Source organism: Simochromis diagramma, unplaced genomic scaffold (assembly GCF_900408965.1).
Source record: "Simochromis diagramma unplaced genomic scaffold, fSimDia1.1 OVJJ01000421.1, whole genome shotgun sequence".
NCBI lineage: Eukaryota > Metazoa > Chordata > Actinopteri > Cichliformes > Cichlidae > Simochromis > Simochromis diagramma.
The window spans coordinates 8,044,714-8,188,892 of NW_024387250.1; the positions used below are offsets into that span (position 1 = coordinate 8,044,714).

Sequence of the window (144,179 nt, forward strand, 5' to 3'; positions counted from 1 at the left end):
CTTTAAATCTTTGATATCTTTGATCAGTCCTTTTTCCAGAGTGGAATGATTCTGTTGCTCCTAAAGACTTTTTAAAAAACAAAAACAATAATTGGCTGCACAAGTTTGAATTTCTCACATTCTTACAGAATTTCTCTAAACCAAATGGGGTCAAGATTATACACCCAGATTCAAAAATATAAGCAAACTCATTTAAATCCTTTAATAAGTGGTGCTCTGTTCTACAATATATTTTAACTTGACAAGGCCAAGCCCTATTAACCTTTTATTAGTGATCATGATTGACTAAAACTTGGTAGTTTCTGTTTGCCAGCATAAAAAGGATTTGTTTGACAGCATTCATTGGACAGAGCAATACTCAGAACAATGGTAAAGTCCAAGAAACTCAGTAAAGATCTAAGAAGGAGAATTGTAGATTTTTGCAAGTTGGGAAAGTCTCTTGGAGCCATTTGTAAATAACTGCAGATTCCAAGATCATCAATTCAGACAATTTTACAATTTTAAGTACAAGTTATTCAGCTCATGACCACTTTGCCAAGGTGTGGAAAATGGTCCAAATTGTCACCTCAGATGAGAGGAAATTGGTTAGACTGTTCAGGAACGACCCAGGAATCACCAAAGTTCAAGCCATGAGGTCAAACCTAAGAAAACTGTACCAGCTGTCAAGCATGGTGGTGTTACCATCATGCTCTGGGATAGTTTTGCTGCCAGTGGTAATGGTATATTGTGACTGGAATAATAAAAAGGGGGACTACTTCCAAATTCTACAACTTTACCTCAAACCAACAGCTAGAGCGTTGAAACTTGGGCACAATTTGACGGTTCCAAAAGGACAATGTTCCCAAATACACATCAAAACTGGTTTAGATTGAAAATAGAATAGAATAGAATAGAATAGTCATTGAAGATGTACAACAAAATTGTGGGTGCTTTACATCAACTCTGATGAAACAAAATAAAGCTGGCTTCATTATTCTGACCTTCCCAAAGCCTGCTGGCTTTGGCTACTAAAAGCATCTGGTCGAGGTGCAACGTCCTAAGAGACATTTAACCAGATATTAGGCCATCATAGACGTTATGACGATGCAGATGTTAAATATTAATATTAATAATAATTCAGTGTCCAACCTAACAACCCTCAGGTCAGTGGATCAGAGTTTAATGGCCCATGTACATATTTATTGGCTTTTGAAAAAAAAAGCTTGTATTTCTATATTTTTAAATATGAATGCAGTTTAGATAACACAATATTTGATACTATTTCACATTCATTGTGAGAAATGTTATGAACGCCTTGAGATTAATATGGTCTAATACAGTGGTTCTCAAACTGGTGGTGCTTGGGCTCTCTCTAATGGTATGCGGAAAAATCTCCAAAAAGAATTTTAAGATTAATTAATATACCATTGTGGAGGCATTGCACAACACACAAGAGTTCCTGAGGCTCTTCTGGGAGTCGACCAGAAAAACGTCTCCCCTCCCGGAGCGTGAGTCCTCTGTGAAGAGCACCCTTTCCTTATTGCCAGTGATCGCCTCTGCTACAGAGCGCTGGCAGGCTCATTTCCCTGTTTTAACCATCATTTTTAAATGGACAAAACTTCAGTCAAGAGAACTACTGATATAATCCATCCACAACACGAGGTTAATCATTAATATGCTGCTGCATGGGCTGTAGTTACATTACAGGTTTTAAAAACTGAGCTTTAAAATGAATAGTGGTAATAAAAACCAAGAGAGGCTGACAGTGATCACTGATTGTTCAGATTAAATAGAAAAAGATACAAAGCATCAAAACATGTTAAAAAACACAACAGCCTTAATAAACACAGAGCAGCTCGGACCCGCAAGCAGGTTTCATCACGTCATTGCTTAAAGATTGGATATCCCACCTGCTGTGAATGTTTTAATATTGTTGTTATTATTATCATCACTTGTCATGTCCTGTTTATGAAAGTTAAAATAATAACATTCATATAAGAAATATAACTGTCTCGTGTAAACTGTATATGGTGGTAAATAAATAGGTATATACTACTGTACCTCATATATTTTATGAGGTGGTACTCATTGTGAAAAGTTTGAGAACCACCGGTCTAATACACCCCATGCCCCCCTTTAGACTTACCCCTGTTTGCTGCAGGTATTGCTTCCATGGAAAATAGGAAGGCTACTGTATCATTTAAGCACCAGCCTGTTATCAGACTAAGTTAACAGTTCATGTGCATATTTTAACACAACTGGAGGCTGCAGATTTTTCTCAGTGTAAAACAAAAGGAGCAGCTTTAAGTTTGTTGATTTAAGTTTGTGCTTTGATGAAGGACTCCCGCTAGCTTTTTCCCAGTAAAGGTTTTTATTGGTGATTACAGGAACTGCGTCGCTGTTTTGCAACTTTACAAACACGTTTTCTATCACTCGACCTGAGCTCACCGTCTTGGTACCGGCCCCGCCCCTTTGCTCTTCGCTGTGTGTAAACAGACGCCAGCTCCACGTTCAACACGTTAAACTGTGCCAACGTCATCGTCGCTGCTGCCGTTGTGTTATCAGTGTTTCGGTTAAAAACTGGCGGTTGTGTGGGCTTAATGCAGTCAGACCTTTTATCCACACGCTGCTCTTAACTACGTTTCTATTACAGCTCTGTTTTTAGTTACAAATGCCCCTGAAACGCTCGCGGTCGAGTTCCCATGGTAACAGTGGCGCGCTACCGAGCCGTGCATTAAACGAAGCAAAAAATTTGTGTGGACATTTCTTTACAATCGAATTATTCGAATTACTCCATGAACCGTTGCAGTCATAGTTCTTTTGTTTGCCATTTAACCGTCATTGAGTGGATATTTTTTTTGTTGCACAATTCAGATCAGCTATGGTTGCAGACCATCTCCCTACAGTTGTATTTTTCAAAATCAAATCACTTTTATTGTCACATCACATGTGGAGGTACACTGGTACAGTACATGTGAGTGAAATTCTTGTGTGCGAGCTTCACCAGCAACAGAGGTGTGCAAAAATACAATAACATAAGAACAATCAAAATATAAGAATGGCCAAATCTGAGAGTAATATGAATAAATATATGTACATTATAAGAGTGTATGCATATTACTGAATGTGTATATGTATATCTACGTGTGTTTATATATGTGTTTGTGTGTGTGTGTGTGTATATACATATTTTACAAATTAAATAGAGTAAACAATAAAATGGCAAGTATATAAAATATACAGAGGTTGGTAGTTGGACATGTGCAAAACAAGTGGCATTTATATGCAGTATGGAGTGCATAATGTTGAAGTTCCAGTAGTGAAGGTGAGGTGTCTATGAAGTGTTCAGCAGTCTGATGGCCTGGTGGAAGAAGCTGTCTCTCAGTCTGCTGGTTCGTGACCGGATACTGCAGAACCTCCTTCCCGATGGAAGTAGTCTGAACAGTTTATGGCTGGGGTGACTGGAGTCCTTAATGATCCTCCCCACTTTCCTCAGGCACCGCTTCCTGTAGATGTCCTGGAGGGAGGGAAACTCATCTCCAATTATCCGTTCAGAGCACCGCACTACTCTCTGGAGAGCTTTGCGGTTGTAAGCGGTGCTGTTGCCATACCAGGTGGTGATGCATCCAGTGAGGATGCTCTCAATGGCACAGCGATAGAAGGTCCTGAGGATGTGGGGGCTCATGCCGAATCTTTTCAGTCTCCTGAGAAAGAAGAGGCACTGTCGCGCCTTCTTCACTGTTTTGTTTATGTGTCCTGACCATGTAAGATCCTCAGCCAGATGTACACCAAGGAACCGGAAGCTGCTCACTCTGTCTACAGCAGCGCCGCTGATGGTGATGGGGGTGTGTACTTCTCTGCACCTCCGGAAGTCCACTATCAACTCCTTTGTCTTTGCGACGTTGAGGGTGAGATGGTTGTCTTGACACCAGTGGGTCAGGGCGCTGACCTCCTCCTTGTAGGCCGTCTCATCACCTTTGGTGATAAGACCCACCACTGTAGTGTCATCCGCAAACTTCACAATGATGTTGGAGTTGTTAGTGGCCGTGTAGTCATAAGTGTAGAGTGAGTACAGGAGAGGGCTCAGTACACACCCCTGTGGAGCACCAGTGTTCAGTGTGACGGGGGACGAGGTGATGCTGCCCAGTCTGACCACTTGGCATCTGTCAGACAGGAAGCTAAGGATCCAGCTTCAGAGGGAGCTGCTCAGTCCTAGATCCTGCAGTTTCCTGTCCAGCTTCGAGGGAACGATGGTATTGAATGCTGAGCTGTAATCTACAAACAGCATTCTCACATACGTGTCTCTCTTCTCCAGGGCGAGAGGGCAGTATGTAGTGTCAGTGCTATGGCATCATCAGTGGACCTGTTGTGGAGGTATGCAAATTGTAGAGGGTCCAGTGAGTCAGGTAGTGCAGAGCAAACGAAGTCCCTGATCAGCTTCTCGAAGCATTTGCTCACGATGGGGGTCAGGGCTACAGGTCGCCAGTTGTTCAATGAGGAGATGGTGGATGATTTGGGTACAAGGACGATGGTGGCCATTTTGAAGCAGGCTGGGACTACAGACAGAGAGAGGGAAAGGTTGAAGATGTGTGTAAACACTCCAGCCAGCTGAGCCGCGCATGACTTGAGGACGCGGCCGGGAATCCCGTCCGGACCAGTAGCTTTGCGTACGTTCACCTTCCTGAAGCACTTCCGCACATCCTCCTCAGACACAGTGTGCGCACTGACGTCATCTGCGGTGTGCCCACTGTCCGGTCTCATGGTGTTCGCTGTGTCGAATCTAGCGTAGAGTACGTTTAGATCCTCACACAGAGAGGCCGTGGTCTGCGGTATGCTGGTTTTCCCTCTAAAGTCTGTGATTTGCCACATACTCCGAGGGTTGTTTTATTCTAATTTTTATTCTAATTGAATTGCTAAAAAAAGACACAAAGCACAATCTCCTAAAAATGTTGTGGAAAATATATTATAATTATTATATTATCATTTTAGTCTAAATTTAATTTAAACTCAAATTTATCTGGTCAGTATCAAAAATTGTGACTGTACATTAGACCCTTTCCATTCTGGGTTTTTAAGAAAGGAGAGTTCAAAACCAGAGAGAGGAGATGTGTTGTTTTAAGCAGTGATAAGAATGATCAAAATGTCTCTTAGTGTGTCACTTGCAGGTGAAGAGCAGACCTGGATCAATTTTCCATGTGCAGCAGTTGGAAGAAAATTATAGGTTAACACTGTTAGAAACACTCAGGCTGAGTTTTGGCTGAATTGTTTAACAGCTTAACTTCCATGCGTTTGTCACCCTGAGAAAACAAGCTCCAAGAATCTCTCCCTGAAGACAAGAAGTGCAGTTCCAGAACAACGACATGGATATAAAGAGCTCACAGCAGGCCAAGAGACAGCAGTATCCTGAGCAGTGAGAGGTCTACCAGCAGCAGTTGTGCAAAACAGCATCAGCATGGAGGAAAAAACCATCATGGATGGATGGATGGAGATATGCGTTTCCAACTAGCTGCAACTTCACTGTGCGTGAAGGGACCTTTGAGAAGACTTTCTGAGTGTGACATTTGACACTTTTGGAGCAAAATGGCAAGACAGTGGAAAACACAGGACAAAGCTGGAAGAGAACTGACTGCCACTGGTCTGACAAGGAGTGGGGAGAGGAGTCCATAGCGGGGCAGGAGGATGCATGGAGGAAGGCTGTTTTAGTGTGGGAAACTGAAATTTGGGTTTAGGAAACTGGGAAGAAAAAACGACTGCCTTGCGTGGAGAATTGAAAAGTGTCTGGAGCACTGCAAAGAGGAGAGCAGGCCTGCACGATCGGAATTGAAAGCGCTACACAACACTTCATCGGGAAACGATTGCAAGTGAGCTTCTCGACATTAAATGGGCTCTGGAAAAAGCCACTTATTTGGGACACAAAAGGTTCAGCGAGGTAATCTAGTCTAAATTCTTCTTTTTCTTTTTTTTGAAATGGCATCATATTGCTGGCACTAGAAACTTAATGTGACATGAGAGGTTCTGCTATCAGCAATTAAAAGAAAAAAAGGGGAACTGACTGGACTGACAAAAGCTTGACTGACTTGACACCAATGTGCAAGATTGCACCTCCACCCAGACAGTGACAATAGGGTGGATGTATGTATGTATGTATGTTTCTTTTTTACAGGAGCAGAACTGTGACAGCAACATCCTTGGTAAATCCTAGGAACTCTGGGCCATGCCGACTTAACCTTTTAAATGCCACTTTCCGTGTCTTTGTGAATTTATCAGCAGTGTGTTATTCATGACCTTGTATTGCTTGCAATGCAGAGGTCACTGTGAGAAAGTGTGCATACAGATGCGCAGAGGAAGCTCAGGGTTGGAATTAGGACTCTGTAAATGGCACAGACACCAGGAGCCATGACCGTGACTGGGGAATGACTGACAACAAAATGCTGTTTCACTCCCATCTTTGCAGGACCTGCAAAGACTCCCATCTTTGCAGGACCTGTACACCTCCAGGACATTGCGGCGTGCAGCTCGGATCTCAGCTGACCCTTCTCACCCTGGACACAGTCTGTTTGACCTGCTCCCCTCAGGCAGGAGGCTCCGGTCCATTCGCACCAGAACCTCTCGCCATAAGAACAGTTTCTTCCCCTCTGCTGTTGGACACATGAACAATAACCATATGACTGTCCCCGCCACTAACACATGACCCTACGCTGTGTCACTGCATCATTCCATGTTTGGCACTGATCACCACCTGCACTCATGTATATATCTTTCTACGCAGCACTCTTAATTCTTATTCTCATGTATATATCTCATGTATATCTCATGCACATATCTTTCTACGTAGCACTTTTAATTCTTATTCCTACTTTTATTTTTTTCATGTCTATTTAAGTGCTATTTATGACACTATGTTTGCACTGAAGCACCGCAGCAATTTCCTAATGTTGTAAACCTGCTCAACATTTGGCAATAAACCCCTTTCTGATTCTGATTCTGATTCTGATTCTGATTCACTCTGCCATGCATACTTTGATATTCTGGAGAGGGCCTTTCCTCTGTATCATTGTTGTTTCCGTTTGCATGTGAGAGCTTAGATTGTGAGGATGATTAAAGATGACCAAAGGGTGGTGAGAAAACAGTGAAGTGAGAATACACAGTGTGAAACTCCTTTAAGTGTACAATAATGTTGATGTGATATACAGAATGTCAGGAAAGCAATTCTGTTATTAGTGGGATTCTTAAGGTTTGATTTAAGAATCAAAGGGTGGGATTGTATACGAATTTCTTTTATTTATGTATTAATCACATTATTTTTATTGTATAATGCCTTGGTGCCACTGAATTTTAGCATGTCTCACACTCGTGCAGTTAGACAGAGGGTGGGGGTCTGGTAAGGAAGTTGGGGGAAGCAGACAACTCCACGGGAAGAGTCTTTTGTCCCCTCGAGGACTGTGGGAGGTAGCAAGGGAGTGTGAACCTTAAGGTGTGAAACAGCTGTGTACTGCCTTTTGTTCCTGAAGAGGGAGCGAGCCATGCTAGGCTGCTGACCGTCTGCCCTGCGATGATGCAGGCTCTCCACCAAGCTTGGTTTTCTATTCTTTGTGTTGATTAAAGAATGTTAGCTACCACTCACCGCTTGTCTGCAGGCTTTATTTAAACGGAAAACTTCCACAACACCCCTCAACATTCAAACACATTTTAAATGTCTTCCTGAAAGCCTGAAGAGCTAATCTTGAAGACTGCTTAAAGAAGAAAATTGGAAGAAAGTTTATTTTGTGTTGAAGAGCAAAAGTGGTCATACCAAATATTGATTTTCATGCTCTTTAATTTATCTGTTTTTCCTTTAATGTTTTATTTTTATTTATAGCTACATGTTTCATTAAATGTCTGCATCTATTTCCCAAGCAAAACATCAGGAAGTGAGTGATGGCTCAAGACTTTTGCACCACGCCATATCACAGGATAAAGAATTTAGCTGACAAACCTCCTTTTTGACATTTAACTATTGAAGCTGTTTAATCCAATCTAATGCCATGAATTACCTTGGGTTTGTGTGCACTTTTGTTTTCGAAAAACATAGCGAACTAAAAGTGAAACAAGTAATGCAGCTTGGTGAGCATGCTTGTGACTTAGTAAAGTAGTGCATACAGGTAATGGGTAAAACCTGAACATAATCATCACATCAGTGTATCCTACCTGGTACACATAGGTTTAATAATTTATTAGACTGGGCTTGAAAATGTAGTGCTATTAGAATTAAGTTACAAAAGGTTAAGCACTTAAGCTTTTTTCCTCAGCTCATTCACTCTGATTTTGATATCTTGTCATTATAGATTTGAAAAAAAAAAAAGATTCTATAAGCAGCTTTAATTGTCTCTAACAATCCAGATATTTTTCCTTTAAAACATCTCACCATCTGTTCATGGAACAGAAATGAAAAACCCAATGTGTACTTTTAATCCATTCTAATTTAATTTAATAGACTATATATATTGTTTCTATAAATCAACAATATTATTATTGTCATGATCAGCCAGTGGTTTCATGGTCTTAGAACAACCCCCAATCTCTTGTTAAATGTCCAGTGTGAGATGAGCCCCGCCCATTCCAGCATCACAGATCCCCAGCGTCAGATAAGCCTATATAAAAGATGTGCTCCTCTTCAGCTGCACTAGATGAAAAGATCTGCCTGCAATATAAGTCTGTTTTACAAAACCTTTCAGAGGATTTAGCAGAAGCTTTTATTCTTGAAGGTTAGTGGATACAGATTTTTTTTAGTACTCTTAAAACTATCTTATGTGAAAAACAGGGAATAAATAGGTTCCCTTTATTTCTTTTACTGCTTGTTTGTCTTTTTAGTTTATATTTAAAGAAAAACCCAATCCTTGCTTTTTTGGTCTCTATTTTATAATTGACAAAGAGAAAAGAAGAATAGATATCTTTGAAGGAAACTCTTCCAGTGAACAAAATGAAAAGCCTCAACTCTGTGCCGTGTTCTTGAATGGATGCAATTAATAGACTGCTGAAGCACAGCTTCCAAGCCTCCTGACAGAGCCCCGTTCAGACCATACCATCGACACCCCAGCTCACTCTGATGGGTTGTTTTATCTTCAACAGTGGAAATGTGACTTTGCCTGGGAGGAACCCTTATACTGTGCAGACCTCTGTGCCTCTAACAATCCTGGTGGGTATCCTTATCCTGCTAACACTGTTTGGTAATGTCATGGTAGTAATTGCTGTGATGACAAGCCGTGTCCTGAGAGCACCTCAGAACTTATTTTTAGTCTCTCTAGCATGTGCAGACATCCTGGTTGCCACTTTAGTGATGCCATTCTCTTTAGCGAATGAACTGATGGGTTATTGGTTCTTTGGGAAGGTATGGTGTGGAATCTACCTGGCTTTGGATGTTCTTTTCTGCACATCATCCATTGTTCATCTGTGTGCAATAAGCCTGGACAGATACTGGTCTGTCACACAAGCCATTGAGTATAACCTGAGAAGGACACCACTCAGGATTAAAGGCAAAGTCTGCTTAGTTTGGATACTGGCAGCTCTCATTTCATTTCCTCCGCTTATCACAGCGAAAAAGGACAAAACAGACAGTCTTGAATGTGACATTAATGGTGAGAAATGGTACATCATATTCTCCAGTTGTGCCTCCTTCTTTGTACCCTGTGTCATTATGATTACGGTGTATGTTAGAATCTACCAGATTGCCAAGAAAAGAACAAGAGCCCCACCTGGAGAAAGGCAAAGACACAATGGCAACTCAGAAGACCCAAAGTTCGGTTTGGACACGCTGGAGAGAAAAGACAGAGAACAGAGGGAGGTGAGAGGAGAAGACGGTAAAGAGGCTAATGAGCTTGATGTGGAGGAAGAACCCTCCTCTTCTGATGGAAATGAAACAATCCTATGTTCACTTACAAAGAAGAAGGCTATGAAAACAGCAAAAGTGACTCAGGTGAATCCCGGAGAAAGCGCTTCAAAACCACAGCCGGAGTCCCGCGAGAGAGGGAGAAGGTGGAAAGGAAGGCAGTACAGAGAGAGGCGCTTTACATTTGTTCTGGCTGTAGTCATGGGAGTGTTTGTTCTCTGCTGGTTCCCCTTTTTTTTCACATACACGCTCACCGCTGTGTGTGACAAGTGCTGTGTGCCAGAGACCCTGTTCAAAATGTTCTTCTGGTTAGGTTACTGCAATAGCTCACTAAACCCCGTCATATACACTGTATTCAATAATGACTTCAGGAAATCCTTTAAAAAGATCCTTTGTAAAAGGGACAGAAGAGTGTAATAAATACTTTTATGCATTCATTTCAAACACTAAAGGGCGTTTGGTCATACATTTATCTGTAATTGTAACCTTTGAAAATATTAGACAATATTGAATATTTGAAAAAGAAAAGGGCATTTTTTCTGTTATATATTAATGTTTTATTGATACTAAGTGTTAGTTTTTGCGATATTAAATCATACTTAAATCCATGATGTGCATTTGCTACACAGCTCGTATTATATTTGGACAACCTGTGAGTTAAAGCTTTGATATTGTGAAGTTGTATCAATGTTGATGATGCACATTTTCTACATGTGTATGCTGGTATACAGTATTTAAACTGATATCCTGTGTTTGTTTTTAGCTTCAAAGTTAATAGCTTGTAGAAGACAGCAGAAGCATATTGCAACAGAGTCTGCTCAACATATGCAAAATTGTCCATGTTGGTAATACAAAGGCAGACATTTGGCTTAGACGTTACCACAATAAACATGCCACGGCTTCATCAACGTGACTGTTCATGGAGTAGCTGAAGAAAATGATTACTAGTGATAATTATACATTACTGTAAATCCACAAGAATGTCAAAGGAGTCTAAATAAGCATATAAGTATTATGTTTGAACCTTAGTGATGCGCTCACAGCAGGCTGAAGGAATGCCACATCGATGCACATAAGCTTCTCTGTCTATGCCAATTGAATTAAAAACATAAATACATTTAAGAAATGTAGATAACTGTAAATGCTACAATATTGCCAATAAAAAAATGCATACTTTGTATAGTACAATCAATAGCAGCAAGTCATAATAACAAGTTGCACCCAAAGGACGCTATCCCCACAGCACCAACTATTCTCAAACAACAAATGCATGAATAAGACAATTATATGAAGAGAAAATGATGCCTTGGAGGTACGGGTGGCAAAGCAATATCTAATTCAGTTCATTGTGAATTATAGTCCTTCATATCAGGATATCATTAAATCCTTCCCCTGAGTCAAACAGAAGTCATGGAGCAATAGAAATATGATTGGCTCCTGCAAACACTGTGAAGTTAATATCCACACATGCTTATCAATGCGTTGTTATCCTACCTCGTGTGTTATCACCATTCATTGTCTTGTCGCTATTTAACCACACTTTTCAGAACAGTAAAACCTTTATTTATAGTTCTAATTCCAAGCCACTATCAGCCTGTGAACCTGACATAAAGTAAATAAGCCATCCATAATTGTTTTAACTTAGCAAACATTTCCACCCCCAGCCACCTCTCATACAACAGAGTGATTCCCATGGCTTGTTCTTTGGGACTCTGGTGTTTTGAGATTCCTGTGGTACACATGTGTGGGTTCAGCCATGTCTCAGAGTCTTAAAATACAGCATCCATTAGGAATGGCAAACTATCGACCTGACTGTCGAATGTTCCCACGAACAATTTGTCAAAGGGAATAAAAAAAAACAAAACACTGTAATGGAAGCTTTGTGGTAATGAGGGTTTATTCGATATAAATCACAATTTCTAAAGGGTCTGCTATAACAGCCCTAATAAGAATAGATTATCTTTTGAAACATTTTGACAGGTATCTGCTTGTATTAGTATTACAAATAAACATAAAAAACTATTTAGTACTATAAAGTATTCAAAACAAATATTTCTACTGCTGCACATCAGTATGGTTTGAACGATGAAACTGCAGTGATTGCCGTCTGAATTCATCCTTTAATTAAAATAACAATTCTCCTGGAGTCTGCTGCTATGCTTGAGCAGCAGGATGCATAAATTACATTTTTAACACACTCACCAAGCAACAGAGAAATTAAATGCCAAGAGGCCCATAACATTACTAGGCCAAAAGATTAATGCAAAAGTAGAAGTCGTGAAGTATAACAAGAGTTATATGTAAATCACAAAAATACAGACAAATGTTGACTGCGTCAAATATAGCTGGATGTTTTTTCAACGTGCTGTGGGACTGACGGTTGGTTAGATAAATAAGCACTTACATTAGCTAATCTCAGTGTATGCACACAGAAGACCACTTGCACGGTCTGCAGAGAGAATGATTTATTTCCCTCTCTACAGGCCACAGAGCACCACGATTTATGCATCTGACATCCTTTATAAGCTGCTTCTGGCGAAAGTTCTTACAACTTTCACGCAGCTCTCTGCTCAGCTTCCATCATTTTATTCTAATTTCTCCCCACTTACAACTCAATAAGTGCTCTTTAAAGCTGCTGGCCATGTATCTCAAAGGGGTCTAACTTAGAGACAATTAAAGAGCACTGAGAAAAGTGTGCATCTTGGATAAACAAGGACTGCCAAGGCAGGATTGCACAGAGTCAGAGAAACATCAAGGTCACACTAACAAGTTTAAATCATAGCTGGTGATGAATAGAGTGTTTTTAATTGAATGTTGGGTCATTCATTATGGTTTGAGCACAATGCATCATGCACACTGGGGCATATAATACTTCCTCCCCCCTGAATTGATAAGGATGCAAGACAATCAAATTAGATTCTCTGGGATGTAAGCAGCAGGAGCCTCCTGTTTAATTTGCCTCATGATCTCACTGTGCTCACATTGCATCCAAAATAAATATTTCAGTCCCTAGTTTTCTGAATGTGTTTAATATTTTTAAGCATAATATTTCTAGCTGTCTAATTATGCAGAAGATGGCTGCATTTTTCTTTGCGAGAAATTATAAAATGATAACCCAACATAGTAGGAGGAAAATCAAAAATATGGACGTTTCTGCAATAGCTTTGCAGCCCAGTGTTTTCTGTTTTCCAAGACTGGTGCAATTAGAGACTATTTTTGATCTCCAGAAGAAAACCCCAGGGAAAAGAGGACCTCAACGAGGAATAAAGACAGCCAAAGTGCATGGATAATGTGAAGTTGAATAAATATTTCAAATATGGCAACAAATCAAAGTTCATTCTTTGGGTCAGCCAGCACAGTCTTTACTAATGCATGCTTTACTTTAATCATATTTACCTCCTGTTTGTATTGAGCTGCAGCAGAAAATCCCTGCTTAATTATTCATCAAACCCATCAGCAAATTCAGTTAACGCGAGTTTATTTCACAGTACCTAATGGTTAGATTGTAGTTACACAAAAGATACCTTATGCAAGTGCTACTTGAATGAGAAATATGAAAGCAGTCCTGCTTTTAGCATTTATCTATTCAATTCAATTCAGTTTTATTTATACTGCGCCAAAAAACAACAACAGTTATCTCAAGGTCATTTATATTTTACAATAACACAAAGAAAACAGAGAAAACCCCAACAATCATGTGACCCCCTATGAGCAAATGATTTGGCGACAGTGGGAAGTGCTCTTTAACAGGACGAAACCTTCAATAGAACCAGGCTCAAGAAGTGGCCCCTATGTTAGCATTTATCTCTGCATAAATGCTAAAAGCAGAGTATAGGTGAACACTTACTGCCAACACAATATGATGAGTAGAACTGTAGTTATACAGCAGTTTGTAAATGAGTCACATTTTTGGGTCAACTCTTTGTCTTTCTTGGATAATAAAGAGCAACTTATTTTATTTTATGAACAACATGTGCTTGAAAGTACACTCTGAAGGAACTCTTTGGGTATGAGTACGTGTGTGTGAGAGAGGATAAGAAGGGCAAATTGATGGAAAAGGTGAAAGAGTGAGCTGTTTAGGCCCTATTATTCTGACAAATTTGTGACCTCATAAATGAGAAATAATTTAATAAAAGTCTGAGTCTGAAAACAAGTTTGATTCTTTTTGTCAAGTCAAGCTGCTCTGCCCGCTGGGAAAGTGCCATCACCGTCTGCAGCACACCTTCATTGATACCGAGTGTAGCTCTTGCAAATTTCCTTCTCCGGACATCATAATTCTTCCTGAGGAATCTTGTCCTGTCTGTAGTATTGATTGTATTCAATCCTTGTCTTCCGCCAGCACCATCATATGCTCCCAGATGATGTCATCAAACACACCCACAAACATATAAGTGAACTATGCAAACACCAACTCCCGATCAAGCTTGCAATAATTTCTGTCCTCATCACTCAGACACCCAACAATTAATCTCTGAATATGCTTCCAGTTACCATACACCAACACACTGGCATAACAAGGTGGATAGATGTGTGGCTTTATAGGCTCACAACTCCAGCAAAGTCTCAGTCTCTACCTCATCTCTTTTTAAAAGGCTCTAAGACGACGAAGCAAACTGGCCACTTTATTACTTACACCTTACCAGTACTTGACTGGACCCCCTTTTTGCCTTAAATCATTGTGGCACAGATTCAGCAAGGTGTTGTAAAGATTCCTCAGAATATTTGAGTTAATTTTGAAATTAGAGCATTGGGCAGTTGCTACAAATTTGCTAACTGGACATCCATGCTACAAATTTCCCACATAATTTCCGCCACATCCTAAAGCTACTCTTTTGGAGATCTGGTGACAGTGGAGGCCATTTGAGCAGTGTAAACAAATTGTCATGTTCAGGAAACCAGTCTAAGATGATATGAGCATTGTGACATGATGCATTATCCTGTTGGAAGCAGTCATTAGAAAATGAATGCACTGTGGTCATAAAGTGATGGACATTGTCACAAACAATACGCAGATATTCTTTGGTGTCACTGACAAGGCATTTTCACTCAGAAAACTAAAGCTCACTGGGAATTTTCTCTTTCAGACAATTCTCTGTGACCCTTAGAGATGGTTGTGTTGGAAAATCCCAGGAGATCAGCCTGTTTCTGAAACACTCAGCTCAGCCGTCTTGCAACATTCTCTGTTCAGTGTCACTTAAATCACCCTTCTTCCCCATCCTGATGCTTGGTTTAAGTTTAAGAGTTGCTTGATTTGCTACCTAGATAAAGAGCCATTGAGCGGGTGCACCTAATTGTTTAGTCTAAGTAAGTAATTTAGTGTAAATTACAGTATCTAATTGTGAAATAAAAACATGACAACATGCAGACAGAATGAAGGCAATATCAGACAATAAAAATAATTGCCAAGGATCTCACTTAATATTTGAAAATTAGGTCCAAGTTAAATCCAGTTAAATATTAATGTCATTTACTAAAAATATTTTAAAGATAAAGCAAGAATAAAGCAAAATTTAATTCCAATTAGCTGAAATGTTTTTCCAGATGCTTTTTTCACAAATGTAACATTTATATGAAAAATAATGAATCTCTTCAACAGGATGTTGGAGTGGTCCATGCCTCGTCCAGTTATGAAGAGCTGCTTTAATCTGTCTAAAAAGAAAATCATTGCTTTACTTTGACTGCTGCATAACAACACATTTGTAGTAAGTTATTACCACTGCAGTAATTTGTTAATACCATGTGACGTGGAATCAAATGAGCTAGTCTACTGGTCCTCAGAGTAACTCCTGAGGATATTGAGATGAGTTTCATTCTCATTTCTCAAGCTTGGAAAAATCTAGACTGTACACTAAGTATCTCTTAGATTCCAGAAAAGGTAAGGCATTGTGTTGAAGTATGTTTGGGAATTTTTAATATATATATATACAAAATAACAAACAAAAAACAGTTAGAGTGGTGGTTAGACGCAGCTGAACTTTTATGCTAACTAAGTAGCTAGCTAAATGCTGTGCGTAATGTAGGTATTTGGCTACAGCCTAAGATTTATAATGGGATATTTGTAAGTGCAAATCTGATACGAATGGATAAAGAAAATTATAGTTTCAGTTTGTAAAAAGCATGCATGGCTAACTCAATGAAAAAGCTTGTCTGTTTTGTTGTTGTTGTTGTTGTTTTTAATTAAAGGATAACGTAATATGCTATCTGTATTAGATGCAATAGTTTTATTAATGTTTATAAATGTTTGCAATGCAAAGTATTGATTACAGAAAACTGTTTGGATAGTTTACATGGCAAAATTAGAAAAAAAAATGAACACACATTTATTTATTTATTTATTTATTTATTTATTTATATGAAGCACAGTGTCTCACATTTTCAGGTCTCTTTAGTCTCTGAAAACGTTGCTTTGGCTTGTACAGCCTTAGAGTCTAATACAGTGTCTGTGGCCTGCAGTGTCGATAGCTGCTCTCCTTGATGGCAACAGTGGATCTCACAGGTACGTCTACAATAAACACACTGCCAGGCCTAGTAGAGGTGGCATTAAGATAAGCATGAGAGCCACAACCTGGGTAGGTGGTACAGATTTATAGTATTCCTTTTTCTTTGTGAAATATTTTGATTACTGGCCTCTTCGTTTCTTCCTAAAATGTGGCTGATAGCAAACGTGTAGAGACTGTCTATTGGCTTGCAACCTGAGTGGAACGATGTGTTCCCTGTTTTTGTGCCACCAGGTATTATTGTTCATGCACTAATGATAGGTTTTCTTATACCACAATTTATTAATACGTTTGCGGTCTGGTTAATGCAAACAGGAATTTGGCTTTCTTCTACCCGGAAAGCAGTCCGTCTGATAAAAATGGCAGATTATCTACACAGATTAGTGATAGGTTTCCAGATACAAATTTCTGGTTTAATCGAATACCCAAAATTGGGACTTCCTTCCTTGGCTCTTTTGTGAATATTCCTTATATCTGTCTGTACACATTAGCTGATAAATCCAATTTATGCACTTTAATTTGGAAATATGTTGGAACAGGTTTGAGATATTTTTCTGTACTTTTAGCTGACATCTACATCTAGTAGAGCTAAATGTTAAAAAGATAAAAGGTGGAACATCACGAGCACCACAAACTGAAGCACCACTCACTGCATGATTTTGCAAACTTCATTTCTCATAAGATATCAACTGTTTGGTAACATTTTTTAACAAAGTATTTTATCCGTGTTTTAAAATGATGTGGTAAACTGTGTAAACCTTTGCCTGCGAGGAAGCAGTACACAACCCATAATAATAAGCCCCCACAGTAATGCAATTTAGGAAGAATAATGAGCCAAACTAATTTCCATGTCCACAAACATAATTGTATTTGCAAGTCCCAAATTTGAGATTATAGATTTGGACTAGCCGGTTGAAGAAATTGTGAACAATACAGTATAATATATGTCTAGCTGTTCCCAAACAGCATGTTGTTATTCAGTTCTTGGTTGAAAGAAAAACTGTACAAACGAGTAAGCATTAATTTAATTAGGTTTCTAGACTATGGAACTGGCACATAGTCATGCAAGAGTAAAGATCATTGATTATGAGTTTTACACTATGAAGTTGTGTAACTTTCAAGTTAGAATCCGACAACCTCCTACGAGCAGGTTGGCGACAGTGGGAAGGAAAAACTCCCATTTGGCAGGAACCGGCTCAGGGAGGGGCAGTCATCTGCCACGAGCAGTAGAGGGTGAGGGAAGGGAGACAAAACAAAAGGCACCCTATAGAAGAAAGCCGTAGATTAATTATAAAATGCAGATTGGTGTAGAAACACCATCTGCAAAGCATGTGACTTTTTGGTGACTTGTAATTTTCCCTTTTGAGTATGGCATTATACCGGATGACCTTCTTCTGACTATAATAAAAAAGCCTTCACTTCATATACAAAGGGTAAAAGCCAGACTTTAGAAAAGTGCATATCCTGCAGAACAAGTCAAAATGTGGGACATTGTCTGAAGCTGTGGGATGGGGGGGGGGGAATCTGGTCATCCTAGTTATGACTGCCCTCTGCAGACAGATGTGTATAACTGCTGCAGTGAAGGTTAAACCAAAAATGTGAGACACAGTCAGCTGACATAAGCACATTTTCTCTGTAGCGCTGCTTGCATAACATTTTCACAAATAACTCGGATACGTGTTTATCGAGGTGGGTCATAAATCGTGTCCTTGTATGCGGGCGTGAACGCGCATGAGCAACACGCAGGGAGAGCGTGGCGCGCGTGCTCTCCTTTCCGAGCCAATCACATTTTAGATAAACACAATGTTGCGTCATTGTTATTGTGGTAGTTGGAGCTCCAGCTGCTTGCAGGCATTTCGCCACCATTTCGCTGATATATAGGCCTTTAAACCTGCGGAGACTGCATTATACCGCTGCAATGTCACTACCGGTGGACGCTTCCTCTGACGAGAGTCTGCAAGGTGAAGTATTTACGTCAAATATATATTTGCCAGTGTTGTTAGCGGTAGACGATAGTTAAACACCACGAGTAAATAACGTCACCTAGCCTGACCACGTGAAAAGCCAGTCGATAGGGGTGTTTGGCTAAATAGCGAGATTGAATCTCAACTCCACATTGATTTATATACCTATAAGACGTGTAGACACAGCTATACAGGGTAGGCCATGGTTCTAGTTAGTTATTAAGGCTAATCTGCAGTGTTGCCACGATGAAAATGCCTACAAGCTAAAAACAGTCCCCCATTTGTTTATTGTTCCTCTATGCGCAGAGACTGCATTCCTATCCTAGCCGAGATAGGCCTGTGATGTAGTACTGGATAACCAGGATTCATGTTTAAAGACTTTGCATTTGATTTAAGGTTCCTGGGTTGAGCTGCATTTCAGTGGGAATGGCTCCCAAAGTGCCAGTCAACAAGGAAGCCAGGAGCAAATTCCCTCATCCAGCCTGGCAGCCGACATGGAGAAAATGTTGCTAGAAGCACAGCACGAATCAGGCAGGAGCAGCTCCAGAGGAAGCTCTCAGTGCAACAGGTTGGTGGGGGTGGGCAGAAGGGGGAAGAGCAGTTCATGTTTTTCCTCTGTTTGTTGCGTAATATGAAGAAGTCGTGAGCTGAGTTTCCCTTATGTGTTTTCTTCTCCTTCTCCTTCTTGTTCTTCTTCACAACAGCCCACGCAGAGCACAGACCCCGCTTCTTCTGTGGAAAGGCTCAGAGGGGAATAGCTCACAGGTACATTGAGCCTTTCTCACAGCAGAAATTTGGACATGTTATAGCAGGCAAGGGAAAGTATTCTTAATTATTAAGGTCGTTCCACTTGTAGAGGTCCTTACTTAACAGCTGAGTCGGGCTTTTCCTGCTTAGACAAGTTGAAAACAATCTGTTTTCTTTATATATAGTTTTGTGTTTATGCATTATTCATAACCTTGTTAAAGCTAAATGTATTGTGACATAATTTTTTTATTATTATTTTAAATTATTTTTTCCCCCCTTTTAGTCAGATGAAGATTTCCAAGAGAGAATACGGGAAGTTGAGAACCTGATGAAGAAAAATGCTGACTGGATCTGGGACTGGTCTAGCCGACCTGAGAACAGTCCACCAAAGTAAGTAGTCATATCACAATTAGAGATAATCTTTTACCCCAACTATAATTATTACATGCCATGATTTGTAATTGTGATTCATAGAATTTGGAATGATGTCTGTGTGAGCAAAGGTGCTGGTGTGACATTAAACTGGCACTCACTTGATTTTAATGTATTCAGAACAATGAAAAATTAATGTGTCGCTCTGTAGGGAGTTCCTGCTGAAGCACCCTAAGCGCTCAACCTCTCTCAGCATCAGGAAAACCAGCGTCATGAAGAAGGGAGGCTTTCTCTCTTCTGACTTTCTGAAGCTTTTCCTTCCATCATTTATCATTTCCCACATACTCGCTGTTGGCTTAGGGTAAGCAGCATCATTTAATCTTTAACTCAGGCAGTATGCAAAAACTAAAAACACTGTACAGGAACCTCTTGAGTTGCTGCAGAAACTGTTGACCCACTAGACCTGATGTTTTCTATTTTCACATAAATATTGGGATCATTTTACATGCACTTAAAAATGGTATTTGTATATTAAATAATGACCAATCAATAATCTCTTAACATTTGCAGGATTTGCAGGGTAGAAAAACGACAGTGTCCTCACAACAAAACACTGAAATATATGTAAAAATAAAACAAACATAATGATGTTTAGAACAATGCCTGACTGGATAAACAGCAGTCCAGTTCAGTGTCTGACATTTAATAGGTTTAGGTAAGATACTCCCTGAAGTATATCAACTTCAGAATGACAGAGAATATAATTGTCTTTATTTAGGAGCCTGTGGTTATTATTCTATAGAGCATTATTTCAACACATCTTATTTTGGACTTTTATATTAAAAAACTACCACATAAACTCACTGGCCACCTCATTAGGTACACCTTAAACAAATTGGTGGAAATGTTCTTCAGAGATTTTGGTCCATATCAGTGATGTTTCGCTGGTATGAAGGGGCCCAAAGTGTGCCAAGAAAATATCCACCATGCCATCACACTGCCACCACCACCAGCCTGAAAGCTACAGGATGGATCTTTCATGTTGTTTATAGCAAATTCTGTTTTATAACAAATGTTTTTCCAATTTCATTTTAATGTCCAGTTTTGATGAGCAAATGCAAATTAGCTGGAGAGGCAGCGCTTCTGCATACCTTGCTTGTAATGAGTTGCTATTTGAGTTACTGTTGCCTCGCCATCAGCTTGAGGCAGTTTGGCCATACTCCTCTGGCATCAATAAGGCATATTCAACCAGAGAACTGCTGTTCAAGTTTCTCTTTTTCAGGCCGTTTTCTGTAAACCCTAGAGATGGCTGTGTTGGAAAATCCTACTTGATCAGCAGAATATGAAACATTTAGATCAGCCTGTCTGGCACCAATAGCCACGCCACGTTCAAATTCCTTTGAGTCACCTTCTCCATTCTGTTGCTCGATTTGAAATTCAGCAGGTCATCTGGACCATGTCTGCATGCCTTAATGCTTTGAGTTGCTGCCATTGGCTGAAAAGTTGTACCTAATTTGGTGGTCATTGAGTTTGCATTTTACCTGGTTAAAAAACTATTTCAGTAGATACAACTAGTTAGTTGTGTTTATGTTTTAAAGCAGCATCTTAATTTCTCTGTTTTCTTCTTTCCTGGTAGGATATATATTGGAAGGCGCCTAACACATCCTAAATAGGATCGTGGCGCTTGGCACTACCACATCAACGTCATGCAACCATCTTGGCATGCCTTAAAACGGGACCTTCTAATGATCAAAGGAAATGTAGTAGCCATGTGACGTGGTCCTGTTTAATTCAGTGTTCCACATTTCCCACAGCAGTGTGGAGAGTTGAGGGATCAGTTATTGCTGTTTTTTTTGGGTGTAAACCTCTGAACACAGCAGTGGCGTTTTCTTCTTTTGATTGAACTCAAATCACTTTTTAAAAAAAAAAAAAAAAATAATGCAAGCAGTTTTTTAGAGGAGGCAGATGGCTCAAAGAAATTTAACTTGACTGTTTTATTTGTTTTGGGGAATCTTTAGATTAGTTGATGGCACTCATTACTGATTGCTTAGTTGTGCAATGATAAATTGTGATTTTCAAAAAAGAACAAACAGCATAGAAATGGCACATGTTCATCATCAAAAAACATTAAAAGTGTGAAACGTATGCATGACCTTAACTGTGTTACAGTTGATTTAATTCACAATGACGCAGATCAGGCGAACAGCAGATGAACACAATTAAAATTTTATTGAACTTTGGTCAAAATAATAAACAAGTGAATACATTGCCACCATGTTAGGAATCAATGGACAAAGACAATGCATTATGTGTTTGTTTTAATTTCATCAGTATATTTTGTGTAGTCAACCTTCATTTCTGCGTTCACAACTACAGAGATAAGATCCACATTTGCAATATGCAGTTCAAATTTGGGTGACATCCCTAATAAATGAGTAAGGGCACATGTATGAGGCCTGTCTTAATGTCCTACTTATCTCATGATCCGGAGGCACTCTATCACAAACTGTATGGTGTGCAATTTCCTCCTCGGTGTTTTCATAGACAGCCACGTGTAGCAGCAGTATATGAGGACATAACTATAAAATAGGATTTACAAATAATGCACATGAGGTTTGTAAAACATTGGGGGACATAACTTGTAGCTGTCACTGATAGAAGTAGGTATTAAGGCTGCAGATTCCCTTTGTCCTGGACCCCATCTTGTGCAGTGTAGTTTCCAGCCTGCATCCTAAACATGAGCAAAAACTAGAACTTGAATCTCTTGACACAAACACGTTATAGGTTGTCTCCAACAGTGGTTCTCAAACTGGTAGCCCCGAATGGTATTTCTTGAGATCTGCTCAATAGACAGTGGTGTGACTGGAGATTTTTCCACCTCTCTACAACATAAAAACATGCAAAGCAATAAACATGTTTTAATACATACTTCTAAATTTAAAAACACGTCTGTAGATTTAGTTTCTTTTATTATGTGGATGACAAGGTGTACTTGAGTAGATACAGTCAGTGAAATTATGTCACCGTATTGACTGGGGTAAAATAAGAGAAGGGGGTGGGGTTTGGGGGGAGAAACATGTCCGCTTTTCCAAATTCATGGCCTTTTCCACCAGTTGTGTGGCCTGAATACATGACCAATGGGGGAATGTTACAGTTAGGCTTATTGGCCATTCATCCGTGCTTCAGAGGGCCCAAAAACTTTGAATTGATGATACAACCTTGACAAGACGTCATTTTTAAGTACTTCCAAGAGTTCTGTCGTTAAATTGTGAAATGAAGGCTTAAAATGTCAACACAAACACCAACGTTCAAGAGTTTGACCTCTAGGGAGTGCCGTTCTGTCAATTAGACCCGAACTGGGCTTTCTGGGTCAGAGGGGCATGTCGATTGCCCTGGTGCCAAAGGCAAAAACAACCTAAGCTCAGACTCAAAATAAAACAGGCCTATGGATCAACCTCCTGTGGCAAAAAAAGTAGACACGTGCTTTCAAATTCTTCACCAGGAGGACAACAAGGCTGTTTCTTCTTATACAGATAGACAAGTAGTAGGCTTAACTACACAGGTACGGTAAAAGCCCTATCCTCTGGAGCCCCAAATCTTCTAGTTGATTTTGTCCTGGAAAATGTACAAGTTGTTGGTGGCTGCCACAGCTATCACGTTATCTTTGGGGTGCCAGGCAGTGTGGAGGATCTTCTTGTTGAAGTCCAGGCTGTCCACGCTGATCTCGTCCTTCTTCCTCTTGCCACCGGTGGACACTTTACGTGGTTTAAGTGTGGCCCGTGGTTTGCTGCTCTCTCGGGATGCCTCCAGTGTGATGTCCCGCCTGGTGTTCCGGTCAAACATTCGAAAGAAGTTGTTGTAGGAGCCTGTCATGATGGCACTGCCGGAGAGAGTAAAAAATAAACTCAATGTTTGAATTTGTTCCAGTAACACCAAAAGTTTGACCACCGATTGATATAACTTATAAGCCGGGAACAACATTTATAAAAACAGTAGTGAGTGAAATGCTTGTCCTTTTGCAGCCGGAAGGAAGCATACCTGTCACTGCCATTCCAGCAGCACTCAAACTTGTCAAAGATGCAGTCGTTTTCATACAAAGAGCAAAGCTTACTGCGAAGATATTCATGGACCTGAAATGAAACAATGTAAAGGGAACTGTTCAAATCTTTATCTTACATAAAACATAGCCTTCTGCATATTTAATCCATGTTGCGAGGCTAACCGGTACCTATCAGCCTCCATTAGGAGTTTGCCTGTCATTTCTTGATAGCCCATATCCCCATTTGGTTATTACTGACTTTAGGAAGTCTGACTAAAATTCTGACTTATATCTGAAAAAGCACTATTTCAAGCCTTAATCAAAGTTGACTTTTAAAAAAAATAAAAACCAAGACCCAGAAAAGATCACAAGTGTTAATGTAATTTAAAACTGAATCCCCAGAAAAGCATGTTTAAGCACCTGATATGTCTCCACTGGCCTGTTCTCCATGTTGAGGTCCCAAACTTTGACGGAGAGGTAGTCACGTGTCATCATATAGCGTCCGCTGTGACTGAACTTCACGTCTGAGATGGAGGAGATGATCTCAGAGAAAAAGGATCGGCTGCTGGGATCCTCTGGTTCCTCAAAGACTTAGAAAAGAAAGGGTGAAGGGGGAAATCCTCAAATTCTTGAATGAATCTTTATGAGCTCTTAATTGAATTACAGATCACGACAAAGAAATTAGATTAACAGGTAACAGATGCATCTTTGAAAAAACAAAAAAACTAGACAAATTGTCAGACTAAGGTTAATTTCAGAAATCGCTGCACTTTCGAATTCTCTATTTTCCAGACAGACCGATGGCCTCACTACAATACGGTAGAAGTACTTACACTTTGAGTGCCTATCACAGAGCGCTGCCGCTCGCATGTCACACAGGCGGATGGTTCCTTTGCTACTGCTGTACACAAATACATTGCATTGATGTGGATGGCACTCAGCAGCTGTGATTACTTCTGTCAGTTCCTCCATGTTGGCGGGCTTGATGTCTACAATATCTGTTAGCACACTGTTAAGGAGCTAGCAGTCTTATATTTTACATTGATGCAATGCTATTAAAACTTTAAGACACATCTAAAAATCAGCTTTCTGATATATATATAAAAAAAAGGATACTAAAACTTCTGTCTGTGATTTCCAAGTGCCATAGATTTATTCTTAGGTCATCTGCAGAGAGGTAAGTTTCATGATCACTATTTACAGAAATGGAATTAATGTGATAGGTGTGCGCATTTGCAAAGATCCTCCGTGGGCTTGCTTCTACCATGAGATCCATTGGCATCAGTACTGGTACCTGAAATGTACAACAATCAGTTTTAGAAAAGTTATCACATAGAGTCATGCTCAGAATGAGGCAGGTCTGAGGGACGGCTAAACACACCCGTAAAGAGGTGATTCTAAAGGGGTCTCTGAGTCGTCCGTCTTCGTCTTTCAGATTGTAACCTTCTGCTCGTTTATCTCTTTCACTAATTTTCCACAATTTGATAGTTTTATCTGGGGGGGAAAAAGGAAAGGCTTTAGGAGAGGGAACATAGCGCTTCATTGTCAACAAATAAGAAAAACAGAAAAAAGCTCTTACCGTTTGTTGAAAGTAGAAAGTGAGCAGCATTTTGTTGTGGTAGCCATCTTATTTTATTAATTTTTTCCTCGATTTCTAAACTTTTCAAATAATCAAATTCTGGCTCGTGACTCTGAAAAGTGCTATAGACGTTGTACTCCCCACGCAGGTGTGGACGATTCTTAGACTGAGGGGGAAAAGGCAACAAAAACAACACTGTAATCATGGTATTGTTTATGGCATTAAAAAAAACCAAAACAACAGCAAAAAAACAAAAACAAACAAGATTTCATCATTACCTGTTCATATTTTTGCATAAATATGTAAAAGAAAGTTCATTACAGAAAATAGCACAATCAACAACAAGCAAAATAAATAAACAAAAAATACATTTTCGGCCACTCAGTTATTTACAAGTGGGGTGCCCAAGTGAGTAACTCCTTATATTTGATTCTGCATAGTAGACATTAGTTGGTCTTCCTGAGACAACCCCAAAAACCCATAGACCAAGTACATGTATAAACTACTACACTGTGGAGCCACATGTAGATTTTTCACAACAGTTCCATTATGGAGTACTGATGTAAAACACTATGATCATGGCATTGTGCTTTTTGAAATGCCCTAAACAATGTTTAATAGCACATTTTCATTGTAACTTTAACACATTTTCCATAAATGTACACTCATCGCCCCTCCCCATCCAAACGCCTTCGACGCTTATTCCCCTCCGATGCTGACGGTGGATCAAGGAGACCAGCGCTTATGCTGCAGGCCCGGATGTACTGTCTACATTGGCTGTCTCTCACCCTTTACCCACCCCTGTTGCTTGTCATGTGTTTCTTTGGTGTATTAAGAGTTTTTTCATGTGCTATGTGCAGAGGTGTTTTTTTTTCTGTTCTCAAACTGATCTCCCTGTTGGAGCTCAGTCTGGGGGGAGTTATTTTTTTCTCCTTATCTTTCCTCGTGTTGTGCATTTTCCATTGTTATACCTCTCTGGCCTACCTTCCCCATGTGATGTTTGTGTAATGTATGTATGGTCAGAAGGGTAAGACGGCGCTGGCAAAGGTCGGCAGCCTTAACCCAATTTCCTTCGGGGTCAACCTTCAGGATCAATTGAATAAATATATGATTAAACTGAGAAAAACTAAGTTAACACTTTCCCATGATAGTCTAGTACCTTAATATTTAACCTTAAAACCAAAATAAATAAAATATCCAGTTTGAATACCACTCACACTTTGTTCCTAGCCAGTGTTTCTGCCAACTGTTTACTTCCTAAAATATGCATGCAGCCTTCAGTTCTTACATGTAGTTTTATTCCGCATTACATTGTTCTGTGCTGTACGATGATGAATGCATCTTATGGTAAATGTGAGCACAACAAGACAAATTCATAGAAATTGTATTGTTGAAATGGATACAATAAACTTGGTCTTTTATATGTAGTGTATCCCAGAGAGCTCATTCTGCTCATTTGGATGTTGCGTTTTCAGTGGGAGGCATTCATCCAAATGACTTCCTCAGTCTTAGCTGAGTGCAGGTTTCCCCAACCTTACAAACACTACATTTGCACGATGATCTAAACTGGTGCCACTGACTAACAATGGGCTGTAAGGTCAGTTTTATGATCATTAATATGCAAATACTGCTCAGAGAATATTTAATATCTATATACAACAACAGCTTAGGGCTTCACTTCTGGAATGGTGTTACTGCTGTGTGATCCTTACCTCTTGTTCATGCTGAAATATCACTACTCTGCCTCCCTTGTCTCCAGTTGCCAGTAGCTCTCCAGAATAGTTGAACTCAACTGTTGAGATTATGTCAGCTGAAAAGACAAATCGGTGTGAATCAGACCTCACAGCTCAGCTTCCGCACTGTAGTTGGGATGGCAGCTAGAATGCTACTGTGATGGGCTGCAGGCTAAGTCTGGTCCCACTGTTCTTATAGAAAATGTAAAATACCGATAACCACATAATATCACGTATACCCATTAAGGTATGAATGAAAACAAGCATGATGTCACTCGACAATTTATGGACGCAGCACATTGACGTCACGGGCACGGTCGCTCCCCCTTTAATAGTTTAGCCACCAGCTAGCTCATAGCGAGCTAGCGACACACAGTAATCTACAAGGAAAGGGCATTTGTGCAACTGATCCACAAACAGGTCTACACTAATCACGAGAGCAGTCTTGCAAAAAAGCACGCGCGTCCATCCGCCGTCAGCTCTCGTGCACCTCAAGTGAATCCCACAGAGAACCATCATCAGACCACCTAGCTAGCTGCCCACCACTGTAGCCTAGCCGCCGAGCTAACGTTAGCCACATACCTTCCGCAACATCTTCATCTATCGCTCCTTTTACTTGAGAGAAACACCACTGAAAATCATTTCCTCCTGCAACTCCTGCAAAAAGAAACCAGGGTTAGTGTGATTCCGGCTCGCCCTTCATCGGGCGGTAATAATGACCTGACAGTGACACAGTTTGACAACTAGCAACTTAGCTTGCCAGCGCTAACGCTGGTTAGCCAAGTTGCAGATTCAGGCCATCACACACACCAAGTGAGGTGGATCCTTTTCCCCTTCCTTTAAAAAGTAGCTTACCCGCCATTGCTTCATTTAGCAGCTCTTGTTGTACACAGCTTCCAATGCCTTATCAACCAGTGCGGCGCGCTCGGGGAGATAGATAGCATCCACAATCAGTGTGAAGACTCGGGTCCAGATCTGTCAAGACCACGGAAATTATCCGTGATTTTTTTTCTTCCAAAATGGCGCACAGTACATGGAGAAATGACGTCATGCACACATGCCACATCCTGACTCCATCCATCCTCCTGAGTATCATATCAGTAAATGTGCATTTTCACTGGATTTTATATCCACCCAGCTTTGTTTCGATGAATTGCATGTTTTACATATATGGTTATTGAGGAGTTTAAATCCTATTTAGCTGCCCACTAATGAGCAGGACAAATACAATTTACACATCCCCGCCTGGTTATTTTCACTGTGACTGAAATAAACAGCTACACATGCAAAAACAACTAAGAAAATCTACATTTTTTTCAGGCATATATCCACAGAGCAAATATATTTAATTAAAATGATTTGCATAGCAGCCCATGAATAAGAGTTAAACACATTTTGTTTGCATGTTAAACGTTTTTTGACATTTAAATTTTTTTATTTTATTTTTCATAGTTTACATGCAAAGTGTGATTTTGAGTAAAGCGTCACTTTGAATTATAGTGACAACATGTAGCACCTCAGCCTGTATTGGATGGTCAATCGGTGACATCTAGCGGCAAAACTGAGAAAATTCAGTTTACTTCGCATCCACTATATAGTTTTCAGTCTTTATTTTAGTCTGTATCCTTTTCTATTGTTATATTTCTTCACGAAGATAAAGGTAAAAAGAGTCTGACAAGTCCAGTGAAAACAAATGCAAGCCAGTGTTATTAGAAAGAAGCCTGCCACTCAAAGAATCCAGAATTTAAATCTATGAGAGAATTTCACAACAATGTAAGTGAGCTTTTAAAATTAGTTTTATTGGCTAAAACTGGTAATTCTGCACATGCAATTTCAGTTTTCTATGACCAAACAAAGGTAACTTAGATAATGGTTCAAAGTATATTAGGTTAATTTGATATTATTTCAAATACTCAGTGTGATTTTTTTCAAGCTACAAAATAATGTTTTAGCTATTTTACACAGAATCAACGAAAAAATATGCTGTGTATTTATTTTTTAAATAGATTGTCTGCAGTGTGATGTAGTGCATACAGAAAAAACTGCCATAGATGGTGTATTTTTTTTTAAATTAAATACATATGGTGATATATATACACAGTTCAGTGGATAAATGCCAATAAGCAGATATGAAAAAGCATAGTCTAAAGCTTGTTTTTATTCAGCTATCATAGCGTGTGTTTTTGAAGCCAACTCATCACTTGCACTGACTTGAAGTTTGATTATATATATATGTATTTTCCCCATAGTTTATATTTGGTTTTTGCAGCTGCACATTGTCCAGGAGGTGGCAAGAGAATAAAAACGATGTACCCTCGAAGACCTGGGCCAAATCCCACCAAAACCTTCTCCCAAGCTACACATCGTCTCATCACTCACGCAGAGTCCCACGGGAAGAAGCAGAGCAGAGGCCTGGAGGTTAGGAAGACTCTCTCACTCCCTCACTCTCTTTCTCAGTACACCTATATATCTATATTTAACTATCTATACAGGTACAGACATATCTATATATTTGTCTATAGAGATATTTATACAGATATAGCATAAAAGTAAATGTTCTTATAAGGTGTTGGGTCAACACCTGCCACCAGAACAACTGCAGTACTCCTTGGCATTGATTCTGAAAGTTTCTGGAACGCTACCAGAGGAAATACTTTGATCTATCTATCTATCTATCTATCTATCTATCTATCTATCTATCTATCTATCTATCTATCTATCTATCTATCTATCTATCTATCTATCTATCTATCTATCTATCTATCTATCTATCTACATGGACTGCATTGCACTTTTCTTGTTCACTCAGTTTAACATTATTCCACACATGAATACATAATGGGTGTAATTTATGCATTTTCTGAAAGTGCTGTCTGAAATGCAGTTGACTAATGTCAGTTTACCAGAGAAACTCTACAGCACCAGCTTGTGTATTGATCTCATTTGCAGTTAGTAGATGTGAGGGCATTTAGCTTTAAATTAACAAAAGATGGTCCACCAGTGTTTCATAAAACCATCATTATTTTAACAACCGCTTAAACCTTTTAAAACACCCTTGACTTCTACGTGTCGAGCCCTGTGCACCAAATGGGTTTGTTGTGTTTTGTACTTTGATTGCTTAAATGTTTGACTAAGTGGACCACTGTGTCAGTCATTACTTTGTGAATACAGTACAAACACATCATGATTTGAAAGCAGTAGGTGTGTGGGTGTAGACGCCACACTGATGTCCAAATCAGAATGAAAAATAGGGCTTTTAAAAAATTAAAGAAAATGCTGAATGGCGATTTTTCGTTAATTTAAAATGTCTCTTTATAACGTGTTATACATTGAATTAAACAAAACTGCTGTCCCGATAAGACTGCATTATTAAAAGCAAGCAGTTTCTGTTCACCATCATTGCGTGAACGTGTAATGCCCGAATGCAGCCTAATTTATGATTTAATAAACCGTACAGCTTAATCGTTGTGTGCATTCGAAATGTTCACGTTTGTACGAGTCGAGCGTTGTGGCTGTGACTATGTGTGTGAGTGTGCTGCCGTGCCGTAGCTTCATCAGGTATAAGGAGAGGTGTTGACTTTATTCCGAGCCTCCAGTAACACCACTGACTCTGATAGTTCCCCATCCCTGTGGGAATTCATTATAAGACAGCTAGAGGCTGCTTGTGGATGGTTACTGTGCTGCCCGTATGTTAACTTGTCGCTATCGCGCAAGGCAAACATGTGGTGCAGCTGCTTTCTCTGGCTGTGGGCAACCTGGAGAGATTGATTGGTGAGCCTTCTGTTTTATCCAGGATCAGGGCCACATTCAGTAGACATGGTGCCTCCGGAGAAGCAGCCATTTTCCCCAGAAAATATGGCTCATTACCAGCACAGACAAAATGAAGGTATATTGACTTTTTAACATCTTACAACACACCTATTCCTGGCCCGTTTAACAAAAAGCGTTTGTTATCCTGGAAATCTTTACTTCATCTTATTCCCATGTTACTGAATACAAAACCAGCGCTGATTTCAACATGAGCTAATCATGCCCAGGTTTAGTTTGCCAAAAATCACACACATCGCAGCTACTATCCTCACCTATTTCTCTTTGAATTTACACACACAGTCATGAACATAAATACCCATGCACATTCATTTTTGCCCGGCACGCACAAACATACCCTTCCCCCACATTTGGTCAATCAGACAGTTTTTAACACAAACCATTGGCCAGTGGATGTGTCTGCTCTGCTCAGGGGCATAAGCTCTGTCCAGACCCTGAGTCCTAACACACACACACTCTCGCTCTCACTCAAACACACACTCTCACACACAAACAGCAAAAGACAAACACAATCAATTATTCAAGACTCTTGTTTTGGCTCATGTGTTTTTTCTTATTATTTCTGTTCTGTTGTCTCTATAGTATCCTCTGGCAACCTAACAGCCAGGAGGCCAGATGAGTGAGATATGAGGCCTGATGACTTGAGGTCTGTGTATGTCTTTGTAATTTAGATGGCAGAGTATAATTTGCATGCACAGCCTTCAACATCGTCTCATTGTCTGAAGGAGATTATCCTTGCGGCTTGCCACAGCCGCGGGTTGTCAAAGACCTGGCTTCTAAGACAAACCTTTGTCTCCTTGTTTATTTCCCCTATGAGTGGAAATTTTCAGTGTGGTCATTTAGTGTAGCTGAAACTCACACTGAAGCACACAAGCGATCAGTGAAAACAGTACACCATCCTTTATCATAATCACAAGTAGCCCTTAAGCCCTGTACCTTTGCATGTACGCTGCAGTATGTAGTGTATGTTTTACATACAGGGACTGTCATTCTTCAGTGTGCAAATTTGTGCACTAGATGGCACTATGGCACTTATTATTCAGTGCCAACAGATCGTTTCCATTTTGGAGGGTGTGTGTGTGTGTGTGCGTTGGTGACAAAAGTGATGATCACAAACAGCTTGTTTTCCCAGACACGATGTTAATGCTATCATTAAGAACCCCGTACCCACTCTTTTTTATTTATTAACTCTTTTGACCTTTAAGCAGAAAACACTTGTTGTTGTGCATAAATTTTATGTGAAGTATTTTTGAAAAATACAAAACCGGACTAGTGTTGTTGACTAAAGTTTGTGTCTGCTCTAACTTGACACATTCAGAGATTTTTTTTCTTCTTAGGGCTCAATTGAGCGTCAAACAACTCCCCTGAAACAATCAAAACAGGAAAGAAGCACATTGTAGAGATGTATTATATGTGAATCCTTGCTGCGATGATGTCCTTGTAAGAGATCGTATTGTAAATAAGATGGGTTAAATTGCACTTGTAGCTTCCTTTCAAATAGTCAGGCTACTCTCGAGGGGAGACAAGAGAGCGCTGCAGACTCTACCTCTAATAACGCTAGACAATGAGATCCCAGCTCATAACATAGGCCTCCACTATATAGAACAAGTAGTGGGGGCTTAGCAGCTAATAAAGTGGCAAGTCTTCAAATCCATGTCAGAAGAGCAGAGTGCCACGGGGACCTTTCATAACACTTGTATGTGCAGGTTCCAGTGCAGTGTAAAGGTTACACATCCACATTGTACTGATCTAACCTGATGAATTGCCTTAAGCCTCACAAATTTCAAGGCTGTGTTTTTTATTTAAAGAAGCAGAACTGAATAATTCTCCCACTCTCTAAAAGATGACAGGTGAAGACAAGAGTGCGGAATGAATGTTTGAGATGCAATACAAAATCGACTGTGTGCACTCTTCCTTATTAAAGCGCACGAAGCAGCAACACATTTAAAACTGTTCAGTTTAATTTGAATTTGCTTTTGTTTTATATCTGATAAGCGTGTTGTCGACAGAGGTAATTTTGCTTTTCAGAATTATAATACACATCGGTTTTGTTAATTGAATCATGCTGCCCTTTGAGTTCACAAAACACGGGCTCAGTAATTAGCCTTGATTGCCTGGTCTGTGTTTCAGAAATTGTCGCTCCCGCTTTCTCTCTAGTGAACCTGTCCTTCACTTGAGCACAGACACTCCTTCAGCATTTCCACCCACTTTGTTTGTGAGTCTTTGATCCACAGTATTCCAGTTAAAGTTACACCCATGTGCTGCAAGTTGAAACTTTCAGTATTGTTGCTCAGGGGAACCTTATACCCGTGGCGCCTTCTGCTTTTGTCCTTCCCTTTAGCAACAGAACTCTCCTATGGTCCTGGACAAAAGACTACTCACGACACCATTTTATGATCTCTGTGATGATACTGTTTCCTTCTCCTGCTTGCACGTTGGCTTGGTCTGCTCATTATAATCCAAAATGTTTATGTCAGGAAACATCATTTGGGACTCTCCCGAGAGACAATTGTTGATTTGGAGTAAGGGATGAGAAACTATAAAAGAGACGCCCTTTATTCTGAGATGCGACAAGAAAACCAATCAGTATTTTCTCCATATTCACAATAACATAAAAGTATGAAAAAACAGATGCTGCCAAGTTCATAATTGAATCATAAAACCAAAACTCTAATTTATGTTTTTCTCTTTTTTTCCAATTATATTGATTCAGCTGGACTACACTATACAGCAATTATCAGACTGAGGATGATTGCGTTTGTGCACATACGTAGCATGCATATGAATTTACTTTTGTGTCGAGTTACACATGCATGCTAAGTATAATTGACGCAACATTAAAAAACATTTTCCATAACAACAACACAATCTGGCGCGTGAAACACTTAAAGGCAAGACCAACAAATACAGTATATGAAAGTAGAGAGTAAAGTGCTGCGATGTCTTGCCTCTCCAGTCTGTCTAATCACTATGTGAGTGAAACATTCATGGTACACTAGATCAGTTCAATATTTAATTTCTCAACAAAGACTACATGATGGAACAGATGCTCAAACTTTGTATGTTTCTCAGGAGAGCAAAACTCACTTTCATGCAGCTATTGAGTACAGAGATTCTGATTGTGTACAGGCTTTGTGTTGACTTCTTTTGGGCTCTTCACCTATGCACTAAATGTACAGTGATGGCTAAGAAGATGCTCAAACATATTAAGTGTGCACAGTGAGTCAGTGTTCAAACCACAGACTGAATACATCAATTGTTTACATCCAGGGGCACTGGAAAACTCATGCGTGGAAGCACATTAGCGATGCACCAAGGTTGCCCTTTGCCTTTATGTCACATTTCAAGTGAAAATTTGACTTGGCATGTTTACATAGGATTTCTTCATCTCCCTTTTAAACCCCTATGGGCAAGCTGAAGGTGAGGGGAACTAAGATTATTATCCCCCGTTTCTCTGAGGAGCTTTTCTTTATGCACACCCTCACAGATGTCGACATTTGGTTAGGCGGTGTACATAGAAGCCCCAGATTATCTAGCGCTCCAGGAAGTCTGTTTAGCTAAAGTTAGGAGTGGTTACTTTCCTGCACCTTTTTAATTTGCTCTGGTGTTTTGTAAGCTAGAGACCCCGCTACTTAGTCATACATCTGTGTTAAACGGGATTCAGGAGAAAAATATCGGTGATTGAAAATTGCTGTCCATTCAAAAACCAGGTCTTAGTTGTACTGATGTTCACATCAATAAGCTCCACTTGTGCAGATGTAGACCTAGTCACGGGAAGCGTAACAGATGGTGTACTATATGTCATAATGCTATAAAATCCAACAGGAATTGACAATTGAAATCCCACCCCAGAGTTTGCCTCTTTTAGCTTTGGCATAATCTTCTCAGGATTTCAATTGCAAAGTCAAAGAGAATAGTCTAGCACATGGGGACTAGTTATCTGGGGCAAATACGGTCTAAGGTTGACAATGCAAAGGCTATGTTTATGTGCATCACACTTGCTATACTGAATGTTTCCCAGAGTGCAAGAACATCCTCCCCTGAATTCTATTCCTCTTCCCACGTCCCAGTGCTGCCGTGGAAAGTAGGCCAAGTGAGCACCAGGGCGTTGCTTTTTTAAGATGATCAGTTTGTCAGTGTGTTTTTGTGTGTGCTCAGGACGGCTATTCATGTGGCTTGACTCTGTAGAACAAAGACCAGCATTATACAATTTGCAGCACTTCCAATAGCAAGGAAAAGGGAGAGGTTGGAAAATAGGGACAGGACAAGTGTGGATGAAACAAAGACAAAATCTGGCTTGTACTCTAATTCATTTACTTCCTCTTTTCCACCTCTTTGTTGCAGCAAAAAGGTCCCTTGCCAGTAACACTCCTCTGCAGGATCATACTGTACTCTGGCTGGCATGGATTATTTTTAGCTATTGCTGTGCAGCTTTCACCTTGACTCCCTCTGTCTTGACATCATAATTAACATTTCTGTTAATAGTAACACAGTCCGATATTAATAATCTGACTAAAATCAAAATGCATTTGTAGACTTGCCAGTTGCCATCAAATATGTATCTCCTTTATAATGGCAGCCCCTAAAGGAGAAAAACGAATTAGAGGCACTGATGCAACACGTTGAAAATATATATTTTGATGTAAGTAACTTGAGAATTATTAGTCTCTTGTGGGTGAGGTAGTATCACTGTGAGTTGGCAACACCTCCATCCTGGGGTCAACAGGCAAATTAAAGGTCTCTGGAGTACTGAGGGAAAGGCTGCTGCCTGTTTGGTCATGCATGCACAGGCGCTCTAAAAAAATAAGAAAAAAAAGGAACAAGGTTAAAGCTGATGCCTCCTCTTTTGGAGGCCACTTTCCCCAATGCAACATGTGCCCACATCATACTTACTGATGAGGTTTTTTTTTTTTTTAAACTGACCTTTAAAGTCGGATTTTTGCACCCATTTTTCTGAGTGTCACAGTCTGTTTGGCAGTAGGGCGCCTATATATTAAGTTAATATGTTCCGATTTAGAGCTGAATAATCAAATTTGCCTCACTTCCATCAGCGCCACTGAGAAATGTGAGGCGGCGTGATAACTTTTTTTTTTTAAATAAAGAATTTTAGATAGGCCTACAAAACAGTGATGGACACAATCAAGACCAGGGCTGTGTTAAGAGCGAAGGTATCCTGGGTATTTGGTCATGTGTATTTTGGTCTAAATTTCCAGGGGATATTTTAGATGTTAATAGCCCTGAAGTGGTCTCGGTTTCTTATTTAATTTCTCTCGCCTTCTTTAAATGTAATTCGCCCACAGACTGCGCCGCGAGGCTCTAAACCGCGCAGAAACTCTCTCATCATTTCCACAGCAGAATGGAAATGCAAATTGTGCGCACGGGCAATGCCCTTGACAGAACTCACCACTGCACACAATTAACATGAACACTCTGACAGAAGTTAGTGACGAAACGTGAGGTCACACCAGCACATTGTCAAATAATGTTTATTTCAGACACACAATAAACACATCAGAAATACTAATGATAATAATGATAATAATAATAATAATAATAATAATAATAATAATACATAAAAAACGTTCTTTCCTTAATTTTTTTAGCCCTTCAAATATCTGTTATTTTTTCTTATTCTAGTGTGCGAGATGACAAAGAAAAATAAAAAAAAAATATTTTTTATTATTTTAAAAATAATTCTGTTGCTTTTTAAAATAGTACCTGAATTTGAAAAAAGAAAATGTAGCTCGTGGGGCAGTGGGGAAGCAGTTACATATAAACCAAACTTGAGATTTTGCTATCTTGTCACTGAACAACACAGCTGCCTCATATCGACTCCATGATCTCAAGTGTAACCAACGAGGGGCGCTGTCCGTCTATTAGCTCCAACTTGACACGAACAGCCTTCATGATTGATCTCATCACTCTTGGCCGTTTGATTCTTTTTCTAACTACAATAATTAAAAAATATCGTGAAAACCATGTTTTAATATGAGATATCGAATTTTAGGCGTGCATTTATTAGGCCGATAAGTTGTAATAACTAAAGTTTGCACTGAAGGTTTTTTTTTATATATATATATGTGATGCGGAATCAAGCTATTTGGTAATTTAATTAAAAGGAGAAAACTGATATAAGTGATGTGTATTTTTTTCCTCCCTACTCATGAGAAAATTGTCAACGCACAAGCATCAGCTGGAGTTAATCTTTTCTAACTCAGCTACAAGTGACAGAAATTTTAAACAAAGGCTGTAGGCTGAAGCTCCCTAAATTAGTTTTCTTTGCGCGGTGTAACTTAAATTTCAACTTCAAATATTTTCACAAAATATTGTAGCTCTAAACAACGGAACAGGCGATGTTAGCTGTAAACAGTAAGTGGGCTGATTGCCTATTTGTTCCGTATGGAATTTGGAATAATGCCTAACTGTGGGCGTACTTGATAAATATTTAATCGAAAAAAAGAAGAAGAAGGAGAAAGGGGAAAAAGATCACTTTAAAACAACCTCTGCGATAAAGCCGTGAGGAAACTTGCTTGGTGGGTGCTAATAAAATTTCCTTCACTTCGCTTTTTACCAATCAATCCATTAGGAAACAATGCAGGTGAGCATAATGAAAGTGTTGTCCCAATAAAGTGCATCGATGGACAGCTGGGCAGCGGCCGGCTGATTGACTTTGCCTTGACATCTGGGAGGCCCGCTGGCCCCTGGCACGCGTATAGGCTGATGTCGCCATTTACATGCAAATTTAAGGAGATCATGAGGGCCTCGCCCCGTAAATTCACACACACACACACACATAGACACACGCACACAAAAAAGAAGACGTCACCCTCGTCCCGTCGAGACGGGAGGTCTTCTAAAGTCACCCTGTAACATTTTTTTTGAGTGGAAACCACGCGTCCCGAGGAGTTTGGTTTTATATCCGTGGTCAGGTCCAAATCTTTGGGGGTTCACTCATTGTGATCACTGAATAGAAAGAGTGAGATAACAGGGCCCCCGTGTTATCAGCCGGTCATTTATACGAGCATTCAGGCTGGCTTAATGCGGCCAAGATGAAATAGTTTGCAATTGTTTCCCCTTCTCTGTCACCCATCACTTACCTCTAGCACGCTGTTGAAAAAAGTGGATTTAAAAAAAATTTCTTAAGGAGAGTGGGGGAGGGGGTGGGTAATAAAAAGAAAATGTGACTGAGATGGTCTAATTCCACGCCCGTGCAAAGTTTTCATGCATGCAACCACTAAAACAAACGGGGATCAACATTTCTTTTATTTTGATGCTAACATTTCACCTAATGATGGAGAGCGCATTTTCCACGGTGTAAGCCCACCACGCAGATGATCCCACAGAATGAGCTGAGACGGATTCAGGCTCCGCGCCTCAGTGTGTGGAGCAGCTGACTCCCTCTCTCCACGTCCAGATGGCTCCTGCACACAGATTTGCATTCATTTTCCTTTAATATCTTCTGAAATAGCGGGGCAGCTGCATTTGTTGTCAAATACGGTTTAAAACTCCCTTTCAGGACAGCATCGTTACCTACGTGACGGGTGTGGAGATCCATTTTCCCTCTCCAGTCAACAGTATCAGATCTAAGAGGATTTGTCTCAAAGTCTCCTAATTTGATAATCAGATTTAAATCGCCTCGGTGCGTGTAATCAGGGGTTAAGTTCTAATAAGCGACTTGAAACTGTGCAAAAAGCACAGTGAGTTCTGTGCAAAAAAGATATTTGCAATCTCGGTAGAACAGACAAAACATTTGCAGCACGCGTCTCGATTTGTTTCATCTAAGGGGGAAAAATACAATTAACAAAGAGCACCCATTTGATTTCATTCTCATATCCCCCCCTCCCCACAAATTTAAACTTTGAGTTCTCTAAAAAAATAAATAAAATAAAAACAAAAATAAAAAGTTTAAAAAAAAAATCTACAACCTGGTTTTGTAACTGGGCAATTTGGCAATAGATTGTGTAGAGGTGAAAGCAACAGCTTATAATTCACTTATCTTTGGCAGCAGCTATTAACCCTCTGCACCAGCTAGATAGATTGCTCAGGATATAGCACACATCTCTCTTCCTCGCACCCTCCCCTCTCTCCTTCATCCTCTCCCCCCTTTCACCACTAATGAACCGAATTGCTTGCTTGTCCCTCTCGGACGGAGTCGGACATGTAGGCAGTTGGCTCTTTAAAAATGATTAAGATGTTTCTGATTATTAGGTACATGGCGTGCATTAAATGCGGAAGAAATAGAACCATGGATTTCCCGAAGTTTGTTTAATGTCATGAGACACCGACTCTGATTTTTAATCTATAAAAGAGGTCAAAAGACCTGACTTTATCTGCAGTAAATGGCACCGCGATGTGACTGATTTGTTTTGACATTAATAACAAAGATGCTGAAAAACTCCGTCTGATTTCCAAACTTTGCTCCCTTTTTTGGATTTTGTGCGCAAAAACTAAAACATAAAAAAAATAAATAAATAAATAAAATCTGCCCGACTGCCCCAGCGAAACAAATGAGTCAAATACCTGTTGTTAAAAAAATGATCAATGAAAAGTTAATGTAAATTAAAATATTTATAATCATGTGTGATTTTATGATTTCCGCGTTGTATTAATTACACCTTAATTACAATAACATACCCCACAGCACGCGATCACAATACGAAATAGAATATATATCAATTTTATGAAGAAACGTAATCTGCTCTTATTGAAATATGATTTATGGCCTTTAATCTCACAGACACTGAGATGCTTTCGATACGTCAGTGAACAAACAGTCTCATCAAGTCAATTTGTAATGGTGTTAACAAATTTAATCGAATAAATATATGAAATGCTATTAATTTTAATCCATTATAATAACACTAATCACGGAAATTGCAATCGGTAGGCCAGCTAACAATAATAAGCACTGAATTCCGAGTAACTGTTATGTATTATTATTATGATTATTTTATTATTATTATTATTTTCCTCCTCATTATGTGTGATGGTTACACCCGGTTGAATTTTCCATATCATTAAAAAAATCAAACTCACCACATATAGGGCCTAAGCAAGAGGAAAAGTGGAGCGAATGAGTGTTCTCAAGCTGCTGCACTATTGGGCTGTACCCGTACAGTGGAGCGCCACTGCCTGACAGGAACCGTCAGAGCTCCATATATGGTCAAAACCACGCCCCTTCAGCGTCATATTCTGACAGCGCCTCTCCCGTGGGTTTAGAGTTTTGGCTCCCGGGAAAGATTTCAGTCCTCGGGGAAAGAGGGCTTAGTTTTGCATGTTCCCATCCATCCTGCACGACGCGAAAGGGCCCCTTATCCACCTCTCCTGTGTACTAGGAACACCTCCACTGGTGATCAGCCTTTGCCTGTGTTTGTCTTGTGGAGAAGCAGCAGCACCTTTTCAGGAGTGGGTTTTTTATTCAACAAGAAGTCCTGAAGGTTTTGGATGCGGTGCTTCAGGGATGTGGGCACTTTGAGAGCAGCATCACCCACAAACACAAACAACTGCCATCGATTTTTCTGTGAATAGCACAAAAAAAAAGAAAAAGAAAAAAAAACAGAGGAACAATAGCAACACAAAAAAATCTTGTCTATTGAACAATTCACTTTTCCAGTCTGTGGATACCGCTCTAACTAAGTACAGCACTTTGAGAATTGTTCACATCGGACGGACTGAAGAGGGAGGCAAGACCTGTGGACCGGGTTTTCCCTCGCAAGTCTGAATCGGCTCTCGCTACTTATCCCGTGAAAAAAAAAACCCTGAAGGATAACACGCTTGGACGTTTATTTGCCTAATTTCGCAGGAGGCTCTTTTTCACGCAAATTGTCCTAAATGTTTGGGATTCAGGAAACTATACCGCGGGGTGGGACGACGATGAAGGAGGAACCGCTGGGTGGACTGAACTCGGTCCGCTCCTGGATGCACACAGCTGGGGTGGTGGATGCAAACACAGCCGCCCAAAGGTACGCATGCCAAAAAGCATCTGATTTTTCTCACGCATTCCCTCCTCATCATATCGACCCCTCAATCCCCTGAATACTCTGTATCAATTACGGTCTCCCAATAAATGCCCCCCCTTCGGCTTTCCCTTCTTTCATTACATCAGATTACCCATTATTGTGACAAATCAAGAAATCTCCCCCGTACTCAAGCGTGCTTCTGCATCTCCAATGTTTCCATCAGCTTCTCCATCATCTAGTATCCCCGGTGTCCGGTGCTTAACCGAGATGGTCTCTTGTTTTCTCCCCGCAGCGGTGTCGGCTTGGCACGGGCACATTATGAAAAGCAGCCCCCTTCCAACCTCAGAAAATCCAATTTTTTCCATTTCGTCCTGGCGCTGTATGACAGACAGGGTCAGCCCGTGGAGATCGAAAGGACAGCTTTTGTGGACTTTGTGGAGAAAGAAAAAGTAAGCGGTGTATTTTAGAATACATGCACCTCTCTACATAATCAGCACATGTATCGAAATTATGTACTCAGAAATGGGCAATGGGTTACTAAGGGGAAGTCACGTGTAATATTGATTTTCTTTAAAAAGAAAAAAAGGAAAAAAGAAAAATTCAATTCCTTGATGACAGAGGGTCATTTTAGCATCTAAAGCCGTTTCTCTTCTTTAGCACCAAAACTCTGAATTTATTTTTAAACGCATAGACATGTGGTGGTGATGGGCAGTTGTTTTTCTGATTGCTGATTTTCACAAACTGTTGTTTTCTGCAGGAACCAACCAGTGAAAAAACTAACAATGGGATACATTACAAACTACAGTTATTGTACAGTAACGGTGAGTGAAACTGTCTTTAATATTTTTAGAAACATGTGAAAATCTATCAGTGAGTTTGTCTGTGTGCGTAAAACCACACGTAATAATAATAATAATAATAATTATAATAATTATAATAATAATAATAATAATTATAATATAAAATTATAATCACTATCTGAACTCTTAGATTTTAATGAAAAGTTTTTTTTCTTTTTTCTCTTTTTTTGAGGGTTTTATTATTATTTATTTTCATAAATTCATTACCCACAATTCCTTAAAAATGTAAAAGTGCTCCTCTTTTTCTCTCCCCAGGCGTCAGAACAGAACAGGATCTTTACATACGGTTAATCGATTCCATGACGAAGCAGGTAAGCTGCTGCTGTTACACTTGTTTCTGCGCACAGTGCAAACTTGCCTCGCGTCCACGGTTCACAAGTGGGGGAGGAAAAAAACATTAAAAAAAGCCAAACAAAATCTTAACATGGCGTGTAAATCGTCACCCCTGAGATACATAGACACACTTCTCGGTTTTCTAAAAAAAAAGAAAAGAAAAATCTGCTTGCAAAATGCAGTTGTGGCACAAAATAAAAATCAAATTACAGATGGAATCAGAAGAGACAGCTTCCATTTTGACTGTTTACGTTTGACCATATCATATTGCAAGACCCTAAAGTCAATTTCTCTTCGCCAGAGTTGAGTCTTTTTTTTTTTTGTAGGTTCAGTTTGTCCAGCATTAAAATTTAAACACTACCTCTGCTCCATATGATCCGATTTGACTTTTCCTGCAAAGAGTCAGAGGTGACGGTCTAAACAATTTTTTTTTTTATAAATTGCTTTAAATGTTATATTTATAAAAATAGACATTTAAAAAATTCTGCTCAGGTGTAAACACGTGAATGGCTTTCATAGCGTAAAAATAAACCCCCAAAAATGCTTATGAGTATTTTTTTTAATTTTTTTTTAGATTACCGAACTTAATTATGATTAGGGAAAATAAAATTAGACGCCACGCTTTCGTCTCTCCATATCGTGTTTTATTATTAAACAGAGGATTTAGCTAGAGCTTCCTGAATAGAGCCGTGAAGCCTGGACCACTGGTCACAGACAACATTCCTGTGCGAATGATCCGAGTCAATGACGCAGAACAAGCAATTTATGGATTTCTGTTTCTACAGCTGCAAATAGCCACATAAATCAAACCAATATAGATAATCGCCTGGTTCCCCCGAAAAAAAGAAGAGAGGGGAGGAAAAAAAAACCACAGCAGGTCAAGTAGGACAGCTTTTAGAAGCGAGAGAGAGTGATGCGACCTGGTTCAGATATGTCACTTTTTCAAAGTCATTCTTTCCTGTTGGCATAAAGAGAGTCAGGGGCAAAAAATACAAATTTCATTCTAGGCAAACAGAACGTAAAAATTAAATGCAACCTATCAGGTTTATTTATTATATATATATGTAGATTTTTTTGGCATTATGTGCAATATTTTCTTTATAATTTGTTGCTTTGCTTTGCTTTGCATTTACACTCGGTGCCGGTTCAGCGTACGAGGGAGTAAAGTGTCTATCCTTAGAAATGGTAGAAGGAGGGAGGGATCGAGGGAGGGAGAGAAGAGCGGCAGAACTGATAGCTCCACGCCATCTGTTTCAGCCAATGCTCAAAAATTACTCAACCGTACCGCCAGACACCGCTTTTTATCCACAGAAAGATCATTGTTAGCGGCTCAAAATAAACAACAGATTGCCCATTAACACTTTCCCCCAAATATCCCCAGATTATAAGCATATTGATGACACTTCTATTGGATCTCTCCTTATGAAAATCCCTCTGTTTCCCCCCCTCTCTCTCTTCCTCTGTCTGTCTGTGCCACATATTATCCAGATTAATAAAAAATACAGTTTATGATTATTATTAAATATATGCATTGCTACTTTTATTTTTATATACATTTTTACTATTGCTGCCACAAAAATGTAGAAGCAGTTGATATTTGTGCATTTTTTAATAGTTACATTTAGACAGTCATTTATGTTTATATAAATCAGTATAATTTACAGCACAGGGGAATGCTGGGATTATTTCAACCACATTTCCTATTCAGTATTTGGTCTCATCTGTTATATTGTGTTGCTCTAACATCACGTGTGTTCATGCCCTGATTTATTTTGTTAAACAGTAGCCTAATTATTTGCCAGTTCAAGAGTTTTCTTGATGTGTGTGTTGAAAACGACGGCTGTGTTTTCACTTTATTTCCATCTCATTTTGTTTCAAAGGCCATAGTTTATGAGGGTCAAGACAAGAATCCAGAAATGTGCAGAGTTCTTCTTACTCATGAAATTATGTGCAGGTAAGCGTTATTTTCCTGCTCTGTCCATTTTGCAGATTCAAGCAAAAAGTAATTCCCTCCCCTTCAATAAGTTTTGACACTCATGATGTGATGCAGCGAGCCAAAACTGTCCTGTGGTCCTTCAGCAGCCACAGAGCGAGAGAGAGCTGCTGTCATTTCTAACTTTGATATGATGTGATTCAACTTTGATATGAATATGACAGTGAAAATGAACTGTCTTTTCCAGTGAAGGGGAACTGAATGTGTAATAAACACTCAGTGACAAAGTACATAAGTTGTGGTTTTGTTTTTTTTTATCTTTTAGTTTGTTTTTATATTTTAAGAATTATATATCAGCATGCCAGGGACAATGTGTCTTCTGTTATGCATTAATGCTGCATGCTATGCATCTTTTTTTTTCTTTTGTACTCAATTCTCAGTTGATCCCACCTGTCAACAATGATCAGCAAGCCTTTTAGTGTCATTTAACCACATAAATCTCCACTCATATTGCGCTGCTATTCAGCGGTGTCATTGATACTAAAAGGAAAAACGCCTTTTGTTGTTATTGTTGAGCTCAGCATGAGCTTTGTGAACATTGAATTCGGATACTGTCGGTTAACCGCTCCTTTGTTGCACCGGTGCATTGTTCAAGTTACTGGTTGAGAGCAAGTGCAGCATGAGAGCTGAGAATGATTTGTCTTTTTCCATGCATAAACTCATCACTCACGCTCAATTTATACAAGCATCCATCACTTATTTGTGACACATTGAATATGGTCGTGCTCGAGAGGTAATATATTTTTTTTTTCCAAAGGGAAGTGCATTTTGCTGCTGAATAAAACAACTACTACAACTGCTGCCTATTATCACATAAGAAGATATACATAATGAGAATATTCTTTTGATATATTATCTAATTAAAGCATTTTTTTTTAGCCGTGTAATAAACTAGTTTTTGAATTATATATTTTTTCTCAGTACTTTGCAGCCATAAAACACTTTTTTATTATTGCTTCTAGAAAGTCATGTAAATCAGGGATATTTAAATAGCGTGTGCTTGACTGACAGTAGCTTTGCACAAAATCTTTGTTTTCTCTTTCTGCACCATATGGCATAAATCAATCTTATTCACATATGTTTATATGTTTTCATTTCAAATGGAAGCTGGGATGATGTATTTGTTTATTTTTGCTGTTTTTTTTATTCCAGTCCCAATCAAAGAAGTGAAAGGCAGCTAGCTATAGGCTTAGGGAGGAGATGGTTGAAACATGTGGTGGAAGATAGATTAGTGCTTTTGAGGCCATAATTGATAAATGCCCCGCAGAAATATTGGTTGAGGGTGGCACCTTGCATCTCCCTCAGAAATAGCAGCTTGGCAATTAGAGGTAAACAAAAGCTGAAGCTGTGAAAAGTGACTCCCCTGCCTCCTGGCCCAATCCCCACTCCCCTCCCCTCCAACACTAAGCCAAACAACACAACATGTTGTTTTCACCATTTTTATCAGCCATCAGCATCAATGGAAAGGATAGATTGAGTGAAGGAAATCTCATGGTAATTTTTACCCCCCATATCAAAAGCACTCAGATACGCGTAATACATGCATGTTTTTTTTTTTTTGTGCATTATTTATTTATTTGTATTTATTGTGTAAAGTATCGCTTGCCCTGTAACACACTTTTCTATGTTTTTGTAGCCGATGCTGTGACAAGAAAAGCTGTGGAAACAGGAACGAGACTCCCTCAGACCCAGTGATCATTGACAGGTAGGCCGTGTGCAGCTTTTTCCTTTTCTGTGTTTGCGAACAGGGAATGAGTAAGTGAATGAGTGAGCGTCAGACTGACTAAATGCATGAGTGACTGAGTGGATGAGCAGGCACACGGATGAGCTAGTGAACAAATTAGTCCCCTCCCGCTGTACCAGACGGCCCAGTTGGGCTGACTTGCATCTTACAGCCCACAGTGTGGGAACTGTGGGTGACTCTGTGTGAGTGGCTGAGGGGTGTCTTTCCCAAGTACCTGTGCACTGAGGGGCGGTCACCACCTGGATAGGGTTTGTTCAGTCACAGGTGGTTCAATCACTAGAGGATCATGCTGGGAATACACCTAATTAGCTTAGGCAACTTCGCATTTATTTGGCTGGCTTCCTTTCTTTGTTTATGACAGTGATGCTTACACTGTCAATAGTTGTTTTTCATTGACTGTTTCCTTCGTTCAAGTTAGCTGTGAGCTAGGTGCCATTAAAGCTTTGTTTTAGGAGGGATAAACATTTTATGTCTGCTGTTTTGTTCTGCACCTTCAGGCTAGTTATCTGCCACTTTTATATTACCTTCATCACTTTATAAAGTGGGAGAATAAATGGCCTTCTTCCAGGCGTTGACATTTTCCCTCACACTGTGAAACTATAGGTCTTGGTCAATGTGAATATGTTTAGGTTGGTGGTACGAGGGTGTGCGCGCTTATGTGCTTATGTGTGTTCGGTGGCTATAGAGGTGAGGTAGGGGGTGTAGTTTGAGCGTCGATCTCAATGTAACTCTCACCACGTAGTAGGGAGAGACAGCAATGCTAATGTTTGACTAGCTGGAATCACTGTTTGCTTAGTGGAGAATGCCTGGTATCTGACAGAGGGGACAACTCTCTTATTAGTAATCAAATAGGGCTGAGCAGTTGTTGCTGCCACTCCACTCCAGCGGCTTCTCATGCATCAGGAAGTAGGAGCTGGCTGCCCTGGGAGCCTGGATGGATTACCAGAGCTACTGCTGTCTGAAGTCAAGCTCACAAAGACACACATGTAGATAAACGCAGATGCACACTCAGACAAGGACACAAACGCAGACAGACAGACACCCACACACACGCATGCACATCCTCAAACACACACGCGTGCTGCTTGTATGTCGTTCATGCTGTTGCTGTGGCTGAATGTATCTCAATGCAAGTACAAGAAAACTATTGAGGGTTTTTTTTAGGGCATCGTAAGAGTATAGCTTTTTCCTTTTTTTTTTCTCGCCGGATTGCAAGGATTTCTTAATTCATTAGTCAGGTGCATTTGTTCCTTACAATAGTGACAGCGATAGTGCAAACATTAACATATAACTTGAGACGTCTACGTCTCCTGATTTCCGCCGCTTTCATGTTTGCTTTGTGCTGCTCTGCTGCCTTTTACTGTTTAGAGTTTCGCACGCCATTGTTCTTCAATCTGCGGGACAAAACATGTAACTTAAGTACAATAAGCAAAATGAATGCATGGAGAATTAAAGTCAAGAAGAGGGGTGGGAAAAAAAGAACAGGGAAAAAAGAAGCGGATGGATATTGTAAGCTCAACTGGCTCAGGGAGGGCTCGGATTTTCATTGTGACGAGTCTGAATAGGAGTAGAGTATCCCTTTCCTTGCACAATGAGCAGCTCTGTTGAAACACAAAAGCATATGTTCCTCATTAGACCCTCCCATTGTCTCCATGTCGTAACTATGAGCCCGTCAGCTCACCCTAACAGACCCACACAGGTTCCCAGTGACTGAAGGAGGCTCGCAGAGAGGGGTGCTTGTGAAAGGTTGCAGGGTTTAGCAAGAGTTACGGACACGGCCAGAGCACACTGTAGGCTTGCTATGTAAGCTTATTTACTGCAATTACTTGACTTTTCCCGCTGTGCATATGGGTAAGCTTTTCTGTTAAAGCTTCCATGTTTTACAGCCATTTCTGTTACATCTGTCATTTTCTCATGCACATCATTACAGGCACCTGTGCTGCGGTCGCTGCTGGCAGAAACTGATTATTTCCAATTGAGTAGAACATAGTTGAGTGACATAAACCTAGAGGAGAGGTTTGATTGTTGAATCAGGCACGTCTCATCTGTCTACAATTACAGTATGAAAACCAGCTAGCACTGCCACATTTCCCAGAGAAACAGTAGCATGGCCGAACCTTAAGAAACAGATTTGGAGTGAATCATTGATGGCGTTCATTCTCTGTAACATTTTCCCAGATGGTAAGAGGGGAAAGCGCACACAGCTAGCTGGCATCTAGCAAGACATTAACTGGCATTCCCATGGATCTGGCATATCCAACGGAGTTTGGGAAACTTATCATTCCAAATGTGTCCTATTTTCCTGCGGTCAAGCCAGACATCTGTTTACCCTATTTTCTCTCAGAGTTTTGATACAGATTTTCACTCAGGTTTTTGAAGAGGAAGGATTCTCTTTAAAAAAAAAAAAAAAGTTGGTTAGATATAGGCCCAACAGCTGTCACAAAGTTTCAGCACTGCTTGGTCTTTAAATATTTCAGCACTTACATTTGATGCCCTTGCATAATTCATATTAATTTTTGGATGAAGAAAGGCCCTATTTTTGCTGCATTTGGGTGGGTTTATATGTGCTACTAAAGTTTCAGTGTCTTTTGCAAAAGTCAGTTCGTATTTTGCTCTACAAAAAAGTCGATTCACTGTTAAGAGCATGAGCACTCTTTTTCCTTTCTTCAGACATCAAACCAGAACCTAAAAAAAAAAAAAAGTAAGTCAGTCCGTGCTTGTTAAATAAAGGAAACAGCCACTAATTGTAGCATTGTTGCTATGATCACATAGCTGTACACTTTGCTATGTCTCATTTATAAATCCAGCAGTGCTACAGTTGTCACATTTATAAGTTAATGGTCCTTTAAAGTAAGTGGGAGTGTAGGCTGATTTAACTGGTAATTTAAGTCTTTAGAAATATAGTGATGAGGCACCCAATATCTGATTAGATGGTTTTCCCATTTACAGTACACATATAGCCAAACATAACTCAATTTACGGTGACTCCTCTGGTTGGGTATCTGCCTTCACTCTCTTGCATATTGACTTTGTCCTCTCTTGTGTGAAAGATTAGATACATTGTTCCGGCTTACACATGGATTTTGTAATAAGACGGCACATGTTGTTGAAAGAGGAGAGAAAATGACTCATTCTGACTGTCAGGGTTCAAAGGTCACATTTTACACAGGGATCTCGAGCAATTTATGCAAGTAGCATTGAAACAGACACGCGGCAAATGTGTTAGGAGCGTGTATGAATTTGGATTTTTTTAAGGTGTGTGAGTTTACGCTGCCATTCACCAACAGATTCTGGACATATCTAAACATGTCAGCTTCATTTATTCCAGCGGCTACGGCCCTCCCTTTCACTTCCTGTCACAAAGGTCAAAGAGCACTGACCTTTGGAGTGCAGCCCAGCCACTGAATAATTCATGACATTGACTTGTTTTTTCCCCTTATTTTTCCCCTTGTCTCTTTCTTTCTCTCTCTTTTTTTTTTTGGTCAGCACACATGGTTGTGCTGTGGGAGGCTTTTATTCATTTAGCTCATTTATAAAGGCCTCACCGCACCTGTTCGTGTGTTAATGCAATTAAATTTTTGCCTAATGTAGATTTTGCTTAGCTTTCTGTTATGTCCCTCATTAGTGAGCCTGTATTTTCTAAATGACTTTGCGTTATCGTTCATTTGTGGAACACCTACGAGGTCATTTCCCAGAGTGCACTTGACTTGTTGTCAAGTTGTTTACCAGAAACAAAAGACCGCAGCCTTAGAACGTCTCGCATGTGGTTCCCTCGGCCTTCTAAGAAACAAATCGGAAAATTTGTGCGCTCCCATCTGGTTTGTGCAAAACCGTGATTACCTCCAAAAGCTGAACAAATGCCAGTATTTATAAGGTCAGCCCTTTATGTGGAAATGTGATGTAAATGAGAATCAGCGAAAGGGGACATTAAACAAAATTAAATTCATTGTCTCCTTTAATGTCATTTACATTTTTGGCTAAGCCCTGGACTGTCAAAGAGGATTTCTAAAACCATTTTAATTGCACATCAGCATTGGAAAAGAGGGTGTGTTTTCACTGAGCGGCTGACTTGATAACCTGCAAAGAGAAGTCTGTTTATGAAGTGCCTAAATGACATGTTTTCACTGCATCTGCAGAGGGGCAATTAAGATGGCACTCGGTAGGTAGTGTTAATCTAACACCATCCCACCATCCATAATGAAAATGATGCAGTGGATAGGGTCACTGTTGTTTTGATTTAGAGTTGATTGCTGCAGGTGTTACTTTTATTTCTCTTTTTAACATTATACCACTGAGCTGTGGGATCTTTAGATTTTACAGTGAGTCATTTAAAGCTGTTAACATGTATAGGAAATGCTCTGTTATTATATTTAAACACGCATGCAAACACCTGCAAATGTCTTATTATTTGCGGCTTAATAAAATATCCATCTTGCTGTTGGATTTATGGCTGTGTTTGGTGTAATTCGTGTGACAGATGTGAGTTTTTCACGCCCATTGAGAAATGGGAGAATAAACTGGCCACCCCTGCCTAAGTCGACGTGATGTTTGAGTGAAGCCTGTCTCCTCCCGAGCCAGAGTAGGAAGAGCAGGAAGTGTTGAGAGTGAAAGCTGTACTTGGCAGCCCTCCTTTGGCTTGCACTTGCCGAGAAATGAAACCCAGACCCTCTCTGCAGCCCCAGAGCCAGAACCTCCTTCCCAGTGCTCCAACATCCAGGATTGGGTAATACTGTTCACTAAGCAAAACATTACCTCAAATTATACTCGCCCTGTTTTCTATTCCCTCCTCCCTCATGTCGGTTTTATCGCAGTTTGTAAATGTCAAGACACGTACAAAGACGCACAGTATAAATGATATTTTCCAAATTATGCTCACATGTTTGGGTTCACATGAGTGGCGGCTGAATGTAACGTGGTGCCTGACGTTCCCGAGGGAGACCCACCTCACTAGGGTAGGATTCCCCAGTGGCATCAGCTAATGGCAAGACTTGACAACAGCAGAGAAGCCGGGGGTGTTGTGTTTTACTAGCGCTGAGCAGGGGTGATGACTTTAACATGTGTGCAGAGAAAGACGGAGATGTTTGTGTGGCGTGTGTGCATGTGTTTTGTGTGTGTACCTGCATCTCTGAGTGTGTGCACACACTCGCGTGTGTGTGTGTGTGTGTGTGCTGTGCTAAAGAGAGAGGTGTGCAGTACGAAAGTGGCGCGGGCCAACAGAGCGACGGATTCGGCTCCAGCTTGACGGCAGTGAAAGACGAAACATGGTTCCACATGTGTTGAGAAAGAGCAGTCCATCTGTCCATTGAGACAACCCCTCCCCCCCTCCAACCCCACCCCCCTTCTCTTTCCCTCTTTCCTTCTCTTCCTCTCTCCTTCTCTAGCTGCCCGAACCACCCACCCCCTCCACTTTTTACTCCCCTGGTTCACTGCTGACAGAAACAAGGCCAGAGCTGGGGTGATGGGATGAATGCTGGGCCAAGAGCAACACTGGACCTTGTATACACACAGTTACACACGCACACACACACACACACGCACACACACACACAAGCCGAAGAGGAGTAAGAAAAGGTTATCAAAGATTTTATATTTATTTATTCACTTGTTTTTTTTGTTTTTTTTGGTGTATGTCTTTATATGTTGTTAAAGTTTGCCATCTTTATTCGCCGACTTGTTTTTCCATAGTTTTCATGTCCAGCTGCGGAGCGATCATTTATTTTGATATTATGAGCGAAAACACTCTATCGAGATTTATTCACTGTTCCCCGACACACTGCTGCAATAAGCCACCGTGGTGAAAATCCTACATTATTGAAATTAAATCTGAGGTAAATAAAACATGCCACTCTTTCTCAAATATTTAGCAGCTCTCCTTTATAATTAAACTTTGTAGCTGTTGTGATGATGTTGTTTGGTTCCTTAAAGCATTAATGACGCAAGATCTTTGTCGAACAGCTCCCGATTCTGTGAATCACATTTAGGTCACTCAGACCTATGTGTGTGTGTTTTTTTTCCTTTTTCCTTTTTTGTGCTATTTTTTCAGTTGAAAAAGAGTCTCCTTTCTTTCTCTTGGCATGTTCTTACTCCCATTCAATCCTTATTAGGTTTCCCCTAATTGTCAAACAAACTGTTGGGTCAACCTCAGTCGTATCTGGCCGTAAAACAGCACATTAGGCCCTGGTGAGGGATATATGTGGTATTTCATCGGAGACGGAGTAATGCTGGGGTTTTATGGTTAAGTACCAGTTCACGCCCACGCCATTTGTTTCGCATTAGAGTGGAGGTTTTGTAAATCAGATCAATATGTTCGCTGAGATGTGATTCCATGTTGGGATCTCCCGAGTCGTTCTTTCCTCAAGTATTTTTCTTAGGGGACTGGTTGTCGATGCACACTCCTCTGCTCCCCCTCCCTGCCCATCCTTCCTTTTTCCCCTACCTCCGTCAGTCCCTCCCTCCACCACCACCGCCGCAATCTTTTTCCATTTTCTGAATGTAGCAATTTGTAGTGTGACACAGGCTAGATTAGGATGGGAAGCAGTCTGAAGATTTCATCGGACATGGTCCTGCTCCCGCTGGTGTGAGGTCACAGGACAAAGATGGGGGGAATTCAGGGATAGGGTCATCAGTTACCTCGGGGAAACGAGCTGGTCTGCTGGCTGCTCTGTTGGCCCCAGGGGTGCCTGGGATGTATCGGAGGAGAAGCCCCAGAGAAAGAACCCTGAACCAGTGTCATTTATTAAAAGTGACAAGTTATTTCTAACTATAGCTCTGTTTTTATTGTTTTACAATGCTGTCATTTGGAACAGTGCCTCTCTGTTCAGGAATCACAAACAAGTGATGAATGAACCAGGTGACCAGCTTTTTTACCATACACACATGCTCGATGCTCCTCTGCAACACACGCGCGCTGTTAAATGATATTTTGTGTCTCATTTCTGTGGTAAATTAAACAAATGTGCAGGTTTAATAAAGATCGACCCCGTGATAAGTGTACTAAAAACATTTCACCATGCACCAGATTTTCCTGCAGGACATTTGTTCAGTAAATTAATAACAGCTTACAGTATGCATCTCAGCTTGACCTCTGCATAATCAGTACCAGGAGTTCTGCAGAATATGACCACACTGTGGTGTGTGTGTGTGCACAGAGAGTAGATATTCAGCTTTTACTGTTTCAGTTGTTTTTCTATTCTGGGTTTTATTTATAAAAATCATAAAGTTCACAGTAATAATGGCATATTTTTTTACTGTTTGACCAAAGCTCTTCATTGAGGGTCACTGAGGTACTCTGCTCCCCATCTTTTTTTTTACTGCCTGCCCCAACTGCGTTAATGATATATGACAGAAATTTCCTTGTGCTGGTTCAGTGGCAAGAAAGGTCCTGGCTAGTCTATATCAATCCATCTGACTTATGTTCCCATGTCTTGAATTACCGCTTGATGGAAACCTGCTGTGGGCTTCTCTTGCCAATTGAAATCAGATCTCCTCCACAGCCTGGTGTGATATTGATCCATATTCAACACCCAGGCTGCAGATCGATCAGTATTGATTTACAATAAAAAACACTCCTCTGCTTGTTCAGCACTGCGATCGATACTTTAAAGTAAAGGGGGGGAAAAAAATTTAAAAAGAAGAAAAACAGGGCTGTTCTTTCTACCATGCAGCGACCAGCTGGAATATATTAAAAAATATATATGAAGAGATGTTTCATTTCATTAGAGGAGTGCGAGTTTAAGTGACCAAACCTTGACCACGCCAGCAACCGGCAACCACGTCTGCAGTGAACAATGATCCTCTCCTGCTCATGTGAGACAAACCAATAAAAATGGTTTAACAGGATGACACTTCTATAAGGACTCATTTATTGAAGGAGGTGTGTCTGTTTCTGAATTAGTGGCACATCTGCACTGCAGTGGGGAGTGCTAAAACTGTCATATCAAATCTTTCAGAAAATTGAAATGGAATGCTAAAAGTGGTGGATCGCTTGAGCTTGATTTCAGCGTGTTAACACGGTGACATGATTTCCTGCGGTTTGATATTAATTCATGTCTCATTCTCTATCCCACCCGCACACACACGCTGGGCCCCTGCCTTCCACACGGTCATCATTAGGACCCAATACAACACCGAACACACTGGAACAGACTAACAGGACCTATTGAGCTCCATCCAGATCCACTTTCCTCCCTGTCACATCTTAGTCCTAATCTCTCGGACTTCCTCTTCTCTGCCAAATAACTGTTCCCATCCAGCAGGTCCCAGCTTTGGCCCGGGCTGCCAACATCTGAAAGTTATTATCCCCAATCTCTGACATCCAGGAGTTTACAGTTATATAATGATGGGGAAAACCACATGTCCCCAGAGGCAGAGAACATTTTTGAGATGCCTCCCCATCTGTTTTGGGGGAGCTGCCCATTTTGGGCCAAACTCAGAATGGCAGGCAGGCAGATATTTTTTGTAATCTTTTATTTTCGACCACTGGAACAGGCCAGTCTGGGAGTCATTATATGGGGTGATAAAGCAAATCCAATTGGGTCAGGTTCCCCTCCACACAGTGCTGGTGGCACCAGCTCTCCCTGCCTCACTGCTCGTCTGACTGTGTAAGTGGTGGTTGTTTGTTTGTCCTAGGGAGGCTGGGCTGGGGACTAATGCAAGCCCCGGGGCCAGCCAGGTCGGAGGCGACGGTAAACCCGAGCTGCCTGGTGCAGCAGTGCTCCCTCGCTGCTGGCTCGGCCTTGTTTGGACTGCAGCTCCGGTTTGCTTTCTTAGAGGGAAGTTGAGCCTCCGTAATCACTGAACCTTTTGCTTGGGTGGGGAGTGTAGCTGAGACCAGAGGGAGCGATGACATAGGTCCACAGAGGCCCGGCCTGGTCCACCCCTGCTGCTCTTAGCATATTTATTTTCTCTTCTCATTGTATGGTTTAAGTCACACATATTATGTTCGGACTTTATGCACGTGCATAGGCACTCAGATGGGATAAGGTGCATAGTGCAAAGCTGTAGGCTTTGTTTTTACTAATAATGCCAGGGATTAGTGACTTGCTGACCTCAGTGTAATCTTTATTAGTCTATTAACCGCATAGTCTAGCTATGAAGCCTGATTGGAGAAGAGCCGTACTGACATGCAGCTCAGGCTAGCAAGAATCACCTGCTATTCTTAAGTTGACACTATTTTAGATTATAGCTACATAAATGTATGTGTCTGCTAAAGTGTTTCAAAATTTTACAGATTTAGATCATTTAAGACCTCCACACTGCCCCCTGGGCACCCCTCAAAAATGTTTTATTCAGCATCACCACTCTGTTCTGTTTTGTTACGTTATTGAAATGGGTTGTCGAGTCGAATAGAGTCAACCTGGTGCGCCAATCTCATTGTAGCCAGTGGAGAGTGAAAGCCATCTCTGCAGCGTAGGCTCACCAGAACACACACAGAGATTGGACAAGGGGGGCAGCGAGAGCGAGAGTGCGTCCTCCAGATGGAGATCCCAGATATGGGGGAAAATGTCCGGGCCATTTTCCAGGGTTTCCATAATGGGAATCTACCCCTTGCTTGGTTATTAAGTTGTGCACACAAGGCGGAGAGAGATGGAGAGGAGAGGAGATAAGGGCAGGCGAGACGAGAGATGGACAACCTGCGTGCCGTCACCTCTCTATTGTAAGTGTCAAGCAGACCCTGTTGGAGAAATCGCAGGTCATGTGGACAGATGATTGTCAAAGCTCCACGTTGATATAAAGCTTTGAGATTTTCTTTGAGCAGCTAAGGTGCATTAGATTTGTTTTTGTTTTTTTGGGGGGGAGAGGGAGAAAGTATGAGGTTCAGGTCAGGAAGGTCAGATCTGGGGGTCAAAGGGTCACAGCCTCTTTGGTACCTGAGTAACCTCACATGGCTAAGCCATTTCTCAAGCTCCCTGAAATGATGGCGGGGTGCAGAGAGGAGGGGTAAGTTGAAGGGGTGGGCAGGAGAGTGATCTATCAGCGGCAGCAGGAGACATGCAGACAGCATGGCAGCTACTGCAGCTAAACAGAGTGAGACAGATAGGCAGAAGTCTCTCATACGTAACACCAGGAGCTTTAAGAAGACAGCACTGAGTGTTATGGATGCTTGACATTGACCTCTTATACACAGAGTGTGTATTTATCAAGGTTGTAGGACAACGGTGTATTTGTTTGTAAATTATTTAGTTCACTGGGTGAAATGCTGTTTTCCTCACATAAAACTTGCCACTTTTGTAAGATAAGAACAATCTGTTTCTAGCCTCCCTTTTGTGCTTCTTGTCAACCTTTTTTTCTACAAGGCTTAGAATTTAGGTGATCATATTTTGAACACTGTCACTTCTATCAAGTCAAATCTACTTTAAAAAGAGGGGAGGAGAAAAAAAAAAGCTCTGAAGCTTACATTTTTCTCGAAGAGAAATATTTGTGTACAGATAGGCCTGTCATTCTGTGAAACAGCATTCATGATTCTTTTATTGGTGCTCAGCCATCACCCCCTCTCTTCCTCAGTGGAAAAAAGGCTAGTCTACAAAGTGGCTTTTTGTCGTTTGAGAGAAGTAAACTTCATCAGGTCGACGGCGAGGTGTGCTTCACATGTCACTCAGTCGAGCTCCCTCCTAATGAAATGCTGCATACAGATTTCTGCCTGCGGGCTCAGGGGGATAAGACCGTGGTAACAGAATGAAACAAACCCCTTCCCATTCCCTTCACTCACACACAAACACAGACACACATGCAAAACACACATCCACAAACACACATTCATGCCGTCGTATACACACACACACACACTCTTGCTGGAGAGCATCCATGTGAGGAGATCCAAATCTGCAATTTATTCAAATATTGATATTTCTACTTGTCAGGAGAAAGGTGCCTTGAAATTTCCTCTGAGTACTCCTGTCAAAAAAATAGCAGGAAATATGTCAGATAATTCATAAATGGAGTTCAGCGCTGCAAAGTCAGTTGGGAACAGCAAAATATATATATGCTTGTCAATGAAGAATAGGAGCAATATTACAGAGCCTGCTGCTCATTCTTCCATCATGTCAAGCAAACAGCTTTTGCAGGCCCAAGTGTATGTTTCACAGTCTGTGTGTGTATTTGTGTATATGCATGTATATTTGTATATGTCCTCGTGTACGTACATGTATATGTATATTTATGCATGTGAATATGTTTGTGCTTAGGCTGTGTTGTGACTCCCACTTAGATCTGTTTGTTATCTTTTTCCATCAAGACACTCCATTTCCCGCCCTGATGCAGCCAATGGGAATATGTCCTTTTTTTTCTCTCTCGCAGAGGTCCGTAACCGGACGCTGGCCTCCATGTGGTTTGAATTAGGGCCCCTGAAACTGTGAAGGACGCCTCGAATGACGTGAGGCACTTGCAGACCAAATTCCATTCTGCTGAATGGTGGAGAAAAGAACTCTCCGGAATCCTCCGAGATTTTTTGGCTCGGGCACGTCAGCGATTAAAACAGGGCGGAAACCAATAACTCAATGAATCATGGGGCAACGTCCCATGAAATCTTTCACTGCTCTGTCACACCCTCGTGCAAACCCAGATCAACTCAAACTCCGCTGATTAGTCGTTTTTTTTTTCTTAAGTGGAAAAAAAATAGACAAAAGTCTTGTTCTTTTCTTCTGCTCACTGAACAGAACTTCGACAGTTTGAGCAGAAAAGGCACGTCTCTCCCTTACCTCCCTTTTTTCCTTCACCTTCGTCCCATTTTTGACAAAGTGTGTGCTCACCGATGATGCATCGCTTGACCACGTTGTGCCAAGGCAAGACAGAATAGGACTCCACATATCTCCTTTGGTCATGTGATGCCATAGTTCATAGCAGTTGATGAGATGCAGTTTGGCACAGCTTGGGACCCATCTGGGAGATGCAGATACGCAGACATGAGAAGTATTTTACAGCAATGCATCTGCGCGCTTGAAGAGCTATTTAGCATATGCTGCTATACAAGAGAATTTGCTTTGCTGTTGCCAGCTGCAGATTAGTCCTCATTTCTCAAAAATCCGACAGAACAGCTGATCCGTAGTCACAAACAGCATTGAGTGCTGTCCAAAAACTAATACATGTTAATATTTTGCTTAACTACATCAGCGCTGTCTCAATCATAAAATAAATCAAGGAAAAGCAAAGTGTAATTTCGGTTTTCCTCGTATCAACAATAACAGTGTCAAGCGGTGCAGTAGTGCTGCTGCCTGCACTGGCCGTTTTGTTTCTGTTAGCTCCAGCAGAAGTCAGAGCCCATGCTGCTGCTCTAACTCAAGTGGCTGATATGTTAGGCCATCTAGGGCATGGCAGGCGGTTGACAGTCCATGCAGCCTGTCTACCCACAGGACATCTCCACATAGTGTGTCCACAGTGGGGCCAGTGCTGTCATCTGGGCCCACTATGGACCACTGCTCTGCTGACAGTGAGAGGGTAAACGTTTACCACCTCAATCCCCCATTAACTCGGTGAAGGCACTTCGATCCTCTGTGAAAATAATGATATTGATTGGAGCTTGGCTCTACAAACGAAACGGTTGCAACTAAAAGAGGGATGGGCCCTTGCATTAGAATATGGGATTTTCGAGGATAAAAGAGTGTTTGGATCTTGTTATATTTTTCCTCTCCTCCATCTCCCTCAAGCTTTCCCCCCACCTCCTCGTCTCCTCTCTTTCTGCATTTTTATGTGTGTGCATGTAGTGTGAGAGCCTGTGCGTCTCCTAAGATTACCCTCCGCTATCCCCGCAATCAAACAACAAATGACAACATCATTGCTCAGGCCTTTCAAAATACAACACAAAAAGTGTGTTGTAGCTACATTAACTTGCAACAACCCCCTAATAGACCCTTGTGGGTTTTGTATCTCTCCCCCTTCTCTCTCCTCTCTTCTCTCTGCTAGGCTGTCACATATCCACCCCCCTCACAGTGTGAGCCTCCGAGCCCCGGTGGAGATCAGGAGCTCCCTGTCGGAGGTGCTTTGTCACGTAGCCCAGGGAGCGTGGAACTCACCCAGAGCTGTTGAACAAACACAAGCACAGGGGCTGTCAATAGCAGCTCCGCAAACTAATTGCCTGTCAAATGAACCACCCTCGTTAAGCTGCCCTCACACACACACACGCATATGCACACACTTGCGTGCGCTGTGACATTCATGCGCTCACACACGCATGCACACACACCCGCACACAAAGCCGATTTGATTCAAAGAGTAGTGATACCTTGTTAGAAGAAAAGACACACGAGTGGCACTTCTCTGTTTGCCGTCTTGTTTCTTCAATCGTTACCAGCGTGTGTAGTGCAGTCACCGTGAGATTGCCTTTTTGTTATTATTAAAGGGAACATAGCATTGTATAGTATAGCTGATGTAATCCAAAGGCATTCCACGCACTCTACAGTATATCAGCTGGTGTAATATTTCTGTTTTTTAAACCACTCATTAGATGGTAGCAGAGCTCCATACGCCAAATGTTATTGTTTTTGTGTTTGTTTTGCTTCTTTTTTTTTTTTTCTGTAGTCATTAGGCGGTAGCAGTGGAGTGCCCAGCGCCTTGTCTGGGTGCCTGTAACAGTGCTGTCGGATTGACACAGCTGGGGAGAGCAGCTTGAGGCTGCACGCTCAGGAATACACAGGGGTGTTCAAAGCCCCTCTCTGAATCCTGATCAGAGCGCTGCCCCGGCCAACTGATGGCCTATTAAATATACATGCGCAGAGGTCAGAGCTGGAGGTCCCGGCTTCCTCCCAGCCATGTGCACTTAAGCGGAAGGGCTGGGCAACAATAAAAACCTCCTCTCTCTCCAGCGAGCTCTCCCCTGACACCCTCACCTCCAGTGTGTACGTCAAGTACAGTACTCACCTAGCGCTATATTACAACCGCCTTTGTGAAAAGGCCAAATGATGCATTTTTTACATGGTTATTATATATTTATATTCAATAACACCAAGGACCACTCTTGTGTCTGTCTGTCTCCTGTTATTTTTCCATTGTCACTGATAAATAGCCTTGCTCACTACAAGCATACAGACAGTCGGAAGTGATTCCATATCCACGGTCTTTGTAGACTGAGACAAGGAGGTAGAGGGAAGAGCCCCGTAATGGCTAGTCATGATTAACATATTCAGAGTGACACTCTCTCTGTGTTCGTTCGTTAAGCCTGGTCTGTCTGACTAATGAAGTGGAGCGGCAGTTTATCAATTAATCCAGCGCTGAGCCATTTGTGCTGGGGATATTGCTCGTGCTGGGCGTCACAGTGATCCAGTTTGGTGCCCTTTAACCCCTGTGAGTGTCCAACAAGGCAGGACTGCGCGACAATGACAGCAAGACACACAAGTCCACAACTGGAGGTCTTCTAAACAGGATTTGTGCCTGCTGCTTGTCAGCAAAATGCAGAGGAGCGAGTGTGGATTTATTGGGTAATAGGATCATGAAAACAGATCTCTACAAACTAACAGTGGAGGTTTTCAGCATTCTCAGACTTCGCATAGATCATAGCAAACAACTTAGTGCTGTCTCTATTAAAACAAGCCCTCCCCTGCCATTATCTTTCCCCCCACTGCTCCTTCCTCCATTTCACATTGTTTGTGTTCATTAAGACATGGGCGACCTGCCTTATCCACACATCAGACCAAGCTCTCAAGAGTAATTGCAATGGTCTCGCAGAGGATAATGTGGTTTAAACTCAGTATAGCCTGTCTATTAGGAGAGACATGATGGCAACCACAAATAATAAAGAACTATTTATTCCTCTCTCTGTGACGCTAACTAGGTAACATATCAAGCCAGCGCCGCTAAGGGTCTCTCTTACTGTCAGAAATGGCACCCTTCATCCATTCCCAGTGGCCCTCGCCTCGACATCTCTGCTCTTCATTTTCTACATGAGCTTGGTCATAAATGCACACACACCTCATATATATTTGATAGTTAATATTTATCCTCACTAGGGAAGTGCACTTTACATGTGGTAACATACGATTACCTGCAATTCTTATAGCAAAGCAACAAAATCGATATGGATATATAATTCATGACACAGAGGCTATCAGTTTTTATGGCTCTCTATCCAGGCTCATTAAAGTTTTATCGTAATTGACTGCAAGCAAGAGTTTTTAAGGCATGTTTCTCCCTCACTTTCTAACTTTAATAATTAAGTAAAGTTTAATTGGTTGTATTTTGAAGCACCTAGTGGATGATAGGAGTCTCCCAAATTCAGAAGCATGAATTATAGAGTGATATGTTATGCATTAACCTGTCAGTTAGTTCATTTGTTAAGGCAGAAAAGTATGGTCCCAACCCCCCGAATCACATCCAGAAATCGAATAACTGGCTGGGCCCTTCAAAAAATTCCTTTTTATGTCTCTCATTGCTGTGTTAATGTAGTGACATGATGCTGTCACTCAGAATGCTCCCATCAACCGCCAACCCCGAATCGACTCCCCTGATTGGTGGTCAACTTGTTCTCTTGAAGGGAGATTGACAGACGGAAAATTGCACTCTCAGATTTCACCCTTCATTCGTTGCAGTTGTTCTTCCACTCGTCAACTCTCCGCCATGCCTGAGACAGACAGAGGCTTTATCCATTAGCTGCTGGCTTGGCGGGTGGGTGGGCAGATTGAGGCGGGATGGAGGAGGAGATGGGGGTAGGAAGACAATCCTACATTTGAGCACTCTGAGGGAAAATCAATCATGTCATCATAAGTGAGAAGTATGGATGAATTTCATCAGCTGGTTCCTGTCCTGTTCACGCCGCTGGCTTTCTGACTGGCCTGTCCCTCTGATTGGCTTTCTCAGTGACCCTTAAATCCGAAAAGGGAGAAGATTTTGAAAACACTTTAATAAGAGAAATCGGACAGCAGTTTCAGGGTTACAATTTCCCACTTTGCCTGCTGCTACACTGTGGGAAACCTCAAGTGGTTTCTCTTGACAAAGTGGTAATAGATTTACCATATGATTCTGGGCCAAACCAGCATTAGGCAGTTGTGTAAGAAAATGTTTCTCAACTATTTTCCGTCCACAGCAGATATGATGAAGTGTTACAAAGGGCACCGTCACTCTGCCACTGAAAATGTATTTTATAATTTCCCCCATCATCTCGCAAGGTCACCGATGAGCACTAAAAGCACCATAGGTACAGGGTGTGAAGCAATCAAAAATGGATGAAAATGAAGACATGGGAATCACAGATGAGAAATTGACAGCCGTTTACAGCCTTGTTGTTGATGTGAGTGACAGAGTGAGGGAGAAAGTGAGAGGGAAAGAGTGAGAAGGAGTGAGGGGGGAAAGGGAGAGTTAAAGTGGTGATAAATTTAATGGAAAAATCAAATACAAAACAAATTCATTCCTCTAAACTTGATGCTTCACTCGTTCTTTTCTTGGCCTGTGCTAAGCCTTAGAATAAACTGTCACTCCTTATCGATCGCATCTGAATTGTTACCGAGATTTCTGAAAAGTAGTCTTGACACACACCCCGCGAATAGTAATCTTGGGAGATGAGAACATCCAGAGTGAACAGCTAACACCCCTGACTTAAAATAAAAGAGGCTTTTCTTTTCTCCCCTCTTCAAATCCGAGCTAATACACTTTGGTGAATTACAAATTCAGTGATAAATATGCTCCGGTGAAAGAGGTGCCCTTGCTGGATTTTATTGTCTTTGCCGGTAACTCGGAATGCAAGGGGTAGAGGGGGGGTGGGGGTGGTGGAGGCTTACTATTTTGTCATGGGGGTTGTTTATGAACAGCAACTGAGCATGAAATGTTTGTACACGATTTGTTTGCCATTTGTGATGGAGATGACATGATCAAAAAATCAATTCACTTCACATTTGATTTCCAGCGCGCGGTTAAATGACTGCTGTCGACAGCATCCACTGAAATTCATGTATCATGGTATGGTTCATTATATTCTGATGGTGTATTAATTATGGCTATAGATAGAGAGCTCTGCTGTGAGTGGTAGCCTAGCTGCTGTGTGCCAGGGGGAGCTAGCCTGAGGAGGAAAGCTACGCTTGTATCCACTCATCCCTCAGCTGACAGGCCTGCTCCAGGAGAAAAGGATTTCTCCGGATTGAGTGCCATTTTCTCTTCTTTAACAAGGAAATTAGTGTGTAAAGGAGATCTGTCAGGATAAAGTGCAGCTTGACTGCTGCCGCCCTCCCCTCCTCTCTGTCTTCCTTTCGCGCCCTCCTCTCTCTTTTTCCTCCATCCTGTAGCTTGCTCTCCACCTCTCTCTTGCTTTCCCTCTTTCTTTCTGCCTCAATCCCGTCTTTCTTTTTCTTTTCCTTCTCCCCCACTCAATGGCTCCCTCAGGGGATCTTCCTTGAGCATTAGCAGAACACATCCAATGTCCCAGCTACATGATTTCATGATATGATTTGTACCGGGGATTTGCAATAATCCGCAAATAAAGTTGAAAGTGAATGACTCTCAATAAGAGACGCAGACAAGCAAAACCAAACCTTTTAAGATTTTCTTTATCTTTAATGGCATGAAAAATGAATTTGTTTTACATTAGATCACAACAATTTAGCAGTGGCCTGGGTATATTGTTTTGTCTTTGGCTTTTATGATCACGATTAATTCCCGCGCAGAAATCTCAGTGATATACAGAATACATTATTCGCTCATTTAAATGTGCAGCTCCTCTGCAGCTGCAGAAAACTCGGTAGCTCATTACACATTACCAATGTATGCCTGGGAGTTGGAGTAGGCATGTTTCTCACTTGTAGTCAAAGATGTGGTATCTGGCGCTTCAGCGGGATGTCATGAATTGACGATGCGAATAAACTCTGGTGTCATCTCCACAACACCTGCTTCATTCAACTCTTGTTAGTCCATTCGACATTAGTGAGAACTAACTTTTTTACCTTGAGTAGATGGACAGGGATGAGCCCCACTGGCACATTTTAATAAGTCTGCTTCAAAGGTGTAGGGTGTGAAAAAAAATCAAAACATCCTGGGTTAATTTGAAATGTACTCTGCATCTGTGATGGGAAACAGCCTCACAGGTAAGTAAGGGAGACAATTAGGGAATATCCGTAAGTGCAGGCGCTGCATACTAAAAAACGCAAATCACTATTTCCCCATCTGGCCCCTACTGTGCCGAGAACTGCAGCTGAGGTCCGATTTCACCCGTCAATCACGGCCTCCTCGCTGTGGGGTGTGTGTCCTGGTGAGAGAGCCTACCCCCAAGTCATTAGCACACACAGTCAAACTGTACTGAGAACTGCCCTGCACCGCTCTGCTCTGCACCACGGTTTAAATATCCCCAGCCTGTGACAGGATCAGTTTAGCGATCTGTAGGATTGATCTCCTCTTTAAAGTTTTGCCTGAGGCGACTCTAATTGGGAACGAGGCTGCCTCCCACTCCCCTCACTCCCTTAACTGTCAGTCTTGGCTTTGTTTACTGAGGACATGCCCAAACCTATTTACTCAATAATGAGGAGACGTGGTGGGGATGCTGCTGATCACATTGAGGCCCCCAGCGGGACTTCTGCATGCTGGGAAGGGCGGGAACATCAGTTTAGACTTTTTGAGCTAGTAAAAGTTAGCATACGCCGTCACTATAATGTAGTATAGTGGATATTTTTTCATCTCTTGTTTTCTCATCTGGCGCTCATTCCTTGATTTGCAAAGCACTTGTCTACCTTTGGGAATTTATTGTTTTTTCCCTGTCATGCCATGCAGATAGCTAAAATAGAACTGCATTTAAAAGGCCTGAGCACATAAGTAGTACCATTTCAGACATATACAGTATAGTGATCACCATATGTTTTCTGCCATCTAGAAAGGATTAAAGCAGGCCAAAAGCCCACTCGAAACATATGAGGTATCGCCTGTGTCTTACCGTGGCGGAGACTATTCATGATTGGAGTGCTCTGGCCCATTGGGCCTTTTCCCCATCTCTTGTAGTGGATTCCTTAGATTCTCTCTCTCATTTAGGTTGTTTTCATTTGCACTGAATGACAAAGGCTTTGGTGTGGATGGCGAGGCCATGGAGTCCATTGATGCCCATTGGGATTATGAATGATGAAGTGGAGAAGCTGCTGCTATCAGAGGGACACAACACTGCTCTTAATAGAAAAGCATTTAGAAAGGCAGCAGGGAGGAGGTGGTGGTGCTGGGGGCTTTCTGACACTCCACTGATAAGAGGTGGCTCTTCAGAGGTGGTAGTGTGTACAATGAAACACGCTGATGGGGATACAATGACACACATGTTGCGTCTGACAGGCGCATGATTTAGACGTGGTACTAAGAGGAAGAAAAAAACAAACCCTGGACCACACAACAGAGAGTTTCATGACATGACGTGACACCGGCGGCACAGACTTTTCTTGCGAGTCTGCCTGTGCGTGTTTCTACTTATTGGTTTGATTTGAGAGAAAACGCATTGTCATTACTCATAGCCGAACTTGACAGATTGAAGAGGGACATGGAAAGGAAGAGAGGAGTTAGTAGTGTAGTGGCACGGGAGTGAAAGAGAGATATGCAGAAAGGGAGAGCTGTCAGTTTGAGGAATGAGCTTGATAAGAGGAAGGGACTCGGCAGATGGGCAGAAGAAACCAGCAGCACACTTCTCAATTAAACATGTAAATACCAAAAGCAGGCAGCGACGGAGAAGGGAAAGTTAAATAAACACAGCACCGTGCTGTGATTACAAGCTCAAAACACCACCACCTTTGCCACTTTTTTAGTTCTTGCAACTCCAGGGAACTCTTTAATCCCGCTAAACTTCTGCTTTAACATGTTATATATTTCCTCCTTCTCCCCCCCCTCCTTTTCGGTTTTATCACCTCCTGTGGCTAAATTGATTCATGCAGAGTCAAATTCTTTGGGAAGTTGCACGCCCACCAGGAAATCATGATATAGATCTAATTGAGCTATTCATCCATTTACTTTGCCCTTTGTTATAATTTCTCTATTTTAATATTTTTCTAATAATCTTTGTCCATTATTTTTACATACATGCCCCCCTCTCCAACTCCTCCCCCGGTGCGCACCCTGCTGCGAACTACAGGGAGTATTTTAAATACTTCTGTAGGCAGTGTCCCTGACATTAATAACAATGAGCTTGGCATAACCACAGTACATTCTTAGGGTAGATTCACAGTTTGACATTCAGTCCAGATGCTATCGCGGGAGCCTTAGTGTTTAAGACCGCAGCAAAGACAGACATCTGTCACTTGTTACCTTTGAAGTGAATAAGAGAGGGATGCAGAAAAACACAGTGGACAAAAGGCCATTCTGACCACAGACCCTCAGTGTTTACAAACGGAAAGAGAGAGTGACAGGAGAAACTCAAGATGAATGGATCACTGCTGTTGATCTCTCCTCCTCATTCCATGTGCTAAGTTATTCCGTGGCTGCTACCCCAGTGGGGGGTGTAGGGAAACAGGAAGTTGAGAGAGGCAGGCAGAGGCAGACAGAATGCCTCAAGGACTCTGGAGGAGCAGAGCTCTTCTGCCTGCATGGGAAAAAAAAACTCCCTAACAACTTACTGTACACTTCTCTAACCTGAGGTACCTAACATTACAAATGTGAACATAATCCACATTTTAATGAGTAGATGATGCTATATTAAGGCAATATTTGCAATAGTGTTGATGTTGAAACAAGCACGTCTATTGCATTAGCTGTTACTTGTGTTGGGGCTAAGATTTAAAGTGTAAAGAAATGTATTTCTACAATTATTAGAACAATGGCCGTATTCATTTATCTTCTGTCATGTCTCCTTAGACCTGTTTCTATTTCAGGTTGCACGTCAAGTGAGAGCAGCTATATCTGGCTGGCAATTAAGCTGGTCCTGCCTCCCCTTGATGCTTGATTAGTCCGATTGATGGAGGAGGCCATATGTGGCGGTGTCAAAACTTGGCAGCCGGTCTCCATCCTCTCAAATGAGAGGCAGGCAATAAAGAGGCAGGCTGCCCAGAGTGGGTGCATGTATGCGAGGCCTGCAGCGCCATGATTTGGGCCCCCTGATATGTAGTATTTTCTCCGGAGGTCTTCGGGGCGCTGACCACTCCAGCCAAGTTCTCGTCGGGGCAGAGGTGGCCACCGGCTAGGCGTGTCACTGTACCGAGCCCTCTGGGGGCACAAGCTCCAGGCAAAGTGTGGGGGGTGTTGTGTGTGGGGTGGAGAGGAGTGGTAGATTGTGGGGGGGGGGGTTAGAAAGCTGAAAGATATGGCCCTCTTCCCAATCTCGCTCGGAGACAACAAAAAGGGAATGCTTGAGAAGGGGAAGCAGCGGGAGGAGAGCACAAAGACAAAGGCGCGGGCAAGGTCAGTCTAGCTAATGGGCCTGAGCCGTAGGCTGCCTGGGGCTAGGCACACTTCTGTTCTCTCTCACACACTGGGCCTTCAAAGACCCTTCAGTCCACCCCTCTCCTTCTCTCCTCTTCTTTCCCTCCATCTCTTCCACTCCTCTTTTTCTCGTTTCCCCACTTCCACTGGTGACAATTCCTCCCTTCAAAAGGTTCTGCACAGGTGCCTTTTAAGACACATTATCCACGAAACACCTCGGAAATACTCGCTTACACGCCGTATCAACAATTGTGATGTTAATGAGTGACATTTCCCCAATTAGAAATAATTTCACACGGCCAATCCAAAATGACGGAGAAGGCGTTTTCTTTGTAAGCTAAGAAGATGCGTAATTCTCCGAGTGTATCCGCTGTCACCGGGCGTCATTAGATCCAAGGTGGGTCCCTGGAAGTGCTAAGAGGAACTGTTGGAAATGAGGAGGAGGTGGAGTGTTGTTGTCAGGTTGGCTGGCTGGCGTTGCTTGGCTCCACTCGAGGGCTCCTTTAATGTGCAGCGGAGTAGAATAAGTGAGTGGCTGTGGGCACCAGCTGAGCTCACTCTCGTCTTCGCCTGGTAGCTGAGGGGTGAGCCGCTGCCACCTGACACTGGGCACACGGCTCAGGGCTCCTCTTGGCAACGTGGCACAGCACACATGTCCCCTCATTTGGATGGAGATTCAGACACAACACACAAAAGCTTTACCCCCCCGGCCCTCCTCCTCCTCCCTTCCCTTCCCTCCCTCGCTCACTCACACAGTCTCTCTTTTCCCCTCCTGTTTTTTTTTCTCCCCTTCCTTTAGTTTTTGACAGCATCGTAATAATCTGGGTATCTTCTTGATCATGCCCCATGTTTTTTTTTCCCTTTCCTCCTCATCTTCTCAGAGACGAGTTTGAAATTGCCTGCGTCAGGACTTTGCTAATTAAAGTCATACTTTCAAAAATGCCATAATAACTGTTAATTAGCTTGATGCTATTTTCAGCATAATTTGCTAATTAGTGGAAAACCTGTACAGCGTTTCTCTCTAATTACAGTATGGCTCCGCACGGCGCATCTGTGCCTTGACTCCAAATGATACCATTACAAAGTCCCGTATTACGCATTCTCTCAAAACAGTTAATTGCCTCCACAGATAGTGAGATACTTCAGTCAGCTGATTTTTATGGTAATAAATGGACAGGCACAGACACAAACCACCCTGGTTCATATTTATGAAATATGAAAAAGGAAAACAACCTCCTTATGAGATGCATGGTGTTACTTTGGAATATAATCTGGCTGGTTCTGTGATGATTTTGTGCGCTCATGCGTTGAGTTGCTGAGACTTTTAATGAAGTTTGATTTATTCTTTATTATAATCTTGTGAACAAGTAAGTCATAACATTGTCATTAAAGCAAAATATGTAGCGGGTAACAGCATAAACAATATGTAAGGTAATGGCAATGGCTCTGATGGATTGTACTTTCCATGTAAATACTAGAAGCAACATAATGTGGCCATGCCACAGCTTATTACTGAGAATGTAAGTACCTTGTCGTCCCGCCACTTATTTTCATGTAGCCTAGCAAGGGGAGAGAATTATGGACATGACCACAGGTTGACCCTAATACATGTGTATACCAGACACAAATTATGACTCATTAAGTGTGGTGAGGAGCATGATTGGCATGACCTCTGAACTCAGGACGTCAGCTGTGCCCATCCTCCGCTTTGCCCTGCTTTTGACAGCCACCAGTCTGACAGGGCTAGCAGCGGAGCTGGCTAATTAATGCACCACTTCAGAGACCCTTTCATTTATGGCTTCTGAAAGGCATTATTAAATTAATTAAACCACCAAGAGTTAGTCATTATGAAATCAGGAGGTTTACATGGATGACAGCGTTTATGAATTAAACATCCCCAAAGTTCCTCGCAGGAGATACCCCGAGCTGCATGCGGGTACCTAGCGCGACAGATGTTTGCCCCCCTTCTCCTCAAGCTAACCTGTATTGCAAGCGATTTAGGTCTCATTTGGGGGTTTGAAAACTAAAGGCAGGAGAGAAAGAGGTTCAGGATAGCTAATGAGCAGAGAAAGAGAGGGGAAAAGGAGGTCACTAGCTCTGTTCATCTGTAGACAGTACAGATGGTTGTTTTTTATACAATACAACAATGGCGTACATCAATTTGTTGATCGCTAATAGATAGCTACTCTCAGATGAATTCCAGACTGGAATCAGTTGTCTGTGGGCTTTAGCTGTGAACTCAACATTTATAGCCTCAAAACATTTAGAAAAGCTGTATGCTGTTTTTAACTCATCATGTGATGTGAAAACTACAAATGGTTCACGAGATAAATCCCATAAACTTGGGCTTAGCTGGAGAGCAGAGGGCAGAGATGAGTAGCTCACTCAGGAGCCTTGACGATAGACTCCTTTTCATCTGCGGACTGAGATTCACAGATTATCTCAAGAGGCTCTCTATCTCTGTCCTCGTCTCTATTTCTCTTTTTCTGTTGCACCCTCCCCTTCTCGCCCCTCGATTCAGGAAGTTTGCCAGCTACTGTCTTTGTTTACAATGCCAAGGGAAAATGTCAGAGCCGTTGAGAAAAATATCCTTAGAATCTTTTTTTTTTCATCTTCTTAATCTAACAGTTTACTGAACTTGATAAGTGTCCTATCAACATGCTAATCAAATTACTTCGGAACCAAAATTGACAGTTTTCATTAATTATACAAGATTATTCTAATTGCAATTCAAATTTATTCATTCCGAACAGAAGGTATTCAGTAATATTTTACAAAATTTGCATATTAAATGGAGGGAGTTGTGCATTATGCATGGTAATGTATGCACAGTTTCTTATTTTTAACTTCACGGCCATATGTGGTGTCGTTGTAGGAGCAGGTGAAAAGTCTAAGTGTGTTTAATTTGCTTGACAAACATTCGGCTGGAGCTTGTCAAGGGGAGTATTGTGAATGCCAATCTTTATTCCCTCTTTATTGATTACCCCAAACTCTAAACATCTGGAGGTAAATGGCACTGAGAGAGATGAACTGAATCATGGGATTAGTACCTTCAATGACTGAATCACTATCAATTACTTCAATAGCATAATTCAAGTGTACTGCATAAAAGCCACAGTACCTTGGTTTGAGCCAGGATTAATATTGCAATTTAACGTAACAATGGAAGCATGGGAATGATATGGATGGCATCCAACTTTTTTACATTGATGTCATAAAGCTAATGCCGTTATCTAAATACCAATGTATTTAATTCCTAATTTAGGCTTTGTTTGTAGAATGAAAAGGCTCAACGCATTAGGCGCATGTTTTAAAAAGGTAATGGATTCTGTGAGTAAAACAACCTTATTTATTCACTGAGACGCAAAACCCCCAATTTGCTCTTTGTTTTTATTTCCTAGAGCGGGCAGTGAAGTGCAAACAGCTTACTGGGAAGCTGTTTACTACTGTATATGACAAAGAGTGCGTGTGCATGTGTGTGCGCGCGAGCGTGTGTGTGTGTTAGTTTACTGGGAAGGGGGTGGCTCTTCCAACTCCACAGGCAAGGTCTTGTGTTGTAATGTAAGCGTAATAATTATCAAACAGCATCGGGGGCTCTGGGTATGGGCTTTAGCAGGGGGAGAGCATGTTTGATATGTAGAATCAGCTCATAGTGCATCCATAGAGGGTGACTAAATCGCACGGTTCATGGATCACATTAGTATTGCTCTGCATCCACCCTCGCACTATAGGTGATTTCCATTTAGACACACATTTCCACATGAAGATAAATATGACTTGAATCGTAATTTCCCTGAAGTAAATATAATACAAATACAACATAATACAGTGTCAGGCCAGGCAGGCTAATAGATTACTAGCGTGTTTTCCATTTGTATGGTAAGTGGTGAACCTAGGTGGTGGTCTGGCGAGTAACAAATTGAATGTTTAATCCATCTCAGTGCAGATTGAGGGTATCAGAAAGATCGGTAGTCGTGCGAGTTCTCTCGTGACTGCTAGTATATTAGATATTTTTACTCTTTAGGGGTTTTAGGAATGTTGCTGGATTAACAAAAGGTGTAAAGTGGTAGATAAATTCAATTTCTTATCTTTTCTGAAGTCATCTGTTATTTTTCAAACGGGTATTTGGATTTGACATGCAGTCTTGCAGTCACTCACTGGTGTAATCTCTGATGTTGGATTGCAATAACACTAGCTCTGTTTGAGTTAAATACTTATACGCTTTTTTATGACTTTCAATTACAGAATTTAATATTGCACTTTATGTGGAGCATTGAATTATTAACTGAAACCTCTCTTACCACTTGACACTCACTATTCAGGCTTCTTCCTTATATGCTATCGAGATCTTTGCGGGGAAACCGTGACAAATATGTGAAAGATACACACCCTTAATGTTACCAAACATTCTCTGAGTACATATTTAATTCTTTAATAAATGTTTGCTCTGGCATTTTGGAGAAGCTAGATTAGCGTCGACTGCACGACGTCTCATATAAGTGTGACAAATTGATATTTTTATATAGCTTAATCTGTTTACTATGATGTTTATGCGAGGAATTATTACAAACTAATTAAAGAAATCACTTTGATATAATTAGTCAGATTTCAGGAAGCTCATTAGTAGTAATTTGCATGAAAAATAAGCCCTGTAGTGGTGCTTAGACCCAGCTATCCGATCTGTGTTTTATCTGGTTACACATCAACCCCCATTGTTTGTTGTTTGAGGCTGTCTGAAGTGGCCCACAATATTTTCAGTCATTGCCCTGAGAAGCGGTGGGGTGTCTTTCAACAAATTCCTCCCCTAAAGCAAGTCAACCTGTATGTGGAAGCAGACACACGCCTCTGTGTACATAAGGCAGGAGGAGTGAGCGGCAAAACACTGTCTATTTATCTGTCAGGTTCCTGACAAAGAACTGAGCTGACAAGTATGGGTTTCCCTCAGCAGAGCAGGGGGGCTTTATTCACCGTACTTACATGCCCAGTCTATGCCCAGAGACTCATGTTATTTGCAAATCACACTCTTTGAAAATTCACAAACGGGGCGAGACATGCCACGCTATGAGTTTGTCAGCTGCCTTCACAACAGCTAGCTATATCGCTAACAGTGTGCGTTTCGGTAAGGAAGCAGCTTTCTCTTAGCATTTGCCTCGCTGTCACTTTTTCCAACACATGCGTTCCTTGTGTCTTCATGCTTGGGGTCTCTCCTCCCTCAGAGGGTTGCCATCTTCCCTTTGGACTGACAAAACGCCCACGCTGAAATATGAAAAAAAAAAAGAGAGGGAGGAAAAAGGAAAAGAGATTCCTGGAATTACATCATTCTCTGCTGAAGCAGTTTCTCCACAAACCTGTGTGCAGATTTTCTCACATTTAAAGGATGATTAAGAAAAAAAAAGTTTTAATTTTAATTTTTTCTTCCTCCTTTAAAAGATACCTGGCCTATCTTAGGCTTTGGGGTTGAAAATGCTGATACAAAAACAGGACCTGTTTATTCTTTATACCCTTTTCCCACCATCGGCGAAATCCTTCCCTAAACATCCGGACAGAGAAGCACTTGTGTGGCGCTGATGTCACAGACCTACCTGGCCTCCCTCTCACAAAAGCTAAGGTATCATTAGCTAGGCCCACACAATGGCCATTCAACCAAGCCACTGTGGTCCTCAGGACTCTGGAACAATGTTATTTTTTGTCTCAGAATTATAAGGACAGAGTTTTGCAGGAAACCTGACAGACAAAACCTTTTAGAGGTAAATGCTCCAGGCGGCTTTTGGGTTTAATCTTTTCCCATTAGCATTTCACCCCCCCCCCCCCCACACACACACACACACACACCACCACCACCACCTCCACCCCCTCTATGCTCACACACAAAGACCATATTTACAGGGTCAAAAGTAAAGGCTCTGGGTCTCTGGAGACTGCTTTTTGTGTAGATCTTTCCTATATATTTGCAACACTTTTTAGAATTTATTTAGCTAATGGATTTCACTTGGGCTCCTGGGTAGCTCACTAAAATCTTAAATGTGTATTTGTTTGTGGTGAATTGTTTTTTTCTTTTCCATAACAGAATAAGAACACGGATAAATGAATATAACACACCCCTTAACTAAATATCGTGCCAAATTTTACACATGCGCACGAGAATATTAAAAATTATTAAGCCATAAAAGCGGGGGTTTATATAATAGAATTGTTTTTTGTCAACAATGCAACAGCTATGCCATGGGTTCATATGTGCTACCTTTGTGTGTGTGTGTGTTTGGTCTCATGTGTGCGCGTGTGCACATTCACTTACGCTCGTGTGTGCACGTGTGAGTGTGTATGTGTGTGTGACTCCATGTGTGTGATTCATTCCAGGGCAGTTTTAGTCCTTATAAAATATTCATTTTGGTTGTGCAGGGCCCTGTAATTGCCATCTCTCACCCTGAATTATTTATACCTCGCACAGACTGACAAAGCTTTGCCATACGGCCCCAGATGAATCAGAAAGCAGCCATCTCTGCTGCCAACAGCACTGGGCTTTCACACAAATATGGCAGCCACGTCTCTCTGCCTGGCCTCTCTTAATTTGACATTTTCTTTTTCCCCCTGCCTTTGTCCTAGGTGCACAGAAAGGTTACCTGTTAGCTTTAAGCACCGACCCGCTCTCTGTCTTTCTATCTTTATACCCCCCACCACCTACATGACAGTCCACAGTGGGTGTTTTTTTTTTAAACTCTTCTGAGAATGCGTTAATGTGGTGCCGATGTCGCAGCCTCATGTTTCATGATGGCTTACCAGTTTTGACAGCCACTTTAGATGTATGTATTATACATTAGTAATAATACGATGCAGAAATACACTTGCATACATTTGAGCATGCATGGACAGACAGCAAAACCACTGACTCACTGACCTATATGTTACACACAAACAAACGCTCATATACATACGCATGCAAATTAGCCCCTGCTGGCCTGCTGGGTCCAGCAAGGCTTTCTGTAAATGGTCAAAGCCCCCCTGCCGGCCTTGCCTGTACAGATGTGTTCCTCTCCGTCTCGCCTGGGTCTGATCACTCCAAGGTGCCACAGGAGAGAGACGGTGGCGGTGTATGGCTCTCATTGTAAACCCGCTCTGGGGCCTTCCAGAACCCCACGTCCAACACCCTAAATACTACTATTCACCCTGGCCAGTTACTCCAAGATATGCTTATCTTCCATCTCACTAGTGCAGGGAGGTGCTGACTGGTATTTCCTCAAGGCCTCAAGCTCCAACGCTGACCAGTAATCAAAGCACCATATTTCTCCTCCTGCAGAAAAATAACCTGGAGATACCTCTATGCCGTCCAGCTGGTGAGCAGAGTAAATATTCCTCAGGGCTGTATTGTGGATGTACGTGATTATTTTTGTAATGTCAGCCACCTCATGAGGAACACTCAGACTGTCACGGTCATTATCAGTAATCATCATCACATTTCTGTGGTGCTTATGATTAAGTAAAATCTAGGGGTTCCAGTTTGGATGTAGATGATACCGGCACTATAGCAGCAACCAGTGTTTTATTCGTTTTTACAACAGGGCCGTGCAAGACAAAACAACGCAGAATTATTTATGTTTTGTGTCTTATTATATTGTGTTCAAAGTCCTAGTAGAGAAAAAGCTGTATTCAGAGTAAAACAAAGAACAGCGTGCAACAGTACACAGCCTCAGCAGTATCTTGATGTGAGGGGATGGGAGAGGCAGAGAGAAAGCTTGGGGCTAAACATGCAGTATGTGGCGGGCTGGAGCTAAAAGCTGCATAAAGCACACAGCCTTAGTCCACTGTTAGCAAGTGATGGATAGTTAGCAGGAGCTTCGAGTCTTCGTCTAATCTGTTACAGTAAACCTGTGCCAAAGCCTGAAGGGAATCAGTGGGGGCTGGCTAGGAGTGGGTTTGACGTGAAACCATTTGTGAAGACGAGCGATTCTCTTAAGTAAGAAACTAACAGTGTCCAGTGAGGGAGAGGGATAGTTAGAGAGCGAGAGAGACAGGAGGTGAAGAGAATGAGTGAGAGTGCGAGAGAGGGAGAGAAGGAGGAAGAGATACAATAATGAGTCCTGTAGCCATGGAGTAAATGAAGAGGGATTGACAGAGTGAGGGATCCTCAAGTGAAATAATGTCAATGCCACTCTGCCCATTAGAGAGAAAGGGGGATGGTGGAGGAGAGGGTAAAGAGGGATGAATGGAGGGACACAGCTACATCTTACGGTGCAGAGGAACCACATAAATTATTTGTGACACCCTCACAACACACATACCACCAACAAAAATATGAAATATGAAACAACAAAATGAACTGACAATAGCAGCAGGAAAAAATAAAGAAATGAAAACAAAAAAGGCCTTGGAAATACCCAATAAATTCTTTGAGACACGTTGTTGGGATATTTGATGCCGAACAATAATAATCACAGTGACATCTGCCTTGCTGCTCTCGGAGGAGACGGGCAGAGCCCGTGAGTGGAAGGGGTTAATCTTCCAAACCCAATAAGGTTGGATAGTGAGGCACTTGTTCCCCGATAAAGAAGTGATAGGATCTGTGGGTCTGGTCCCTTGGCGCTTGTACAGGGGTAGAGCAAATATTGTTAATGTGCTGTGGTTTACTTCAGCTAAGGCGAGAAAAACAGCTCTGCTTGACGAGAGAAGACAGTGGCAAACATGAATACGACGGGAATGGCCACGGAGCTCAGTTCACCCTCCCAGGGACTTAACTGGCACATATATCCGAGCCCACTCAGTTGCATAAATAAGTGTTCGGGAAGATTAAGATCTATAAGTGTCTCTATTTCTCGTTTTACCTGCTCCGCCTTGTCACAACAGGGATCTGAATGCAGTTCAGTGAAGTGCCTAATAACTGGAGCAGTAGGTAGGGAAGGCAGGAGGCTTGACATTAAGACCCTGGCGTTTTGGAAATCCGATACGCTATTGACCCGTGTACTACTATCTCAGCGTAGAGATCTGGTGTCAGCAGATTGTAGTCTGGTGTTGGGAACCGTTTTCTTACAGGGCTCCTGTAACAGGGGCCCATTGAGTCTGGGAGGCAGCTGGGGCCTGATGGGCTGGAGCTGGGTGGTGATCGATACTCACCGCCCTGCAACGGATGACCTCACTGTCATGGCTGCCGGCTGTGGACACTGCATGCTAGTCATTAGTGCCGGGGCACCAATCAGGAGCTTAGAGTTGTCAATACCTGACTCTTACAGAAACCATGGCCATCTGTCAGTGTATTGTGTAGCAGCCTAAGTAAATATGGGCAAGCTCTTTTGAACAATAAGAACAAGGTGTACTATTAGAGAACGGAAAATATATCCTCATGTAAGCAACTAAAGAAACTGGTGGGTGAAAACACGTTTTTAAAAAAGCTGACTTTTTTTTGTAAGTCACAAAAAAATCCGAAAAAGAAATGGATGAAAAAAATGTGAATGAAATTGACAGGACAGCGAGCCTCCACTGTCGATAGAGCCTTCTTAATAATACAACATTATCCTTATTTGCCCTCTTCACTCAAATCAAAGGAATGGACATTTATGCATGAGTGACATCAACCCGGCAATTAAGTTGGTCATTTAAACGAGAGAGGGCCTTCCTCACCTCGCCTGTTTGTTTTTTCCCCCCCTCTCCCTCTCTTCTTTTTTTCCTATTCCTCTTCTGTTTGATGATGGGAGAGGGTGAGCTAGAATTAGGGCGATGGGTCTTCCTTTGAGTGTCAGCCTAAAATGATCAGAGTAAAGATAAGAGGGTCTAGCAGCCCTCAAATCAGTCAAAGTGCCAAAGTCGGCCTTTTTCTCCTCAATTACCGGGTCTGTGAAGCCAGGGAGTGGAAGGCGCAGAGCCTGCTGCATTACTAAAGAGACAATCTATTTCCCCTTTGACCAGAGGGAGAGAAATCATTATGGCATGATTAGTAGCTTCAGCAGTGGGCGAGCATGGAGGTACTACAGGAGAATCGTATTAATTGCCTTAGACCAAGGCATGAGCAGGATTGTTTTAATGTTGATTTGTGGACCTGTATGACTAGCTGTCGGAGATAAAAGCTGATGTCAGGTCTTAGTTATACTGGCAGACTTCGGGCATGCAGACAGAGAGGGTTGATGTCAGAATGAGCTTCTGTGGCTACACCGAAAGTCTTTCTCTATATGCCTGTCAATGTCTTCCTCTTTGTCTTCCTTCACACTTCGTAGTTTTCCTCTACGCCTCCCTCTTTCCTTCCCTCTACTCCTCTCTTTCTCTCAGATGGACTACACCCCAGCCCACCCCACCCCTTCCCATACACCCTTTCTCTCTCTCGCTCTCCTCCAACTGATAGCTGCCTTGGCCGATTATTTCATCCAGTGCGGTCCACTGAGAGCCTCCTCTCCCGGCTTTGGAAGAGCTTTAATTAGCCATGTTAATATCCCCTTCATTGGCCTTAATATCACTCAACACCTTCCTCCATCTCAGCGGCCACCAGGGTCCCCCTGTCCTGTCAGAACAGCTGATTATTGAGAAGGATAGCTTTAATCAAACCTAATTGCAGTTCATTCTTTCTCTCTATCCCCCTTTGCCCTCCATTGCCAACATCTAATGGCAGCGACGACTTGATATCCCATTAAAAAACAATTAAACAACCTCCTTTTGTCTCTGTGCGTGCCAAAACACCAGCACAAACTTCTGTAGATATTTAAGAAGTAAAAGAGAGAGAGAGGGGCCTTGTCTTAATTGCTCTCCTTTTCACCAAGGACCAATTTGCACTGTGCTCATGGAGAATCTTAACCAACTCAAATGTAATGGATGCTATAGCGCTGCCACTGCTGTGGACTATGAAAATTAAGCTTATCTTTTTAGGAGAGAAATTGTGCTTAATTGCCTTCATAACAGTAAACATAAAGGAGCTACTTTATGATAGCGTGGGCACTCAATTTCTTGTGTTTATTGTTTCTTAACTTTTGGTTTTGCTGTAGTGGGAACAGTATGTAAAAGCATTAAAGTATCCCAGAAAAGAGACAAGACTAACTCTGAAAGTAATGTGTTTCTTTTATGAAGTCAATGCATTGCTTGGGAAATATATTCTATCTCTTGCTTTGACATAAATTGTTTACCAACCGGTGATGGATGTACGTGCGCATGCCTGCACGCACATATGCATGTAGATGTGTGCACGCGCGCACACAAATGCGCACCACCCGCCTTGCCCAATCTATATGAGAGGCGACAGACAAATAAAAGTCGTATTTCAGGTCTGCTTTCCGCAGATGTCTGCTGCTCTACATTATGGCTCTTTGGGGAAATAAAAACAGGGTCAGGGAATTAGAGTACATAATGGTCATTTTGATGATCAGCCAACAGATGCAACCCGAAAACACAGTGAACACAATCAAGCGAAATGCACTAATGACAAGTCAGGTTTTTTATGGCCTCACCACACACCGACAGGCAATCAGCATTCTGGCATGGGTTAAAACGTCTTTTATTGATGTCCAAGCCAAAGCTTCTTGGATGTGGAGTGAAAATATTTTCTCACCTCTCCTCTCCCTCCTGGGCCCTCCGCGAAGCACAAGGTATAGGAGTCTATCGAAGAACGCTTCTAAATGACCAGTGCATGTGTTAATGTGGCCGGGGTTAGAAGGGTCATTTCAGACTCTGATTTATGGCTTGGCCAGGATCCCACTGGGCGAACGAGAAGTCTTAAGTGTTGTGAAAGCGTCCTCGCAGGCCACACAAGCCACTGTATTTAGCTGAATGAAATGTCCGTGCAATCTATGGTGCAATCTATGGTAATCCAATGAGCCGCTGCAATTCTGTGAGTCAAGTTAGTATTACAATGAAAACCGCAGTATTGCATATAGTAATGCTAGTGCAATGTGATGAAAAATAAATATCACAGCACTGTATTTATAAAGAATCGGAGAAAGCAAAGGCGCAATCAGTCATGATTCTGTGGGGAGAATTTGCAAAAACAACAAGTCGATTTCATTGTTTATTCTGTGTGGTTGTGCGGGATTTTACACAATGGGCTACATCTGAGATAATTTCTCTTATTGGTCTTGTTTTTAGTTTTCCTCTCTTTAACTATTTGATGTCTGTAAAGCCTCATCTGATATACAACTCTCAGTACGAGGGCTTATCAATAAATTCAGCAAGACCTGAGAAGGCGGCTTACAAACTAAGCAAGCCCAGATCTCACTCAGACGTGACATTTGTTCAGAGACGATTAGCCAGGTTGTAATTTGTGGCATAATTGCCTCACCCACCCACAAGAACATGGGTGTGTGTATGCGTTATGTGTGTGTATGTGTGTCTGTCTGTGTGCGTGTGTGTGTGTGTGGCATACGGTGGTCCCAGGAGTGTCCGCCTAATTGCCTGACAGGACTATAAGTTTTGTGGCGCGCTCTCACCTTGTTAGGTCCTTTATCCCTGATGCTCTTCAAACAAGACCTGGTCACAGGTGGGCCTCATTTGCTTCCCTATTGAACAGGAGAACTTTAATTGCACAGGGGGTGTCCTGGGATTAAAGCGGTGGGTGGAATATCAAGTGACTTCCTATATGTTAGTGGCAGATGGGAGTTGGGAAAGACCCGTGAACTCAGGTGAGAGGATGAGATCACAAACAGCTCTAGATTTTGAAAGAATAATAAAGAGTGCGACTTCTCAAACCGAGATACCGTGATGCTCACACGGTGAATGAATGAATGTGGAAAATGGGTGTGCTTGAGAAATCCTGTTGAAATATTCTGTCACCTCGCCAGCTAAAATTCCAGCTTCAAAAGTATAATTAATATTTTTGCTTTTTCTTTTCTGCTCTCTCACAGATTCTTCCTAAAGTTCTTTCTCAAGTGCAATCAGAACTGTCTGAAGAATGCAGGGAATCCACGAGACATGCGCAGATTCCAGGTGACTGAAATCTATTTCACACATATGCTCTATTTCTGTCCCTGTCTTTCACTGTCTCGCTCTCTTTTTGCAGACACGCACGCTCTCACACACACAGGTGTGCAAATGCACAGCCACAGCTGCTCCACTATACTAAGTCACACTGACACAGATTCACATATGAATACATTTTTATTATTGGCACTGAAGGAGGCAAAAACCAGGCAAAGAGAGAGAGAGAGGGATTTTGTGTCCTGTGTGCTCTTGGACAGAATATTTATTAGGGAATACCATCTGACACAAATAAGGATATAGGATTTAAGAGTGCCATCAATTGTGTCCCTGACAGCTTTCTGAGCCTCTGCACAGAGGGGAGGACGATCCAACCAAATGTAACAACAGTGTTAACTCACGAACTGTCTGGCAGCGGAAACGCATACCTTCTTGCACACGCATATCTGCAAGCACGCCCACAGGCAGACACACACACATAGACATATAGATAGATGTGATACACGCTAGGAACCCTTGCATATATGTTTATCCACATATGCATGTACTTTATGTCAAAACCATGCTTTTAAAAAAAAATAAGAAAACATTATTGGAAGCTAACAAAATGCTGCCAGTTAAAATACATTTTTACCGTCTCTTAACTCAGTCTTATCTAAAGTGTCAAATAGTTAAGCCTTAAAATGACTGACTCCCTGTTGTTCCATTTGTCTACCTATCCTACTCAGCAGCCCACATCACCACAAGCAGCCCACTAGGTCAAGGTGAGACAGTGAGAGTTTAGTGTGATTTGTCCTATCAGGGTAACGACAGCCTACAGGAGGGCGGCCGTCACTGGCAGCACTGTTTTGTGATAGACACATAAGCCAGCATCCTCCAGGAGGAAGCCCAGATATGAAACAGACAAGACAGGGTGTCCCCTCCTGATGTCACTACCATCAGACCTCCCCTGCCTCTTCAAATCTTCCCTCAGGCTGAATGTGGACTGATGCGTGACAGCCACCAAGGGCTTTCACCTCTCACTCCTATATGTCAAAAGGAATGCAAGAACTTTTTGCATCACTCTTTTTGTGTAACTATATTATTTTCCCAAAACAGAAGATGTTTTTACTTTTTATTATCATCGATTGCCTTTATACCAGCAGTTAGTATGTCATTTGCCCTAAATAGATTTCCCAGATGTGCCACCGTAGGTGTTTCTCTGGCTAAAGTTGTGTATTCTGCATGCCTTCCACTCTTCTTATTACCCCAAAACCAGCTGGAGGCCAGAAAGGGCCCAATCCATCATCCTCAGCTTGGCCCAGCTCTGAACCTGCTCACAAGAATGGAGCTCTTTCACTTCCCCTTCTCTCCCCTCCTCTCCCTATACCCCCACCTACCCCAAACCAACCAAAAAAAGCACCCCCCTAAATTCCACTGCTACACCGAGGTCACTTACCGGCGAAGCAAACCTGAGAGGGGCTCTCTGTTTCCGGCTCAGAAACACTTTGGCCATTCACATGTGGCTCACTGTTTGGAATGCGGTAGCCAAAAAAACAACAACAAAAATAAGCATTATGAAATATGGAGTATGGCTTGGAATTTGATCCTAGTAAAATGTTTGCTGAGAGATGGGATAGAGCACTGTTCAGTTGCTAATGACTCCAGTAATATTTTAAAAGGGAGGCCTTCCATCCTCAAAGAGATGGACAAGCTGATCAATAATACCGAGCTTCGCCTATGATGACAGTTGGTAGAGTGGGTAAACGGAAATGGTATTTTAGTGATCGAAATGTCAATTAGCTGTACACAAATGCACGACAGTAAAAAGAAAAAAGGAAATGGCAGGGAGGGGAGGTTGATGTAATGTGATCTGTCCAAAGAGGACAACCAATTCATGAGCTTTAGCACCTGGACACAACAAACTATTCATACATCCCTCAGAATGTCCCTAAACCTTTACCAAAATGTACTATTATCACCTTCAAACTTGCTCAATGACATGTTTTGCTTTTATTCCTCTCGCAGGTTGTCGTATCGACGACCGTCAATGTGGACGGCCATGTCTTGGCTGTCTCTGACAACATGTTTGTACACAACAATTCCAAGCATGGGCGAAGGGCTCGCAGACTCGACCCTTCAGAAGGTACGCCTCCTTATCTGGAGAATGGTAGGCACATTTTTACATCTTATAATTTGCTACGCTCCTTTTTCTCATAGTTTCTTTCAGACATCCTCCCATTTTTTTCCTCCCAGATCACACACCTAGTTGCTTCTAGTTGCTTAGAAGCTTTCGTTCCTCCATCACTTTCATTTTTTTTCACTTTTTAAGTTGCTTTTGGCCTCACTCATACCTGCTGTTATGTCTTGATTGGAAGCAACATGCATTAGTCAGTGTTTATCATTTCAGTATCGCCAGCGAAGATGATAATACTCGGACTAATTCACTCTTTTAAAATGTTATACTACTTCCAGTCTCCTAACGCACCTACATTTGTCTTAAAAGCCAATGTGAAACATGATCAAATTGCTGAAGAATTTGGCTGTGAGGTCAATTTCCTGCCACTGGGTTCTGCAGTTTTAGCTGTGAGAGAACTGAAACAGGGGGAGGAAGGAGAAAGACAGAAAAGAGGGGGGAGGTAAGGGGGGTTGCTAGTGTGTGTGTGTGTGTGTGTGTGTGTGAAACAGAGAGAAAGAGAGAGAAGGAGAGAAGGGGTGTGGGGGGTGGCCTATGAGAAAAACAGAACTTACTGTTTTTCTTCCAACTGATTCCATATGATAGACTGATTGCCTTCTCAGCCAAAAGAGAGAAAAGTAGGACCACCAAACCATGGGAAATCCAAAAAGTAAAATGCACTAAACATAACCTTCTGACCCTTGTGGCCTCCGCTTGCAGATGGGAGCACACACAGCTGAAAGACTGCAAGGAAAAAAAAGAAAGAAAGAAAAGTTAACTGACTTAGCCCAATTGTGCAAATTGCTTATTTTCAGATTTCAAGGGCCAATTATGGCTGGGCAAACAGTTTATATACACCACTGACTAAAACAAGCTTCTCTACACATTAATGGGCATTAATGGTTCTATCACCAAAAGCAAATGTAATGTTTAATACAACAACGACTAATACAAAAAAAAAAAGAAAAAAAAAAAGACCAGACAATTAATATATCTCAGTGCTCTCCAGTCCTAGTGGGGGAAAAGCTAATCTATTTGTTTTTGTCTTTATTAATGACTCCTCTACTGGAGAACAAAATCAAATAATTAAAGTCCTGCCCGGAGCACCAAAGTCATTATGTTCGCTGACGTTCTGTTTGTGTGTTTCACGTTTATGACACGATAGGTGTGGATCGCCTAGCAACCAGTTTCTTAATGAGGAGAGCAATTAAAGAGGTTGAGCCCTCGCCTCCATGTTCCCCCGCTCCCATGGGACCCCCTGCGTTGTGTGTGTGTGCGTGTGTGCACGCTCGTGTTCTTTACAGGTTACCCTAACCCATCCTTTTTTATTCTACCCTTCACCACACTCTTCAAAGCAGCAGAGTGACGCCCCGTAAAGCAAGAAAAGAAGCCATTGTCAACCGCCCAGTTGAACATGTCTTTGTCTAATAACTTTAACACACCTTCCCTCTGCTTAACTGTGTGTGCTCACACAAGTTGAGATTTGTTTTTTCTCTTTTTCTCCCCCTCCCTCCCTCTTAGGCTCGGCTCCATAACAAACTAATTTAACATGCATCAACTGCGATTGCTCACTTTGTTTGCGTCACCTTTAACAAACAGAAATGTGACACATGAGAAAAGGAGAGCCGGTCATAAAATGTAATTCCAGCCATGTCCTCCACACTGCTTTGACAACTAGCAGGCAGACAGCATGCTTTAAATTAGCAACACATTCTTCCTTGGGAGTTCACTGGGCGAGAAGCCTTAGATATGTGACTGGCTGACTGACTGTGTGGCTGAAACACAGAGGCATCCTTCCTCTCGGCTCACACCGCACTTGCACCGACTGCCTCGCATTGATCAAGAAGTGCTGCCCCCTGTTGGCACAGAGGGGCCACAGCCTGTGGATGACAGACTGAATCTCGCCATGTGACATTTTTGTTCACTTGTGTGTACTGTCACACAACAAGCATATTATGCATTCAGACATGGATGTTCTTTGTGGCTGCCTGTCACTCAAACATGTATAGATTCAGGCTCAAAGGTGCATAAACATGCTCACAAATAGCTGAGTCTTTCACACAGAGCACCCCCCCCCCCCCACACACACACACACACACACACACACGAACAACCAGCACTGACACACACAGAATTTCTCTCTCTCTTTCTCACTTACTCAGACACACTCGCGCACACACACGTTCCTTAGCTCAGTTCCACCATTATAGAGCCCCAGACAATATAGGAGACTCAGCATAGAGCCTGCAGCGCCTGCCTCATTTGCATGCCAAGTGGCTGTAATGCTGTTAGGGTTTATGCAATAAAGACAAGTGAATCCAGACTGCTGGGCCTAAGAGGAAGAAAGAGAAGGAGAAAAGAAGGGGGGGAAAAAGGAGAGGAGGAAAGGAGAAAGAGAAGGAGAGAGTATGAGAGAGAGAGGCTGAGAGTGAGCGAGAGAGAAAGAGAGAGAGAGAGAGAGTCAAAGGGAACAGATGGCCCAGGGAGAGGTAAAAGGTATAATCCCATCAGCTGCACTATCAACCGACCATCTGGACATCCCACAGCACAATTACAACACATTTCAGCAGGCAGAACAAAGGACGGCTTCACGGGGCCACATCAGACCTGTTTGAGTGTCACAATACTAGAGCTAGGACCTCCTCCGCTCAGATCTTGGATCCGTTTTGACGTCCTCCGCGGCTAACCCTAACCAGAAACGACAAAGATTAGAGCAGATCCCAGATCAGCACCCCGCGATCAATTCACAGCGAAGGCGATCTTGGAAAAAAAAAAAGTCAAGCAAACAAACAAAAATGGACAAGGGTAACGTTTTAGCAAACAGAGAGAGAGAGACAAAAGCGCCCCCAAAACAAGCCATGACATATGAATTCAAATTCAGTGAATTTCCTCAGCTGTAGCCCAAAGTTTGCAAAAGACTTAGTGGTGCAACACTCAGAGCGGCAGGGCGGCTCTTTGCATCCTCATCCGTCCACTCCTCATGATGCCTATCATCTGCTGAGGGGGCATTGTGCGTGTCTGTCATCAGATCGCCTGCGCTGACTGTGTAATCCACTTCGCCACGGTCCCCATTCAGCACATGCTTCCCTCTCTGTCTGTGCATTGAGACATATGCAAATTTTTAGGCAGAAGGGTGGACGGCTTAGGGCCTCAGTCGCTGCCTCACCATGGGTCCTTCTGCGTGTGGGAGGGGGCACTGGGATTTCCGAGGTAGTGCGTCTGCGTGTGTGTGGTTTTGTGTGCGTGCGTGCGTGCGTGATTGTGTGTGCGTGTCGCAGGTTCCAGGCTGCAGCTGCCCCCCAACAGTCACCGTCACCATCAGGCCCTCTTCTTGCCTCCTCCTCCTTCCTGCCCCCCTCGCTCTCTCATCCCCAAAGTCAATTTGTTTACAGTAATTTTGAAGGGTGAATTATTTGCTGTAATCGTCCGCACTGATGAAGGTCAGGCCCTTAGAGGGGGCCCAGCATGCCCATAGAGGGTTGGTCCTCTTTCAGACGCTCTGCTTCGCAATTAAGGAAAGCAAATGTCACTCCTCCAGGCCTCACAAATGAAAATCTGTACGAGGTGATTAGCATGAAGTCAACAGCGCCTGTTAAAGTCAGATTCCCTGTAGTACCAATGTGTGTGTGTGCACTTTATGGGCACGGAGAGAGAGCAAACATGACCTGAACAGACCCAACAGCAAGGCAAACAAAGGGAGATGTCTTGTCTGAGGTGATCCATACAACAATGGCTGACTGTGATTTACTTACTGGATGGAAAGGATAATAGAGGTTTAGAAGTGAGCTTGTAAAGGGGAGAGAAAAAAAAGGAACTTGCAAAATAGTTGCTCGTATTTTGAGGATAAGGGAAAACATGCACAATTCATAGTGTGTTAAAAGATATTGATGGAAATAGATTAAATTTGATATTGCTATTTTATGGCTAGCTGTCATGCTATTTCTGTTGTAAACACAGTGTTGTGCTGAGCACCATATTAAGGTAATGCATCAAATGACAGTGAATGTGAGGCACCAGATCACTCAAATTAGATTATAATAACAACCCAGACTGTTGATGAATGGCAGAGCTACGTAGCAGAAGTCATGCCAGATGAAAAGCATTGTAATAAACAATATGAAATGGATTGAATCGATCACAAAAAGAGAGAAAAAAAAACACAATCTGAATAATTCATGAGTGCATTTCACGTTATGAAACCTGAAACTACGCTCACCGCCTGCACTGTACTGCACATGAAGAACAAAGGTAATGAAATAACATGAACCAGCAAAGCTTTAGCTTGTCATTTCCACTTTAACAGCCTGTATTCTTGACTCATTTAAGATGTGTTCAACTTTGAAATTTTACTGTACATGCGGGTGCATGCTTAATCAATTCTGATAGCTACATTTGCCCTGACACATAATTTGCTCCATCAAATCATTTTCCTGGTGAGCCTGGCGTTTAGCCTTTGTGAAGTGGACCATTTGAAGGGTCTGCTTAACTACACCACTCCAGCGCACTGATAAATGATTTTGATTCTCGTGCCTTAAAGGACAAATCCATCATCTTTTTTTCCAGGGGCAATTTCCATGATATGTCTTTTGTGAGAGAGATATGGAGGGCTCAACGTAGAGGTGGCGCAGTAATGTGTCTGAGTGGAAGGAGACGCGAGGCCTAGTGTTGAAGCTTAGGTGCTGAATTTGCTCTTCTCTTTGTCTTGGATAAGCAGCCACCCCATGCATCAAGGCTATCAGTCCCAGTGAGGGATGGACCACTGGAGGTGCCACTGTCATCCTCATAGGGGACAACTTCTTCGATGGCCTACAAGTTGTGTTCGGCACCATGCTTGTATGGAGTGAGGTACGATGTAGAATTTCACATTTTATACTCAATTGAAACCCATCCACAATATTAGAATAATAATTATTAAGACAAACTTTCTAGTAAGTAATGACCGCTTATACCCTCTTTTCTTTTGCTTTTTTTTTTAATCTCTGTGATCCAGCTCATAACTCCCCACGCCATCCGCGTCCAGACTCCACCTCGGCACATTCCCGGTGTTGTGGAAGTAACGCTGTCCTACAAGTCCAAGCAGTTCTGCAAAGGCGCCCCTGGAAGATTCGTCTATACCGGTGAGTCAAAACTTCCTCCACCCTGCTCTCCCTTTTTCTACAGGCTTATTCATGTACCCCCGCTTTTCCCCCTTCCTTCTGGATGGAGCCCCCAGCCTTAAGTCCAGGCACTAATAATGAACTAACCGTCCGACTTGCTGAATGTTGAATGTGTGAGATTTGCACTGCTCGTGAAAAGCTGTTGTGGAGGGGGGCGACTACAAGTGCAACTCGATCCCTCTCTGACCTGCCACCATACAAGGTCGTTGCCAAGCTCTGTTAGAATCAAGCTGTCAGGAAAGTTATTTCTGCCAGTTCTCTTTATCTGTTCTTTAGTGAGACAGATAATGCTTTCTGCTAATGAGCCAATTTTTTATAAGCCAAAATGTGATTTCCTTTTTTTTTTCTTACAATAAATCAGATTAGAAAAGCCATATCTACTGTAGGTTAAGTGCACACATATATCTGGTTATTCTCATGTATGCTGAACATGAATTCATAGGAGAGAATTAACGGCAAAGAGGGAGAGATATGTACGTGAGAGAGAGGGGGTGTGTGTGTGTCACACTCTAAGTAAAGGATCTGATTATCTTGGCTAACAGAAGGAAGTGGTGGTCTTATCTGTCATCATTGGTGAGGAGACAGAGGTTCTGGGGGTCAGAGCCTGTCTGACCTGGAAGCCTCTGACTGTTCCAACTCTGATGGGCAGAATGAAATGGGGGTGCGTCAAGGCACTCACACTTCCCCCTGCACTCCCAAGCCTCCAAGCACAACCCTGGCCTTGCTACGCTCAAGGCCAGGGTTGTGCAGCCCCCCCCAACTCCCTCACCCAAAATCCCCATCCAGACCCCTCCATCCTGGGGCAGCTGTTTCTCATCAAGTCCCCCCTCCCACTTCCAAAATCTCCAGCACCACCACCTCCACCACCACCCCCAACCACCCGTCCCCTTCTCCTCCAACCGTGCAGTCTGGCCCAGCTCTCCTGCATTTAACCTCCCTAGCAGGAGCAGAGCAGAGGCCAACAAGGCACTGGGATAATGAAACAGGAGTGTAGTGTGGCTGCGTAAGTGTATGTGTGTATTTGTATGAGAGTGAGTGAGGGGGAAATGTGTGTGTATGTGTGTACATGTGTTACTGTGCAGCCCTGAGAAGGTGTATAAGTTAAGACATTAATGGCTTCTATAGCACCCTAGTGAAAGTGCCAGGTCCCTTAAGAACAGACCCCATTAGTCACAGAGGCTAAGCGGATTGGGATGATTACCATCAGGTTTTACTGGGGAAACGTGTCCCCTTCTCCCTATCTTTGTTGTTTTTTTTCCCACCATTCTTCTTCTCTGTCTTCCCTGGGTTCCTACTCACTTCCAGTTAGTATAAAGATACAATTACCCCTCGAGGCAACGGTGGTACAATTGATTAGTGTGGTGAATTAAAAGAGAAAGTCACCAATAGACAGGTCTGGCTCCTCTGCTCTGCTATTCCCTATGTGGCTTACCCTGATTGTACAGGGGTTGACGCTTGAGAGAACGAAACCGTTATAAGAGCAGAATGCATAACGCTAGAAAAAGATATCACTGCTTCCACATGTACAGTAGGTAAAAGGATGTTAGCTACATCTCTCGGACATTAAAATGACAATTGGCTGATGCATTGAGTGCAAGAGAGCAGATATTGTATTTAAGAATGAAACTCATTTCCAGCTATAGCTTTTCTTTCTGTTTCTGACTCTTGAGCAAATGGCACTTCATTTGCAAATAGATTTGGAGTTATAATAGCACATTACATGGGCTGAAAAGGGCATGTAGTGACACAGTGCTGTCTAAAAGGCACAGAAAGGCACGGTGTCATATTGGAGAGCACCGTGTGCATATCAAAGGTCTAGTTATCAAAGCATATGGCTTCAAGCATGACTTGAGAGTACGGCTTGAGAGGAGTGCCTTTTTAGACTTTTTTTTTTAATGTTGACTCTTCTTGCACCACCACCCTAATTGTGGAAATTTAACTCGCTCAATTTAAGAAATTATCACAAATTACCAAGAGTCAACACAGAGGAGACTGCAGTCAATTCGAACAGCAGAGGGACATGTCCTCACTCGGGTTAGCACCCTGGAACGGCTCCAAAACTCACAATCCATTCTCAGAAAGAGAGCACGGTGTAGTATATGTCAAATAATCCTGTTGGCATCGACTCTTGAATGTTTAAAACACTAATGAGACAAACAGACACACTATATAAAACTTGAGAAGCCTGCAGTTTACCGACTGCTTTAAATAGCTTATATCCGTTCTTTAAGTGGCACATTTTTAAAGGAATGACTTGTTGCCTATTTTGATGTTTTACAGTCTATTCCTTTTACCTTCTAAAAAGCTTGTCGTCCCTTGGAGCTTGCTGATTTGTCCTCTGTCTAATCCATATATTGGTTATCTATTGGTCAGGACAGGACTGGTAGAACCAGCTGTCAGCAAGGTTGTAGAAAATCAAAAGGAGAAAGTCCTGGCTGTATCTGAGTCAATACTGTATTATACTTTTCACTTTATTAAACCTTAAAACCTGTACGTGCGGGCCAGATTAAATATTTCTAAACCAAAAGGTCTCAATTTTCTGGCCTCATTTGCAGCATTTTCACCTTTTTATTGCATACTTACATAAGTGTATGAAAGAGTAAATCATAAATAAAAACTTGAGTGTACAATTCATCCAATTTAAGCTCCTAATTGCATCAGAGCTTTTGGTTTTCTATCTTGGCCAAGTTTCCACGAGTGCTCCCCTCCAGGGGCAACGATGCGGGCTCTTGGTAATATGGTTCTGCAAGCAGTCCTAACACACTCAGCCACTATTTATCCTAATCAGTGACATCCACATAACCAGGATTGCTTAAAATGAACCCCTTCCGCGCCCCAGAAAACGCACATTTACCGGGACCCCATTTGTCATGGGTAAATTGAGGGTCAGTAAACTTCGCCTGTATCCTCCAGTGGGGATCCAGGACATGCATCATAACGTTAGGAGAGAATGATTGGCGAAGGCGAGCTGTCACACATTTGTCAGGGGGAAGGGAACATTATTTGCTAATTTCCCAAGCTGGGCACTGACAGGGTGCTTCGTCTTCAGACCTTTGGTGACCAGCATGGCTTCGCAGCTATTAGTACAAGTCAAGTGTTTTTTCTTTTTCTTTTTCTTTTTTCTCCCTTCACTGTAAAGCGGCAGTAATAAGAGCCATTCGTTCGACCTCACAAGACTGCAGCACACACTGGGTGAAGGATTTTTGGATGAAGCGGATGCCCCCATACAGTGTTCTGTTCTTGCCAGGCCTTAGTTGTGGCCAGACAGCCTTGAGGGCTGATGGATCACAAACTTTCCTCGTCAAGGTGACGCTATCGACTCCACTGCACCAAAATCTGACAAAATGGGTATGAGGCAGTCATTCATCAACATAAGGACAAAGGGGTCATGTGTGCTTCACTCAATACTGGTGGAGCTCAAGAAATGTCAACCTTGTAAGGGATGGAAAAGGGAGATGTTGATAGTGCAGAAGTAAGGGTTCTTTGTAAATACACTTCCACTAAAGCTTCCTGCTTTATGAAAGTCAAACTATTTAATGCCAGTCTCCAACATGTATGCACCCACACTGAGCTGACAACCTCTATGCACAAATCAGAGATATAAATAGTGAAGTCCACTTCTCAAATCCAAAATTAAACCCACTTAATGTTCTGCTCTTAGAAAGAGGAACACAGTGTTACAGCGGTGGACCCTACTCTCCCTAAAAAAAGGAAAAAAAAGGGAAAAATTAAACAAACAAATGCAGACGTCTTTATCAAAGCACATCAGATAGGGTCCTGTGCTGACCAGCTCGTGAATTGTCCCTATCCTTGCGTCTCCTCTCCGCCCTGCCGTCACTTTGAAGTTCCAGACTTAGAAGCTGATCAGATGAGGCGCTTCCTTTTCATTTCCTGTCCTGATGGGTTGGGTTTGGTACTCGGTTGGTTGCTGGTCAGCGACGGGGTGTGGCCTACAGCAAAGATATGCTATAATCAAAGGCATTCAAGGAGGTATGTAAACAGATCTGCTTTTGAGGAGCTCTTTGAAACACACACGCCAAATGACTTCATATTTCCGCACCCTTTAAAGCCACTCCGCACAACATTTGTGATATTTCTAAAAAAAGGCTGATTTAAAGGAGGAAAAAGAAAATCCCCCTGCAGTATGAACTGCTACAATGAGAAAAGATGACATAGGCATTTATAAATGTCACTGCCACAGTCACGTGGGTTGTAACCAGTTGGCACAACAGTTTTAGCATGTGTCAAAGCATGTTATCCACTAGCCATATCCCCATACCTACCTGTCTCATTACAACTCTGGTATTTAGCACCAGCTCCACGGGAGTGGAGCAGACACTCATTGCCAAGTTAGATGGGCCTGGTTTGAAGGCCTTGTGAGCTTGTGTGGAGCACGACAAGGTTCCACGGAGGAAGGTCCTTGTGTCCAATTAGAGGGCTGACGTGACACGTGCTCGCACTCCCCCACTGTCAGGCAGCTTGTCAGGTAGGCTTTGAGAAGCACACTGTGGCATTATTCCACAGCGTGTTATCAGCAAGTGACCTGTGAAATCCAGCTCCAGGAAATTGATTGAAATAAGCACTTGCAGTTGAGCATGTATTTTCCCCCATTACATCTCTCTGTGAAATGCATTGTGGTTATCTTTCATGAGAAAAATGAAAGCATAGGTGCGTGCTTTTTTTCCTCCCAGTAAGGATGGTATTCATTGATTTAATTTTAATTGGACCCACTTTTTGTCCCACAGTATCGTTAGAGGTCTGTTTTGTAATAGCTCTTAAAATGGATTGTCCTCACGAAGTCACAGCATCAGTCCTCTGCCACGGGAAAGATAGACACAGGAGGCAGGGAGGGGGGCTCTTGATAGACGAGGATCTTTCCCTCCTCCTCTTTTTTTCTCTACCTCCTCTTCTTGCCCCATTTTCAGTATGATCTGCACCCAACGGGCTTTAAAAGAACTCCAGCCTCCCGCCCCCTCCTCTGCCGCATTTTGATTGAAATTCATCGGCAAGTTTATTGAGAAATGAATGAGGGAGGCAGCACGGTATTGACTTTGAGAGGAAAACACAACTCATCTTGAATGAGGGGGAAAATGCGGCCGTAATTTAGCCGTCATCGATCTGTGCCCCGTCCATGTATTGATCTTCATTTTACAATATTAATTTGCGCTTGCAATCAGCTGTGAAGGGAACCCATTTGATTTCTGTTGGCCGGTAATGTGTGAAAGTCCGCTGACGTCCTCAGAGAAGTGGCACAAGTACTTTAGATGTCATCTAAGAGGATTGAACAGGTGTCTTCGGCCCTTTCTAATAATACCACCGATATGAAGGGAGTCTGGAATTATGGATGGGCAATCTGTAACATTGCTCCCTTTTAAGCGTGTTAATTACATTTTATCTGTTGCAGGAGCAATATCTGCTGGAGACTGTAACTGTCTGGGTTTTTTCATCTGTATTGGCTCAAAGTTCATGAAATTTCAATGAACATTGATCTGTCTCCATTGATTTATCTTAACTGCAGATCTTTGAAATTTTAATTTCCTGTTCATCTTGAGACTGCTGGAGATGGAATCACTGAGTGATAACTGGCTGCAGTGGATGGAGATGATATGGTCAGTGTTAACACAGATGAGGTTTGCTTTGCGTGGGTTTGCTGTGAAAATTTCAATTTGCCTTGGTTTGGTGTTGGTTGATTTTTTTTTTTTAAGATGGCCTGCATGCGTATTTTCTGCTCTCAACACTGGAACACATTTATACTGAGGAGCAGCAGCATGACTTCTGAATATCACGCCTTCCTTGTACGCACAGGAGTCCGTTTTAATTCCTTAACGCAACGCTGTGAAGATATACGCTCGTCCTACGTCCGCAGCTGTTGAATATTGACGAGAAGAGGTCGTTATGTGTGTTGATGCTGTTGTGAACTGCATCCATCTAACAGACTGCAGGTGCCTAGAAGGCTTCAGTTAGACTGTTTGACAAGTCACAAATGCAATAACACTTGAATGAACTTCTGCCTGTGCTGTTTATCTGTCTCCCCCTTTCCAACTCCCACTCCACCTCTAATTTGTGTTAAGGGGAAAGAAAAAAATAACTGCTCAATGGTGTAGGAGGAGTGGAGATAAGCTCGAAGCAGTTAAGTATAATTAGCGAAAGTAATAGCTGGCAAATGGCAACAAGGCTAGGTTTTTATCTCCTGGAAAGATAGAGTTATCGTAATAAGCTGTAATGGCTGGCAGGAATGCTAGTACTCTGTGCGAGCTTCCATTCAGGCTCATAGACTTAACAAGGAACAATTTCCTTTAAATTTACTGCTTTGCTCAAACATTTCCCTATGTTTTTACCTCGATACTGTAAGCCAATACAAGTGTTCAATCCGCTTTCATATGGACTGTGGGCACACTGTGCTGTATCGCCATGTAAGCACTTCTGGCTGCCAGAGACGGCCATGTTACAGTGTTCTTGTAGAGCGGTTACTCATGTCCTATTTCTAGAGAACATGGAGAAGGAGCAGCGGACCACACTCAGATGCCATGTACACGCCATCCACTCTACATTTTAAGTAAAGTGGCTTGACTGAGGCGGCTAAAGGAGCTCTCAGAGAAAATGTGTTAGTGGCATGAAAGGGTGGCAGATTAAGGCATCAGATCAAAATAAGATTGGGAATTGCACATTCCAGGCAGAGGAATCTCACTGAAGGCCTGCCATGCATGCCCGTGCGCATGCGTGATATTCAAAATTGGAAATGATATGGTCACAGCTGCACACCGAGTCATGCATTCCATTTCTTCATATTCTGAAACATGATCATTCACTCTCTGGAGAGAGAAAATTACTGAAATATTCATAAAAATGTTCTTCCAAACCTTCGTGAAGGGGAAGCACACTCTTTATCACGTCTGTTCTTTCGTCACTTACCATGCTAATTTTGCTCACATATGGCAATAAATCCTTTTGTTATCAGCTGTTTAACTTGAAACGTATTCGCCGTCGCTTTGTTGTCTCATTATATTTGTAAAATTTGTATCACCACAGAAATTAAACCCCGGGCCATCGCTGTGTGTATAAGACAGGCAGGGAAAGAGAAAAAAAGAGATATAATTGAACAAAACACGTAACCTGTCTAAATCTGAGCCGAAAATGAGAGAAAATGAAAATTCTATTAGTCTCTAATGTTCCCTCTGCCACCTCCCAACATCCCCCCCGCATGTGCTCTTCATCTCTCCTGCAAAGTATTCAAATGCAAGCCCTGCCTTACCTCCCCGTGTCTCTTTTTCTCTAATTATCCATGAGGTCAGTAAGCAAAATGGGGAAGAAGCCAGGAGATCAATACAAATTATCCCTGAGCAAACCAGTGCTGACAGTTTGAATTGCAGCATATGTTTACCCAAAATCAGGCAATTTATCTTAATATCAGGCGAGTAATGCAGCAGGGGTGAGAGGTCACACAATCTCTCCACCTCATAATTACCCGCCTCTAAAACAGGAAAGTGGTATTGATTGGCCGCGGGCCGGGAAGCGGGCGTGACTGGAACGTGCCAGCGACCCCCCCACCCGTATCATACCTCCTCCAGTCCACCCCACCCTCCATCCCCCTCCCCTCGGCTAGACTCCCCACCCAATTCAGGATTTATGGGATGTGTGTGGAGGGTTTCATGTTTCCTTGCAGCGATTGAGAAGCCTTACAAGGAGGGGTAAGGAGGAGGTTAGGGGGAGGGGGGCATGCTTTGTCCACACCCTCATCCCACCTCTCTCTCCATATTGTACTGGAAAGAGCAAACAAATTCTGGCATGCATCGAGTCATGCCGGGGCATCACAGAGCTGCTCTTTAGAAGAGAGTAAAGTTTACGACAGAGTGTGAAGTTGGAACATAATGATGTGTCAAGGATTAAAAAAGACATGAGGTGAAGAGGTGGGGCTGTTGTCAATGTGGGTGGTGTGAGGAAAAGTAAGGCGAGTAGTCCCAATGATTCTTGTAAAAGCTCAGCACATGAAAGAAAATCTTTGCCTGAAAGAAAAAATGTGAGGCGCAATGCAACGACTGCACTCATAACACATTTATTGTCTAGATTGAATATAAGTGCTCAGTATATATCATCAGCAGCTCTTACAGGATTATTGACATTGTCTGTGTCTGTCTGCACTAGTGTACATGCTATGACTACAAAACTGTCAACTCATCAACTGACAGCACCGTTTAGCGCTAATGCAAGTCTCCATCAGCTGTCAAAAGCATTTGCATGAAATCAATAGCAGATGGCGGTCCGTGTCACCAATTTCATTATGCCGGGGTTGTTACAAAGATCATCTCCATGATAGATGAGATGGTGACATGTCGACATGTAGAGATCATGCCTGACGCTTGGACGACAACTGCAGGCGATTCTGCCAGGTGTTAAACCATGACGGAGAAAACTTTACATCTAATATCGGTTTAGTTCGAGGCGTTTCGATTCCTCCATATTTAGAAGTGTAATAAACTGTGAAAGCTGTCGACAAAATCCAGCATAAACCACATTTCAAGGATTAAGAAGACCCTACCCTCCAAAACATGCATTTACAGGAGGGCATCATTATCATTGGAGAGGCACATCAAACAGAACACCTCTCCCAACCTAGGTCTTGTCCTGTACTGTACGTCTCTCCGGCTGTGTTCCCAGCATGCCTGGCGGGTTGTGTAGGCCCCAACTGAGGCAGAGGACAGGAGAGCGTGATGTATCACCCTGAGAGAGCCCACTGACAGCCTCTGATGATGGATGGCCTGATTATGGAGTGCTTTTTACACATACACAATTTACATCACACTGAGCAGCAGGGTCTGGCAGGGCTCTGCCGGCCATATGCACTCACATCTACACACTCGTGTGTGTACACATGCACACATGTACAGGACTGCCAGAGTGCATAGATAAGAAGGGGAAGGGGGGTGGAAATAACAAAAGAAAGGGGGCAAATTCCTTGCTATAGCCTTGTCATGTACGATCAATACGGCAGATCAATCCTTTATTAAGGAGAAGATGGCTTTCCCCCACATTCCAAGGCAGACCTTTGTCGTTTCGGGACGCATGATGACATGTCAAATCAGATTTCCAGCAGTGTATGTTGTTGTGGCATGGGTTTATTCAGGTGTGTCCAGCCTATGAGGCTGAATATCACTGTATTTGTAAGCCAGATCCTTGCTATCGATTATTACCCTGCATTGTCCATGCTTGAACACATAACTGCTCCACTTGAGCACGGTTGAGCTAGCAATTACCGTATTTGAGTTTTAGCACAAGTGGTGTGTTCGATTATAAGTATGTGTGTGAGTAACATAAGTATGCGTGAGTAGGTGCAGTATGCCTTATGGGTGTGTTTCGGGGTTGTGCATGTGTATCTGATGTACAAAAGAAAGAATGAGAAACATAAATGTTCCTTTTCCTGCCCTGACTCCCTGGCTTGTGCTCCAGTGGCCCTGCCTGCCTCTATGTGCGTGTGTGTGTTTGTGTGTTTGTGGTGGGGGGGGGGTTGCTTGCTTTCACATTCTCTGGTGTTCAGCAGGTTCAGCGAGCTGTGCGGTGTTAATGCTGAAATTACATGCTGAGTAATGAGTGATGGGCCAAATTACAGGCTGAACAATGAATAGAGGCAGGCAGCTCTTATTAGTCTCCATAGAAAGCCATTGATTTATGAAGCGCCTTGCTCGGTGGAGTTACTCTCCTGAAAATGATATCTACATTGAGAAGTGATGTTCTCTATTAAGTCGTTCCTTCCCCCTTTACACTGCTCTCCTCCTTTCTTCCACTCCTCCCCTCCTTCTCTCCTCTGCCCTGCCTCCCTCGCCTTGTCCTGCCTATGAGTGTACACATGATTGTTTAGAATCAGGCGGAGCTGTAAGGAAACCTTCAATTACCCATTAGGACTGTCAGACATAAAACGCCCTGCTCTCACCAAAGTCTGGGTTATGATTCATTTACTTTGTGCCTCTGATTCATCGCCCAATATGCTTCATGCCCCAGATTACTATTTGAGGGGTGGGAGAGATTAATGGCTCCATGGGATCTGCTGCCGTATTTCACACGGCCAGTGTTGCAGTACAGTTGGTGCAGAAGGGTGAAATGACGGCAACTTACACTAGATCAATGTGTGGACAGCCTTTCACAGATTATTAAGGCTCTGTTAGATTAAAAGACCGCCGCTATGTAGTTTGCTTTAGTCAATATTCTCAAGCAGATAAAAAGGGGGAGGGCCCCTCTGAAGAATCCTCAGACTGATGTAGGTCATCATGGCTTTTAATGGAATAGCACTTAGTGGCACAAGTGTCAGAGGAACTTGTGTCGTATAAAACACTGTCTGGCCCTTGAGGTTTGGATTTGGAAATGACTATTTTACTGTAAACTCTAACTCATTTCTCAATTAGTTTAGCCCCCACAACGCTCTAATTTTCACCTTCTCTCGTCTTTCTTTCAGCCCTGAATGAGCCAACCATCGACTATGGGTTCCAGAGGCTGCAGAAGGTCATCCCCAGACACCCCGGCGACCCTGAGAGGTTACCAAAGGTCAGTACAGTGTCTCTGCTGCACTGAAAACCAAAAGAACCATAATGACACAGAGCGGTCTGGGTTATAATTCTTTGACAAATAAACAAAACAACATTACAACCAAGCAGAGCAGTATGACCCAAAACTCTAACAGATTTTCTTCACATATGTGGCTTACCCACTAACCAGCGTGGTAATGCTATTGGTTTTGTGTGTGGAGAGAGGCGTAAACTCTCTGTGTGGTAAAATAGCTCAATCAGGCGTTTTCCTCTCCAGTAGTCTGTGGAGATGATAATCTGGTCAGAAACGACGTCTGCACCCTCATTACCCCACTCATGTTTTCCTTTCATTTTCTGCAGCTCGATTTGGTTTAATCTTTTGTTTACAGAACCCTGTGCCGTAAACCCCCTAGTCTTACTGCGGCTAATAGACAAAGACTGCATGTTATTATGCTTTGGCTTTCTTATTGTTTTCTTTTGAACCTTGGTGAAGGAGTTGAAAGCCACATCAGTTTTATACACACCGGTGTGGCACATAAAGACGCTGGCATATTGAAAGACCTGAGCACGAAAACTTGGGTGCAAACAGTGAGAAAAAAACCCTCCCCTGCAGAACCGCTTTGATTCTTTTATTCTTTTTCTCCCCTTTGATTCTTGCGCTCTTTCCATTTCCGATTGATAAAATCTATCTGTGTGTTTTCACTAATTGCTACCCTGCCAGTAACCATTTTGATGACTGACGTTCCAGATGTGTCAAGTGTAATAATATGACTGATTAGTACTTTCAAAACCCCTCGGCACGCAGTAAAGTGGAGGCCACCTCAGAGTTTTAATAATACTGTAAAACCTTTAAAGACCTTATCTATTAAATCCCAGCATGCTACACCGCAATATCATTAATGTCCAACGGACAATTTAATAAAGAACAGACTGTGTGGTAGCTATAGACATTTGACCAAGGCAATGTGGAGAAATGGAACATCACAGCTAGTCCCTGGTTCAGTATATGAAGTGTTTCAATTAGACCCAGTCCCTGTGGAGACAGGAAACAACACCTAGACATGAAATGTTACTCTAATTTCAACTGTAAACGTAGACCAAAAGGTAAAGTACACTTACCCTTTCATATCCACATGACTCGTTCTATCTCCGCAGGCATCACAGGTCAGTCTAGCTGCACTGTTTTTATTTTATAAAGTCACCCAGTGTCTTTGTGAAATCCACATCTTGTGAACAAAGAGAGCAACAGTGTTTAACACAGCTTTATTACAGAGAAACCCTCCTCCCTTTTTTCCTTTCTTTTCTTTCTCTTCTTTTTTTCCTTGAATACAAAGTGTTGTTGGCTCTGAGACAGATTTTGACACTGAACCCAAGATTAGTTTCCTGGGTGTGCGCATACTTAATATAGCATGGTCTCCCAGCCTTTGCATGAAACAATCACAGAGTGAGATGAAACCCTGCACTTCCAATAAACAACATAAATATTTGATTTGCTCTCTAATGGACCCAAATATGGGGTTCAGGGGGCATGTAAATGATCCCACCAAGTGATTCGTCATTGTTAAGCTTGCCATCTGAGGGTCAGCTCTCGGGGTCAAAAGCACATTCCCAATAAAACAGCCCGCGGCGGGCCGAGGCTGGCATGTACATTTGGAATGAGAACAGAAACGGCATATAGAGAACAGCCATTACAGGGTGCAGGTGAGGTAGGGAGACTCTATAAAAAGAAGATAAAGCTGGAGGACGCGCGGTGTGCATTAGCAGAAAGGCAAATCGACACCAAGCCCACTCACCACCTCTACTCCCCCCTCCCATGACTTCACCCTCCAGTTGATAATATTACTCCACTATTGATTTCCACCAGCCTTCTCCCTGGGACCAGTAAGACACGTGGTAATTGTAAGGAGACAGAAAGCCAATATGGGAGTGCTCATGGATAGCAAGGGATGCACGCTAATATTGTTGCTACACAGAGAAAAAAGGGGGGAAGCTGCCTCTGATTGAAGTTTACCTCGTAATTCTAAGACAACATCGTAGATGACAGTCTGACCCTGTGGGAGGAGTGGAGATATAAAAATTCAATGCAAAGTCCAGGGTGAATATGAAAGTAATAAGTGTGAGCAGTCAAGTGATGAGAAAGGAGATTGGTTTGCGGGCATTGCGTTAAGTGAAGAGAGACTTTGGAATTCACCCTCCCTTTTAAGATCTTGTTATAAAACAATTTTCTATTCATAATATAAAAAAGACAATTTATAATACCATTTTGTGCCCTCTGGCAGTAATGGACAAATAGACTGGATATCACATTATATCACACTCAATTTCTCTCTTCTGTAACAAATTAGATTCATTATGAAATTAAAAGTGGAAACTCAATATTGTTTTATTATTAAGCTGATTGCTTTGGATTCTTTTCTTTCCTCCCAAAATGAGCATAAGCCCATTCTTTTCCAATTCTTTGTGTAATCCACAAGGAGAAAATATTACAAATGTGTTCATGTCAAGCAATTACCCATGTATTTAAATGAATCTCTCTTCCTGTGCTCTTTGAAGTACCTTCATCTAATGGCCCTATGCTTCTAAATGCATTCATTACCTCAGGCTAGAGCTAACAGAGTAATTGCCTTACAGTTTTATAATGGCATTAGCACTCCAAGCTACATAACCTAGGCCCTTTTTTATTAACTGTGATAATATAAATACAACATCCATGTTAATCTACTGCTTGAAGAATCACATTTGGGCCATTTTAGACCACATCTCCTTATTGTTAGATATTTTTTATAACACATCATTTGATATGGCTTCCCCCCCCACCCCCCCACCCCCTGGTCGCCTTTTTTCTCAGCAATAACATAAAACGGCTCCTAAATCTTAGGTGATCTGTTATCTGAGCAGTCCCATTTAGACAGTTGCGGAACACGAGACCTTTATGCAAAGCATGGCAAACAATAGAAGGAATCTGTCACGCATTTGTCACAGAACAACAGAAATCATTTGAAGCCTTTAATTGTTTCAATTTAACATGGTGTGTTCTGATATGTCTCCATGACAAGAAAGCCAATTACACTTATGCTGGAGCAGTATTGAGATTTACATGGAAATGCCCTCAGAACACTATTCCGTGTTAATCGTATTCACAGCGTGAGCTGATACGCATGGAAGCGTCTCGTCAGAAGAAAACAAACTTCTTCCTTGATTGGGTGCAGCACTTCTCATCATCCTCGGATATGACTAGGTTGCCACTTAAGCATAGCCCTGCGAGTCAACTTGGTTAGTTAAGACACCACGCGGTAAACGACAGATTAAGGATGAGAGGCAATATCGTTTTCCTCCCTCCTTTTTCCAAGCTCTCCTTATGTCACTGCTGCAAAGTACCATATGGACAAGGAGGGAGAGGACGTTTTACAGAGAATGAAACATGGCTTGCAAACGCGACAGTCTTAATTGCTTTAATTGTTGTTTAAAATTGAGAGCCATGTAGGAGATCTTGAAATATGATAGAATAGATTATTGGTAATTATTAACTGCAGACAAAAAGAAAGAAAACCACTTTATCTCACTCAGCAAGAGAGAGAGAAATCTGTTCTGCCTGATGAGAACACATCAAGACAGCTGGTCCTCTCATTTAGTCTACCTGCCTCACGACAACCATAATTCTTTATTTGTATGCAAACTAGATGCATGCAACGTTGAGCATACACACCAATTTCAGAGGTAAATGCCCATTCTAAGAGCCACCCATCCGGTAACTTGGGGTGGATTAAGCGATATGTTTCTATAAGAGAGCATGGCATACGCTGGAAGTGGCTTCTACAGTGATTCATCTTGATAAATCAAGGACTGTGGTAGATATGCTCCTCTGGATGAAAGGGCCCATACACACGCTCCATACACACTACATACGCTGTGCCTTGGAAATGCAGGCCAAGTCTTGGAGGCCGCTGTTTGAAGGCGCGAAGGCTGTGTTTACATTCATTTATGGCAGCTGCCGTCTTAATCCCACACTGCTATTGCCAAGTGATGGAACACTTCAGACAAATTACCGGGGCCCGCAAAAGAAAACACAGCGAATGTGGGAAGAAAACAAGCGCCATCTGAGATGTTTCTGGTGACAGATTTGCATTGCTTTTAACCAGGGTTCTAACAGCACAGGCGACAAATCTCTGCTCTACAGCAGGTGACAACAAGCGAGCGTTTTAAAACACACGCGAGAGCCGTGTCTGCAACTTGCCTTTGTCAGATTATATGCACTCTAAAAGGAGGAGAGGATTTTTCATTGAGCATATTGCCTTCTGTATTATAGAAAACAAAGAGAGCAGCCTGGTTGCTTGAGAGGGATTTAATTGTAAGTGCTGAATTCAAAGAGCAGATAAAGATACACAAACGGGCCAAACCCCACCTTGCTGAAAGCCCGAAAGAGAGTGGGGGGGAACGGGATCCGGGGCCAACTCATTTTCAGTGTTAAGAGCCAAAGCAACACAGCTAATCCGCATTGTCAAGCGGGGGCAAGCATGCAGACATGGATAAGACCACATCCTGAGCATCCGTGTCCCCAAGGCACAAGCACCCAGCTCTTGCTGGATGGGAAGTCATTTGTGAAGTCCTTTGCAACAGCCAGTCAAAGAGGTTAATTGAAAAATTCCTTAATGTCATTACAACAGAACTAGATTAACCCAGAGCTAATTCACTTTATTGTTCTGAAGAGAGGGGACTCAGCGGTGAACTCTGGAGCAAACGTGAAGCCCAGAATCAGGGGTGAGGTGTTGTTTTTAAAGGACTATGCCAGTTTAATTAAGATAGGGAACATTATTCACTGCTCTGCATGGTTGGAAGGAGTAAAATGGTAGTGCCATATAAATGCAGCTCTAGTGCCTCCTAAATCAAGGTGGCTTTTATTTAGTGTTTGAATATGTAAACATTTCTAAAGCTCCCCGCGACCCTGCTGCGCAATGTTGCTTTTGATATTTTCTGTTACTGTACGTACCACTGGGCTCTCCAATGTAATCTCTTTAGGTTTTAACATTTACTCCCACTGCTTTCCTCATCAGGAGGTGTTACTGAAGAGGGCGGCTGATCTCGTTGAAGCCCTGTATGGAATGCCTCACAACAATCAGGTCCGTGTCCACACAGCTAATTTAAGCATGCTTGTACCTCTGCTAAGTAAGAAACAATTTAGTATCACCAAAGGGTATTTTTACCACTATATCTGGAACAATGTAGGCTACGTGCATTGTGAGTTAACCATATAGTCATGAACCATGCATCAAAGAAAAAGCACAGCTATAAAGAAAAAGCAAAAAACAACAACATAAATAACAAAACCTTCCCCTGTGCTTCTCAGGAGATCATTCTGAAGAGGGCAGCTGACATCGCAGAGGCCCTGTACAGCGTTCCCCGCAACCACAACCAGATCCCCTCTCTCGCTAACACAGCCTCCCACGGCATGATGGGAGTCAACTCCTTCAGCAGCCAACTAGCAGTCAATGTGTCTGAGTCACAAGGAAATGACCAAGGTATGAGATTTTGGATATGGCTCTGCAATTCAGGTGGGTTTCCAAAGTGGGGTGCGGGGATTTGGAGGTGGGCCCTTGAGGGTATTCCAAGGTTTGCAGGAAAATGAGAAATAGTTACATTTCCCTCCTTTTTCTTATTAAAGTAAGAAAATTGAACAGGAATTATGTCTGAACGCTGTTTTTTTTTTTTTTAAAAGGGTTCTCTTCTTATTAAACTGGCATCCGCAGTTTTACTGCAACAGCAAAACTCCATTGGGTTTTTTTCACTGTAATTAGCAAACACTCCACATACATTAAAAAAATATCCCTCTCCTTTTTTCTTGTGTTGTTCAGTGGGTTACAGCCGGAACACCAGCAGCGTGTCCCCCAGGGGCTACATCTCCAGCAGCACCCCACAGCAGTCGAGCTACAACACCGTCAGCAACAGCATGAATGGCTACGGCAATGCCGGTATGAACCTGGGAGTGCCAAGCTCCCCTGGGTTCCTCAACGGATCCTCTGCCAACTCCCCATATGGAAGTGAGTAGCTTGCCACTATCGCACGCTGTAGTAGCACTAAGCTGCTGCTGATTTAATTCCAGCTCCCACATTCGTTTTCACTTCTATGAATCATTTCTGACGGGGGTTTATAAAATTACCGATGGTGATAATATATTACCGGTTATTCACGGGGGCTTGTTTAGTTTTAGCACTTTGGAGAACACGCGCGCAGCTTGGAATCAAAGAAATATTCATTTTGTCTTTCACCGTTTGCCACCTGTGTTTGTTCAACTGGGCAAGATGTTGATGGTAGGGGCCTGTGAGTACTGATCGTGTATCCCCCCTGGCAGTAATACTATCCCAGCCTTACCTTAACTGCCCTCTCCCTCTTGAGCACTACTCACAGCACGTTCTCACTCTTACCCTCCCTCCTTTCCTTTCCTTCCCTATCGTCTCCACAGTTAAACAAAAGAGCGCCTTCGCCCCTGTGGTCCGACCCCAGGCCTCCCCACCCCCCTCCTGCACCAGCGCCAACGGCAACGGACTGCAAGGTGAGCCCCCCTCACCCCCTCATCCCTTCCCTACGGACTACTGGTCAGATACCGCTGCTCAGGCCTCTGTCCGGTTTGGTGAGGGATTAATCATTACAAATATATGCATTTTGACAGGCCAATTTACACCTTTCAGTTTACATTCAGACGCACACACTCACACAGAGCATGCCTTTGCACACACGCACAAGCGTAGGAGCGCAAGCTTCATCCCGCGTCTTCGCCAACATTCACACAAACATACATCCTTGTTGCCCTTTCATACAAATGATCCCCTCTGATGTCGCAGGAAAAGACCTTCCCAGAATTGTTTTAGTAATTATGTTTATTAGGTTTTGTGCATGTGTCATGACCAACATGATTGCTTTGAAAACAAGCTTAGCCGTAGTGTGTGCCCCAAGATTAATAACATTGGGCTTAATGAAGTGGGAAATTAAAGTTCATCTTGCTACACGTTCATACTTATTAATACATGTTGTGCAGAAATTAATGAGCAATGCCTTGCCATCATCTGCGCTGGCAAACTTAAAAGCATTTCAACCATGACTCTACAAATATACTCAGAGCAATATAATAATATATCATCCCAGCACTTCACTAGTCGCCTAATTGTTAAAACGTGTGAAAATACTGAATATATAAACTCTCAGGGTGAGGTACAGTTGCTAATGATATCCTAAGCAGATGGTCTCGGTAAAATAACGGAAGCTACCTTTGATCTTGCCTAATCTCTCTTGGATAATGACGCAGAGGCATAACTTGGGGAATGGGGAAACGTAGGACTAATGTGCCGCTCGGTGTTGGAGAGTCAAGGATAAAGAAGAGATGACGGGAGGAAAGGAAGTGATAGGACTGAATTTGCGGAGAGGAGAGTCTGGGTGTCTGGTACTGTAGCATTGTGGCATTGTGGGAAGTGACCGTGTTGTTGCTCTGCCGTCACCATGGCTGTGTCTCCTGGGAGTCTGGGCCAGTGTTTGCTATTACCCCAATGCCAGGAGAAATATCACACATAGCAGGACTGGCGTGCTGGGGGCTGAAATGTCAGAGCAGGAGGGAGGTTTTCAAACTCTCCCCGTTAGGAGGACACGCAGCAGCAGGCTGGCGGACACGGCAAACACTCACAGGCTCATACGCAAACAGGCACATTAAGGCTTACATTCACGCACTTGCGCACTGTCAGATGGCCACACACGCACACACACACGCACACACACACACACGCCATGCATGCACTAAATTACAACACTTTAATAGTTTTTCATACTTATATCCATACCTGCTTTAGCCTAATAAACTAATCTCCGTTACCTTTCTCTCTTTTTTGTCCCCAGCCATGTCCGGCCTAGTTGTCCCTCCAATGTAAATGCACTTTCGTCATCTCAAGCACCAGTCTACCCACTACCACTTCACAGGGCACCCCCTCAGCACACTGCAAAAGGCTGGTGCAATGTATAGTCCACCGCTTGTTCTGTTTTTGAAGACGAAGAAAAAAAAAAGAAAGAAAAGAAAGACTTTTTTTTTTAAAATTTTCATTGACTTTCACAGCCTGCAGAAAAAAAAGGATTTCATGATGAACAATATTTTTTTTCTGTGGGATTTTTTTTTGTTTATTCCCCCACCCTCCTCCCATTTTATCACCCTTGAAGAGGACACAGGATGATGAAGTGTTTATTTTGTATACCTGTCGGGTTGCGCTTCGGTCTCGGATTTGTCCAATCAACCACACGCTCAATACTGGAAGGGACTCTGTGGACTCACCATCTGGTTGTAAAGTAAAAACACTGATGTACAGTACATTTGCCAATGAACTTGTTTGCCTCAGAAATTGTTTTCTGTTTCAACTCTCTTTTAATAGATTCACAACAGTTGTGTGTCTTTATAATGTGACTTTTTTGTATTTTTATGTGTGAGAAAAATACACAGGGGCCAAGACAGTTTGAATTTCAACTGGAAAATATATGAGATATATAATGTAGAAAATCGATCATAAAAGTACAACAAATACGAGTAAAAAGGGGCAGGGCTGGGTGGGTAACGTTGTATCATGTTTCATTCCTGCATTTTAACTTAAATTTTGTAATTTATTGTAGCTAGAAATCATCTTCAAAAGTAAAAAAAAAATCCTCTTTGATTCAACAAGCACACTGATGTGTACAAAACACTGCTCTGTTGATGAATATGATGTACTTCCATGTCTAGAGCTTCCTTTTAAGCAAGTGTGTTTTGCCATGTTTTTCAACTTTTTTGCTAGCACTGTATATTAATGCATTCCTAGGCTACTGTGAAGTCTGTTTCTTGTTGATGAGGAGCAGTCTCCCCCCCCTAGCTCCAACTCCCTTATGTGTTTTATATGTGGTAAAAAAAAAAATTGTAGACTATTGTGATATTGCCAAACGTGTGCTAAATATTTATACATCTGTCTTTTTCATGTTCTTTTAGATCAACAAAAATGAAAAAAAAAAGAAAAAAACCCAAAACTAAATTACAATCCATTGACAATGTAGGACTATAGTAGTTCATTGTCATATTTCTGTTCCAATACACACTTGCGCTCACTGAGGGAAATTTTGTAACATATCAACTATAAATAATGTATTTATCTCTGAAATTTTGTATATTGCTTTTCATTATGTATGTATTAATCGTCATGCCCTTAATATAGTGATGCAGCACAGATAATTCAGCCAAGAACTGTTGCCTTCATTTGTTTTTCTTTTTGTATTTGATGAAATGCAATGTGCATATATTTCATGTGTATCCTCAAAATTTGTGTTACTCCGTCAAGACTCTCTGTCCATTTTTTAAAGGGGAAGTCAAACTTCATTGTTTATTTTTGTATTGATTTTAAATTATCTATACAGACCATTTTGGAGAAAACTTTGTTGGTTGTATTGTCAAATAAATTGTTTGTGACCCATATGATAGTTGTTAAGATCCAATAGAGACTAATGTGCATGAGGGACAACCTTGGAGATAAAAAAAAAACACTCCATCTGTGGTTGTATTTTTTTCTGTTTTGTAGAATGTATAGAAGTCATTTTTACTCACCACTTATGACTCTGCCACATAGCTTACTTGTGTTTACAGGGAAGACAAATTTAAAACTGTTCAACATTTGGAATGGAAACAGAAATGAATAAGCGATGTTTTATTAAAATTTTCAGTAAAAACACAATAGCTACTCAACTGTGGACTTCTTCAGTTTGAAGTACAGTTTGGCTGGCAGACAAACTGACAATCAGGAACAAGAAAAAGACAGTAGAAACTTCTGAGGACAAACCTGTGATTCGTCTGTAAGATGTAGTGTTTAGACATTGCTATAGAGATAATTGTTTGACACCTGTGGAAAAAGTGTAACATCCATAAAAGATGAAAACTGCTCTTTACTCATATTCTTTCAGCAAAGCACTCTGACATTGTGACATATTCCTACTGGTCTTTGTATCAGCATATCCTGCATCTGTGGTGCTTCAAAGGTTCATTGTAGCCATTCATAAACAGTGCAAGCTTTTTATTCAAAACACCCCAAATGGGGCTCATTCAAATCCCTCATTTCATTGCATTAAGCCACCTAGTTAATAAAGAATCAATACATTGAAAGAGCAAGGTTATCCTTTGTCTATAAGGGCTGGTATCGTTTTGAACCTCTTATAGTTAGAGCGTTGAAAGGGGGCCGTGGTGAAATCTATACTCATCAAGTGGGTCAAACAGAAGGATAGAAGTGTTTGAGGGAAGAATAGTGGTTCTCCTTAAAAACAACTGAGCATCTTATCTGGCATCCTGAGTGGTCGCGGGGAGCAGGTCGCAAAATGTCAATTTCTCATCAAGGCAACATTGTCCGAGGCCACCTCTGCCATAAATGCACAATTAAGCGCCAATCAGCATATCGCAGCTTATTATGTCAAACAGCATGCGCAGATCTGGCAGCACCGGAGATAGCCCAGGAGCTGCTGATAGCGCAAAGGACAGATACGCTAAAAAGAGCTATTTAATTTTCAGCCGCCTTGTTCTTTAAATCATTCCCTCGATAATCCAGCGCGTCTGATAACAACAGCCACACAGATACACAGGTTTGGATCCATCTCCTGCGCACCGCCGTGTCTTATTATTTTAAAAAAATGTTAGGACAAACAGCACATTTCTTTAGAAAACAAACCAAGCAAAAACAGCCAAAGAAAGAAAAATTCTGAGGGTAAAAGTGCAATCAAAGAAAAAAAAAAAGACAAGTTTAGTTTTGAGCGCTCTGAAGCCTGGCAGGCGAGCTCGAGGTACAGTATATTGTCTCAGCAGGTTTCCCTGTACCCAACAATCAGCCACTGGCTCTGCCACAACATTCAATCATCGTGAGAGCCTCTTTTATTGGAGAACTCTAATGGCTACCCTCCACCATGATCTTAATGTGTGCATTAAATATTTATAAATCCTGGGTCAATAATGCCCCACATCCAAAGCCTGACAGACCCCCACCATACCATGTGGCTGCCTCGCTCTCAAACACAAGCAAAGGTGAAGGGGTCACGCAATCAAAAGAGAGCGAGGTTCACCGCATCCATATGTTGCCACTCTTATCAAGACTTTCCTCGGTACTGGTTATCTGTCAAAGGAAAGAAATATTGAAAGCAATATCGATCTTAACTGGCCTCGTGTTGCCGAGGGCCACTCTTCAAACATCTGCTTGTGCATTGTTATATTTCAAAAAAAAAAACCTCCTTTCGATAATATAAGCCTGAGCAGTAATATTGAACATCTCTTTGTGACGCGGGCCGCTCAAGCGTGACTAATAACTGCGTTATTAACAAGCATCACTTGAGATTTTTACAAGTTGATACGCAGTATACGTACTAAACATTTCTTCACTGGCGTGGGGTTAATTGCGCCGCCTGGCAACTACACGAGTGACTCAGTTTGTTTTGTTTTTTTCCCCCCTCTCTCTCTCCTTCCTTTTCTTTTTAACGTGACTATATCCAGGCTGCGCTCCTGTGCTGTTCAGGTGAAAGATTGTGCTCTGGTGATAGCGCACACAAAAGAGCGACCGGACAATAAGCCAGTCAATGGAGAGCTCCAGTTGAAAGAGCCACAATGGCCGTGCATGCTGGGAATTGGGCTGGATGATATAAAGGAATGAAACCTTCACTGAGGCCGTGGAGGACAAGCTTTCAGAAAAGAGGTTTTGTTTGCTCTTTATCAATCTGCCGTTTCCCATGAGAAAAAACAATTCAAACTGACCTTAAAAAGGGAATATTACCTTACGTATCCGCTCTCTATGTAACTCTTATTGAGGCTTATACGTTCACTCTTAATGCATTATCCCACATTGATGTGGTAATGCGAACATGGGTACAGTACCCGGACGGGTTGTAAAACAAAAAGCTGGACGCTAGATTTTTTTTGCTTTGTTTTATCTTCTCTGCTTGATGGGCAGTGCTGAGAAGTACTTTTTTAAGGATTTGCTCTTGGACAGACAGGATTTGTGAAGCCGCTGAGTGATGTGTTTTGTGGAGGGGAAAAAAAGTCTCTGCAACTCCCGTGAAGTTCACACATGAGTGGGAAGCTGCCTCTTCCACTCATAAAAGCCGCACTACTGCAGATCACAACTCGGAGATGACAATAACTCAAAATAGGGAGTGTGACCTTTTATGAACGATTTGAAATTTGAATCAAAACTGGGAATCTGACCCACATTAGCGCCGTCTCCCGTCTGTAAATCTGTACATCAGATAAGACACTGCTCCCCTGCTACTGTACACTGGGAGTCAGCTTTGGAAGGAAAACTCTAGATCCTCACAAAGATTTCCACTTCACTCACTGCAGTCAAGAAGGATGAGCAAAGTATCCCAGTGCTTCAAAATCCATTAAACTTGTATTTGGGTGTCATTTGATACTTCATCAATGTTTCAGTACATTTCAAACCCACAAATGCAGGATTTACCCGCGGTAGAAATAGAGCATTCACCGTACTTTCCTTCCATGAACTTCACCTAGCCCAAAAATTACACTATAAAGATTGCCTGGTCAGGGAGTGCTAGGCTGCAGTGATAAAATAATATCACTTGAACAGTATTTTTCTGCCACAGTCTCCACCACATAGAGCTCCTTTCATAGTACTCCTCTGTAGTGCTTTGTCCAGTAGTTCTGGATATGATATCATCTATTAATAATGTATTGGCAATGGATTACATAAAAAGGGAGCAGAAATAACATCCAATATTCATGCCCCCTGAGCTTGACTGTGTCCAATCCGTTTGGCCCATAAAACCTTAGCCCCATTTCCATATCCGCTGTGGGTCACAACAGGTCTGCCGCACAAAGGCTCACAGAACAGCTCAACTCAGGAAAAGGGCAGTAAAAATCGGGTGGATTTCTGAACCCTTATGAAACAGCCACCCTTTGGAAAAAAACGTGAAAAAAGCCCTTTTCCGATTTCAGCGGCTGTGAAAAACCTGGTACTGTATTTCCCTCTTTAATTGTCCCACTTGAGAAATTGACGTGCCTCTGAAACATGGCATGAATCTCACAGTTATTGCAGTCCCCTTGGCAGGGAATGTTGATACAACATCTGCATGCTATAGAAAGTAATGGAAGTAGCAGAGGTGGCAGCTGCAACTCTACAGGAAGTGTGCCATTTTCAGGCAGCGCTGCTGTGAGAACCACTAACTGCCAGCCTGGTCTTGCAGGCAGCTCTGATTGCCAGGACACTATGACAAACACGCAGGGGCTGGGAGTGTTGCATCCTGGGGGATGACAGCTTCTGTTTGATTGTCAATAAGGCTCATTAGCAGAAAAAATGGAGAATGTGAAAAGAGATTAAATGACTTGAGACAGGGTCCCCCTCATGTTTCATTACAGAGGATTTATCAGAGCCTTTATTTCATCAATTGAACCAAAAAAAAAGGAAAAAAGGAAAGAATATCACTCACTTCTTCCCTCCGAAAAAAAAAGCAGCGAGTAGTTAAATTTATATTGATAAAAATTTGGTCATTTCAGATATTGTAACAGACTCGACGAATGCTAATGAAGCCCTTCCGCACCTTACATAAACCTCTTTCCTCCTGCTCTGAGCGCCTCTCATCTTAAGAACAGTGGCGGATGTTTCCCTCCATCTTAGGGAGGAACGGCCAACAAAGCAGCGTGTAAGGGCCTTTCCCTGAAGAGTCCTTGTCACGCCGCGCCAAACCTCTGTGATTATCGTTGTTTTTGCAGAGAGTGTCCATGCCTGCCAATACCGCTGTTCCATAAATGAATTTGGCCCCTCGTCAACGAATTACCTAACACGCAGAACTGTGTATGTGTCACATCCAATTCCAACTCACCGGCTTTGGTGGTGTGTGTCAGCTGGAGGACTTAATCATCAATCGTCAATCATAATAAGCGAAGCACATTGATAGGGATTCTTTTTTCCCGCAACTACACAGTTAAATAAAAGTGTAAAGGGAGAAGTTAAAGCTGACCTTGTTAAATTGGGACCGCGATTTATATTCCTAATTTAGTGTATGGATTAATTAGTCTTGGCAAGTGTGTGTATATCAGTTTTCATGTGGCACAGCTTAGAGTTATATCTACTTGATCAAATCATTGCTCGCTTTCATAGGAAAGTCTGGAATGATATCTATCAGTCTTATCTTGATGTTTTTACTCAGAACAGGCTTTGCATATTTTTTCGTGGCATACTTTTAATTAATACTTAATCGGACAGTTTTTAAAAAGGACTTTTTCAGCATTAGTCGCTAATCAATACCCCCCATCTCACATAATACACATTTAATCACTGTGACCTGTTATAAGGCCTTAACGCAGCCACACATGCGTCCACGTGTTACATGCAAACTGGCAACGCGGGTTTTTCTCATAAGTCGAGGAATCTGGCTCATATTTTCCCTCTCGCTGATCCAATGCACTCCTCTCCCTCGTCATATAGATCGGAGTCTGCAGGGGCCAGAGGCGCTGACAGAGCCCAGATGCTCCCAGTCTGTCTGGGGGACTGGGGAGACTGGTGCCATGGGGTCCTGGAGCCTCTGAAGTGCCGCCCCCTCCGTCAACATGACCAAGGCTAGACCTGCACTTTCTCCAGGCTGAGACACTCTCCTTACCACTCTGACAGCCACCCGGCACAGTCACAGATTGATACATAGAGGGATACACGCTCACAGGCCCCCGCTCTCACGTAATGTATGGCCGTTCATCAGCCGTTCCTAATTAGAGACCCCCAGACCGACGCTCGAGTTCACGAGGTTACGATGACATGCTGATACAAGGTTACAAACGCGCGCGCACTCGCATGCTGATACCGCTCAGGGTTTCTTTTACGTTCTCATTTAATCCGGCTCCATCTCATCAACACTGTTTTAAACTTGCTCGTGTTGAGAGGAGTCTCTTTGTTCTAAAGAAACGAGAAAAAAAAAAAAATAGACGGCGCACCATACGAATCCTCTGTCCCCTCGCTTTCTCTCTCAAAACACAAAGATCATTACAAGAGCATCAAAGTATGCCATGTTTGAAACGATATTTCTCTTTGTAGTCGTGGCATAGCATGGAGTGTGTTGGTATTAGATGCTGCTGTGGCAGCTGTCGTGGCTGGCTGTGTGGTGCCTCGGTGTCAGGGCCTCTGAGGCCAGGCTGTCCCGGCAGACAGACAGAGGGGGAGGAAACCTGATAGTGCAGCCAAGCCCCAGTCTAATGTCTGTCTATCCAGCTATCTATCCCTGCGTCTATCTCTCTGACTCACTGTTGGACATTGCCTATCTGCATGCCGGATACTCCTTCTGTGTTCCCAGGAACAGAGCACGGCTTGCAGCTGAGTTAGACGTTCCAAAAAGTCTTACTTTTATTCATTTTAAACATACAAACTTCTCTGGAAGGATAAAAGCAGCTGTTTATCGATCACCGAAGCGGCTGCAGAATTAACTTGCGCAGAGTCCCCACTAAGCTTGCGCCTCGTACCAAGGGGTGCAGGTTGCGATAACATTAGAATTATGAGCCGACATGTATGAAGAGAAGGAGATGGAAGCACAGAGTGTGTTTGTATTTGATGTGGGGGCAGAAAATTGTTCTATAATGAGGAGGGGTGCCAGGATATGAGATGGGAAGTAGGGAGTTGGAGACAGGATATAAGTTATGAGAGGGAAACTAATGTTAGGAAATGCAGAGGCTGTTGTTGTTGTGGTGCTATAAGCCAAAACGTACCTTACCACTATTGGCCATGATTAATACAGCCCGGCCAGGTCAAAACCCCGCGCTGCCGCTACGGATGCCACCAACCATATCCTCGCTCTTTCTGGGGCTCAAATGAGTGTGTGTCGTATGTGAGGGAGAGAGTGTGTGTGAGGGGGTTAATAAATGTTGAATCAAACGCCGCACGAGACACTCACACTCCTTAAGGGTTGCCCATTAGCGGTGTGTGGGTGCATGGGGAGTTTATCAGTGTCTGGGTGATTTATGAAGTCAGACTCAATATCATCCACTTCACCCACACACATATGGACATACACATGTGCGCACACCAACATGCAAGGCCACATGCTCACGCACACATGCACTTATATAGTCTTTCTCTATGAAATGGAGGCAGATATTAGGCCAAAATTAAAGGTTTCACAGAGATTAACAGTGCGGATGATGAGATCGTCTCAGCGTCTTTTAATCTAATTCCTTTTTATCTCTGAGCCAGCGTGATATGGAAGCGGTATGCAAGGTGAAAGCACAACAACAAAACAATACAGACGTAATAATAACAACACTGTTACCGATAAATGCTAAAATATCTCAAGAGTGTAAAACTGGACAAAATAAAAGGTGCGAATTATTTTTAGGAGACTCCTTAGGTACCTCCGCAAATTACACGGCCAATTACTGGCAGCATGTCAGAAGCTTTGATGCTGGACTTGTTTTTTAACATCAACCACAGCACTCTACAGACATCAGTATCTCTGGTTGCTAAATTCATAGCATTCCATAGAATTTACTTAGCCACAAGCAAAAAAAGGAGGGTGCTTACAGTGCACTTCAGAGTGCGCCTGGCTTAAATGGGACCCCTTGTGGCTGTGTCACAGCTCCCTTCGTTAGGGGGCTGACTGTAGCCTGTAGTCACCACAGGCATCATTAGCCCTCTGTGAAACCACAGACTGAGTCTCATTCTTCATCTGCCTGTCTGCTGCCTCAACATTTACGCTGCGATGGTGCTCCAATGGCAGAGTAAGTGAGTCCAGCAGCACGGCAAGACAGCCACACGGAGCTGATCGGATAAGAAATTCAAAAATGCAGCAAAGTTCAAATGTATTCAGTGAGAGGGCCACTTGAATTGGTTCTGCAAAGGTTAGAGCTGAGGTTATTTTTGGAGGGTGGATTATTAGGCTACCTGGGCTGAACAGAAGAGGAATAACTATGGGCAAGTAAGGGTCACTCTGGAGTTTCACCAGACAGTGAGGAGAATTACGAATTTAAGGGGAAAAAGGATAAACTGTCACTGTTACAAATATCACTGCGAGAAAACGCCGAAAATAAAACTAAAGGGCAAATTCAATTAAAGTAACAGATTTTTCTAAATGCACCTCCGCTGCTGCTGCCCTCTCCATATGGTGTTTTTTTTTAAGAAGGAAAAAAGATATCCCAAAGGGGTGAAATAATGTTGTGGTGAAATTTTTATTTTTTTAAAGAAAGGATATAAACATTTAAATTACAGTTTAAACGCTCAGGATGAATTCAAGGTTGAAATGTTGATTTCTGTTTCCCGTTCTGTACTGCCCTCTAATGGAAAACACCCCTCAGAAATAAAAAAGAAGGAGCTGTGACATACAGAGCAGCAGCAAGGAGAGAGACGTACAGCATAATTAATCATGAGCTGAACTGAGTGAATGCTACATGAAATCACTTTTTAAATTAAACGCAATTAAAATGATGAAAAGACGGCATTTTGTCAGTTTGAGACAGATTTATTTAAACATGTCTAACGCAACAAAAGTACAGTATAAAATGCATAGGACAACTCTCCACTCGAGGTGGATTATAAGGCGAGAGCAAACAATGAGATCTAAATGAAGACAAAACAAATGCCTCACTACAAAGCTTTGTAGCCGTAAAATTCAGAGCCTTTATCACTGGATGTTGAACAAAGCATTCACTTGGCAGGAAATTAAAAAACCAACGAGAGGTACAAAGACTAATTCTGCTTAGGAAAAAAAATAACAACAACAACAATGCAAGAGACATATTTTTAAGGGAATAATAATTCTTTAGAAAAACCATTCCAAGCACTATCTGGCAAACGCAACGGAGACCCACGGGAGCATATGTTTGTAATTCCTACTGTTCTCTGTTTAAGTTATTTTTGTACATTCTAATTCTGCAACAACTCTGTATCACATTAACTATGCAGCATCTCTATTCTTAGATTAAAAAAAAAAAAAAGGATTATAAACTGAATATTTACAAGTTACTCCAGTTGTTCCACGGTGTGTGCCAAGCAAGGAAAACTTTATGGCCCTGTTTTGTGTTCTGAAAAGAAAAGAAAAAAAAGAGACAAGAATAATAATAAAAAAAAAAACCCTGGCCTTGTGAGTGTGTATATATATGTGTGTGTGCGTGTGTGCACTGACTGAAGGACAGTTGGGCTCTGTCATGCTTTAGCCTTCCCCTCCCTGCCTCTCATGGGTGAGCAGCCATTGTTTGAGATGGTTGCCCTTGCCGCTCATGTACGGCCCACTCTGTCCACTGCTAGAAATGACTCTGTGACAAGGAATGAGGAGAGGAACCTGGCACAGACAGAGAGAAAGACGGGGATTTAATAAACATGTGCAATTTTACAAATATTAGAATTTGTAGGACCAAGGCCCACTTTTAAAACGTGTTTTTTTAATAAAAAGTAACTACTTTATTTTTACATTTGGTCAGAATTATGGGGAAAAAAGGACATTTTCACTAAACTTTAGAAATTTAAATACCTAAAAGCTATGATGTGGAGGAACAAAAAGTAATATTTGAGTAAGACAGGAACACAGATTAGACCGCTGGAAAAAAATCAAATACTTATTCTCAGGTTGACATTTATTGTCACAGCACCACAATAGTTGCAAGTGTTGATAGTAGATATGTATTATGTATGAAAGAATCTCTGATTTAGCACATAAACGATGTGACTTAAAAGTAACCAACGTGCAGGAAATATGAACTGCTTTTGTTTTTGTAGCACTTTTTATATTCATGCACTGCATGAAAACAAAGTGCCACACCAGAAGTGTCTGGTTTGATCCTGCACAAATCCACATTCAGGGTGATGGCTCAGTCTTTGGGTATAAATGTTTTTTACTCTTTAATAGTGAAAAGCAAAGAAGCAATCAAAAATTAATGGGCAAAAACACCAGCAGGATGAATATTCAATCGAGAGGGTGTCAACATTAAGATCTGATAACCCTGTGATCATTAAAAAGAGGAAGTCGGTGGAGCGTTTACTCTTGTTGCAGACGACTGCCAGGGGGGTCCCGAGTTCTTTGTAAACTAAATGGCTGGAGAAAGATTAAACAAGCAAGCCTAAAACACTTCGATCATTGTGAATTCAGAACAAGAAGAGTGGCAATGGTTGAGAATGAATCACAGCAATTACTTCTTTTAAAATATTCTTAATGTTGCCCTCATTTTGTTCTTGTTATACTAACCGGAAAGGCAACAACCGCCGCTGCATTGTGACTGTATTTCTCCAATGTAACTGTGTTAGGCTGACGTGACGGTTGCATCTCCAGCCTTTTATATGAAAGTTGAACATTCACCGTGTTTCTCTTCAAATCCATCATTAAACCCACTCCCATATCAACAGCAATAAAACTTTCCGAGCCCCAGATTAACCTTGCAGACAGAGAAATACTGCTCGAGTATTCAGATCAATACTGTTCCCCGGGTTTGGAGGGAGAGCAGGGTACCCTCAAGGCCTTCGGATCTGCCTCTTCACTTGGGGGGGAAAAGAGCACTACACCAGGCTTATCAATACTCAAATCCTGGTGAAGAAGAAGTGCCACAGAGAGGGGAGGATCGATTGAGCACACTGAGCTTTTCACAGCTGAAGCCTGAGTGGAGCAGTGCTACTGACAAGTAATTGACACTGACAATCTGACTCTGGATCTGAATCAGGAGCTGATGGCTCAGGCTCCCAGCCTCCTGGACGAGAGGAAAGAAATGTCTGTAAAACATACTGATGCTAAATCGGAGCGGTATTATACAGCCATCTAGCAGCAATGCCACTGGCTAATGCAATGTATAAAGTATACAGAGAATCCAGAGGACACTATTAATTAGTTTATCTACATTTTATTCTGTGTTATAAATTGAGCGCTCTCATTATAAATAACTTTTTGTCCCCACCCAACATCAATTACAACATGCATGAGAGGGGAGACCCAGCACTAAGACGAGGATGCACACAAGCACATATGAGGGAGAACATCTCACTGGCTGCACTGCTGCTGTACAAGAAGTGCTCTCTGCCTCACAGAGCACACCGGTGGTGCCCACAGCACTACATGGGCAGAGTTAAACAGGCTTTGATCAAAGGGTTTGATCAAAAGAAGACACACCACTTGCCCTCTAGCCCTCCATTTTGTACACAGTGGATTCATGGGCAAAATGATGCGGGCCAGGTTTCTTACAAGAAGCGGAGATTTGCAGCGAACATCTACAGTAAAGACTTGAGAGAACAGGAACAAAAGGTGTGGGCTTAAAATCGTGCTGTAGGTAGACTTTCCCTCCTCAGCTGTGCTCAGAGGGAGGTGTTTATTTCGCCATCGCACGTACTCGAACACGCCTACAGTTTAGATTACATATCATGCATCGGGGAAAACTTTTTAAAATGCATTTTACTGGAAAACTTCAGTCGTGCACACGAGTTAGGAAACTAGGAGAGACAATACCTCACCAGGAAATGACCTCAAATGTGATCTTTGCCTATTTTATGTATTCTGTCATTTTTTCATGCATTTGTACAAAATGAATTACTACCCAATAAATATTATAGTTCACAGCAATCTGCTTCCACTTATTAATACAACATATAAACTAAGAATAATTTAAAATTACTTTTCTGTTAAAGGGCAAATTCACCGAAAAACTAATCATAATTAATCTTGCATGTGTTAAATATTGAAGTCACTAATAAAGTTTAAAAAAAAAAAAATACACGCCGTTACTTTACCTGTCTGACTAAATAAAGTATAAGCAAGACAGAAGCCTGTCAATCAATGTCAACCATACTCACCGGATTCTTCCTCATAGCCCCTCCCACCGCCCGCACCGCTCTGGGGTTTCCCGCCATCTCGGCGAGACGTTTGTATGAAACCGTCTTTCCGAACGTCACATCTCTCAGAAGTACCTGCAGCACGCGGCTGGTGAATGAATCTTTGCCAGAAAGCAAGAGGACGGAAGAGTGACAGAAAGACGGGAAAGGAGAAGGGGGGAAGAGAGAGTTCCTCATTTAATCAATCAAACTCAAACAGCCAGCCGAGAGGCTGATAACATGAAGGAACTTTAAACATGTCTTATATTTTTTTAAACTCTCTGCTGTTTTTAATTAAAAAGCCAACGTTTGACTCATTAATGCATTTTCACCTACTGGTGAACACTATAATGTCCATCCTGGCTCCCTACAATTCCATCTTTTTTCTTCTTTCCATCTTTACACTGCTCATTATGCACCTAAACACAGAGAAGTCCCTCAATTTGACCTTAGAACTAGTATTAACATGCTACAGAAGCTGACGTGAGAAAATTATTCCTATGGCAGAAAAATCTAGGTTATGCTTTGAAAGGTCACAGCTAAAATTAAAAAAGTTCGCTCCTTCATTTAAAAGGATTAAGAGAGGCCAAAAAGACTGCAAATCTGCTCCAGATTTTTAATAATAATAATTTGAATGTTGCACACCATTTGTGGCAGCGGGATGACTTTGAGGTTAATCAGACCAATTTGTCCTTTTAATTGCTTTCTATTCAGAGTAGATTCATTATATCATCTTCACTTAAATGGCAGAATTCTTCAAATCATCCACAGCTTAACCAACCACATTAACGGCTTTGATTTCATTAGCACTTTAGCGGTAGCATTATCTTTTCTTTTTTTTTTCTGGATTACCAGGCGGTGACTGAGAGGCATGTTTGTCTAGCTCTGATTGCTGAAGAAAAGTATTTGAGGCATCTCAAAAACCTTAAGACGCCGATGCACCGAGGTTGTGCAGAAAGCACAAAACACTCTTTTTCTGCACTGAGAACAAGATGAGGAACAATGGTCTCGTTATCAAGAGGGGGTGAATTTCTTCTAGTATATACATGTACTCAGTCATGAAAATTCAATTAGTGATCTCCCATTCTCTCTCATTTATATGGTCTAAGAGAGCACATGACAAGTGATCTATGTGAAATCCTTCTAAATTGGCATTGTGTGAAAACATGTCACACCCCTGTCTCTCTTCTACAGAGTGAACATCCTTTGCTCCCCAGGCTCCCTCGCTACCTTATAGTCACTCTCTGCTACACAAAGCCACGCGAACAAGGCAATTTGCCTAAACTGGGGGGAATAAGTGTAAAACCTAAAGGGGATACATTTGATTGATGCACACCCATGTGAGTTCTTTGTCTTGAACAAGGCCCGTAGGTACTGTTTAATAATTTTTCAGGTAATAATCACACTGTCAACGAGATGACGGGCTCTTATGCAGACAGACTTAATGTTATGAGGAGATGAGATACACCCCTGAAATTCCTTTCATGCATTACTCTCCCTCATAAAGCTCGGATTTGGCCACATGATGTGTGTGATACATAAGGATTTCGCTTTTGTCACCGGCGGGGTAGATGACAACTTGCCCAGACTGCAGCTACGACAAATCCACAGTGATGCAAACGTTATTGACAAACAACCAAAGTCACACCGGCAGACGCAGACGAGAACTTTTGCCTACAAACAGACCGAGCAACAAGCTATGGCGCTGTGTACACCTTTGACTAATCCTGAGCAGCTGTTTCTCCTGGAAGCTTTCACATCTCCTACAGTTCTGGACAAATAAGTGTCTGTACTTTTATCTGCGGGGCACAAAGGTTAAAGAACTTTGCCCTCATCAGTGGCTGTGACAGAGACTTCAGGCAGGTCACTCGAGGGGACCAGCAATGACTTGGAGAGCAGTCCCCTAGCCCCATACTTCATAAAGAGCCTAATACGGTGTGTCTGGGGTCAGGACCCTCTTTAGATCGAGGAGCACTGGTGTCAATTGTTTAAATAAAAGTTGAGAGGAACCACTTACATGTTTACAGACATCCCCATAATTATGTCACAGGTCATTACCTGCCATGAGGCCAGGTGACAGAGCCACTGCGGCTGCGATGGATTTACCCGGAGTAAAATCGAACACGTTCGGCAGTTATGATGGTATTGACATATATGATTGATTTGATCATAATTCTGTGTATGGGAGCAATTTGAAAGCCAAAAAAAGGAAAACAATAAACTGAAATCCATCAGCCCTGCTAATGATAGATTTGGAGAGACGACTTCCAGCTGACAGTCACCTCGTACATGGTGGTGAGAATAAAAAGACAATAGTGGAAATGCAGCTACCTCATTATCCTTTGTGTCTAATGGGAGGGAAGACTTTGACTCCCAGTCAAAGTGTCTCTTGAGTCTTGAGGGATCCATACTTTTGAAGGCTGACGGGGTGCTGATGATTCTCTGATTATTCGATATTCTGAAAACGTTCATTTCCCTAATTCCTCTCCACATCACAGGGGCGAGTCCTGGTGAGTGTCTCATCTCGCCCTGCGCTGTGCACAGGGGGAGGTTCAGACTCCTGCAGGAACACAGTCATTTGGGCTTTGAAGAGCGCCCTTCCCCCCTTTTGCACGGCCCCCTCCCCGCACATTCCCCGCGCCGCTTACCGAGACTAAGATCCTCTCGTCTGTTACATATGGATGTATAATTAATGAGATAAGAATATGCATCGTTTTAAGAACCCACGTTGGTGTCTGTGTTTTTCTGAGGCAGCCAGCGCACATACACAGGCGCAAACACAAGCTAACTGAGCATAACGCACGCGAGCGCTCGCCATTCCCTTACCCCCGCCGACCAAACTTGCCTGTGATGTTGTGCATGACAATCAGTCGAGACGATATAGAAAACTGCACCTTGCATCTCCTTTCATGTCACCTCTGTTTCTCAGGTATATCGTGACAGCTAATATGAAAAGTGGCTTGTTTTGTCAGAAATGTGTAAATAAACATGGCAACACTTCAAGTGAAGGTCACAACTCAATATTACATGACAAGTGCTGCGAGAGCGCTGTTGCGCTCAGGTTCTCCCACAAGATAACTGAGCAAACAAAAGTTGGTTGTCACAGATTGTAATGACCTGATTAAACTTGTATCTTTTTTTTTCCCAGGCAGGCAGAGGCTGCACGACTAGATCGAGGAGGAATTTTTACAGCAATAAGGCAAAAAGAAAAGATACTTAATATTTGTGAATCAACAAGCAAGAAAAAAAGAACCTTCCATTTCCCCCCCTGAAAAGACAAATACTCTTGATGCTCACATTTAACATTTTTATACTGGCATGGCCTATGGTTCTGACTACTGAGAGCAATCCAAGCCTAAACCCTGTATTTACGGAGCCCCAAAACAACAGGCGAGGGAGAGAGGTGGAACACAGCACAATCACCTATTCAGATCAGGTACTAATGAAGAATTCCATCTATCCTGAAATTTAATTAAAACCCCAAAGACTTCAGATGAGATGCGATTTGAAAGAGCCTGGGGCTGGTACACAAGCACTTGGTGGCGAAGGGAATCACACTGAAAGTTGATATCGTAATTGGTCCTGATGTATTTCTGCATTGCCTTTGCGGGAGCGTGGGACTCATAGCTGTATACAGGGTCTCGATGGAGTACCTGCTCATTGAAAATGCCATCACTCAAGCACTGCAGATCTGCATGAAATTAGAGAGCAACTAAGGCCTGATTGCAGGGGAAGAGAGGCACAATTGTTAAATGCATATATTAAAGTCATTTTTTTTCCTGTGTAGGTGTGCTTCTGTGTCTAAATGAGAGCTTCTGAAAATCTTTCAGTTAAAATGCGATGAGCATCTCAGTGTGACAAAGGAACAGCCCGCAATTGTTTTGAAAACAAATTTCTGTTTACGATCTCAAAAATGAGTCGTCGGGCTACGATATTATTTATTTCCTCGAAACGAAACCACGGTTGGCAATCAAATATTCATTTTGTTTGCTTTTGTTTTCTTGTTTTCCTCTGCATCTTTAGTCGTTCGCCTCGCCGAAGCTACCGGTTGAAAGGACACTAATTGTCCATTTTTTGGGGGTGCTTTCATTTCACTCACAGTAGGTGACTGATCAAGCCAACAATAAGCTCATTCAAACTTTACCACCATTCACATGTTCTCATTAAAAAAAAAAAAAAAAAAAGCTTCCTGTCTGAAAATGTCAAGAGTGGAATTCGATCAGTTTCAAAGAATGTGCCAAGAATCATGGAAAAGCTTGCCAAGACTAACACGCGTGGTAAGAGCTGCCACAGATTACTGAACCAAGTTACAGCTCTGTGTTCTGTTCTCTCTCCTTTCACTCACCCACTCACTCACTTTTCCTCTGCTCTCGCTCTCTTCCTCGCACACTCGCTCTCGCTCTCTCTCTCAGCCATAAAATACTTCATTATAACACACTGAGCCAGTGAGTGTAAGTGATGTAACTGACAATTAAGAGTGAAAGCCTGATCCCAGTCATGGCTCTGCAAATATTTATCCATGACAGACCTCCTTGCAGGGCGGGGTGGTGAAAGCCAGGGAGCGGGAGACTCCCAGTGGTCTGCGGCTCACTGAAGTACGCCTGGAGCCATTCAACGCAGCGCTGCAACTCAGGGCTCGTTTCTGCCAGGCTATCGTTGACCACACAGCTCAGGGGGCCCCCGCTGCTCCTGTGAGGGATATAAGGCAGGATGGGGAGGTGAGGTGGGGATCAGAGGAGCAATCATAATACCCAATTCTTGCTTGAACAGTGCTAAATATGTCACAAGAGTGTAATAACATGCCACGAGTGACAAAGATGCAAGATGACATAATTTGCTGAGTGGAACTGAAGTTGTAAATTAAGACGTGTTTAAAATCTGAACTTGTACATTTTTGCATGTCGCTCGGCTTTGACGGATACCAGAGCTTTGGAAGACAGAATAAACCTCAGGAAGATAAAAAGGCAGAATCCAGAATTTTCTCAAGAGTAGATATAATAGAGTACGAAAAGGAAAAAAAGACAAAAAAAACAACCGTCAGGTCATAAGAAACAGCTAACAGTTCGTTTCAAACTACTTTAAGGGAGAAAAAACGGTTTCTTAAAACAGAAAAGTAGCAGACAAAAGTTAAGAGCACAGCATTAACAACAGTTTCAACTCTGCTTGGGTCTAGTTTATAGTTCATGACAAGAATAAATGGATTTTTTTGGCCAGAGCGATGTTGGCCAGAAAAGCGCCGCACTTGGACATGCATCTTAGCTTGAGTAGATGCTTGGAGGAATTTGCCGACGGTTGAGTTGGCATCACTTAACAGCTGAATTTCTCTCTGCTGCTGACCACCCCCCAGGTCAATGCAAGCAGACTGACCCATATTTGACACTTAAAGACCCTACTGGGAAAGTCCTCTCTTAGCATGTGCATTACTCCAAAGTGGACCTCAAGCTGTGTTGTGGATCTAAAGCAGGCCCGCCAATTCCATTAACTGGTGTACAGGACTTATAAATAAATAATACCACCATTTAAGTGCCCCCTTTTTTCAAAATTGGCTTGTCCTGTACGGTATTAATAATAGACATTTACTTTGTTAAACACACAGACCGTCTCTCTCCTGCACGCCGTAACAGCGCGGCCCTAAAGTGTTTTTACACTTGTGCAGGTCACAGTTTGAGCTGCGTTTTATATTGGACACGTGAAGCTGAGGTTTACTGGAGTGTTATGACTGAGCAGGTCAGTTTTCAGAGAAACCACTCTGCTTGCTAGTTTGTGGCTGTGTGATAAAAATCTCCCGGGTGCCGTTTAACAGTGGGTGTAAATACAGTAAAAGGTGTAAATACTCTCATTTCTAAATAAACCACACAGCAGTTTATAGTTGAGTGGTGAAAACTTGGAAACCCACCAGCGGGTTCTGTGCTGAGACCCGCTCAAACAATGGCCATGGCTCATGGCAATCTCTGTCGGCATGGGTGAGTGCCCAGCCAGCCCCTACTTGTCATTGTCTCTCCTTTCTATCCCCTCCCTCCCCTCCCTCCCCCAGCTCTCCCTCCTCATTTCCCCCTCTCTATTGCTCTATCCTCCCACTCCAGCTCTTTTGGCTCCCCACCACCTACACCCCGACACACACACACACACACCATCCCCCAACTTCTCTTTCTCTCAGCAAGGATCTTCAGGCCACTGTTCCCTCTCTACACACCCTCAACCCCCCCACAACACGCATCCTCACACCACCACCTCCTCTGCCCCTCCACACCCTCTCTTTCTCTCCGAGAGGATGTTCCAGCCGCTGCACACTGACAGCTCGGGGATATTGTGTGTGGAAATGTTCCTGTTGGACCCGCAGGCCCTTACAATCTACCGGACAAAGGCTAGTGCACCTTTGCTTAAGGCTTGGCACCTTTGACCTTGTGCTTACACTTCAGACTTGTCACTGTGGCTAATTTTCCTCTCCTCCCAGCTTACGGATGCGCCCGTTTTTAAAAGGTGTTTGACTGATACAACATTGACAGTAGTAAAAGTTAATGCAATGCAGTACATGTTATGGCTGGCAAACAACAAGGAAATAAATAAATAAAAGGGGGGGAACAACATCAGTTGAGCTGAAGTCTGTCACCTCTAGGTGCAATGGGGGATTGTTTTTAAAAGAGCATGTGGGCAGTGGAGATGTAGCACTTGTGCTTGCAACATTTCCAGCCGCTTCAGTGAATCAGAAATCAGGCAGCATCATGTGATCTTTATGGAGTCCAGACTGGCACATTAGAAGCTGTGCCCTTCAAATGAGAGATTAGAGATGTCTAATAAATGTCGGACTAATTACAACAAAACTCTCCAAGGGGAAACAATCTTTATATTGTACTAAAGTAACTGCCAACGCTCTATGAAAACCAAGAATTATAATTAGCAGTGATTATAAAGAGTATTTTAATAAACGTGTGTAGCGAGTGCGTTGACGTTAGAACAAACAATTCAAATTGGGTTAAAGAAGAATTGTTATTTTATTATCTTTTGACTACATAAATCATATTTTTTTCCATGTCCTTCAGCCATTTACTATTTCATCACAGGTAAAGAAATCAGAAACTAATTCCAAACTAGCCGAGGATCTGCTGCACTAAAAAGAATATTTCCCTTGATAGAAGATTGCGATTTGAGAAATTTTCTAATATTGTGCTCCTGTCACAATCAATTTCCAATTACCATAAATCATTGTTGCGTAAAGTGGGACTCATTTGGAGTTCTACCCGTTTTCCAACTCTAATATAAAGAATGAATTGAGCATTTATACAATGTTGGAGGCTATTTTGTTCATCCTGGAAGAAACAATCAAAGGAGACAAAGGGGAAAAAAAAGAAAAGAATAGCTGACATTAAATTAGTCTTTTTCTGTATCTCTAGTTGCACAAGACTTCAGTAAGACTTTTTCTATCAGCTGCAGACGTAAGAATGAAACAGGTTAACCACAGAATCTAATTGAAAGGAATCTGGCGAAGGGTGTAATGGTATATTGCACTAAAAGGGGAAAAACTCAGAACTCATGCCTCCATCCTGTGAAGCGTGATGGCGCTCATCCTGACTCGATCGGCTGTCACTTTTGACACAGCCTGCCAGAGTTCTCCTTCACCGATCATGGGTAACATGGCGGGTCAGAGGATGAAATAGAAAAGGCCAAGAGCAGTCCAATATTTTCCTCAGCCTTATAGCTGCAGATACTTAACTCAGAGACGTCAAAGACTCAAGAGAGCATGAAAAAAGCCTAAAATGACTGTCTAAAAAGGGAAAAAAATACAGCATGTCTCTATGAATGTCAAGATCCTGATGGTCTCTGAGCCAAAGGCTGTGATACAATTGTAAGCCACTTGCTCAATGCAGCTCGTTCAACCATCGGAAGATCATTCAGATGCCTATCTAGGCAGTGCAGCACTAAACTCGAGAGCTTTTGGAGTGGGAAGCTGTTAGGAATGCTTCCTACTCTGTTCTGGGGTGCACGTTTTGTGCTCCTGCTGTTTCAAAATAAAAACAACTGGGCCGGATAAACTGCTCTCTAGATATCTCGCAACTCTTATTAGTGAATGTCCGCCAAAGAGGCTGCAACACTCAATCCAATACATAAAGGTGGTGGTAAAATACTGCAGAGTAGGCAACAAAGCACACAACAATTAGGTCTTCTCCCAACTGGCTAGCCACAGGAGTCAGTGAAGGCATGTATTACCAGAGCCTTAACTCTTACTCCATTATGTAGTGTATCCACACCCCGACGCCGCAATGTTTATCTACAACAGACTACTGAGCAGTTTCAAATAGCGTTTTTAGCCTCTATTCTCAAGTGCCACAGTAAGAGACTCCAATTACCCGAATGGTAAGGAGCCAGTGAGGGAGGCATAAAGTACATTAGGGATCCCCTGTAACTGCAGGGACCTTTTAGAGCCTCAACTGAAGAGGGCCGGGAGACTGGGGGGACAGTGACCCTGCATGGATAGCCTCTGTCAAAATTTGACCACGTCAAGCACAAAGGCATTATGGGAATCCAGTGTCACCAAGTCCTAATTACTGTCTGTGTTCAGAGCAAATTACTGCCTTGTTCCTCTGATTAGCGAGGAGGCTAATCTTCACCTGTGTACGCCAGCACTGCTGAGGGCCCTTGAGTGTTAGCGCTTCGTCTTCTGTAATTTATTTTTAAATCAGTGCCCGCTCCCAAGAGTTTTGAGTGTTTTGTTGTGAACCGCTTACCATGATCCCCACCACCGCCCCCTCACCCCTAAATCCTTGACTAAATCCTTGTTTGGTGCCGCAGGAAGATAAGCAAGAACAACACTTGGGCATAATTGACTCGTACTCCTCTCCAAGATGTCAGAGCGGAATCATCTCTCTGCATATTGCCTTAGTATGTCACACACTGTACACTTCTGCATGTTGCAGATATAGAATCCAATCAAGTTCTAAAACAAACTAGCGCAACCCTTATGCTGGAAAAAGTTCCCGGTCGACAGCAGGGAAAGGGGAGGGAAACAAAAAAACTGCAGGAGCTGCTTTTAGCTGCATCTCCACAGTGAGCAGCAACTCTCATTCAACTCAAAACCTCACCCTGGAGGCTCCGCTTTAGAAACCACAACATTTGCAGATTTTCATCTGAGTGAATGTCAGTGTCTCGTCTGTGTGGGGCGGTTTACAGGTAGTGTGTTACACAGGTGTTGGTTTACACAGGAAATGGCACATGCAGCCTGATTGGGACGGTCCCGGGAGACGGAGGCATAAACATAGAGCACAGATGGGTCCAAGGGCCAGTGGGAGCAGCACCTTAATGAATACGCAGCTGAGTACTACACTTCACAACATGCAAAACAATATTCTAAGGCCGCAGCAAAAAATAGAACAAAAATCATCAGAATATCATTACACAATGAATTATTCATACCGTTTCTAAAGGGACTCCGTCAAAAAGTCTCTCCTTGCTTTATTGATGATTTCATTCAATATCTCAGCAGTTCATGGTTTGTATGACAAAGCATTTTAGTTACAAATGTAAGCAGTTTATTTAGCACACAGCAGTGTCTATATATATGTATGTATATATCTACATATCAAGCAAAATTATAATTTAAATGAACAAAATCCTACGTTAGATGAAATACACCATAGATGGAGAAGCGGAGAGAAAAATTACAGTGGAATAAAAAAAGTTGTTATATTTCCCGGTGTGTGAGCACATCATGTAAACAGGCCCCTCAAAAAAAGGAACACATTTGCCATACTGCTATTCAGCGTGAACCAGGACATTGATTCACAACACTACATGAGTGTGAGAAGAAAAAAAACCCAAAAAACGATAAATGCATCACCTCAGATATTTCACACTACCAACGGTAGTGTGTAAAAGCTGTTGTGACAGCTTGGGTATTAGGGATAGATAGATGGAAAATGTCTGGCTGCTTATGAATGCCAATGTGAGTGGGGTGGCAGATTTGACACAAAAACACTCCACCTCAGAACAATTAGGCTGTTCTCAGGCCCCATCCAGTGTTGTCAGTGATAATGGAAAGCTGTGAGGATAACTGGTGATAAATAGACTTTAACACCGTCCTCCTTAAGAGCAATGCAGTCCTGCAGTCCTCTCATATGCTTAACTAATCATGACCATGGCCAGCAAATTCATACAAAAGACTAATTACTGTTGTACTTCACTTCAGTCTCAAAGGCCTCTTATATAAGGACTTGGGGGTTCTCTTGCCTCTTTTCTCCTCTTGATGGGTATTTTTTTACAAGTAGGCCTCATGCTAGACAAAAGCGTTTAAAAATCGGTGATTGCTTTCATCCGCTTTAATTACATTCAGAAATGGCATTTCTGCCACATAATACACCCCTATTGTTTCAGAATTATCTGGCTTGGGGAGTAAAATCTACAATATTTGACGATGCTCCCGAGCTAAATCGCCTCTTGAAATTGAAATATGCAGCCGAAATACAAAATAAAAAGCCAGCCTTTGCTGCTGATATACTGGAAGCTCCTTGGCTTTCTCCAGAATGCTATTATTATGCATATCCAGGTAGAAAGTTAATTAACCCAAAGCTTAAGCTAATTATGGTAGCAGAATGCTATCAACCAAACGCTTTCAGTCAGACAGCTGTCCAGAATTTCATTTGCTAATCATTTGTCTTTTGCCGGAGCATATGGTACATTTCCCCGCTATCACAGCAACAACAAACAGATGAAAATCATTAACTAAAAACAATGTGCAATGTGAAAAATCAGACACAGATTTATAAGGCTTTGTGTCAGAGAAAAAAAACGGGGAGGGGGGGGGGGATTTATGGCCTGGGAAGTATAATGATAATTTTTGGTTTTAGCCACTTAGGATTTTAGGCAGATCACGTGACCCGAGTGTGCTGGGAATTCAGATGCACAAATATATTGTTTATATCTATATGCAAATGAGACAGAAGTGTTTATCCGTGTAAAATTAATTACAATTTTCTATAGGAGCATATGCGAAAAGATCTTGTTCCTAACAATTTTTAGCTCCTAGCACATTTTGTGCATGTTTTTACCAACACAATATTTTTTGTTGTTAAAAGTAGAAATCCCTCAGCTCTGAATTAAATCAATTATTTTCCAAAAAATGTTTCATGCATTATTTCTGTTTTTTTTTTCTTTCTTTTTTCATAAAAACACATCACACTGGCTGTTAAAGGGTGATTGATATCAGCATTGCCTTGCAACATTATCAGGCAATAAAGGCTACTCAGGTTCTAATGCAACATGTCATACACAGGCTCCTGTAGTACATTTCTATTGAGGACCTCACAAGCTAAATTGCTTTTTTCCTGCTCCCCCACATCTCAGCCAGCTTGACAGACAAATTGATCAAAGCATTGTAAAATAATATGCTCACAAAATGTCTCGGGGCAGGAGTCCAGCCCTTTTTTTTCATTTTTCACCCTAATAAAAAAGTGCTCTATGATTTCCTCTGTATTATGTGTCTGTGCTCTGTGTGAAAGAGGCAAGAAGCATCATATTTCAGATAATAGTAATCTCCTGTAAACAAAATGCGTATCATTTTTCTGTGAACGCTGAGGCCATGCTAAAAACTAAAGGGGGGGAAAACTGGTTAACAGGGAGGCTGGTGCGTAGGGCCCCAACAGGGGTTGTTGAGATGTAATGAATTTGTTCATCTGATGGTGCCTTCAGGGCTGTCGTTAGACTGGCAGAGGAGGTTGATTTCAGGAAATGTTCCTAAGATCAGTTAGGAAGCAAAAGGGGCTTGAGACGTTTCTATTAGAAAGAGCTGACGGTCATGGTGTGTAAGCAATACTTCAAGGGCGTTTATGTAGCTATAATGGCATTTATCAATAACTATCTATCAATGCCACAAATGCTTCTGTTGCTGGCCCAGCTGTTCAACGCCAAGCAATAGTGAAGTCTGAGAAACGCAGGAGGCAAACGCGGCCGTGTAAGCCTTCAAAGCTCTGGCTCGTTGGCAAATATCTGCTATAGGTCTGAGTTTATGCTATGAATGGACATTATCTATTTCCCATATCTAAAATATGCTCTTAGAGATCATTTATCACAGTGACTTTCTAAGCCTGTACCACAACACATCCGAAGCTGGAAAGAGCCTTGTTTAGTATGTCATAAATAAATCAATAGAAATGGCTGATCTGAACTATTACTGCTACAGGCGGGCTTTGGTGAGATCTACATGTAAAGCCGGTTGCAAAGATAAGCCTGTATTTTGTCACTTTATCTCGCCTCCCTTAATGCCTGTTTACATTGCGTTACTACATATATCTAAGGTGGCTCTAGTTTCCCCGTCCTGTGACAATAACAATATATTCAACCGGTTGAGATAAAATCTAAACATTTTTACTAGTAATTTTTTCTTGGGTGGGGGTGGTGGGAGGCTCACACCTTTGCAAACATACAGCGATGTGATCAGAGCTTCACTTATGACCGACATAGCAAATGATATTAAAGTGAGAAATGATCTAGTGATGCGAATCATTAAATTCATTTGCATATTCCTACTGAACCTGAACACACAAATTAAACCCTGTTCACAAGGAGACGGAGAAAGGTGCTTGTGCATGGTTACAGGACATCTTCCATAATCAAAATTCCATATTATTAATTTTCTCACTTCAACTCATTAACAACAAGTGGAATGTTTTTTACTGCTTGATAAATTTTAGGAAATAGCAGACAGTCGAGAAGGAAACACATGTTGAGGTATAATATACAAGGTCATTAATGGGTTTCCATAAATTAGAATTTGAACATACATTTTCAAAAGGATAACTTCCTATCTGGGTGCATTTGGAAATCGTTTAATTTCCCCGACCATTCAAGTTTATCAAATGCGAATCTGCGATACATGGATATTTAATTTCAATCTAATCAAAACTAATCTGAGCTGTAGGATGTGGACCTGTAAAAATAAGGAAGAGGCACTTATTAATGCTGCCTTTAATCAGTTTCAATCGCTTCAGTAAGACCGTCAACATTCCTGACACTTTTGAGGGATGGGCAGGCCCAGAAATGCAATCACATATTACATTTCTGAGTGTCAGTCGACACTCAGAACTACTGCATACAACTTGAAGGAAACATAAATAAACAGGAGAGAACAGTCCATGCTCCCCGTGGCCTTTGCTGACCCTACAGACATCAGTTCTAATCAACTCCCTTGTGGGTAATAAACAAGTTATTTTTCTGAAATTTCAAATATACTGCAGGAAGAATCACAACCACATGCCATCAGAAATCTAATTTCAAGCCCAACTGTATTCTAGTGCCCCTCATATTTCTAGTGCCTGCTCATATTTGCCCAACTTTCTCCAGGATATTTCTTGTGGGATCTACAAAAATGCCCTGCTTCCAATGAGGAATGGTGGCACTCCATCACAGGAGTGGATTCTGTCTGCCTGTAAATTTCACACCTTTGTTTATCACGTCACCAGCCCGGCTGTTGTACAGTACCTTTCAGCAGGTGCGACATCCATTAGGATCTGGATGGTGTGCACACCATTCTCACATCCACTGACTTGGATCGTCCCCAGGGGGCTCAGCAATGAGATGGTCTTCTGAGTGCACTGGCTCTCCCCCTGCTTCTTCATCTTGCTGCCCTGCTGAGGAAGTACAAATTACACTACGTTCATTGACATATTCATGTGGCAACTTTCACAATTTCCCACACATATTTGCATTGAATGATCTATTGAAAACCTAGTGGGCCACCAACGGAAGATGACTTACATATTTGAACACCTTGCCTCCAAACAATGTCATGATGTGACTTGATCCCCACATTACTATCCAATATTTCTTCTGTGTATGGAAAAGAATACGCCTATCTAACCAATAAATCGCCCATTTTTTCCCCTCTTTCTGTTCTATATATCACATAAATGAGAAAAACAATGCAGTCTGTTCCCTTGTCTGGTGGGGGATTCCCAAGATAGCTCGACATTATTTTCAATCCGTCATTTTTGGTTGATGGCCGGGATGTTTTTCTAGCATTAAATTTGTTCCTTAGGGTGCAACTCCGATGGGATTCTGGTTTCCAGCCCTTAACAACAGCAAAAACGTGCAGCTTTTCTGACGACTGAGATGGATACTGGCAATAACCAGACAGCAGTTCCTTTTTTATTTTTACTTTGAGGGAAGGAGAGATGATTGACTATGTTATATGTGAGTTTTTGAGAGATGGGGGTTATAATAAATAAAGGTCACATTGATTGTAAGTTTCAAACAAGTAACCTTTCCTTCCCAGAACGATGATCTGAAAAGTTTAAAGTGCACAAATGCAATATCTCCATTTTTACTTTCAATATTACACACACCACGTGTTTTTAAATGGTTAACTCGCACGTGTGTGTACAGTGATGGGAGCTGTGCACTGCTTTGACTAGACTTTATTTTCATTATGAATTATTATTTGTTGCATTTAATTAAAATAAAAATGACACATGACAATTAAAGTTTCAAGACAGACTATAAAGAGGGAATGATATTAAAAAAGGAATAACAAATTTTTTTTTTAATGACTGACTAATTGTTTTAATTTTTGCAGGCCTAGCATATTAACAGATGTGAAACTCTTTCTCTGCTAAACTGACTTTTATAACATTTTTAAGTCCCATAATCAAATTTTCAATGCTCACCACGTGAAATCTTGTGCACTAGTTATTTAAGGAAGCAACAAAACAAACTACAGATGAAACAATTAACCACAACTGGTAACTGCTTCAATAATTAATCCTTTTTTTTAATCTTTTTTTTTTACTAAAAATAAAAGTATTCAACAATCCAGCTTCTCAAATTAAGAGCACTTTCTTCTTTCCTTTGTCTTCATTGCTCGTAAACTGAATTTTGGGGAGCTGTGGAGTGGAGAAAATGACACCTTGAGCTTCAGAAAATTACAGACTGTTTAATAAAACAATAATCACAAGCTGTAGCCCTTAAACAAAGCAAAACAAAAACACTTCACTGCTCATTGCACACTCTACTTTTAATTTAAGAATGGATATCTTTTATTTTTAGATTACTCCCGTATCCACCCCCCCATCCTCACTTCACACACGCATACTACCAACACCACCACCACCACCACATCTGTCATGGTATGTGATCACAAATGCGTCTGCTTCAACTTTCTTGTTTCTACTCTTGCAGCTCTCACTGTATTCATCAGGGGTTTGCCTGAACTGACAATAAAGGCAAGAAATTTTCTGAGCCAAACAATGGTACAGTGCACTTTGGATAAGCGCTGCACACACTCCGTGCCATTTAGCAAGATGGTAATAGACTCATAGATAGAATAATGGACTTTGGCAATAATGGCCTTGGCTAATAGTCTGCGCTGATTAAAAATAATGCTATCATGTTTGTTCTGTGCCGTTTTCGGTGCAGTAGAGTAGTCTAAGTGAGTGCCTGGGTGTTTACCCAGCTCTTCACGGTGAGGAACAACAAACAATAAGCAGATTGTGTTGTTAAAAAGAAAAAAAAAATCACTGGCGGCATCCTCATGCTCGTCAATCATTTGACTCGTTTCTCATTAGACTAGTTCCTGGTCAAACCTGCGTGATTAATTGAGTAGAAAGCGCCCCGTGACTGCGCAGGTGTAAAAATGCAACATGTGTCCTTAATGTGCTGTTTCAGATGACGGCTCCTTGGGTGAGTATCTGTTTTAATGTAAAAATATACCTATCATAATAATGAAATAAACAAGCGAGAGTTCGTGTCTGAAAGGCGTATTAGCAAACGCTAGCCCTCGTTAGCTTAAGCGTACGCGTACTTTCAGCTTTGTGTATGTTGTTAGCTTGTGTTAGAGAAAGTTTAACGCTGTAAATTAACGCCGGTGCTTACAAATTTAACCTTGTGCATCCAAACGGTGTCTCTGCGATGCCCACTCCTCTTCCCCCCTCTGCAAAACACATGTCAAAGCAGAACTCTTCCTGTTTCTCAAGGCAGCGTGGTCAAGCCGACCAATCACGAGAGGCAAAAGTCCGCTCTCGCTCTGTAATTGGTCCAGAGAAAGTCTCCGCTCCTCCCCTCTGCCAGGGACAGACATAAGAAGAAGGCTTTTCTAATAGGTCTCAAGTTGGGATTTGGGGTCCTTCAGGGGGTCCCCAGTACGCCGAAGACTAGTAATGGTAGTGATTTAGATATTTGATTTGCTTGATGTTTTTACAGCAGGAAAAAATATGATAATGCATATTTTGAGCATTAATTTCAAACACTGTTATCTTTCCACTTATTGCTGAGACATTTATCCAATTCTGCATCTCCTGTGACAGCTTCTCAGTGAGGTCTTTAGGGTCTCAAGCGTAATGTTTGTGGATAAAAAAAAACACCTATGTGACTGCAGCAACCAATAACACCTTATGTATTACCAACTAATAAAGTCAGTATTATGAACAACACATGGGGCAGCACTCAATCCTTTTATTAGAGTTTTTATGCCGTTTAAAGGAGAGGGGGGGGTTGCCTTATGTTGCCTGGAGCAGTCATAGATTAAGTGGAAGCTTATATTTCAGTCATTATGACCAAGTGTGTGGCATCAGTCACGCATTTTTCTTTTCTTCTGTCTGTTGTCCTTTGCAGCTTTATTTTTTTGTTTCTGTGATGCCTTCAGCTCTCTGCATGCCTCCGTTTGGAATGTGTAGGCCGGCATGGGCCTGTGGCCCACACCCCATCTCAGCGGTGAGGGTGGGAGCGGGGGAGAAAACGCCACCCCTGCAGAGACCATTTTGAAATCTGTGAGGATTTCCGTGCCATCTGGACCCGCTGCCAGTCTGCCCCAGATAGTAAGGGTTGGCAACGGTACCCGACGGTGCAATATGGCTCTCTCTTTAATGAACTACTAACTGTCCCCCGTTTTAATTGATGTGACATTTGAGCCATTTATCTCTGACATTTCAATGAAGGATGATTCTCAGCCTTGCCATTTACTTTTTTGTGCTATTTTCTAAGAGTCATTTGCATTTTTCTGCTCTAAACCTGCTTTTTGTCTCTCATTAGCTAATTAGAGAGCAACATGCACGATTAATAAAAATGAACATAACCTAGTTTGATATAGGCTTGATGAGGGATAATCAGAAAATCAGTGTTTTCTTAATATTCATCAAAAATGATGTGAGGGGCTACCTGTGGTAAAAGGTGACTTCGATAAAGCCTTGTAACCTTTAACCACATACCAACATGTAGCCTACAGTGTGGGACAACTTATGTTCGCAGCATGGGGAGAATCAAGCTCAATTAATCAGCATATGATTGCAGTAAGCAGCCCCCTCTGCTGGATCTTCTGAGCCATACTGTTTGAAATCATTTTAATGCTGCATTCAGTGGCCAGACAATTATCATATGTGGCAGCCACTAAAGCCGTTCCGTGTTTGCTTTATTGCATTTACTAAAAATGACAGAAATGTGCAATTTTAAATATTTTCTAAGACAGATTTTATTATTTATTAATTTTTTTGTAATGCAGTTTTTGTTGTGTGCTAATTTTAATTACCACCGGCTCATCAAGGCTGCTTTACACATTTTACAATCATATACATTTATTATGAGGTGTGCAAAAATTCTAATGTTTAAAAACAGGAAGCATATTTGCCATTATGTGTTGAAATAAACAACCTAAAGTGCGTGTGAGTGACATAACAACTCGGTATACTAAAGGCTCCAGGCTCAATTGTTTTCCATAATGACACATATTTTCAATCATTTAAAGATATCCTTTAAAAACACGGCTCCACTGATGACGACTGTTCCTTTGATTGTGAGCGGCATCATTGCCAAGGTGTGGTGCCCTGTCTGTGTTGGCAGCCGGGCTGATATCTTTTGTTTGGGACTCAAAGAGCTCCTTTTCCTGTTCAGTTTCCCTCACTATTTTTGTTTGTGTGAGGTGTTGACGGACTTATACGTTGCACAGCTTCCTTTTAGTGTACAGCACCAGATGTTTGCGAGAATAACAGCCCTAACCTTTTTTTGTAATAATGACAGCGATTGTTTATTAGCAGTTTTGTCCATCCGGTAATGTATGATTGTCATAGCTCAGTCATATACTGGCAGTCTGTGTCTTGCTCTCTTTTCCTGTGTTTGCAGCCTCGCTCGCATGTTGGCGTGGGAGGAGTTGAAGTCATTTATGATATCAGATATTCTTTAGGAGAACAGGAAAGTCCTGACAGACTGAACAACCGCCATCGTCTCACACAGTGGTGTGTGTGAGTGTGCATTTTAATCAGGAAAAATGGCTCTGTGGGCCTCACATTGCACATTGAGGAGGTCTTTTGTGTACCAAGTGTACAGTAGATGTGTCTATTCCTCTAAATCAAACCACGAAGCAGACGCAGAAAAAAAAAAGAAGCAACCTGTTATTTTGTTCTTTTTACTCTGACACTTTGTTATTCCACTCCTCTCAAAAGAATTAGCCTGATGATCATATAAGCAATTCCACGGCCACAAAGAGGTGACAAAATTTCCCTGTATCCTCTTGTGTCCACTTATTTAGTGTACCTGTGTGCCTCTGTCCCTCCATCTCTCGTATGATGTGGCTTCTCTATTTTACTGTTGACATAGTGCTATGAATGTCTGAGCATTTTGCAAATGAAGAGGCTTGAACTCCTGACAGGCAGTGTCGCCGGCACCATGACACACTGGCCCGCACATGCTGTGCGGCATAATGATGACATTAGGATCCAGTGATAATATCAGGACGCACTTCAGATAAATGACTGATAAACCAGGGGTTGTGCCTCTCGTATTACACGCTTGACAGAGCAGCTAATCAGTGTCCAAGTGACTGCTATTACATAAATCATGAGCTCGACTTTGATGCATATTCCATCGGTGTTCCCTATTCATCACGTCATCTGGGGGAGACTCTCTGGATGACTGGCTGCCGGGCCAACACACATTTTAAGAGCATATTATGTTTTCATTAGAATTTGATATGATCCATTCCAGTGTTGATTTGATTTTACGTGCTCGGGTCATTTGATAGGAAGCTACCGAGGAGTGGGAGTGTATTGTTACACTCTGTAAGCTGTTTTGTGTTGCTTTTACTGGTCACATTTATCGTAAAAAATGCCCGAAGGTATGCAGCACTGTTTCCTCATATAATTAAATTTGATTATAAAAATAATTTTTGTATGTATTTTTTTATTTTTAGCAGACTGAATTTATGCTCTTGGTCACTTTTGCAAAGCTGTTTTATAATATGGATTTGAATAATATTAACCCATAAGCCGAGTATCATTGTTTTATTTAGGAATAAACTCCAAATACATTCAAAGATGAAGTTGGAGGGGAGATCTGGGGTGTTGAAGTGAGTCACCATGTATGTTTTATTCTCCAGTATTGGGGTCAGAGAATGTGAAGGTGGGGGTGTTAATTTAATCCCCATTCTTACCCAGAGCATGGCCACACTCTCTAAGGAGCTTTATCTCTGACAACTGTGTCAAATTAGAGAGACCACGAGCCCCTCATAAAGAATATGTCTGTCAGACTACATTGTTCCTGGCCTCTGAAATATACGGCTGAGAGAGACAAAAATAGAAGATAACACCGTGGTCCCACTGTTGGACTCGAACATGATGAAATAATTTTCAAGCCATGTGATCCTGTCAGTGAGACAAACCACTAATAAAACTGATGTTCACATATTATTCTGTACCTTCTGCGCTTTGCTATTCATAGATTTCAATAAGCGTGGTCGTGTTAAATAAGAATACCTGTTCGGACATTATTACATTTTAAAAAAATCCTTTATGCTAATAAAGTAGTTGAACGAAATTATTTAGAAAACTTTATTGGACACTAATTCATTGTAATTCAGCCTGGCCTTGTAAAATTGATGGGAGTGTTACATTCCATTAGGCATGGTACATAACTCTAGGTCAGTCCAGTCTAATAAGTGCCCATCATTTATCTCCCTGGTATCATCGCTGCACCACAGTCAAACATGTAAAACAACTCTTAATGTTCTCCCTAGTCCCCTATGGGTGTTTCTCCCTGTTATCATCATTGCCTCTATTCTAAGGGGACTTCCTCTGGAGACAACATTTTCATAGACCTTTGACCTAAACCATATTTTCCATTTGAATAGTCTGACTAGTGAATATTTACAAGCATGTTTAATGTATAATAGATCTCATCTGTAAGAATCAGGAGCCATTTTCTGCTCAGTCAGGTTCTGGTGTTGGCCTTGGCCCCTTGCTTGAGGTAATATTGACCCCTCTTAAAAACAAAATGACCTGTGCCTCATTTAGGCCAAGTAGTATGCATACGTATTGCACAATTCCTAAGGGCATACATGTTTATAACAAGGAAAGCTGGCGTCTCGAATGTAAACATCTTAGCACTGTAATATTATTGTATCAGTAAAGTCCCAGAAGGTGGTAGATTTAATAATGTGGGTGGATTATATAAGAGAGAGAAATAAAGCAGTAATTTGAAATTGTTAGGGGACCTTTTGTGTCAATGGTTATGGAGGCTAAGGGACAACTCCATTCCCTCAGGCCACTGTTAAAAAGGCAATGACTTTTCTTGTACATGCACAGCATTTTGGAATCTACATGCATTACTAGCACCACAGGCTTTTATCATGTGATTAGTAATACATAATACATTTGATTCTATTATCATGCATGGAAAAAAAAAATGAATGAGAGTGGTGAAAGGAAGAACATGTTGATGAATAACGTTTGCAGTGAAGTGCTTGAATATACATTTGATAGTGAAACAGATCTCGGTTTGCTTCTCGGGTGCTTATACAACCACGGGGTTTTTAATCTCTTTCTCGCCGATGAAAGTCCCAGTAATTGCTATATTTCCCTTTTTGTTTCAAGGACCTTTGATGATCCCTTGGCTTGCATCAGAGGGCAAAGTCATTAGTGGAGAAATGAGCTCAAGTGAAGAGAAAGAGATTGCAGGGCTCCCAGCATGATTGGAAACTTTGCTTCACATTGCATCCTAATTTGAATTCAATTTTCAATGTATATTTGATAGATAAGGACAATTAGAAAATATGTACTCGGAAAAATCGGTGCCTTTAGCGTTGCATGTTTAGCATTTGGAGGCAGCACATAAGCATTTAATAGATATTTTACAGCACGCTGTAATTTAGCTGCTTGAAGATACTAGGGCAGTTTTGAAATATCCATTAGCTTACGTTGTTTACAATTTCACTTAAAAATAAACATGCCGCTGAAAGTCTGTGTTTTACAATTGAGTTATTTATTATTTTTATATGCAAACATTCATATGGCTGTCCACAGAAGGAGTAGTAGTTGATAAATTAATAAACACTTGCAGTTAGATTGCAGTTTGTAAATAAACAATATACGGTTTGCAGACAGTAAATAGAAATTAGCGTGCTCCCGTTAGCCTCCGTAAAGCTTGACAACATTCTTAATGCATTTATAATAATTAATGTCTACACACAGCAAATACTTCACGTTAATTTCTCTGTCTGCTTGCTACTATGTTAAAGTGCAAATTTATTAAGTGTTTAATATTATGTGTCTTGTTTTTGCATGTGATTGACGTTTTAAATAAAAAAAACAAAAAAAACAAGAGCCACTGGATACATTTTCATATTATAATTAGACCTATCATTAATTTAAATTCACACTTAGTTTATAATTTATCTTTTGGATTTTTCAGAGTGTAACAGATTTTTTTTTTTTTCATCCGTGTTGCATACTACATGCAGAGGAGTTATAGCAGCTAAACTGGCAATATGCTTTATGATATAATGCTGCAATCATCATCAAGTTGTTTAGGGAGGGAGTAGGGGGTGCAGGGACAAGTGAAATATGAAATCCTGTCAATCAAACTGCGGTATACAACACTCTGTTGCGGTTGGGTGACAGTGGTTCTTTCATGTAAATCACAGACATTAGAAATAAAAGACAGGCCTGTTGACTTGTTTCATGCTGGGAATCGGTGGCCCAGCATGTGTTGCTCTGTCTGTGCTTCACTCTCCTGTGGAACTGCTGTCCCCTGGGTCCTAGCACTGCTCCCTGGGGTGCACTGCATATAATTACCCACAATCCACCCTGAAACAGCTCTCATTTACAGTAATCAACAGTCTGCACTTCAAAGGATTCATGTGGCATCAGATACCAAGAGCCAGTGTGTGTTATTACAAATTATTATTATTGCCTCACAGTTACCTTAATATACTGAAGCTGATGACTGTGTTAACTAAGGAGACTATGAAATTCCTGCACGCTTCTGTTTGCCCATTAAGGGCTGATGAGGGCAAAGTTGATACGCTATATGCTGTTAGGAACTTCAAAAGCAGGCTTAGTTCAATATAAGGTCTGCACAACAGCAGCAAAAGCATCAGATGTCTAATATTATACAGAAGGGGTGTGAGGAGAAATGGGGGGTACGCTTCATCAAGGGCTTAAATTTACATGACTAACAAATTCAGACCGCTGCTAAGAAATGCAAGATCATTTGATCAGTTGGCAGGCATGATAGTGGCGTGTGTGATAATGGTCATTATCATAAACCGGAGCCATCATTAGGCTTGATTTCAGATAATGGTCAGCGTTGAAACCATTTTACACTAAGAAAAGCCTCTTCCCATTAAAGACATATTAAGTGAATTAACTCACATCATGAGTAGAAAAGCACTGTGTGGTATTGCCTGGAACATAATGTGCTTATAATGTGAAGTGATTTCTCCTGACTGGAGACAAGTCAGCCAGTTTGCATTCATAATAATTTACCTTAACCCCACACAAAGAAAGCAAAAGCAAAGCAAAAGAAAAAAAATGCATCTGTGGTTTTTTTTTTTCATGTTTTGAAAATGAATATTATTTAACTACTAAAGTGGGGAGATTTATAAGCATGAATATACATTTTCCTTGTGTTTTTCTCACAAAAATTAAAAAGAATTTTCTTTTAAAAAATATATTACTGTAATTTTATGTATAAATTTAAAATAGTTAGTGTTAGTTAATGTGTACATAAATAATAATTGTTTAAATCCATGCATGTAAATTCACAATATCATTTCCATGGATTCTTGTTTGTAATTTGGAGAAACAGTAATTCTTCTACGATTTACCTCCTGGCAAAATAGCTGCTGTGCATCCAGAGAGACCACCTTCAGACATGACATCTTCCGCTCTCTAGCGGGAAGAGCAGCGTCCTCCACAGAAGCTGCCTCTGACCCTCTGGCACTGCTGGGCCTCATCATCGCCGGTCCATTAGGGATGGTGGAGCAGGTCTCCGAACGAGCATGGCTGCACCGCATTACTCCTACCCCTCACCGCTGGCAGGTCCCCTAGTGGCCAGGTCATGTCATGGCATGGGTGCCCTGTGAGTGAGCTTGTACCAGGTCTGCCCTTGACATGCCCCCCTCGTACTCCTCCTCCTCCTCCTCCACGGAGAAGGGAGAGCAGACCGTCCGGATGGGGCACTGGGGGTGCCAGCTGGTGCCAGCTGCGAGGGGAGATATCCAAGGTGGCGGACACCTGTCCTAACTCGCGCCCCCCAGCTCCCACAATGCATCTGGTGCGGCCCTGCAGACCCATCGTGGGGAAATGAGGCGCTAACCTTGAGGAGAAATGCTCCCAGCGTCGCATTAAGAGAGGCCCTAATTGCTGAGCGCTAGCTCTGCCAAATGACATTAGGAAGTGCTGTCGTTTACTTTAACATAATGGCTCAGCGTGTTTTTTGGCTAAACTTCCTTTGCTTCTCTGAGGTGTTTCACAACAGTGGCCACTTTGGCCCTGCCATGACCAGGACTTGAGGATGACAGCGATTCTTGAGAACAATAATTCCAAAAGCATTTGAGAGTTGGACATCCACATTTGAAATTGGACTGTACGGTGAAGAAACACACACACACACACACACACTGCAGAAGCACACATGCTTATGTGTCTCCATGTTAGGAAATCACTATACCATGTAAATGGTTGCCATTTGTGAAAATGCAAATGCATTTACTATGCAAGTTGGTTGATTGGTTTTATTATTTATTCCTTTTTTCTTTTTTTTGTCAAACCAAATTCTTGTATGGCTTTGTCATTTCAAAGAAATACTAACACAGTCCACTCAGTGTGGTTAAATTAAACAAGCATGCTCATTACATTATGCATACTGTAATAAGAATAGCCCTGACCGGTCGGTAACAGTATAGCAGGCTCCACAGAGAATGATCACATGTTTCGCTGCTGTACTAGATTTTTGGGGCACCCATTAGCAGAACAAAAATCACCTTTGATTTAATGAAAGGTCCTCATTTGCTTACCGTCTCCCCTCACTTATGGGCACATGGTTAAATTAAGCACCCGCACCCACCCCACCGCCCAACCCCCCCACATCTTTGCCTCCATTCGAAGGAGACACCGTCCCCTCTCCTGCAGTATAATGCTGTGATGATTCTATGATCTGGTGTTTCAAGTCTGCGGGAGTGTCAGAAATCCACTGCAAGGTGCTTCTAATTGCAGATACACCTCAGCACTTGAAAGTAATGAATGTGAGCATGGTTAAACCTCCAAGGATCAAACGCTAGTAATACATCATCAGTTCTGAAAAGGGTAATTCGTTTCCCTTCGCCAAGCAAAATATTAGAAGTTCAGATAGGGGGTTTTATTATTAATTTATTCTTCCCCCAATACATGATTTTGTAATTGAAGTGCTATGAATAAAGTAACCCATATATCTTAGCAATCCACTATGCATCCGTTGACAAGACGTGGGATTTGAGTGTGTAAATATTGTCTGTAGCAAGTCGCAACAAGGATGATTCTTCCTCAAATACACTTTGGTGATATCTTTGATTGGATTTTGAGCCATGTATTTCCCTGGATCATAACAAATCACACTTTATTGTGTGTCATCTCAGATCTATAGTGTTATTTACTGAACTTCTAGCAAGCTTAACTCTGTGATTTTGTTTGAAGTTTTGCTCAGATAAAACATGAAACTGTTGGCAGGTATTTTATAATTGTTTAAGTCTTAAATCGAAGAGACTTCAAATAAAGAAAGCATTTGTAGCATTTTTTCCCTTGCTTACACTGTAATGTGCAGGCATATTATTCAAGTGTTATTTCTAAACTTTGCTTCACCTGATCCCTCAGAAGAGGAGCACCTCCAGTCACCATGGGGTAATCGTGCCACAGGGACCCAGTCAAAATAAGTCCGGCAGTTTACTAGAAGACGGCTTCTTGCTGCTGGCTGACCCTTGCGGCCACCAAGCTGTTGACCCCAGGAACGTGGGGGTAAGAAGTTCAAAGCCCAGCTGTCTGTGCATGATCTCTTCGTCTAGGCCATGGTTGTGCACCACAGGGGCCACTTCCCCCGCTGCCTGAAACTGGTCTTCGCTGAAACAAAATCAGGATATGCTATGCTTCTTCAGTGGTGCTCTGAACTGCTGAAACTCAGTTGAGCGCAGAGTGTTTGTGTGTTAGCGGGATGTAATTTACAGCCTCGTGTTGAATGTGAGCTACCAACCTTGTGCAGGGACCAGTGTTGCGGCTGCTCATGGCATCTGCTCAGACGGCCACTGAGGAACAGGCATAACAATGTGCCATTCACGGGCCAGATGATGTCCAACTGCGAAGAAGAGTTTGGACAGGAAGGGCAGGAGAAGGGCGAAAAAAGACAGGGAAGGTTGATGGACTTAAGAGGAAAAAAAAAAACCAAACAAAAAAATAAGCTCTAAACTGCAACAGGATCTATGCAATTCATTTCATGGTTTATTTATCGAATGCTTACCGATGAACAGCATATCACTAGATTTCTTACATAATCAGTTCTTTCTTATTTCCACGGAGAGACAAATCCGAGTTGTGGTCTGCAGTTAAAGCCAGGTCTCAGCGACCTGTCATCTGTGGTGTACAGTTAGGAGGTGGCTAACCCCTCAGGGAGGAGAGAAAGTGCT

General features: G+C 41.9%; 5 protein-coding genes and 1 long non-coding RNA gene across 17 annotated transcripts; 3 read left to right on the top strand and 3 right to left on the bottom strand.

The window, feature by feature from the left end:
* Positions 1 to 8,666: 8,666 nt before the first annotated feature.
* Positions 8,667 to 11,693, top strand: LOC120714853 (alpha-2A adrenergic receptor-like). Its single transcript, XM_040001392.1, has one exon. The coding sequence runs from the start codon at positions 9,065 to 9,067 to the stop codon at positions 10,259 to 10,261; it is 1,197 nt and encodes a 398-aa protein (XP_039857326.1). The 5' UTR covers positions 8,667 to 9,064; the 3' UTR covers positions 10,262 to 11,693.
* A 6,474-nt stretch (positions 11,694 to 18,167) lies between these two features.
* bnip4 (BCL2 interacting protein 4) lies at positions 18,168 to 21,569 on the top strand. The gene is made up of 6 exons (XM_040001393.1): positions 18,168 to 18,302; positions 18,702 to 18,873; positions 19,010 to 19,070; positions 19,336 to 19,442; positions 19,636 to 19,785; positions 21,061 to 21,569. The coding sequence occupies exons 1-6, from the start codon at positions 18,260 to 18,262 to the stop codon at positions 21,095 to 21,097; spliced, it is 570 nt and encodes a 189-aa protein (XP_039857327.1). The 5' UTR covers positions 18,168 to 18,259; the 3' UTR covers positions 21,098 to 21,569.
* ppp2r2d (protein phosphatase 2, regulatory subunit B, delta) lies at positions 21,348 to 27,807 on the bottom strand. Its single transcript, XM_040001391.1, has 10 exons — positions 27,631 to 27,807; positions 27,358 to 27,432; positions 26,755 to 26,852; positions 25,043 to 25,208; positions 24,845 to 24,957; positions 24,580 to 24,757; positions 24,297 to 24,461; positions 23,884 to 24,053; positions 23,463 to 23,554; positions 21,348 to 23,304 (listed from the first exon to the last, which is right to left on the bottom strand). The coding sequence occupies exons 1-10, from the start codon at positions 27,635 to 27,637 to the stop codon at positions 23,025 to 23,027; spliced, it is 1,344 nt and encodes a 447-aa protein (XP_039857325.1). The 5' UTR covers positions 27,638 to 27,807; the 3' UTR covers positions 21,348 to 23,024.
* Positions 27,808 to 30,696: 2,889 nt separating this feature from the next.
* On the bottom strand, positions 30,697 to 39,784 carry LOC120714764. Of its 2 annotated transcripts, XR_005691507.1 has the most exons (3): positions 39,640 to 39,784; positions 37,889 to 38,024; positions 30,697 to 35,398 (listed from the first exon to the last, which is right to left on the bottom strand). It is a non-coding gene; the product is annotated as an uncharacterized LOC120714764 (long non-coding RNA). The 2 variants fall into 2 exon arrangements; XR_005691506.1 differs by lacking the exon at positions 30,697 to 35,398 and having other exon boundaries at positions 36,673 to 38,024.
* Positions 39,785 to 39,873: 89 nt separating this feature from the next.
* LOC120714762 (transcription factor COE3) lies at positions 39,874 to 107,206 on the top strand. 8 transcript variants are annotated; one of them, XM_040001132.1, is made up of 16 exons: positions 39,874 to 40,565; positions 40,855 to 41,011; positions 41,320 to 41,383; positions 41,678 to 41,733; positions 43,636 to 43,709; positions 45,385 to 45,453; positions 79,587 to 79,668; positions 81,667 to 81,808; positions 86,526 to 86,659; positions 86,805 to 86,931; positions 97,415 to 97,503; positions 102,536 to 102,601; positions 102,829 to 103,000; positions 103,334 to 103,519; positions 103,942 to 104,109; positions 105,363 to 107,206. In XM_040001132.1, exons 1-16 carry the CDS (start codon positions 40,435 to 40,437, stop codon positions 105,392 to 105,394), a joined length of 1,749 nt encoding a protein of 582 aa, XP_039857066.1. In that variant the 5' UTR covers positions 39,874 to 40,434; the 3' UTR covers positions 105,395 to 107,206. The 8 variants fall into 8 exon arrangements, with proteins under 8 accessions (XP_039857066.1, XP_039857070.1, XP_039857067.1 ...); XM_040001136.1 differs by having other exon boundaries at positions 40,435 to 40,565; positions 103,942 to 104,031; XM_040001133.1 differs by having other exon boundaries at positions 40,435 to 40,565; positions 86,529 to 86,659.
* A 7,471-nt stretch (positions 107,207 to 114,677) lies between these two features.
* mgmt (O-6-methylguanine-DNA methyltransferase) lies at positions 114,678 to 134,264 on the bottom strand. Of its 4 annotated transcripts, none has more exons than XM_040001141.1 (6): positions 134,138 to 134,264; positions 131,750 to 131,898; positions 122,811 to 122,971; positions 118,265 to 118,404; positions 115,620 to 115,775; positions 114,678 to 115,518 (listed from the first exon to the last, which is right to left on the bottom strand). In XM_040001141.1, exons 1-5 carry the CDS (start codon positions 134,153 to 134,155, stop codon positions 115,647 to 115,649), a joined length of 597 nt encoding a protein of 198 aa, XP_039857075.1. In that variant the 5' UTR covers positions 134,156 to 134,264; the 3' UTR covers positions 114,678 to 115,518; positions 115,620 to 115,646. The 4 variants fall into 4 exon arrangements, with proteins under 4 accessions (XP_039857075.1, XP_039857076.1, XP_039857077.1 ...); XM_040001142.1 differs by having other exon boundaries at positions 131,750 to 131,895; positions 134,138 to 134,259; XM_040001143.1 differs by having other exon boundaries at positions 134,147 to 134,250.
* Positions 134,265 to 144,179: the final 9,915 nt, after the last annotated feature.

What these genes read in the sequence shown, in the direction of transcription:
- LOC120714853 (XM_040001392.1), top strand. Translation starts at nt 9,065, where the DNA reads ATGGGTTGTTTTATCTTCAACAGTGGAAATGTGACTTTGCCTGGGAGG.
- bnip4 (XM_040001393.1), top strand. Translation starts at nt 18,260, where the DNA reads ATGTCACTACCGGTGGACGCTTCCTCTGACGAGAGTCTGCAAG. An exon ending in CAGAGGGGAATAGCTCACAG is followed by an intron (nt 19,071 to 19,335) that starts GTACATTGAGCC and finishes CCCCCCTTTTAG; the next exon opens with TCAGATGAAGATTTCCAAGA. An exon ending in CCTGAGAACAGTCCACCAAA is followed by an intron (nt 19,443 to 19,635) that starts GTAAGTAGTCAT and finishes GTCGCTCTGTAG; the next exon opens with GGAGTTCCTGCTGAAGCACC.
- ppp2r2d (XM_040001391.1), bottom strand. An exon ending in TATTTCAGCATGAACAAGAG is followed by an intron (nt 25,209 to 26,754) that starts GTAAGGATCACA and finishes TTTCCCCCTCAG; the next exon opens with TCTAAGAATCGTCCACACCT. An exon ending in CTGTGATAGGCACTCAAAGT is followed by an intron (nt 24,054 to 24,296) that starts GTAAGTACTTCT and finishes TTCTTTTCTAAG; the next exon opens with TCTTTGAGGAACCAGAGGAT.
- LOC120714762 (XM_040001132.1), top strand. Translation starts at nt 40,435, where the DNA reads ATGTTTGGGATTCAGGAAACTATACCGCGGGGTGGGACGACGATGAAG. An exon ending in ACCCTGAGAGGTTACCAAAG is followed by an intron (nt 97,504 to 102,535) that starts GTCAGTACAGTG and finishes TTTCCTCATCAG; the next exon opens with GAGGTGTTACTGAAGAGGGC. An exon ending in TCAGGCCTCTGTCCGGTTTG is followed by an intron (nt 104,110 to 105,362) that starts GTGAGGGATTAA and finishes TTTTGTCCCCAG; the next exon opens with CCATGTCCGGCCTAGTTGTC.
- mgmt (XM_040001141.1), bottom strand. An exon ending in GATGTCGCACCTGCTGAAAG is followed by an intron (nt 122,972 to 131,749) that starts GTACTGTACAAC and finishes TATCCCTCACAG; the next exon opens with GAGCAGCGGGGGCCCCCTGA. An exon ending in GGGCTATGAGGAAGAATCCG is followed by an intron (nt 115,776 to 118,264) that starts GTGAGTATGGTT and finishes TGTCTGTGCCAG; the next exon opens with GTTCCTCTCCTCATTCCTTG.